The sequence below is a fragment of the Suncus etruscus genome, chromosome 7 (genome assembly GCF_024139225.1).
Source record: "Suncus etruscus isolate mSunEtr1 chromosome 7, mSunEtr1.pri.cur, whole genome shotgun sequence".
NCBI classification, from domain to species: domain Eukaryota; kingdom Metazoa; phylum Chordata; class Mammalia; order Eulipotyphla; family Soricidae; genus Suncus; species Suncus etruscus.
The window spans coordinates 48,759,164-48,881,059 of NC_064854.1; the positions used below are offsets into that span (position 1 = coordinate 48,759,164).

The window sequence follows — 121,896 nt, forward strand, 5'->3', positions numbered from 1 at the left end:
AAGATGTAATATTCATAGGCAGACATTGTACATTGCACTGAAATGTCAATTACAGATCAAGAAAATAAACAGTATTAGAAAGCTGATTTTATTTACTGAGTCTCAAAAGGAATGAGAGGTATAATTGTGATATATTTATACATATATAATTTGTACATATGTGATATATATACATACATTTTAGTATTTTTATAACACTAAATCATGCTATATCTGATTTTAAAAAAGTACTCCTGATGATAAATTTAGAGGCAGAAAGGTATTTTATAATGCAATGTTAATTTTTAAAATGTAATGTTAATGTCTAGAGTACAGGCCTGTGTGAGGTGGGGAGGAAGAACACTTGGGATATTGGTCATGGGAATGTTGCATTGGTGAAGGATTTTAAATATATATATATATAATATATATATATATTATATATATACTATATATATATATATTAAAAAATCAAAAGAAAAGAAAAGAAAAGGCCCTCCCAATTCTTACCCACAGGCTGTGTTCTTTATACTGACCGTATAGAAAGAGGAGGTACAGTAAATGCAACCCATATACAACTCAAACCAGGCTCTTTGCCTGATCTGTATTGTGAATTGGGGGACAAAATGTATATTTTTTTAACCAGCCACAATTGACAATGAGCAGAGATTCTATACCCAAAGGTGCTCTAGATTAGCAGTACCTTCGGTATGTGGGGACACGATAGTACTGAGAAGAAATCCAGGTCTCACACATACCAGGCTTGTATCCAATACTGAAGTACCAAACCTACAGCCTAAAAATGCACGTCTGATCAATTATTTCATAGTTACTCTAATTAAACTTATCTACTTACAAATTTCTCTCAACCACTTATACCTATTGTTTGTAGCTATACATACACACAGAAATCACACCCTGCTCTTCCCAAAACAGACTTTGCCCTAGGTTATTTTTTCCTTTCACCAAGTCCTTTTGAGATGGAATGACCCAACTAAGCTTGATTAGCATGAGATAGGTACTTCTGGTCTGTTAACTATGTCTGCCCTCTCCGCCCCCCCCCCCCCCTGTAGATTGAGTCTGGTCAATAGAAATCACATGGAATGAGGGTTCATTGATCAGTCCACCAGGCTGGAAGCTCCCTACCCCATGTTTTTCTCCCTATGGCTGTCCTTGTTTCTTAATTCTTAAAGTACCCCTGCTTCAGAACTGTTCATCCACAGTTGAATTATGACAAGCGGAGCCTTCATACTTGTTGAAAACAATATTTGTCCTAATGCATCATTTTTATTCATAAGAACTTGCCAAAAAAAAACCCTCACAAAAATAAATAAATAATTGCTAAGTGACCATTAATTAAGATTTTTTTTATAGAACCTGGGACAAGAGAGATAGCACAGTGATAGGGCATTTGTCTTGCACGCAGCTGACCCAGGACTGATAATGGTTAGAATCCCGACATCCCAAATGGTCCTCTGAGACTGCCAGGAGTGACTTCTGAGCACAGAGCCAGAAGTATTCCCTGAGAGCCATTGGTTGTGGTCCCCCACCAAAAAAGGGATTCTTTTTTTATTGATAGAACCCACACATAATGGAAGTGGTAGGGGACATGACCATTACCAATGGTGTTCACCCAGCATTGCTGGCCAGAGTTTATATAGTGCTGTTCATTCTAGAGTGAATTTGGTGGTTATGAGAGCTATATATGGAATGGCTAGGGAGCCATCAGAATTGACCAAGGTGCTGGGGGGGAAGTCCATGTGAACTGAAACTCAGTTCAGTTCAGTCAGGTCACTGAACTCAGGGACTCCCACATGCTATGACATATCCTTTAATATAAACTATCACCATAGTCCCTGAATAAAATTTTATTACATTGAATTAATGAAACTTCTCTTCTTTAAGCTTCTTTTGATCTTCGTATGCTAAGAAAACATTTCAAAGATACATTTAATTATTAAAATAGAATATGTCTTTGTATCTTTGTGACATCCATCTTCTGGAAAGCAAACCTCTTTTTAATTCTTCTAATTGATCAATAACTAAAAACGTCTTCTGTAACTTTTTAACATCATCTTCCAGTTAAACAATATTCTGAGACAGCGTACCTAAAAAGTAAAAAGAAATAAAAGTCCTAAATGACAATGATCATTTAACAAAAGAACGGACTATACATACTTTTCATTAATTAATTCAGTCTCAGTATGACTTTAGGATCTAAAACATCTCTGTAGAATGGGTATGTCTGTTTCTCTATCTCTTCAACTTACCCATCCAGTCCTTAAATATATACTTCTCTTCTATTCATTTTCTGATGAATATCTTAATTTGCAAAGCATTACAATAAAATAATAATCAAAGGTTTGTGTGAAATTTTAATTGTAAGATATCAGATACTCATATATGTTATAAATAAATGATATAAAATAGGGAGAGTTCAGAAATCAGACAATGGCATTAACTCTTCTCATAGAGCATACAAAAGGATTAATTGGGAAACCTGGAAAGATGGGCATCTTTAGAATGATACTGGTATGTGATGAACTCAACTTTCCTTCCCCAAAACCAAGGAGAAGGTTCTCTGCAGTTCACCTTGTTATTAAAACTATATATGCTCCCCATTATCTAGTTATAAAATAGCTTTTATAAAATTCTGTTAACCAATTAACTTCTTTCCTCTAGAAGAATGTTTCTTTGACCAATACTTAGCACAAAATAAGGGCATTTTTATATACTTAGGATTGTTACTAAACAAAAATAAACTGGCCAGCCATGCCTGTTGTTTGTGTTATGGCATTTGTTCTCAGTAAGTGTTGCCTATGCACAGTCAACTTAATATTTGGGGCTGGAGAGATAATACAATGGATAGAGCATTTACCTTGGCATGTGACTGGTCCTGGGTTCAATTCTTGGAAACTCCATAAAGTCCCTTGAGCACTGCAAGGAGCAATTACTTGAGCAAAAAGGCATGAGTAAGCACTTAGTTTCCATTGTGTGTGGCCCCAAAACAAAAGTTTTCACCATCAACCTGGTATGTGCTTTTACGATAATATCTACATATCTCTATTAGAAACCAACCTCTATACTATTTGGTACCTAATGAGCAATTTCTATCTATTTTCTCAATAGACATGTTCATCAAGAAATAGCCAAAATGTTTGATGAATATATAAAACAAATGCTTTTTATAAATGACTATGAATATCAGATATAAGGTTTATTTCTGGGTTAGAAATACTTTCTAGACCTTAAATTTAACTTTGATTAAACTTCTCTTTGCTCCAACAAGGAAATAAACAGTCTGTTTTTGTTGTTTTTAATTAAATCACTGTGAGATATGGAGTTAAAAGGTTGTTGATAGCTGAGTTTCAATCAAACAATGTACCACACCCATCCTTTTCACCAGTGTTCATATTCCCTGCACCAATTCCCCCTTTTTCCTTCCCATCCCTAACTCCCATAATTTCACATTTATTTATAATGAGGAAAGATTGAGGCAAGAGACACAGTACAGTTTTCAAGAAATTTGTCTATCATATGTTTAACCGAGATTCAATCTTACATGGCTCATACCGAATTTTTTAAAACGAAGAGTTGCCTACCCTAGAGCAAAATCTAGGCATGTATATTGATTTAATCTTCAAAAAACAAGAACTAATGAAGATTTTGAAAAAATAATTAAATTCTATATTTATGCTGAAATGGATATTAATTAAATTTAAACTTAAATAACTAAATTTTATTGTTTGGGGATCACACTGGCAATGCTGGGGTTACAGCTGGCTCGGCACTCAAGAATCATCCCTTGCAGGCTCGGGGGACCATATGGGGTTCCAGAGATGAAATCTGGGTCTGTCACATGCCAAACAAATGCCCTACCTGCTGTGTTATTGCTTCAGCCCTGCTAAATTTTTAATAAAAATGGAGATTTTGAAATTTTATATATATACATATACATATAAAATTAATTTATACTTAAATAATGTTTCTGGAAAATATTTGTTTTTAGTTGATATATGTGCTGTTTTCTGAGAACAAGAGAATTATATATTTAATTTATGACTGTTTACATGTACTTCTAAAATTCTATTACTTATTTGAAATAAATTTCATGCTAAATAGATTAGCAATGTCTTGCTTTTGAAGGAAATACACAGACATTTATTTTACTCATTGTAAATTCCCAAGTCTGTTCTACTGTAAGGATTGTAAACAAATCATACTCCCTCCATATGATAACCCTCTCTCTGCCACCCATCATATCTTATCTTTGCCCACTACCTGTCTATTCCCTCCTGTCATGTACTTCCCAAGGCCTCCCCTCCTGTTGTCACATCTTCTTTTCCCCTAATCCCACCATCTGGAAGTCAACATTACACTGCAGGAGCTTCTCCATCCACATCTGTTGCAGGGATAGAAGTAACATAGACAGCTGGGACACTGCTGGGTGTCCAGAGTGTTGACATCAGGAAAGTCCTTTAAACTTTGACAGGGGTAAGCAAGAGACAAGGGCACCCAGGCTGAGAAAACCTGATGGAAATTTCTACAGTAAAGTTGTATTCAGTGTACTGAACAAGACATAAAGCAATACTCCCTATAAAAAATAAAAATATTTAAGTATTCTAAATTATACCAAGTGAAAAAAACTTAGGAAATTCCAGAATCATAGAGAATGATCTACTTATCTTAATTATAGGACAAATGAGTGGTTTGATGTAACCATAGTCTATTACTTAAGTCAATAAAAGTTCACAGGGCAAGGAGTCAAAATCTCTCAAGGTAGAAAGCATCTTTCTTTCTGAGAAAGAAAAGGAGTAGAAGAGAGAAGAAAGAACAAAGGTTAAAAAGAAAGAAAGATAATAAATTAAGGGAAAAAATAAAAACTTATAAAAGAAAAATATCTAAAAGTATCACCAAAATTTTATTCTCCTTGGAAAACAGAATAAGCTACTACTACCCAGCACTTAAACTGTTATAGTTAAGTTGTTCAGCCTCCCTATTAGTTCTGAGCTAGGCATATGTATTTTCATTTGTATTTCATTTTATATGTATTTTTACATATGATATGTATTTTCTCTTTTAGTCCCTTGGAATAGAAATTATATTGTATTAATTTTATATCAATTAAAATATTGCAATTATAAAATTAAGTAGCAGCCATATTTATCAAGTGATTTCAGATATTTAGTATTCCAACACCAACGTGACCCTCCCTCCATCAATGTCCCAAGCTTCAGACCCACTCATGCAGCCTATCCCCTTAGCAACCACAAAATAATTTATTTTATATTACTTGCTACAGCATATATCTTGTTATTGTATTGTTGGAGTTAATGTCTGAAGTCGTTATAATGCTAGCTACAAGAAGCTCACAGTAGTACACTAAAATTTCAAGCTCATTCATGAATTTTAGCTTGTTACATAATCAGTGACAGCATATAAAATATATATTCTGTGGGGCCAGAGTAATAGTATAGCACCTGAGTTTGATCCTTGGCATTCATATGGTCACCTAGGCACCACCAAGAATTATTCCTGAGCACAGAACCAGTAGTAATCCCTAAATACTGCCAGGTGTGCCCCCCCCAATTCTATAATTGAATAATACTGAATGTATTTTGATTCCTTGTCCTTTTCTTTTTTAATTTTTTTCTTTTTAATTTTTATTTTGACCAAAAGTTGATTACAAATCTTTTACAGTAAATTTTTAGGTACATAGTGACATTGAATCAGGGGCATTCCCACCACCAATGCTGTCCCCCCTCCACCACTATTTCTAGGTTGCAACCCATATCCAATCCCCCCCGGTTGCTAGTATAAGTGGTTCTCTCTGTGTCTAGCATGTTGTAGATTGGGTGTTGATTCTGTTGTCGTTGGCTTTGGATTTGGTATTTAATCATTTTTCTTATTTCTGCTGAATATTCATATGACAGTCTGGTCTTGGTACCCTCCATTATTTCCCCCTCAATTTGTGAAGTGGAACAAGATGGTTCAAATTATCTGGTTCTCGGGGCTGGCGAGGTGGCGCTAGAGGTAAGGTGTCTGCTTTGTAAGCGCTAGCCAAGGAAAGATCGCGACCACGGTTCGATCCCCTGGCGTCCCATATGGTCTCCCCAAGCCAGGGGCGATTTTTGAGCACTTAGCCAGGAGTAACCCCTGGGCATCAAATGGTTGTGGCCCAAAAAACCAAAACCAAAACCAAAACCAAAAACAAATTATGTGGTTCTGTTTGAAGGAAAGAAAAAAATAAAATGGAGCAAAAATAAAAAAAAATGGGAGGAATTCTTCTAGAGGCTATAAATATCAATTTAAAAGAAGGGAAAAAGGAAGAAACATAACAATACTAAAAATATTTTAAAAAATCAAACAAAAAACTCAAAAAGCACCACAGCAATAAATACACCAACGGTCCTGAAACAAAACAAAACAAAGCAAACAAACAAACAAAGAAAAGCACACACACACAAAAAGAAAACCACCCACGGGGGAAAAAAAACAAGCAACAAAAAACAACAATAACAACCCCCCCAAATAAAGCTAATTTGTGCTTCTCTCTCTCTCTCTCTCTCTCTCTCTCTCTCTCTCTCTCTCTCTCTCTCTCTCTCTCTCTCTCTTTCTCTCTCTCTCTTTTCTTGTATAGGCACAGTAAATATTGGGGAAATTAGAAAGAGAATTCCTTTGGCCTAAAAGATACAGGGTTTCTCTGCCCTTGAAATATACTGTCATGGGAATAACTACAGGCTCCATACACGTTCTTCCACTCTCCCCTTGATCCTTTGGTGGTGTCTGGAAACTTTTTGCTCCATCATACCTCAGAAAGTCAAGTACCTTGGAGTAAACTTTACTAACGTGGTGAAAAATCTATACAAAGAAAACTATAAAACTCTGCTTTAGGGACCGGAGAGATAGCATAGAGGTAGGGCATTTGCCTCGCATGCGGAATGACCTTGGTTTGAGTCCTGGTCCCCCGGGCCTTTCAGAAGTGATTTCTAAGCATAGAGCCAGGAGTGACTTCTGAGCACTGCTGATATGACCCCAAAACAAAACAAAACAAACAAAATAAACCAAAACTCTGCTTCAAGAAATAAAATAGGATACAAGGAAATGGAAACATATAACCTGTACATTTATTGGGAGAATTGACATCATTAAAATGGCAATACTCCTAAAAGCATTGTACAGATATATGCAATCCTTATAAGGCTACCCATGACATTCTTCAAAGAAGTGGAACAAACACCTCTGAAATTAATTTGGAACAATAAATGGTCACAAATAGCTAAAGCGATCCTTGGCAAAAAGAAAATAGGAGGCATTACTTTACCCAACTTTAAGTTGTACTTTAAAACAATAGTCATTAAAACAGTATGGTATTTGAATAAAAACAGACCTTCAGATCAATCGAATAAATGATTATTCTGAGACTGACCTCAAGTATTCACCAATTAATATTTGATAAAGAGACAACAAATAAAGATGGGGCAAGGAAAGAATCTTCAACAATTGGAAATACTGGTTAATTACATGGAATAAGTTGAACTCAGATCTCTCTTTAATACCATGCAAAAAGATCAAATCAAAATGGATTTAAGACTTTGATATCAGAACTTTAACCATAAAGTGCAAAAGAAAACATAGGCAACACTCCATGACATTGAGGTTAAAGTCATCTTCAAGGAGAAAATACTACTGTTCAAGCAAGTGGAGGCAGATTTAAAGAAATGAAACTACATTAAACTGAAAAGTTTCTGCACTTTAAAGAAAACAGTAACTAGGATACAAAGGCTCCCTACAGAATGAGAGAATCTATTCACCTAATACCAATCTGATAATATCTGAGATATATAAGGAATAAGATATACTATATAAGGCACTGACAGAATTGAACAAGAAAAATATCTAACCTCATCAAAAAGTGGGGAGAAGAAATGAAAATATCTTTCCTCAAAGAAGAAATACAGATGGCAAAAAGGCATGTGAAGAAAAAGCTCCACATCACTAATCCCCATAAAGATGCAAATCAAAACAACAATGAAGTATCATTTCACACCACAGAAACCGGCACACATCACAAAGAATAAGAGCAACCAATACTGAAGTGGATGTGATTTCACAGGACCTTTAATTTATTTTCACTGAATATTGAATTAGTGGAGAAAGGGGAAATGTATAAGTCTTCCTGAAACTAACCCTGCATACCAAGAATAAGTACACAGTAGTGTACGCATCTACAGGTTATGGGATTTTGACCAGTCGAGATCAACAATTCAAGGTTGAGAAGATAGATTCTTAATTTGACTGGATTTTGATAGACACTGTATTAAAATATAGAGTAAAAGAAAAGGAAATATATAATTAATAAGACTTAAAATTCAAAGGGAACAATTTGTGTTTTTTTCTTTTTTATAGCATCAAGGCTTTCCCTCCACCTTGCTCAGTAGACATTTCTAAATTAATTTTTATCATAAAATGAAATAATATATTCAATAAAACACAGAATTTAGCTACAAGCTATGCATTTCCTTTAAGCAAAAACACATAATGATTTTCTTGGTTACTTTATGGATCACATCTTGTTCAGTTTTACTCTTGTGTAACCTTTAGAACTAAGTTCCACTCCTTTTAATTCATAACTGCTTTTCAAACACTACTCATTTAGTGTTATTTTTATTTGGCCACGATTTCTGCCCTCCAATCAATCATTAGTTATTGCAGTGCTTCTCAAATAGTGGGGTGAGCCCCATAGGGGGGGCACAAGGCTCTGTAACGGGGGGGGGGGGCATGTTTGACCTCGGCAAACACTGTCATAACAAGCTAAGGCCCGTGTTATGTCTCTGTATGTCTCTGGAGCTGAGCGTTGCTGTGTCCTGCTTCAAATCCCACTTCAAAAAGCTATGCACTGCAAAACGTGCTCATTGTAGCCATTAATCCAGACATCACCTCTGATTAAAAGAAAGCTCAATTTATTTTATATATTTTTATTTTTCCGGTTAAAAATTTTTTTTAATAAAGATACTATTTACAGGGGCCGGAGAGATAGCACAGCGGCGTTTGCCTTGCAAGCAGCCTATCCAGGACCTAAGGTGGTTGGTTCATATACCAGCATCCCATATGGTCCCCCGTGCCTGCCAGGAGCTATTTCTGAGCAGACAGCCAGGAGTAACCCCTGAGCACCGCCGGGTGTGGCCCAAAAACAAAACAAAACAAAAAGATACTATTTAAAATTGCGTGGGGTTGCGAAAGGGGGGCATGACAGAAAATAATTGAGAAGCACTGAGTTAATGACACTATTTATCATAAAATTTTAGAATCTATTTCATAAAATGTAGTAATTTTTACTTAGTTACTCAATTTCTATTGGTACTTATCTTCTAAAAGTTCAATTCAAGATTAGAGAGGAAGTGAAGTAGTTATCTCACCTTCATTTAGTCAAAGCTAAAATGAAATCTAAACAAATATTCTTCATAAATGTGAGAGGGGATGAAAAACAATGGCAATTGCCCTGGAGACAATCAGGGGTGAGTGTGGTAGGGAAATGGGGGTATCGGAGGTAGGAATTTTTACTGGTGAAGGGTGATATACATTCTATGACTGGAACCCAGCTATAAACATTTCTGTAATCACAGTGCTTAAATTAAAAAAAATAAAGATGAATGATCACATACATAACTTAATGGATAATTTTGTAAAATAAATTGAAAGAATTAAAATAAATTTCAAATATTTTATAATAGTGTTTAGTTGATCATTTGAAACAGCAGAGAATATAGTTGTCACTGAAAATACACTGAAAAATAAAATTTTTTGTTGTTTTTCACATCTGAGGTATTCAGAGATTACTCCCAGTTCTGTGCTCAGGAATAACTCTTGAAAGTCCCCTGAGAAACATACCATATTTTCCGTAGTATAAGACAACTTTTGAAACAAAAAAAAAGTCAATCGAAAATCGGGGGTTGTCTATTACGCTGAGTTTATCCCGTATGCCTCTAAACGAAACAAACAAACAAACAAAAATCAGGCCGCAGAGTTTCCAAATCTCTTTCTTGGGGGCTCCCAAACAGTACTCAGGAGATCTGGGGGCCACTTCTGGCAAAACCCAGCTAACCGTGTTGATGGTTCAGTGCTAGGGTCCGAGGATGGGGTGTTGTTTGGCTCATGTAGTGGGGGAGATTAACTGAGCCACCAGGGAATTGCCAGAAAAGGTGTCTATGATAAGGGACCAATCACTGCAAGGCTGCTCGAACTGCCTCTCGAACTCAGCCAATCCAAGCAGGCTTTTGATGCATGCAAATTAGACAATGTTCTGGACCCGAATCTACACAGTAAAAAGCCTGCTCAGATTGGCCAGAGTCAGAGAGGAAGTCTATTACAGTAGAACCTTTGAACCTTTGCTTGTTGTGATTGGCTCATTGTGGTACATACAGTTGCAGCACAGGAATGTTCTGTCTGATACAACGAATAGTCGTCTTATACACCTTGCCAAGACAAGCAGTCTATTCACTGTACTATCTCTCTGACTCTGGAAATCGTTGTAATGCTAATTATAAGAAGCTCACAGTAATATTTTAAAATTTCAAGCTCATTCATGAATTTTAGTTTGTTACATAATCAGTGACAGCACTATAAAAATATATTCTGTGGGGCCAGAGTAATAGTATAGTAAAGCAGGGAGGGTGCTTGCCTTGCATGAGGCCAACCTGGGTTTGATCCTTGGCATCCATATGGTCACCTAGGCACCACCAAGAGTAATTCCTGAGTGCAGAACCAGTAGTAATCCCTGAATACCCTTAGATGTCCCCCACAAATTCTGTAATTAAATAATACTGAATGTATTTTGATCTCTTGTACTTTTCTTTTTTAATGTTTTTTTATAATCTTCTCATTCTCAAAAATTCTATTCTCTTGCTAAGATGCAAATTCTTTTTCAAGGCATTCTGCTTCTCAAATTAATTCAATGCTCAAAATGGATTAAAACCTGCAGAATTCAAATAGAATCAAGTAGGGTCATAAAGAGTTGTTCAGTGGGATTGTAAACTTCCACGTGGAAACCCTGGTTTGATCCCAGGCATGTCATATTGTCCCTTGAGCTATTCCTGAGAACACACCCAGGCTTATGTTCTGAGCACCTCCAGTGATGATCCCTAAACAAAAACATAAAAACAAAAGAGATAGTATGGAGGTAGGGTGTTTGCCTTGCATGCGGAAGAATGGTGGTTCAAATCCTGGCATCCCATATGATCCTCGAGCCTGCTAGGAGCGATTTCTGAGTGTAGAGCCAGGAGTAACCCCTGAGCGCTGCTGGCTGTGAACCAAAAACCAAAAAAAAAAAAGACAATATAAAATGTCTTCCTAAAATTGAAAGGAGAGAAGATTAGATAATCAAGGCTTTATCTTTAATGAAAATAATAAAAAAATTCAATGTAGAATTATTAAAATGATTAAAATAATTGTTATACCTTTGTCAATACCACTTACTCACCTAAAATGCATTCAAATGTTATAGTCACACTTCTTTAGTTTTAAAATTAAAGGCCACATTATTTAATAAACTAAGAAAATACAGGTAATGAATTTATATTAGGACCATAACTAAACATAATTTTGTATGAGGAAATCAGCAAAATATAAATAGTAAGTATGGGGACTGGAGGAATAGTATTGTGGGTAGGACACTTAATCTTGCATGTGCAACTCTGAGTTCAGTCCCTGGCACCTCATTTGGTCCCTTCAGCATCCGCAATGATTCCTGAGTGCAGAGCCAGAAGTAAGTCCTAAACACATCATGTGTATTCTTCATATAAACAAATACAGAATAGGGATCAGTATTTTCGAGTTATTAAATTATGTCATACAAATATGCAAATATTCAATTTGCTAAATTTCTGTTTGGTCATAGTGAAAATTATTTAAATACTCTAAGTAATAAACATGTAAAGATCTTGAAACAAAATACTAAATTTATCATTATGAAAAGCAATCTACTTTGAAACATTAGATAAAACTACATAGTCATATAAATACAAATATATACAAACACAAAATATAAATTTGATAACTGATACAGAGCAGTTGTAAAATATAACTAAGATAAGATTTAGTTCACTTTTCCTACTTTCCCTACACTCAAGTATGACTCAAATAAAATTTATCAAACTATCAAAGCTTTGTTGATTTGAGCATACCCAGCAGTGTTCAGGGCTTGTTCTGACTCTGTACTCAGGGATCACTCTTGACGGTGCTCTGGGGCTATATGGGAACTAGGGATCAAACCAAAGATGGCTCTGTGCAAGGTAAATGCTTTAAATGCTGTACTATTTTGTTAAAATTATGGGGGGTGGGGTAATAACTCAAATAACCAGTGTGTACACTTTACATATACAGATTTACATGCCAGATTTCATTCCCCACTATTGCAGAATACCAAGCATCAATGTGGGGTGATCTCTGAGAAATCTATGGGGAATCTTCCTCAACATTTTAACCTAGTTTTATAATATGTGAACTGTCATCTTGTTAATTATTATTTAAATACTATTTTCTGATAGTCTAAATTTCTCACTCTACATTTTAAGAATACAAAGTCTATAATGTCTTCTAGCACCATTTACAATATCCTTTTGTGTAATACTAAAACAATATACTATTACTTAAAAACTACAATTTTAAAACATCCCAATCAAAGTACATTACTTAACAGAAAATAGATTGTTTCTATGCTGTTGTTTTTAGCCCAGTTAATGACTACTTTGATCTGTTTTTCTAACTCACCTAATTAAATTTTTTCCTGAACTATAAGTTGCAAAGGAGTTACATACTGTGGGATTATAAATCTATTAATCACATCTGATGGTAATGGTTATGGAAATGGTGTCAGCAAGCACTAGAAGTTTTAGGCATAACTTTACCTCCCTCTGGTGAAAGTTATAATAAATACAGACAACAAATATATCTATGATATGAGATCTTTTTACACCAATTTATTTCAATATCTCTGGCCCAAATATTTTTCAAATGTAATTTATTGAATTTAAATTCAAATTTAAATTTATTGATTGAGGCAATCTCCACTTTATTTATACAGTAAGCATTATTATGTTAATAAGGTTAAGTCCTGAAATATTATCTCTAGTCTATGTTCTAAATAGGAAAACCCAATTTTAAACTGTATTACAAAGCAATAGTTATCAAAACAGCATGGTATTGGAATAAAGACAGACCCTCAGATCAGTGGAATAGGATTGAGTACTCAGAGAATGCTTCCCAGACATACAATCTTTAGGATTTTCTAGGTATAGTGTCATATCATCTGCAAACAATGAAAATTTGACTTCTTCCTTTCCTATCTGGACTCCCTGGATATCATTTTCTTGCCTAATTTCTATGAAAAGAAATTACAGATCATACTGAATTGAAATGGTGAGAGAGAATACACTTGCTTCTTGACATATCTTAGAGAATAGCCTTTTACTTTTTCCCTTTGAATATAATGTTTTCCATGAGACCATAGTAAATAGCTTTGACTTTATTGAGAAAAATTGCTTCAATTTCTATCTTGTTGAAGGTTTTTATCATGAGAGTACTGGACTTTGTCAAATGCTTTCTCTGTGTCTTTTGCTATGATCATATTTTTTTTTATTTGTGTGGTGCATTATATTGATAGACTCACAAAAGCTAAACTATCCTTGCATCTTTGGAATGAATTCTAGTTGATTATGGTGTATGACCTTCTGGATGAACTATAGGATTCTATTTGTGAGAACCTTTGCATGTGTTCAGGGATATTGGCCTGTATTTCTCTTTTTTGAGTGTCTGTGTTATCAGAGTGATGCTAGCTTCATATAAACTGTTTGGGACTATTTATTTTTCTTCAACTTTCTGGAAGAGAGTAAAAAGAATTAGCAGTAGATCCTCTTTAAAGATTTGGAAGAATTTACTAGTGAAACCATCTGGGTCTGCGCTTCTGTTCTTAGGACATCTTTTGATTATCTTTCAATTTTTTTCAATAATGGTAGGTCTTTTCAAGTATACCAGATCATCTTGGTTCAGGCTTAGGAGATTATAGGAGTCCAAGAATTTATCCATAACTTTCATATTCTTTGTTTTTGTGCCATAAAGTTTCTCAAAGTAATCTCTTATTACCCTTTGAATTTCTGTAGTGACTATAGTGACAACCCCCTTTTCATTTTTGATTTGATTCCTTTGTGAGTCTTTAATGATTTATCAATCTTGTTTATTTTTCAAAATTAGCTCTTGTTTTTATTAATATTTTGGATTATTTTTGGGTGTTCAGTTAAATAATTTTTTATTTATTTTTATTATTTCCTTCTGCCTGCCTATTTGTGGCTTATTTTGTTGGCCATTTTCCAATTTCTTAAGCTTTGCCATTAAATTAGTTATGTAGGCCCCACTTTTTTGATGAATGCTTACAAAGCTATACAATTTCATCTTAATACAGCTTTTGCTGTGTCTCACAAATTCTGATAGATGTGTCTTATACTAAATCTTCCCAGGAGTCTTTCAATTTCTTCTCTGATTTATCTCTGATTCACTAATTGTTCAGTAGAGAGCTGTTTAATTTCCAGGTGTTAGTTATTTCTTCATTTTTTGTTTGTAATTCACTTCTATTTTCAGTATCACAGTTGGAGAATATAGTTGGTACAACTTCTATCCTTTTCATTTGTGGAGTATGTTTTAGCATATTCCACATATTTTCAGCATGTGATCTATCTTGGAGAATGCCCCATGTGCATTTGGAGAAGAATGTGAATTTAGCGTTGTGAGGATAAAAAGCCCTTTAATGTCTTTTAAACCACTCTCTTCCATTTCTTCCTTCAAGGCCAATGTATTCTTATTAAGTTTTAGCCTGGTTGTTCTATCAAGAAGTGACAGGGCAGTATTGATCCCTCTTTAATTTTTTATTTTGAGTACAATATGTTTAGGGTTTTCATAGTTGGTACCTTTGGTGTCATCGAGATTACAGTGCTTGTAATCCTCAAATTTAGGAAATTCCAGTCTGTTCTTAAATATTGTTGCTTTGTCCAATTTGCATTTCTGTTCTTCAGGAGCTGTGATTCTTACATTGTTCCTCTTGAATTCATCCTGTAGTTCTCTGGAATGCTTTTTTCTTTTTCCTTAGCAGTTTGTTCATCTCAAGGGGAGGAAGAGCTTTTTGATCTTTTGGTCAACTGCTATTAATCTGTTCTCAGAACTTCTATTGAATGTCTTTAAATCACTTATTAGGCTCTTCTTTTATCCTTGTAGTCTTAATTCAGCACTCATTCTTCTGTACTATTGGCTTTGGTGAATATCTGTGCTATTGTGTCTTTAAGCTCGTTAAACATCCTCACAATGGTGTCAACATTTGAGAATTTATTGAACTGATTAATGCTAATTAAATCCTCTGTTCCTGTTTTCACTCATTGAGCTTTTTGAGATTCCTCAATGAGTTTTCTGTGCTTCTACTGTCGTCCTCAACGAACATTATGTAGTTCTTTTAACATTCTTTTTAATTGAATCATTGTGAGATACAGAGTCACGAAGTTGTTGCTGATTCAGTTTCAGTCATATAATGTTTCAGCATTCATTATTTTATTTCTTTCATCAGTTTATTCAATAATAAATATTATGCAGTTCTTAATCTCATTGAAAGAAGTGGAAGCTTGATCTAAGGCTTGAATTTGACTTAGATCACAAACCAGTGACAGGAATTAAAGGTGGCTGACAATTGATTATATGCATTCTGTTATACTTTTCTTATATTTTATATTTAAATTATATATTTAATTATATATAATATATTATATATATTATATATTATATATAAAATTTCAATTGAATTACCATGAGATACACAGTTATAAAGTTTTCATAATTTAGTTTCAGTCATATAATGTACAACACCCTTCACCTGTGCACATTTCCCACCACTAATGACACCAGTTTTCCTCCTGCCGTCCCCAGACATTTCCCTTGCCAGTATGCCTCTATGGAATATACTTTCTTCTTTCTTTCTTTCTTTCTTTCTTTCTTTCTTTCTTCTTTCTTTCTTTCTTTCTTTCTTTCTTTCTTTCTTTCTTTCTTTCTTTCTTTCTTTCTTTCTTTCTTTCTTTCTTTCTTTCTTTCTTTCTTTCTTTCTTCTTTCTTTCTTTCTTTCTTTCTTTCTTTCTTTCTTTCTTTCTTTCTTTCTTTCTTTCTTTCTTCTTTCTTTCTTTCTTTCTTTCTTTCTTTCTTTCTTTCTTTCTTTCTTTCTTTCTTTCTTTCTTTCTTTCTTTCTTTCTTTCTTTCTTTCTTTCTTTCTTTCTTTCTTTCTTTCTTTCTTTTCTTTCTTTCTTTCTTTCTTTCTTTCTTTCTTTCTTTCTTTCTTCTTTCCTTTCTTTCTTTCTTTCTTTCTTCTTCTTCCTTCCTTCTTCCTTCCTTCCTTCCTTCCTTCCTTCCTTCCTTCTTCCTTCCTTCCTTCCTTCCTTCCTTCCTTCCTTCCTTCCTTCCTTCCTTCCTTCCTTCCTTCCTTCCTTCCTTCCTTCCTTCCTTCCTTCCTTCCTTCCTTCCTTCCTTCCTTCCTTCCTTCCTTCTTCCTTCCTTCTTCTTTCTTTCTTCTTTCTTTCTTTCTTTCTTTCTTTCTTTCTTTCTTTCTTTCTTTCTTTCTTGCTTTCTTTCTTTCTTTCTTTCTTTCTTTCTTTCTTTCTTTCTTTCTTTCTTTTCTCTTCTTCCTTTCTTTCTTTCTCTTCTTCCTTTCTTTCTCTTCCTTTTTCTTTCTTCCTTTCTCTCTCAAACCAAGGATGAAAGCCTCTAGAAGGACTCCGCCCATTTCCAGAGTATCTGATTATTTTTTTTCTTTTTTTTCTCCAGGTTATTACTTTTCTTCAAACAAAACCACATAACTTGAACTATCTAGTCCCACCTCCCAATTGGGGGGGGGAATAAGGGAGGTACCAAGACCAAATAGGTGTAAGACCACTAAGTAGTAAGCTAGGCACAGAGGGGACCACTTATTCTAGCAGCCCCAGGGGTAAGGGAAGAGGTTATGGGAAGAAGGATGGGAATGGAGGTGGAGGGAGGACAATTTGGTGATGGGAATTCCCCTGATTTTATGTTAATATGTACCTAAAATATTATTGTCAATGATAATAAGCCACTATGATTAAAATAAAAAGTATATTTAATAAAAAAGTCACACCCACAGAAAAAGAAAGAATGAAGGAAAGAAAGAAAGAAAGAAAGAAAGAAAGAAAGAAAGAAAGAAAGAAGAAAAAGAAAGAAAGAAAGAAAGAAAGAAAGAAAGAAAGAAAGAAAGAAAGAAAGAAAGAAAGAAAGAAAGAAAGAAAGAAAGAAAGAAAGAAAGAAAGAAAGAAAGAAAGAAAGAAAGAAAAGTATAGGATAACTTGCTCTTAGGTCAAGTTGTTCCCATTTTCCTCGTTGTCAGGGTATCATATTAGGGCTGGCACTTGTTGGTGTCCGGGCACTGTTAAGGATGTCCCTGTTGGGATTTGTTTCCTGTGGCTGTTGTGAAGAAGTGTGTCATTTCTATGTCTGTGGTCCAGGGTTCAAGGCTGGATGGTTGGTGTCTAATCACCTGGGGTCTAAGTTGGGTCCATGTGACGTATTTTCAAGGTGGGAGATACCCCTATACTGTAAACAAGCATGAGTTCTTATCCCTAATAAATAAGAGCTCGTTTTTATATGTAAGATTTCTCCTTTTTTAGTGTGCCTTTGCAGGGAGAAATGGTGCTACATTATATTGCTGGTGCATTTGAGGGTGGAGAGAGAAGAAAACAAAAACATGTCACACACCCAAAAAAGATAAAAATAGAAATAAAAAATATGTGCTCACGTATATATATGACAAGAAAAAAGATTTTTAAGAAATGAAGTAAAAAATTAATTAAATGAACAAGGTGATGCAAGAAAGTATCTTGCATTTGGAGAAAAGCAGGTAAAGAGGTAATGTAATACAGGTCTTATACTTATGATGGTAGTATAGGTTTCCCCATTGTCTTTTGAGATTTTCTTGTGGTGTGTGGGTTCCTGGGTGCCTTTTCATCTCCCAACCTGACCTTAAAATTGGCAAAAGATTTGCAGTAGGGAGGACTCGGAAGAGTTCATGCATTGGGGATACTTGTAGAGCTAAGTCCGGTTTCAAGTAACAGTCCACATTAGGAAGGGTTGGTAGGGAGGACCACGCAGCATGAGTCAGCAGGGGAGTTGGTTGCCATTTCTTGTAGAGGGCGAGGTGTGGGTTTGACTGGTTGTCCCTTCTCTTGGGTGCTGGGTACTGGTTCGCTGGGGTAGGAGGTCATTCTTGATGCCTAATGGAATAGGAACTGAGGGTGAAGAGTTTTAATGTGGGGAATCTGGATGGGATTGCGGGGTGAAGGGATAGTCAAATTTTCAAAGGGGTGAAAGGGGAAAGTATATGGAAGGGGCAGAAAAGAAAAGAAAAAATAAATTAAAAAGAAAAGGAGAGAAAGAAAAAAACATTAGTGAGAAGAGTAAAGAGCGAGAGAATGCTAGTTTGTTTGAGTGTGTTCGATGAGTAGGGCCTGTAATATAAGTCTATAGGTCACAGTTGCTGCTTCGGTGGTTTGGGTGGTCACGTGCTTCAAAGTCCTAATTGAAGGTATTAACTAGGGATAAAGGGATTGTTAAAGAGTTTTATCTGGACATTCTCCTAGTGCAAGCTGGGTATGGTGTTTCATGTGATTGAGCCCCGAGATGCAAACTTAGTTTGTCCACCCTTTGTATCCAAGAATGCCTGTAGACAGAAAAGCTGAGAGGTTATTTTAAGTATAGAAAGATTAAGGCATTAAAACATATTTTTATGGCATGTTTCCATTGGAGTCAGTGGTTTCCCATGGTATCCTTTACCTGTAATCCTGTATAAGATCCCTAAAGGCTTATTATGGGCTTTTGTAGTAGAAGGCTGATTACTTACCTGGTCTTTCTATGCTGCTGTTTCTGCTGTTGCTGTTTTTATTTGTTTGTTTTTTTGTGGTATAGTGTGTAGTCAAGAGTTTGTGTTGTTCCTCTTTTATGTGTTTTGGGCACTGCTCTCTGGTATATGTTGACTATTACAGTGTTTGGGGTTTCAACTCTGTTAAACCCTGTTATTTGTTGAGTATTAGTTGTATATAAGGTGTATGTTCTAGGTGCTTCAGAATAGTGCTATCATTCTGTGTTTATCTTTCATCTTCTGGCTTACTTCATTTAACTTAATATGTTCTAGGTCCATCCACGTTGCTGCAAAGTCTATGATTGTATCATTTCTGTAGTATTCCATTATGTATAGATACCACATCTTAATGATCCATTCATCTGTTGTTGGACATCTGGGTTGGTTCCAAGACATGGCTATTATACTGGGTGCACACGTATTTTGGAATAAATATCCTTCCAACTTGGGGTAGATACCTAGGAGAGCAATTGCTGGGTCAAATGGTAACTCAATTCTGAGTTCTCTGAGCACTCTTCAGACTGTTCTCCATAGGTGTTGGACTAGGGGGCATTCCCACCAGCAGTGAATGAGAGTGCCTTTCATGCTGCATCCCTGCCAACATAGATTGTTCCTATTATTTTTGATGTGAGCCATCCTCACTGGTGTAAGGTGGTACCTCATTGTTGTCTTTATTCGGATTTCCCTACTGATGAGTGAAGGTGAGAATATTTTCATGTGTTTGTTGGCCATCTTTCAGTCTTCCTCAGAGAAGTGTCTATTCATTACATCTTCCCATTTTTTGTGGCTTTATTTGGTTTGGGGGGGCTCAGCTTTCTGAGTGTTTTCTATATTCTGGATATCAGCCCTTTATCTGTTATGATGGGTGAAAAGATTTTTTCCCAGTCAGTTAACTGTCTTCTTGTGTTAAGTAGGGTTTCTTTTGCCATGCAGAAGCTTTTTAGTTTGATGTAGTCCCATTTGTTTATGTTTAACGCTAAAGTTCTTGCCATTGGTGCTCCATCCTCGAAGACCTTTTTGATATGTAGGTCTTCGAGTGTTCTACCTATTTTCTTCTCCATAAACTTTATAGATTCGGGTCTAATTTTGAGGTCTTTGATCCATTTTGAGTTGAGTTTTGTATAAGGAGTGAGGTATTGGTCAATTTTGAATTTCTTGCATGTGGTTTTCCAGTTGTACCAACACCATTTTTTGAAAAGACTTTCTTTGGCCCATTTCAAGTTCTTGGCTCTTTTGTCAAATATCAGTTGACTGTATATCTGGGGGCTTATGTATTGAAATTCTGTTCTAACCCACTGGTCTGAGGCTCTGTCTTTGTACCAGTACCATGCTGTTTTGATCACTATGGCTTTATAGTATAGCTTCAGGTTAGGTAAGGAGATGTCACCCAGCTTCCTATTTTTTAGTATGTGTTTAGCTATCCAGGGTCTTTTGTGGTTCCAGATAAATTTTGTGATTGATTATTCTAAGTCTTTAAAGAATGATGTCTGAATTTAAATGGGGATTGCGTTAAATCTATATAGGAGTTTTGGTAGGATGGTCATTTTGACTATGTTGATTCTACCTACCCATGAGCATGGGATGTTCTTCCATTTTCCAAGATCCTCTTCAATTTCTTTTTGAAGTGCTTTGAAGTTTGCCAGGTATAAGTCCTTCACTTCCCTGGTAAGGTTGATTCCTAGGTACTTGATGTTTTTCTGATACTATTCTTAATCTCTCTTCTACTTCATTATTTGTATAGAGAAATGCTACTGTCTTTTGTGTATTGACTTTGTAACCAGCCACTTTGCTGTATTGGTTTATTGCTTCTAGGAGTTTTACTGTGGACTCTTTAGGGTTTTCCATGTATATCATCATGTCATCTGCAAAAAGAGATAGTGTTAATTCCTCTTTTCCTATTTGAATTCCTTTGATTCCCTTCTCTTGTCTGATTGCTATTGCTAGGATTTCTAAGACTATGTTAAATAAGAGTGGAGAGAGTGGACATCATTGCCTAGTTTCTGACCTTAGTGGGAATGCTTTCAGTTTTTCACCATTAAGGATAATGTTAGCTGTGGGCTTTTCATAGATAGCTGTAACTATCTTGAGAAAGGTTCCTTCCAGACCTATTTTGCTTAGTGTTTTCAACATGAATGGGTGTTGAATTTTGTCAAATGCCTTCTCTGCATTGATTGATACGATTATGTGGTTTTTGTCTTTTTTATTATTAATGTGGTGTATGATGTTGATTGATTTGCATATGTTGAACCAGCCTTGCATCCCTGGGATGAAACCCACTTGGTCATGGTGTATAATCTTTTTGATGTAGTGCTGGATTCGGTTCGCTAAGATTTTGTTGAGTATTTTTGCATCTATGTTCATTAGTGAGATTGGTCTGTTGTTTTCTTTCTTGGTGGTATCTTTGCCCTCTTTGGGAATCAGAGTGATATTGGCCTCATAAAAGGAATTGGGGAGGATTCCTGTCTTTTCAATGTTTTGGAAGAGCCTGTGGATCAGTGGAAGTAATTCTTCTTGGAATGTTTGATAGAATTCACCTGTAAAACCATCTGGGCCTGGACTTTTGTTCTTGGGGATTTTCTTAATTACTGTTTCAATTTCCTTCGACATGATTGGCCTGTTTAGGCTTTCTAAATTCTCCTCTTCTAGTCTTGGAAGCTGGTATTTTTCCAGGAATCTATCACTTTCTTCTGGGTTCTCTAGTCTAACTGAGTATAGTTGTTCATAATATGTCCTCATGATGTGTTGAATTTCTTGGGGTTCTGTTGTAATCTCTCCCCTTTCATTTGTGATCCTGCTTATTTGGGTGTTTTCCCTCTTTTTTTTTTTTTTTTGGTGAGTCTTGCCAGTGGTTTGTCTATCTTGTTTATTTTTTCAAAAAACTAACTCCTGATCTCACTGATTTTCTGTATTGTTTTCTTAGTTTCTATGTTGTTTATTTCTGCTCTGGTTCTTTTATTATTTCGTGTCTTCTGGTTGTGTTTGGGTCTCTTTGTTGCTGTTATTCCAGCTTCTTAAGATGGTCCTTTAAGCTGCTAATTTTGTCGTTTTCCTCTTTCCTGACATAGGATTGTATTGCTATGAGTTTCCCCCTGATTACTGCTTTTGCTATGTCCCACAAGTTTTGACAAGTTGTTTCTTCATTGTCGTTTGTCTCAAGGAATCATTTTATTTTTTCCTTGAGTATCTCTTTGATCCAGCTATTTTTGAGCAGCATGTTGTTTAATCTCTAGGTGTTGGATTTTCTCCATTGTTTCTTTTTACAGTCAATTTTGACTTCTATTGCATAGTGATCTGACAGGGTGCTTCTAATAATCCTTACCTTTGTGATTTTATGCAGGTTAGATTTATATCTGAAGGCATGGTCTATTCTGGAGAAGGTTCCATGTGGACTTAAGAAGAATGTGTATTCTGCTTTCTGGGGGTGGAGGGCCCTATATATAAGTCTATAAGCCCTAGTTCTCCTAATTTTTCATTTAGGGTTCTTATTTCTTTGTTAGTTTTCTGTCTGGTGAATCTGTCCAGTGGTGATAGTGGAGTATTAAGGTCTCCCACTACATTCACATTTCTCTTCATGTGTTTCTCCAGTTTTGCAAGCAGTTGCCGTACATGTTTTGCTGGCTCTGCATTAGGTGCATAGATGTTAACCAGTGTTAGCACTTCTTGGTCTAGTGTTCCTCTGATCAGTAAGTAGTGACCCTCTTTGTCTCTGATCACTTTTTTGTGGTTGAATGCAATTTGGTCTGATATAACAATGGCTGTCCCTGCTTTTTTTTATTTCCATTGGCCTGGATAATTGATTTCCATCCTTTTATTCTAAGCCTGTGCCTGTCTTGTGCTTGTACGTGTGTTTCTTGTAGGCAGCAAAAATCTGGTTTATGTTTTCTAATCCAGTTCTCTATTATGTGTCTTTAAATGGGAGAGTTTAGTCCATTAACATTTAATGAGATTATTGACAGAGAGGGCTGTTGTGCAGTTGTGTTGTTTAGGGTGGTTGTTACAATCGAGGGTTTGGATTGTATAACTCATCTCTGAGTAGGTCATTTAGGGTTGGTTTTGTTTGCGCAAACAGTGCAAGTTCATTTTTGTTTGAGAATGATTTTAGTCTTCCCTCCCATATAAATGAGAGTTTCGCTGGATAGTGGACTCTAGGTTGAAAATTTCTTTCATTCAGTTGTTTAAATATGTCATTCCACTGTCTTCTTGCTTGAAGTATTTCATATGGGAGATCTGGTTTGATTCTAATGTTCCTTCCTTTATATGTGAGGGTTTTTTTCTCCCTTATTGCTTTAAGTAGGTCGCCTTTCTCTTTGTTTCTTACCATTTGAATTACTATGTGTCTTGGAGTTGGTTTGTTAGGGTCTATTTTGTTGGGGACTCTTTTAACCTCCTGGATTTGCTCAGATGTGTCTCTCCAGAGAGTGGAAAAATTTTCCGCTATTATCTCCCTGACTAATTGTTCTTCCCCTTTCCCTGTTTTCTCCCCTTCTGGTATACTTACAATTCTTAGATTGTTTCTTTTGTCTTTGCTCATTAAATACTGGACTTTTACTTCCAGTGCTTTTCCTTCTATTTCTTTGTTGGCTTCTTTGTTGTCTTTTGATTGAAGTTTATCTTTGAGTTGTTCTATGTGATTCTTGAGCTCTGCGATTCTGCTCTTCTGGCTTTCTACGGTTTTACATATTTCATTTAATTTTGTTTGTATGGAGTCTTTCATATTTTGTAGGAGTTCTTGTTAAATTGGTTCATTTGTTCATCTATTGATTTATTGTAATCTCTGGCCAGTGTGTCTTTTATTTCTTCTAGCGTGGCTTGGAATTCTATTCTCATGGCTGCTTTTAGGTCTTCCTCTCTTGGGTCTGTGCATTTTGGTGGACTTGGGAACTTGTTCTGATTTTCTCTATCTCCCCTGTTGTTAATGTTTTCCTTGGTTTACCCATCTTTCTTTGCATTTATTGGCTTGACTTGGAGAGCAGTGCCTTCAGGTTTCAGCCCGCTTTTGCCACCTGTGGTGTGGGGCTGGGTCTCTCCTCGGGATGTGGCTCTACGTGAGTATGTTGGGTGATGTCAGTGAGTTTTGGACCTTCCCTCGTCCTCAGTCTAGCCTGACCAATCACCACTCCCTTCAAGCCAGACAGTGCAGGTTCACTCTCTGGCCTGTCCCTGTTCCCTTAATGGCCACTTTTCACCCGCCCTAGTCGGTGACCTCCTGCACCCACTTTGGCCTGTTCCGGAAGCTCAAGGTTCCCTAGAATGGTGGCTTTCCACCCGCCTTAGTCAGCGACCTTCTGCACCCACTCTGGCCTGTTCCGGGAGCTTTCAGAAACTATGGTTTGCAATATTGTTACAGAATTGGTATTTTGAATAATGCTTTACCATCTTTCAGCACCCAGTTCTTGTCCAGAGGGATCATTTTCAAATATCTTTGTAGGGTTATCCTTATTACTCCCCTCCCCCAACTTCCTGCCTTGCTCACCTTGAGAGGCAGACCTACCCACATCTGGGAGGGGTCTGTGATTGCTAATAAATGGGTTTTCTCAGGGACAGAAGGAGGATTGATTGGGGGATTCAGCAAGAGGGATGCCGAGCAAGAGGGATGCCGGGAGAAGCAGGATGGAAGATAAGATACAGGTTTGAGATGCTGGACAGCTGAAATAGGCTGTTTAAAAGGTTATGATAGAAGCCACACCTGTTGGCTAGGACCTTGAATAAAGCTTCCTGTCTCTTGAAACCTGACTGCCTGTCAATCATTTCCTCACCACCACCCTAAGACCTCCGGCTGGAAGGAAGGGGTTGCAGGCACGTGGCCTGGGCTGACAGAGAAAGGTCTCATCATCCTCCATCCATTTCACCATTATCCATCTCCATTCAGGACTTCATAAGTTTGGTTATATCCCAAAAATGAGTGCGGTTCTCCTATGACTATCCCTCACTTTCTGAATCATTGTACTCACTCAGCATTATGCTCTCCATAGAAACACATGTATAAGCAAATTTCATGACTTCATTTTTTCTAACAGCTGTATAGTATTTCATTGTGTAGCTATATCATAGTTGCTTTTGTACCTCAAAGAAAATGGTAACCAGAATACAAGAACAGCCCATATATTAGGCAAAACTATTCACTTAATACCCATCTGATAAGAAATTTATATATATATATATATACAATATATAAGGCACTTATAGAGCTTACCAAGAAAAAATCTAACTATTAAAAATAGTAGAAAATAATGAATAGAAACTTTCTCAAAGAGAAATACAGATGGACAAAAGGCACATGAAAAAATGTTCCAAATTAGAGTGATACAAGATTCAAAAAAACAATGAGATAATGACCTCATACCATAGAGACGACACACATCACAAAGAACAAGAACAACCAGTGCTGGCACAGCTACAAGGAGAAAGGGACTCTCATTCACTGTGGGTGGGAATGCCGTCTAGACTAGCCTTTCTGGAAAACAATGAAGACATTCCTCAAAAAACTAGAAATTAAGTTCCCATATTACCCCGCAATACCATACCTAACAAAATTCCTTGTGTGCTGAAAACATACAAACAAACAAAAAAAACACAATGCAAAAAAGGCATTTGCACTTCTATGCTCATTGTAGTACTATTCCCAATATCTAGAATCTGGAAACACACCAAGAGTGCAAGAACAGATGAGTGGATGTAGATTTCTTTTTCTTTATTTAAAGAAAATGCATCACATAGTTGACATTGTTGATCGTAATAAATTGGTTTCCAGATAAATGAAAGCAAAGCTATTAAAAGAAAAAAAGTAAAAATATAAAATAAAAAGGAAGAGAAGAAAGAAAGAAAATTAAAGTACAGTAATAGGCACATTTGTGAAAATTATTTTCACTCCAATGAAATTATTACTACAATGGCAGAAGGTTTAGTAAACTCTGTTGTTAGCTGTCCATTCTGCTAAATTACTGTGTTTCTATAGGAATAACAGCATTAAACAAATGAAATTGTCCAAAGATTCAAAGCACTCTTACTGATAATATAACTTTTAGGGTTGTGTACTCAGCTGTCTGGACTCCTGGAAGGAAGATGTCAGGGAGTGACTGTACTCACTCCAATCCAATTCCCCAAATTGGCATACCTGAAGTTTGGCCAGATTGTTGTCCTCAAAGGGAATTGTAGAAGGTCAGTGATAAAGCAGGACCATCAGAAAAACAGTGATTGTGGGTGATGGATGGAGGCAGCAGGCATGACTTTGGGAGGGCAGAACTTGGCCCACCCTCTGTTCCGGAGCTTACTGATACTTAAGCTGTGTACCTGATCTTACATGGCTCAGTTACATCTCATTCGAGAACATAGTGAATCTATGCAGCTGGCTCATTTTGAACATGGTGACTGTGTTTGTGGTCTTAGTTACAGCTGCCAGGCCTTTCAGAAGAAGGAAGAAGGAAGGAGGACTCCAGCACTCACTCCAAAAAGCCCTGGTGATATCATCCCTCCAAATGGTGTAACTGAAGTTTGGTCAGTTATGTGACCCTGAAGGGAATTGTAAAGGGTCAGTGATGGGGCAGGGTCATTGGGAAAACTGTAATTTTAGGTAATAAGGCTGCAGATGTGACTTTGGCAGGGTGGAGGGCTTGACTCACCCTTTCCTTCCAAGAGGGTCAGCTTTCTGCTGCATGGTGCAGTATACCCATGATCTTTCATGATTTGGTTTACATCTCATTAGAGAAAATAATGAGTGTACATTAATTTTTTAAAAAATAAATTTCCTAGATATACTGCCATTGTTTCTTACTTCAACTGTAATAATAAAATGGAACACTAGATGGCATCAAATGGCAAGAAACAATAAGAATAACCATTTCATAACTATAGTATACACATAATAAAGTACTATGTAGAGTAATAAAGTATTTTTAAATTAAAATATGTATATAATCTCAAATTCTACTCTAAGAAAGCAAAATTCCTCTTTTGTTTTAAGTAGTTTAGAGAAGCAGAACACAGAAATAAAATAAGCCAATTATGACCAACTGCATGAGCTTGTGAAGTTTGGAGATTGTCCAGCATGGGAATCACTGCCTCACTTCATCAAGAGTCACATAATAAAAGCCAGAGAGATATCTCAGAAGATAAGTAGTTTGTCTTGCTTGTAGCCATCAGGGTTTGGTCTCTAGCATCATTATGATTCCCAGAGCTCGGCAATATGTGATTCCTGAATGAAGAACCAGGAGTGACATTTTGAACTGAAGTGAGTGTGTCTAGATAAGAGCATGGGCACTCCATGTCATTCTGCAGCTGCACATTTCTTCTAGTCAAGGAGCCCACCAAAACACATTTAAAAAAAAAAGCTCCACACTGCGAAGGTCACAGTGAAAAAGCAACACAGTTTCACACCACATACAGTGTATAAAGACCCAATTAATATCAGTTACCTATATAACCTCTCGAGTAGAGTAGGGACATCAGAGAGAAAATGTGGAGGATGTTCAGAGAACTCAAAGTAACCATGGAACAATGGGACAGCCAATAAAACTAAAGAGAATATGAGAGGAGAAATGAGCAAGCTACAAATAGATATAACAGGATTGAAAAACTTGGGAGGCAAAATTAAAAAATTCACTGGAAGACCTCAACAGCCAAGTAAGAGCTGCTGAGCACAAAATGAGTGGCCTGGAAGATATAACACCTGCATACAATATAAGAATTGGAAAAGAGCCTTAAACAAAAAATATTTTAAAAATACACAAAATAAATGAGCATACAGCAATAGATCTTTGGAATTAACTCAATAACCTAAGAATCATTGGGGTCCTAGGCCTCTTGAGTCATGCCAGGAATGATCTTTAAGCACACAGTTAAGAATAAGCATTGAGAACAACTAGATATGGCATCCAAATCACAAACAAGCAAACAAACAAAAAATACAGTGTAGTATTTTTGGAAGAATTTTTTGAATTTTTTTAAAAAAATAAATGCAAGTACTCAGAACAGGAAAACAAAATTGAAACCTCATATAATGAAAAGGGAAATCAGCAGGAAATCAGCCCCCCACCACCACCTTGGCGGGTGTCCCGCCCCTTAAGGAAGTCGTCACTGCCTCGGCCCCACCTTTACTCCTACCTCACCAATGATTCGTGTTACCGTAGGGGAAGTCCAGCCCTCGAGGACTCTCCTTCCCCTCCCACTTCCCATCCTATATAAGGGGGTGATCAGGGAACCACGTGGTCTTTGGTTCCGGTCCTATTCTGGGAATCCACTGACCCTGGCCATTCCGAAAGGTCAGTATTAAAGCACTTTTCAAAGCATTTGCTGGGACTCATCAGCCTCTTCATTTCTCTGCGCCGGGCAGCTAGATTAGGACGTCCGGACCTTTCAGTTTGGCGAGCCACCAGGAGTCCTCATTCTGCCCGGTACAGAGCCATGAACAGGTGATCTGGTGAGCTCTGATGTGTGTGTGTGTGTGTGTGTGTGTGTGTGTGAGAGAGAGAGAGAGAGAGAGAGAGAGAGAGAGAGAGAGAGAGAGAGAGAGAGAGAGCTTTGCTTTGTGTCTGTCTGTATTCTGTGTCCAGTGGGAAATTGTTTTGTGGTGACTTAGTGGCTGATGTTATGAGCTCTTTGCTCGATGTGGAAACCGAGTGAGTGATAGCAGACTTTGTATAATAGGAGGGTTAGAGTCCCCCGTGTGACTTAGGGATCTTCCACCTGATGTGTTTCCAGGTGTGTGTGGTCCCCCACTTGACTCGTTTACCAGGTGGGCAGGAAAGTTGACGAGCTTTGGCTGCTTAGGTCATGACCCTGGTGGTACCCCAGGGGTTCAGTAAGAGCAGCAGGAAGACGTTCCCGCTGCTGCTGGGAGAGGTTGTCTGCCTGTGATTTGTGGAGCTCAAAAACTTGGTTGTTATTGGCATAGCCGTCTGTCTAGGAATCTGAATTTTACAGTTGTGTCTCTGAATGTTCGTTTGACTCCCCTCTGACTGCCTCCTTTGCCTGTCCGCCTTCCTGGCGATTCTACAAGTTTGATGAGACAAATTCAATCCACCCCGCTTACTCTGACACTAGAACTTTGGGGAAAGATTACTTGAACGCATTCGTTTGGGTTGTTTCAGTGTGGCGCCACTGTCTGTCTGTTTGTTTGTTTTTGTCTGTGTGTTCTATGTTTTTCTTTGGTCTGACCACGGGACATGCCCGACCCCCTCTCGCGGGCCGACCCCTGGGGAAAGGGGCCGACCGCCAGCGAGCCCGCGTCTCCCTCGCCCGTCAGTCGTCCCAGCCCGGGATCGGGAGGGCCAGTCGCCGACCCCGGCGACGGAGGGGAGGAAGGCCAGACCGGTGATGGGAGCGAGAGGAGAAAAAAAAAAAAAAAAAAAGCAAGAGACAAAAACCCCCGGCGACCCAACCACGCCCAGCGGGATGCGCGACCCCCGCCGCCCATGGCGCGGCAAGAGGGCGCCCGAAACCCGACTAACCCGCTCCCCCCCCAACAGGGAGCGGGCGCGTGCAAGGGCCACGCTAGGGACATGGCGGACGGTGTTGGAGATTGCAAACCCCAGATTTCTCAAATGGCCATCGGGGATAAATTTTCCCTGGAGAATTTCTGGACTTTGCGATCCCCAACTATCCTGACATGTGTTCAGGCCAAAAAGAGCAACTGGCCGCTTTTTATTTCTAGCCGAAAGAAAAAAAAATTGTGCTTTTTAAACTCTCCAGCCTGAAGGAATTCACCATGCCCCAGGGCAAACCATTGTCCCAAACTCACCTGGCTGGGGTATGTGGGTCATTTACATATCAAAGAAAAATCTAGCTAATGGTTTGAAAGTCAGAAAAAATTTTAAGCGTTTAAATTTCTAACTTAAAGGTTTCTTAAAAAAATAATAAATAAATAAAATAAGAGAATGTTGCAGATTACTGTTGTTATTTTTGTTTGTTTGTTTTTCGGTGCACGTGGAAATTTTTAGCAGCAGAACCACTGCAAAAGAATGAGTGGAGAAGCTTAAAAAAAAAGGGGAAAGAAGAAGGAGCCGGATGGTAGGGCATTTGCCTTGCATGCAGAAAGGAAAGTGGTGCAAAAAAATTAAAAATGTGTAATAGGAAAAATCTGTATAATCAAACTAAATAATTACTAATATGTCTCTAGGTTAAAAGAAAGTGTAAATGTTTTTAAGCATGTTCTGCCAGTAAGGTGTTTTCTGTCTGCAAACCAAGGTCAAAAAACTAGGTAAATTTCTATATTTAAAATTAAGCATGATTAAAATATTATTTTGCAATTTTTCATTATATGTTACCAAGAACATTAATATTTGTATCACAGGAGGTTTTTTTTTTTTTTTTTTTGGTTTTTGGGCCACACCTGGCTGTGCTCAGGGGTTACTCCTGGCTGTCTGCTCAGAAATAGCTCCTGGCAGGCATGGGGGACCATATGGGACACCGGGATTCGAACCAACCACCTTTGGTCCTGGATCGGCTGCTTGCAAGGCAAACACCGCTGTGCTATCTCTCTGGGCCCTCACAGGAGGTTTTATAAAATTGGTCATGGTATTAAAAAAAATGTATGAAATATTTCATTGCAGAAAAAGATTCTAAAATTATCTAAGTAATTTAATATTTGCTTTTTCTCTTCTCCCAGAACCTTTTAGTACCATTTATGTCATGGCTCCTGGCTAGCTCGCCAAACTGAAAGGTCCGGACATCCTAATCTAGCTGCCCGGCGCAGAGAAATGAAGAGGCTGATGAGTCCCAGCAAATGCTTTGAAAAGTGCTTTAATACTGACCATTCGGAATGGCCAGGGTCAGTGGATTCCCAGAATAGGACCAGAACCAAAGACCGCGTGGTTCCCTGATCACCCCCTTATATAGGATGGGAAGTGGGAGGGGAAGGAGAGTCCTCGAGGGCTGGACTTCCCCTACGGTAACATGAATCATTGGTGAGGTAGGAGTAAAGGTGGGGCCGAGGCAGTGACGACTTCCTTAAGGGGCGGGACACCCGCCAAGGTGGTGGTGGGGGGCTGATTTCCCGCTGATTTCCCTTTTCAATAAATAAACACTTTATGAAAAAGAATCATGAACATAAAAACAGAAAATGTTTAAAGCAAATGGTGCTGGAAAAATAGTATGGTCAAATACAAAAGAAGAAAATTGGATCTTTGTTTTATATCTAATTTTTTTGTGATTTAATGGATATATATGTCACAATCATGGTACTCAGAGATTATATTTCTGTTTCTGTTCTCAGGAGGACCTCTGGTAGTGCTCAAGGGACCAATATGGTGCTAAGAATTAATAATGAGATATTACCTTAATTCCTTGCACAATTTGTCTAGCCCCTAGGATACATTTTATAATTCTATTTTAAATAATTTTGAAGGCCTAGCACATAATTCAAATGACAGGGCAGAGTACATGCTTTGCATATAGAGATCTGGATTTGAACTTCATTATTGCATGATCACAATGTTTGTTCATTTATTAAAATAAAAATGCTATCATTCTTTTCATATTGACATGTCCTAAGATTTTTATAGAAACTTTCTTGTTATATGAATAAGTCTTTTATACAATGATTTTTTTTGTCTGTTTGTTTTGGGCCACACCCGACAGTGCTCAGTGTTACTCCTGGTTCTGCACTCAGATATTCCAGGCAGGCATGGGAATACTCTTGGCTCTATGCTCAGGAATTGCTCCTGGCATTCTTGGGAGACCATATGGGATGCCAGGATTCAAACCACTGTCCTTCTGCATGCAAGGCAAGTGCCCTACCTCCATGCTATCTCTCCAGCCATACCCATTTTTTTTAATCAGACAAAAATAGCAAAGGCACCTCCTACTGTTACGTACTCCTAAATTCTTTTCACAAAGTTTTTTTTTAAAGTCAGACATTTTCTACATGATACTGAGAAAGAAACTGTATTCTGCTTTCCTTTTTGTGTTTGGAATTTTTGGGGGAAAGGATTGCCACATCCTGAGTATTCAGGGCTTACTCTGGTTCTATGCTCAAGGATCACTCCTGGTGTGGCTCATATATAGTATCGGACATTGAATCTGTGAACAGGATGAAAGGCAAGCACCCTCCCTACTGTATATATTTCTCCAATGCAGAAACTTCGTTTTGTTAGAAGTATTATCTTTTCTATAAAATACTAATTATCAACTCAAAAGCAGCATTTTCAATGTTTTGGACCATACCCTGTGTTCTTTGTGGTTTAGTCCTGGTTTTGTGCTCAGAAATCACTCTTGGTAGGGCTTGAGGACCTCTGAGGTGCTGAGATTAAACAGTGAGCAGCTGCATGCAAGGCAAGTGTTTTACACGCTGTACTATCTCTCAAGCCAAATAATTTCCTTTTTACTTTTTTCGACTAGTGAAGATTACAGCCTCCCAATCAAACCCTACATCCTCTGGAATATAAATGGCCAGCTTCACATTTCCATGATAATCTGCAAAGATCCAAGCTACTGAGTCATCTCAGATTCAGAGCACTTGACTCAGGCATTCATCTAAGGTACTCCTCAAGTTTCATCGTAGACAACTCAGAAGAAGCACATGGGAAAGTTGCATAAGAGCCTCTGATATCAATGAGCAAAAGAATAACATGGAAGGCTCAAATAGCACCAAACAATGCAGTAGACCCTCAGGTAAGGGTTTAGAAAAACCATTGTGAGATATATTTTGTAGAAAGCAATATACAGTAAATTGTTTTATTTGGGGGGGGGGGCAACCCGGCAGTGCTCAGGAGTTACTCCTGGCTCTACACTCAGAAATCACCCCTGGCAGGCTCGGGGGACGATATGGGATGCCAGGATTCGAACTGCCATCCTTCTGCATGCAAGGCAAACGCCCTACCTCCATGCTATCTCTCTGGCCCTTCCAGTAAATTGTTTTGTTTTCACTTGGGAGGTGGATTGAGAACATTGGTAGAAAAAATAAGTCACATTAGGGTTGTATATATGTTAGAAAATTCATCAATTAAAAAAAACTATTATAAGTAACCTTTGTAGCTCATGATATTTCAAAAAACAAAAGTTATAATCTTTTATTTTTAACAGTCATAGGTAAATGAATATAGGAAAGTAGATTTTCAAAGGGACAGTTTGAACATTGCCAAAACCAAAAGATTAAGTTAGTCAATATTAACTCTAATAATCCCATAATATTCCTTCAAAAGTCAACAACGACAAAAAAGGAACAAAAAAATTGCGAATGGCTTCAATTTTGGATTGGTGATAGAGAAAATTTCACTATAAAATAAAAAATATCAACATCGTGTCCAGTCTATCGAAGTGGAGATTACTTTAATCTTGTGTATAATTTGTTAAAGTCTCAACACTCAATATGTGTGATAAATCATTGTCTTATACAGCAACTTTCTCAATTAATATTAAAAAAAAAAACAATCCGAAATCTTCCAGGAAGAGGTTTCACATATCCACGAATTCAGCGTGAAAAGAATCCAGGTTACTGAATGATCCAAATCCAGATACTCAGGCAGACAAGTCAAACGCTGCTTGCCACACCTGTGGCCAGCGGAGAGGAGGTCCCACGTCTGGGCCACACCACCCTGGATGAGCCCTATCCCGTCTGATCTAGGAAGCTCAGCAAGGTCGGGCCTGGTCAGTATGCGTCTGGGAGCCCGCATGGGAATACCGGATGCTGCAGGCTTTTGTTTTCTTACCGGGCCTGCCCCTTCGCCTTGACCAGTCTTCGGGTCCAGCCCCCAAAACCCTCGGGAAGGGTGAGGCCTGGGTTGCTTGCCAGAGCCCCGGTTCTCTGGGTAGGGCAGGGCAGGGCAGGGCACAGGTGACTTCTATCTTAATGCTCCCTTTGTGCTCCATGCTTGATGCTTGAGGATTATGTTGTGCAGAGAATTGCAAACTATGTGCTGCATCCCACTGAACAATTTGCCTTTTTTCTACTCTGTTCTTTCCTATCATGGAATAGATGAGAATGATCAAATCTCACTTATTTTGGGTTCTCTGAGAAATAAAAAACATTTCTTTTTTTTTTTAACTCAAATCTTTGGATACAAATTATATTTTGACTCTGAATACTATCTTAATGAATAGTTACTGAACCAGAAGGGAGAAGTTTTCACGTTGTTGTACTTTCATTAGTGGAATTCTTCATGCTTGCACTGTAATGAAATACACCCGTAATGCATAAAAAAATCCATATTATGACCTCATACTATTATTTTAAATCTCAGACTGCTTAAACATTTATTAAAACATTTTCCTGTACATAATTAAGAAAACAATGATTGTAGCCATATTGAAGATAGGCCTCTCTGCATTGAATTGAACTATAAATATTTAGTAATGGAGTTTGAGAACTTCCTATTCTTAATTCTTTTGGGGGGAATTGGTGTTTTGGGACCACAATCGGCTCAGGGATTACTACTGGCTCTGCATTCAGGAATCTCTTCTGGCAATCTCTTCTAGCAGGCTGGAGGACTATATGGGATGTGGAGGATTGAACCCCAGTGAGTCCCCATTAATAATTCTTAGTACTTTCTAAAGTGGTTGATTCCCAAAGGGAGTATTTCTAGCTATACCTGGGGTAGACACATGAGGTACAAGCAGTGTCCTCAGTCATCCTTTTGCAATGGTTTTACAAAAACATAACATAAAACCAGAGTCAATTGTATAGCCTTGTACATTCTAATTTTCAACATTAGGATAGTGTTGGAGTATGGAATGTGGACGAGGGCTGCACAACAGAAGAGGAGCAAGCCATGGCTACCAGAACAGGGTATACTCAGAAGTTGTTTGTCCAAAAATCAACACTTAGCTGGACGGACTGCACCATCAGGAAGACATCAAATGTTCATTGTCAAGTTGATAAACTGGAAATAAAAAGTTAGATATTGATTATTGCCTGTTATTCCTACATTTCTCTACCAGTCTTAGGAGTGGTACTCAAAATCTCAGCCCCAAATTATGTTATAGGAGCTCGGTCATTTGGTTCTTCTGTCTGCAAATTTTCACTTCTACCCAAGATGAAACATGAAAACATTCACTTATTTTCTGCACTTTAACTTTTCCCAAGACCTTTCTAAATGTCTTCAAGTCAATTATGTATGAAAGAGAAAAATGTAATTTCTTCTTGTCAGGGCAGATGCCTTCCTCACATATCAGGCACAGGGCAGTAAGAAATATCTTTTCTTCTTTGTGGTATGCGTGTGTGTGTGTGTGTGTGTGTGTGTGTGTGTGTGTGTGTGTGTGTGTAAGTGATGTGTGTGCATGCATGTTTTGGGGCCACCCTAAGTGGTTCTCAGGCTTAACCCTGGCTCTATTCTCAGGGATCACTTCTGGCAGGCTCATGAAGCCCATATGAGGTGCTGGGGATTGAACCTGGGTTGACTGTGTGCAAGGCAAATACCCTGTTTTCTATACTATTGTTCTGATTTATCTTTTCCTCATTTCTGAGGGGTTCTTTTACCTTATGAATAGAAGTGATTTAGTATCATGAAGAAACTTGAGGAAAGGGGAGCAGATTTGTTATCTGGGTTCTTGACTAGTGAACTGTGGAAGAGTAGCATGAACTTCCTCTACCTTCTTTCTTCTACCCAGGGATCATCCTACTTGTTCCTTCCCACTAGACAGAAACTCAGGGAATGTGATTATTTGAAAAACATTTTTTGTTATTTTCTGCCATCCTTCCTGGACATAGCACCAGTAGGATAGAAATTACTGGGAGGAAGACACACAGGTACTCAGCAGAGCAACTGCAGGATAAATCTATTGGTTGAAAGACAGATTATTTCCAAGGGATTAAATACAGTAGATTTTGAATTTATCCTCAATATGTATTTACCAGGGAAATTTTAAGACCATAAACCTCATTTCCAGAGATTTGTATTTATTGGTATAGAGCATGGCCAGGGGATTTTAAATCTCCCCACATGATGCTAACATGCTGGAAGATAAAAACTGTAGGATTGTGTATTTATCATTTTGTTGTTTTGGGGGCTGTGCTCAGGGCTTATTCTTGACTCTGCACTTGGTATCACCTCTGGTGAGCCTAGAACACCATAGGGGTTGCCACCGATTGAAGCCAGGTTGATTCTGTGCAAGGTAAATGCCCTACATTTTGTACTATCACTTCAGCCCTGGGACTGTGCTTTTAAAGTGAGGAGTTAATTCCACTCATCTGGGGCGGTGGGTCAAGAACTGACAGAAAGTGACTTGAGTCTGCCTGTTCAGGTAAGGGAGCCAACATAAATTCATACTTTTTATTTTAGTTATTATGGATTGGAAGCAATACCTGTACTGAAGTGATGTTTATTTTCTCTATTCTTCACCCTTTTGACTAAGAGGCTATTGAACAACAGTCCTGCCTGTTCCTATTTTGCCTTTCCTTAACCCCCAGTATTAGCAGGGAGAAATTGTCACACTTCATATTTTTTAGCAGTAAAACCTTTGAAAATGATGAATAAAGAAAAGTTTTAGAGTCATTTTCTTAACATAAGGTATAGACTATGTACACCTTCCTTTGGAATACTGGGATATTTTATATAGTTACCAATTAAAAAAAGTTGTATTTATTGACTTGTGTGTGTATTAAAAGTGAACGAGAGAGCTGGAGCATTATTATAGTGGGTAGGACACTTGCCTTTCATGCGACTGATCTGGGTTTGATCCCTGGCATTTCATATGGTGCTCAAGTACCACCAAGAGGAATTCCTGCCTGCAGAGCCAAGAGTAACCCCTGAGCACTGTTGGATGTAATCCACCAGAAAGTGAAAGATTACTTTATTAGAAAACTACCAAGTTCCTAACTCAATAAAATTATAATATTTTCAGAAATATCAGTTACTTGCATAAAATTTTGGGATGAATCAATATAATGCATTGAAAAATTATGTGATATTGTTATCATTAAGTTCTTAAAACATGTATCTCTTTTTGAAAATGTGAAGTTGAGGAAAATAAGTTGATTGCTCAAAATCAGAACAAAATGATAGAAGATCTATTTCCAGTGAATATAACTTTTATCATAGAACAGTCAATAAAAGGATTCCCAAATGCCAATATGTCCCTGAAATTGGAAATGAGCATTCACTTTGATTATGGAAATGGGGCAAGACAAGGAAGACAAAGCATGAGAGAAGGGGAAGGAGACACAGGCCACTAGCTGCCTGGTGTTGCTACCAGTAGGTCTGGGGCACACAAGGCTACACAGAGAAAAATGAAGAGAACAGAAAAGGGAGAAATAAAAATCACAGGACTCATTGAAGCTCAGAACTCCATAATTTCCTTTTGCCTCTGGGCAGGAGAGTGGCTCACCAGCATTTTCCAACTTAGGGTATCTAAATTTCGTAAGGGATCCTGTGGAAACAAGACCTGATATAGCAGGTTTGGGCTGGAACCTGAAATTTGTTTTTTGATTTAATTTTGCTATTATAGTTACCTTATTATTAGATTATGTCTACTAGATACAAATTATTGTATAAATTTAAGGTGTACAACTGTATTGCTTTACATAATTGCATTGAATGTTTGTGTTGAAGATTTAGTCCCAGTAGCTTTAAAATTTTTATCAGTTTTATTTGTCTACAATTAAAATGTAGTATTCTGAATTTCTAACAAGCTCTTTAATGTGTCATTTCCTCCACAGATCCAAGGATCACATTCTGGCAGCTCAGAGAGGAATATCTATTTTGGGACTCTGATCTCTTGCATCTAAAACACTAATCCATAAAATGTTATTGTTTTTTGGCTATTGGGTCACACCTGATGATATTCAGGAGTTACTCCTGGCTATGTACTCAGAAATCGCTCCTGGCTTGGAGACCATATGGGACACTGGGGGATCAAACTGTGGTCGGTCCTAGGTTAGCGCACGTGATGCAAACATCCTACTGTTTGCGCCACTACTCAGGCCCCCAAATGTCATCATTTCTGCTTTGATCAGTCCTTGTAGTTAGCAAAAGTTGTGTGCTTTTCTTAGATATTTTTGAGGCATATGCACATGTTTACTTTCACACACAAGAACACACACAATCTTGGATGAGTGAAAAAATGTGCAGTTAAAAGGCAGACAACCTGAGACTGAATAGAAGGATAATCAGGGTTTGCTAGCTTACTTTCTAAGTGATTAATATCACTATGTTTTAGTTTCTATCTCTGCAAAATGGACATACCAATTGCGTTTATCTATTAAAATGATTTTTAAAATTACATGAACTACTTAATAAATAGTACCTAAAATATTAGAAATTGTATTCTTACTTATAATTATTACTGTAGTCAAAGCTAAATTTTTTTTCGATTTTTGGGCCACATCCGTTTGATGCTCAGGGGTTACTCCTGGCTAAGCGCTCAGAAATTGCCCCTGGCTTGGGGGGACCATATGGGACACCGGGGGATTGAACTGAGGTCGCGATCTTTCCTTGGCTAGCGCTTGCAAGGCAGAAACCTTACCTCTAGCGCCACTTCACCGGCCCCACAGCTAAATGTTAACCCTCATGATTATCATATTTTTAGCAGATGTTTTTAAAAGATGGGCTCTGCCTAGACATAGTTGTATCACTGAGTAAAAAGTTTAGTTTATTTCATACCTCATTTATGTTGAGATGAATGAATTCCTTGTTCTTGGTACTGAGAGCTTGGAAAACCCCTGATAGGATAGATATGAGAAGATCATTATTGCAGAAATAATTACTTCAACAGTTTACATCATTTCCCTATGATTAAGGGACTTTCCAGAAGCCTCCAATGGTAGAGGTCTCTGGTGGTACTCTGGTCATGGGAAAGAATCTTCTAGCAGCATACCCTACCTAAATCCTTTAAAGAATTACTCTTAGGTTGTGTACAACTCTGTGATTCATGTGAAGGCTGAAGTCAGTGACCAGCATGGGGTGTATCTATTATTTATAATAGGCTAGACAGTCAGCCAGATCTTAGATCCAAATATCTCCCTCAGCTTAACTTTTGGAGGAAATAAGCTCATAAAGGTTTTAGTAACTCTTGAAAGCTGTTTTTTTTTCCCTATGAATTCTTTCGAGTACATGAGCCCTGTCAAAGCAGTGATGTATAGGAGGAACTAGGGAGTAACAGACAGTTGCTCTGAACTGGACCCCATGTCTACTGTATGAATAACCTAAAAAACATGTTTTCCTCTATGGGTATTGGTTTCATCATCTTAGTGAATTGTGGCAGTCAATCCTACTTTCACTTGAGAGTCATTCAGGATAATTAAAAAGAACCTAAAATCAGGCACAGAACAGAAGAAAAGTGATGTGCTCAACTCAAAAGCTGTGAGCAGCTTCTGAGAAAGCCAAGGATTAGAAAAAAGTGTTCTGGAATATTTCAGCATGAACGAAGTCTTAGAAGATGTTGATTATTGAGACTTTTATTGGTTGTGTCAATAGCACAAAAATCCTGCTATCAGTGTGAAAGGTAGTTGGGTAGACTTTTGCCTTGTACAGGACTATCCCTGGCACAGTGTATGGTTCCCTGAGTTCCTTCAGGACTGGTTCTTGAGCACAGAACCAGTCATGTGCCCTGGTACTGCTGGAAGTGGTCCCAAAACAAATAAACAAATCATGCTGTCAATGTTTTGGAGATATTTACAAAATAAAAGAATGAATTTTTTTTTATTTTGGGTCATACCCCGTGACACTCAGGGATTACTCCTGGCTATGCACTCAGAAATTGTTCCTGGCTTGAGGGGACCATATGGGGTGCTGTGGGATTGAACTGTGGTCCATCTAGGCTAGCACTTGCAAGGTAGATGCTTTACCTCTAAAGCTACCGCTTTGCCCCAAGGAATAAATTATTAAAAAAAGTCTGATTTTTGAATTCTGTCATTAAATTAATTTTTAAATTAATTTAATTCTGTCTTTAAAAAATTCTAAAATTTAGGGGGCTGGAGTGGTAGCACAGTATTTGTGTAGGGTATTTGCCTTACACATGACTGACCCAGGATGTATGCAGATTCAATCCCCAGCATTCCATATGGTCCCCCAACCCAGGAGCAATTTCTGAGCAAAGAGCCAGGAGTAACCCCTGAGCACCGCCAGGTGTGGCCCCTAAAAATAAAAAATAAAACAAAAGTTCTGAAATTTAAGTGTTGCCTTAGGGTAACATCTGAAAAATATTAAGAGGAAATAGTTGAAGTTAGGTTTAAGGTACTGAAATTACAAGGGAGTTTTAATAAATACTGATGCTGAGTGCTATCCCTAGATTTCGATGTATGTCCACTCTGCAGCCATCATGGTCATCACACTTAATTTTTCTGGTTTTGGGGTCACACCTAGCAGTGCTCAGGAGTTACTCCTGTTTCTGCACTTAGGGGTCATTCCTGGAAGTGCTCAGAAGACCACACGGGATGCTAGAATTGAACCTGGGTCAGTTGCATGCAAGGCAAATGTCCTCCCTGTTCTGTTATCACTCCAGCCCCTCATCACACTTTTTAAATCTTGACAGTGATTGTAATTTGTGACAATATTTGGGAAATACTGGTGCAGGGTGCATGGGAATAATCACAATTTATTCTTAGGAAAACTATTAAAATTTCTTTGTTAAAAGCTAAAACAATCCTGGGAAGAACTTTGTCTTGGAATTTTTAAAGCCCTCTAGATGGTCATGATGTTCATCTTTAACATAAAGATCCCAGAACAGAAGATGTTAATCATAAAGTGCCATTACATTCCTCTGCCACAGAGACTGGCACACATCACAAAGAACAAGAACAATATGTGCTGGTGGGGATGTGGGGATAAAGGAACTCTCATTCACTGCTAGTGGGAATGCCATCTAGTCCATGGAAAACAATATGGAGATTCCTCAAAAAACTGGAAATTGATCTCCCATTTAGTCCAGCTATATCATTCCCAGGAATATCCTCTACAAACACAAAAATGCAATACAAAAATGCCTTCTGCACACCTATATTTATTGCAGTGCTATTTACATTAGCCAGACTCTGGAAACAGCCAGATGCCCTTCAACAGCTGAATGGCTAAAGAAACAGTGGTACATATACATAATGGAATATTATGCAGCAGTCAGGAATAATGAAGTCATTACATGGATGGGCTTTATGAAAACTATTATGTTGAGTGAAATAATTCAGAGAGAGACAGACACAGAATAGTCTCATTCATCTCTGGTTTTTAAGAAAAATAAAAGACATTATTATAATATTGCCCAGAGACAATAGAATTGAGAGCTAGAAGGACCAGCTCACCACTAAGAGTGGTGAATGCAGTTGGAGAAATAACTACACTAACAACTATCATGACATTGTTAATAAGTGAGAGAAGTAAAATGCCTGTCTCAAATATAGGCAGAGGGTGAGGGAAGAGGGAGATGGGGACATTGGTGATAGAAATGTTGCAGTGCTGCAATGGTGAAGGGAGGTGTTATTTTTATGACCGAAACCCAACTACAAACATGTTTGTAATTATAATGATCAAATAAAGATATGAAAAAAAAAGAACTAAGAAAATTCAGGTCTTGGGGCCCTTCTCTTCTGTGACTAAAAAAAAGTGTCATTACAATCTGGAAAGAGTTGTGCTTGAGGAGTTTTAGATAGAACAAGGTTGAGAGAAGTTACCAAGTCTTTTGTTACTAAGTCAGTTTTGACTATTCTGTGATTGTCTTTTGGGAGGATCTTTCTAAAATATTCCTCTCATTAACATTAATGAGAGTCTAGAGAAAAATCTAGCCTCCTTCAGAACATACCAGCCTCTCCTACATTAGTCTTTACATAGGCCTTGCTTGTTCACTTAGAAAGGATCTGCTGGAGCTCAGTCAGAGGATCCCTGCTTCAAATCTGTGCCCTATGAGTCGCCCCCTCCCCCCCCAAAAAAACCTAGTGGAAATAATAATTCCACAGAACTGAGAAGTAAAGATCTTATGTTGGTCTAGCAGATGTCATAAAATCAGCTATCAAACTTACTCTAGAATAGTGTTTGTGAGAGGAAACACCACCCTCGGAGTTGCTGGAACAATCAATCTAAAGGGTGGTAGCAGCTTCAGGTGCAATTTGGGGTTATTTTGGTTTGTTCCTTTAAAGGCAGTTTTTTCAGGATTTGCTAGGTGATATTTTTCTTCTGAAAAGGATTTCTGAAAAAAGGTTTGGGCACCTCTGCAGGATTGATTGCATGATTTGTGGGACTAGTGTGAAAAGGAAATGCTGCCCCCCCCCCACTTAAAAAAAAAACTCAGGAAGATTTGAACACATGTCATGGGAGATATGAAGGTCTGTGTAATTGCACAGATCACGCTCTGGTGGTAGGTGTTCTAGTACTGAGTTACAGGCCACTGCACATACTATACTCGATGTAATTCTATTTTGTGTGATCCCTTGGGCTAGGAGCTACAGCACAGTGGGTAGGGAATTTGCCTTGCACACTGCCAACCCTAGTTTGATCCTTGGCATCTCATATCATCCTCTGAGCCTGTCAGGAGCATCCCCAGAGTGCCATGGGGTATGGCCCCAAAAAACAAATTTTTTTTTTTACTCAGTGTGATTCCATCTTTGGAGGGCAGATTGGATATATTCTACAACCTACACATAAGTCTTATAATCTCTATTTTATTGGGTTGACAATAAAATAGTCCTATTTGCCATCTTTGGGACAGTGCTAGGGCTTGTGGGGAAGGGATAGAAAAAAGAGAATCTTTATGCTATGATTTGATTTGAAATTGAACCAACTTTTCCTCAGCTATGAAGCAGTAACTGCCATATTCTACAAAGCTACCATGATTTACATAGGAACTTGGATATTTGCTTTTTAACTTACACATTCCCGATTCCTGCACCTCAGCTAGGCATGTGTACCCACACATGCACACACATATAGACAAATAGCCCTCTGTTAACTGGCTTTGATATTATTTTTGGTAGTTCATTTTTTTTCTTGGTGCTGGGTATGATAAACCCAGGTCCTCACACATGCCAGGCAAGTGCTCTACTGCTGAGTTATAACCCCAATAGGCAGATGATTTCTTCTATGAATAAGAATCTATGACTAAAGAGAGTTGGAGTTTCCCTTAGGCAATGCGACCAGCCAGACACTTACTGCTTGCATTCTCCAGTCGGACTAGGCAGTTGAGGAAGTCATCAAAGCCCATTTGGAGTTCTTGGTCCACATACCTGAGGACAATCAGCTGTAGGAGGTGACTGCTCAGTTGGAAGCCTAGAAGCATGGGGGGGGAGAGGAAGACATTATTCACTACTGCTGAACCTTGAGCAGGTGTATCTTTGGAGAGCTCACAGATGGTCTATGAGTGCTCTAATGAAAGAAGAGTTCCCAGACCCAGTGGAGGCTGCTGCTCTGTGAAGACACTGTGTTTATATGCCAGTGATACTAGTGTACTCTCAGATGTGACTTCATCGGTTTTAAGAGTTTGAATTTTAATTTTTTGGGGGGGTCACACCCAAAAGAGCTCAGGGATTACATCTGGCTCTATGCTCAGAAATCACCCCTGGCAGGTACAGGGAACCATATGGGATGCCGGGATTCGAACCACTGTTCTTCTGCATGAAAGGCAAACACCTTACCTCCATGCTATCTCTATGGCCCCTGAATTTTAATTTTGACACCCACATCATTCAAAGAGTTTCTTCAGAAGGCTTCTTTGGGGCACTTAATGCTGAGCCCCATTTCATTCTGTACCAGATTTTTCTCTAGTGTTTTTTTTTTTGGGGGGGGGGTCACACCTGGCAGCGCTCAGGGTTTACTCCTAGCTCTATGCTCAGAAATTGCTTCTGGCAGGTTCGGGGGACTATATGGGATGCTGGGATTTGAACCACTGTCCTTCTGCATGCAAGGCAAAGGCCTTCCTTACCTCCATGCTATCTCTTGGGCCCCTCCCTCTAGTTTTCTGAGCTTCCCTCCAGGTGGGCCTAGGAATATTCCAGCAATGATATCCAGAGTATCATTGATATTTATCAAGGGCATTTTACTTTAGTTATTTATTTTTATTGTTTTGGATTTTGGGCCACACCCTGTGACGCTCAGGAGTTACTCCTGCCTATGCACTTGGAAATCACTCCTGGCTTGGGGGATCATATGGAACTATTTATCCCAAAGTGTCTGATGTGTATAAGATATTTATCACACAGATCCTTGATAAAATGAGGACACTAGGCTGGAACCAGAGACCCAGATGTATGTTGGTGTTTCCTAGGCCTTTGGTCTTTTGTTTTTGAGGCCTCTGGGCTTTAATTTTTCTTTGTTTAAATGATGCCTTAGACAAAGTGAAATTTCTGACTTTTAATCAATGTCCAATTAGTGCCCCCTTCCCTCCCTTTATCCTTCAATTCTCTTCCATTTTAACCTACAGTTTCACTTTATAGGAACAGTTTGTAATATTTCTTAGCACTTCACTGTGATTTCCCTATCTCCTCATTGCCAATTCCAGAAGGAAGAGGGATTATAGAAAGTTTTCTAGAACCTATGTAGTAAGACCTGCTATTGATATTGTCTAGAAGCTTAGCATCTGCCCTCAGTAGAGGTAAGAGGAAAAGGGAATAACTATTTTATTCTCCTCCCAGAAAGTCAAATCAGGACAGACAAATATGACTCCATCTCTGAAGGGCTTCCTTTATCTGCTGCCTTATTTTCTTGCTATGAAAATAGGGCACCAAACTGTAAGAAACCCAGGACCTATTCTGTGGCACTCCCAGCATGTAAGACTTGTCTTGTTCTTTTCTCCCATAAGACTGATGATATTCTTCATTTTCTGTCTCCTGTTTCCTGATCAGACCATAAATCAAACAATATTTGCAGATATTTGATTTTGTTGAGATACAGAGTATAAGCTTTGGCAGAGCCAAGGGGTCATATCTATAAAGCATTCTTATGAGAATCATTACACAACTTGGTAGGGACTGTATGTGTGGTTGTGGATCCCTTGAGTACCACAGAGTCTCTGACTGCCACAGCAGTGACATGACTGAGAGGTTAGAAACACAGCCTGGCTTCCATCTGATGTTTAGGGAACAAAGCATAAAAAAGAATGATTCACTTGGCTTGGATTCATTTTGCTGGAGACAAAACCAGGACAGAATCACAGATTGAAGGCAGGTTCAAGATTCTGTGAACTCCTTTCTGACCCCAACAACAGGATTGGGCATGCCTTCCTGTGATAAACACCAAAAATAGTATAGAAAAGAGAAGGTTGGAAATGTCCAGCTTGCCACTAAAGTCACATATAACCATTTGAAGAGAAAACTCAGCTAGAAACTGAGTTACTTGGAGGTCACCTGAGGGTTATATTAAGTTCATTCTAAGTGGATACATTTAAAAACATTATATTAGCATTGTACAGGGGTTTCAACCAGGCCCTGATATGAATGAAGCAGGTCTGGGTCTGAGACCTGGTTCTGCCCTTAAAAATGCTGTGCTTTCAACAAGCACCAAGTTGGGTCACCGTCTGGTCTCTCCAGAAGCAGTGGACAAAGCCAGTGGTCACCTGCAGATAGCAGATGACATGTAGTCTGCCCATGTCCGAATCACCAACTTTTCTCTACCTGCAGCATTCAGGGCAGTTCGCAGCTCATAGGAGGACATGGTACCAGATTTGTCAGTATCAAATTGGAGGAAAAGGTTCTAAGGAAGGAGAACAGAAACATGAAAACACAGAACTCAAAAATTTAACACTTACCCAGTACTAGGGACTTGCTAGTGCATGAGAAACTTCTGACAAGGGCAAGAAGAAGCAATGTTTATGTTGCCCCCCTTACCCCAAATGATGATGGTTCCTTTTGTTGAAGTCCTGAGTACTTATAAAGGTATTGAAAGTAAGTATTGGAATTTTATCATGATTTCTTTTCTCTCCCCTTCCTAATCACCAGTCCTTTAGCCTGATGTTTCTTTTTTCCCCCATAATAATATCTTTATTTAAACACCATGATTACAAACATGTTTGTAGTTGGGTTTCAGTTATAGACAAGAACAACACCTTTTACCATTTCCTCCCCCACTCCCTGCCTGTATTTGAGATAGGTACTCTTGACCATTAAAGTTCTCATCTGCTCTGGGCTGGTACACAATTCTCCTGGAAGTTACCGTATTTTCCAGCGTATAAGACGACTTTTGAAACAAAAAAAAAGTCAACCAAAAATCGGGGTCGTCTTATATGCAGAGTATATCCCGAAAAATGTTTCAATATGCTGCTAAACGAAAATTGTCTGAATATTGCCACAAAATGAATTTTCCAACTCGATCCTGCACCAGTCACTGCGAAGCTGCTCGGACCACCTCTCTAACTCAGGCAATTCAAGCAGGCTTTTTATGCATGCAAATTAGACAATGTTCTGGACCCGAATCTACATTGTAAAAAGCCTGCTCAGATTGACCAGAGTCAGAGAGGAAGTCTATTACAGTATAACCTTTGAACCTTTGCTTGTTGTGATTGGCTCACTGTGGTACATACAGTTGCAGCACAGGAACGTTCTGTCTGATACAGCGAATATGGGCCTAAACCTATGTTTTAACTGCAAAGTTAGGGGATCGTCTTATATTCCCAGTCGTTTTATACGCCGGCAAATACGGTACATACAATTCATTATCAGATTACTTACGATCCATTTCTTTAGTTTGTCCCAGAATACTTTGAATTCATCAAACTCTAGCTTCCCATTGCCATTGGTCTGTGGAAAATGTATTAAGAATAGAAAACATGAGCAGTCTTTTAACCTAAATCTCCTGGAGGAACCTCTTATTATAAAATTTCAGAAGAGAAGGACTATGGATTGATGTGGGATGACTGGGTTTAATTAATTAAACCATGAATGCCTGAAGAGGGAACATAGCAGAGCTGAGATGGGGATGGTATCAGAAGGTAAAAACAATTATGCACAAAACTCTTCATTCTTCCCTCAAAAGGCAACTCCAAGTCCCTACAAGAGTCTATGCTGCTCAACTGTGCTCTGATTCTAGTAACAAAGGTGCTATAATTCTAATTCCAAAACTTTGGCCTTTTTTTTTTTTTTAAAGAAGCTGTATTTTAAGAAAGTTTGTCTTTTCTAAGCTAGGAAAATACTATTTATCACTGTATACATATTAAGAAGGATACATCCATTAGAGAAATGATGTTTTTACATGAAATCAGGCTTAACTTCTTGAATTGGATATTCTTCTCTGGAATAGAACAAAAAACAGAATTTAGTTGAGCTCTGATATAATAAACTTATTATAGGTGCTTAGAATACATTATATATTATAGGTGCTTAGAATACATAATTATAGTTAGAAACTGTCTGAATAAGGGGCTGGTATTTTCACATTAGGTTGCTGCCAAAAGTAAATGTTGACATAATTTCTGGGGAAGAAAAATTACAAAATATGAGAAAAGATTTTTATTTGGGAGCACACCCAATTGAACTCAGGGCTTATTCCTGGTTCTGCTCTCAGGGATCACTCTTGGCAGGCTTGGCGTGCAAGGCAAGTACCCTACCCTATACTACTGCTCCAGCCCTAAGGAAAATGTTTAAAATGGAAATCTTGAAGAAGAGGGCAAGCCAAGCTCCTGCCCTGCCAAAGCCACACCTGCTGCCTCCATCACCCAAGATCACCACTTAAGCAATGGCCCTGCCTCAACACTCCTCTGTGATTCTCTTTGGGGACACCAATCTAACTAACTTCAGGTCTACTGGTATTAGGGCTGGTCTCACCAGAGGCTTTTGAAGTGAGTAGAGGTACTATCTCCTCACATCCTCCTTCTAGGACATTTGGCAGCTGAAAATACACCCCTAACAACCACAGTATCAACAATAGTGCTTTGAATTTCTGGACAGCTTAATTTGTTCTATGTTGTCATCCCAATAAGAACACATCAATGTAACAATATGCAAAGCTAACAAGAGCTTACTAAACCTGCCATTGTATTAATTATTCATTAGAGAAACAATAATTTTCACAAATGCTTTCTTCTTTCTTTTTATTCTATTCTTTTTAAAATAACTTTGCTCTCACTTATCTGGAAACAAATGTACTATGGTCAACTATAACAATTATGTTATGTATATTTTTAAATAAAGTAAAAAAAGGATCAATGAGAAAAGGAAATATTCTCCAATATTCCACAAAAAGAAATATTGGTAACATGTTACATTATACATGAACTGCAAAATGTTTTGTTGTATGAAATAAGCAGACAAATGAAGACCATATGTTCTATGATTCCATTTATATAAAAAACCCAGAATAGACAAACTTATAGAAACAGAAATTACATTATTGGTTGCTAAGGGAGGAAGAAGAAGGGAGAGACTGCTAGGTACTAAGTTTAATTTTGGAATAATAATATGTCCTAAAATTGACTGATAGATCTATGAGAATACTATAAAACCATTGAATTGCAAACTTTAAAAGGGTAAGTTATATATGTGAGTTAAATATTAAAACTTAAAATTAAATTGTATTTATGATCTCTATGATTCAATATCAATTATAACTACATACACATATGTGCATGTATGTACATATATATCAATCATTGTAATACACAGTCTACACATATTATGTGAATTACAGCTCAAAACTGTGGTAATGATAAAGTTTTATGATTTAATATGTTATGTCAAAATACATATAGATAACTACATACAGATATATACATTCTTAGCAAGAAACAAATAACATGTATCATACTGATAACAAATCAAGACTCATATTAGGAGCAGTTATTAGTGGATTATAATCCATTGATTTTATCTTTGTCATTAAGTTTCTGTGAATTTGTAAGAATTTTCTACTATAGCTTGTAATTTTTGTGATCAAAAAATGAGCAATAAGAGCTACTTTTAAAGTTGAGTTGCAACAGGGAGCCTGAGGGATCTGGAAGCCAACCAGTTGTATTATCCATCATGTATCCCCTCCATAGGATCCCTGAGATTCATATTGGTGGTGAGTGTAAGCACTTACTCTTTTGTAGCACAGAATTTAAAACATATTCAAGTTCCTCTGCTGTCACTTCCAAGTCCTGTTGGAGCAGAGATAATTACTTTGTTATGGCCTTTTCAATTTTTTTTTTGGGGGGGGTGTATCTGGGCCACACAGAGGTTACTCCAGGCCATGTACTCAGAAATCGCTCCTGGCTTGGGATGACAGGGGATCAAATCGCTGTCCGTCCTAGGCTAGCATGGGCAAACAGATCCCTTACCCCTTGAACCACCACTCTGGCCCCTACCTTTTGAATTTTTGTTTTAATTTCTTTCAGTTGTGAGCTTGGTTTAGTTGAATAATAGTATCACAAAGAACAAGAACAACCAATGCTGGCACATATGTGTAGGAAAAGGGACTCTCATTCTTTGCTGGTGAGGATGTCTACTTGTCCAGCCTTTTGGGAAAACAATATGGATATTCATAAAAAATCTAGAAATTGAGATTCTATATGTCCTGGCAAAGCCACTTCTAGGAATATGCCCTAGGAGTTCCCCAAAAATGCAGAAGGAAAAGACCCCTGAACTTTCTATTTCTTTACAGCACTATTCACAATAGCAAGAATCTGGAAACAACCCAGTACCCAAGAAGAAATGAGTGGATACAGAAACAATGGTACATCTACACAATAGAATGCTACTCCGCTGTTAGAAAAAATAAAGTAATGAAATTTGCTTGTACATAGATAGATATGAAATGAGCCAGAGGGAGAAAGACATACATAGAATAATTGCACTCATTGGTATGATATAAGAAAAGAGATACATGGTAATAATATCCAGATATAATGGAATTGAGAGCCAGGAGGACCAGTTCATGGTATGAAGCTTGCCACAAATAGTGTGAAAGTGTAGCTAGAGCAGAGAAGAAACCACTATGATAATGATAGTTGGAAATGATTATTTTGAACAAGAACTGAGTTCTGAAAGGAGAAAAAATAATATGCACTATACTTCTTCAGTAAAAATATTGCAAATCACAGTGTCTAAATGTAGGGGATAAAATGAAGAGAGAGGGGCCCGGAGAGATAGCAAAGCGGTGTTTGCCTTGCAAGAAGCCGATCCAGGACCAAAGGTAGTTGGTTTGAATCTCAGTGTCCCATATGGTTCCCCGTGCCTGCCAGGAGCTATTTCTGAGCAGACAGCCAGGAGTAACCCCTGAGCACCGCCGGGTGTGACCCAAAAACAAACAAAAAAAAATGAAGAGAGAGAACAAGAGAGAGAGAGAGAGAGAGAGAGCAAGAGAGTGAGAGAGAGAAGGAAAGAGCGAGTGACAAAGAGAAAATATAAAAATGTCTGCCCCAAACTGGGGTCCTTGTTGGTTGGAAATGTGCACTGGTAAAGGGTGTTGTACATTGTATAAATGAAATTCTATCATGAACAACTTGTAACTGTAAAAAAAAAACCCAACTGTATTATGAACAACCTTGTAACCACAGTGTATAAGTTAAATAATTAAAAAATAACTAGCCCATATGGCGTACTCTGTGTGACTTTAGTCTCCTTACTTCTTAAGGGACCTGGGGACAACCCAGGAAGGCAGGGAGCATGATGAAGTAAGGTAAGCTTTCCTAAACCCGGATCTCTGGAGACAATTTCTAGCTGAGAGGACCTTTGGGTTCAAGTTCCTAAGCCCCTGGCACAGCAGGATCACTTGGATATCTTTATAAAATATTTCTATGCCTGGATTTTTATTAAAAAGAGCACATTAATAAAAAGACCTGCATATATAGCTCAACAATTATTTAAATAAAATTTCTAAGGCTCAATTTTAGTACCATCAATTTAAGGGTTTAAGGGATTTAGTAAATCTCATGACTCTCAATATCCCATAGATGTTTATTAGAAACGCAGAATTCTGGGTCCCTTAGAAACTTGCCTTTATGTTTCAGGTTGCCTAGGTAGCTTCTGCATACATGACAGCATGAGCAGCGCTATCTTAGGACTCCTTTGTTGAAGGCTTTGAACCAGTAGAGTGACACAATACCTACTGGTGTTATTTTCACATACACCCACCCTAATTCCATTTCTAAAGTTCCTGCGACCTGGAGAATGGAGGTTGGGGATGTTCACGCCTAATGAAACATTGTAATCACACCCCTATGAGTCATGGTACAAATCATCCAACTGATTGAAAGAGCCACTGAGCTCAAGAGGTGCATTCTGATTATTAACAGAGGTGATTGGTTCTTTTACAACCTTCCAAACTTAGATCTCCATTTCCCTAAGTTCTTATCTTTGCCCAAATATCTCCTCTCTCAGGAGATGCTTTACCAGCTCAGTCCTCTAGATAACAAGCTGGAAAATGGAAATTTGCCGCTCTCTTTTCTGTCTCCCCATATTCCTTCTCCACCAGTACTCAAGATTGCAGTCAGCTCTGGGAAGGAGAAAAGAGGGACAATCTGTGGTATAAACAAAGCCAAATGGATACCTGCTTCTCTCCACCCAACACTTGCATCAGTGCCTCCCTGTTCTCCTTTCAAACACAGTGCTTGTAATTCTATTAGGGATACAGCTCCTACTTCAGCTTTAGGATGAATCATACTCACAATTAAGGAGCAATATAGTCATTAGCGCTTACATTTATTTATCAGACTAATATTATTTATGGCTAACAATAGAGAGGTTTCAAAGAACATGGATGGATGGAACGATTTTAAGAGAACAGCAAAAGCCCTAGGCAGAAGTAGGAAGACACAAATCCCCTAGGAATATCCAGAGTTCCAGCAAGCAAGGCAAGCCTGAGAGTGTAAGAATTAAGTGAAGAAGAAAGGGGGTAGCAGGTTCTCCTTTTTTAATGGCCTTCCTGGTCTGGTGCCAAACACAAATATATGCTTGGTGTTCATGGATAAAATATTAGTTAGTGTGTATTTGCAACTTAATGGTGGCTTCCCCAAACAATATCTTCTTTAACCATAACAGAGAGTGATATAAAGACAGTGATTTCTGGGCAGAGTTTACAAGCAATTTATTTTTTTTTAATATAATAAATTTTATTTTGACCAAAGTGGATTACAAGTCATTCACAGTAATTTTAGGTAAATAGTGACATTGAATCGGGGCATTCCCACCACCAATGTCGTTCTCCTTCTCTCCCCGCGCCACCCCCCCCCCCCCCCCCCCGCCCCGTTCCCAACATGTATCCCATATCCTCCTCCTTTGCTCCCTGGCTGTTAGTATAAGTTGTTCCCTCTGTGTCTAGCTACAAGCAATTTCTTAAAGCTTTCCTGACTTCCACAGAAAGCTTCTGGGCTTGGATTGAATTCTATTGGATACCTTTGTCCCCTAAATAGTAGCAAATGGAGAGAGAAAGTTAAGCAAAAGAAAGCCACCTTTAAGGTTTCTCAAAAGACCAGGGTTATTCTCTTTTATGATAAGTTCCATGAATCTTGGGTTTCCAGACTTGGAACTAGAGGCCTTTGGTGTTGAAATCTCTGGGAAGTATTATTGCATTCCCAGATATAAAAACTAAGCCTCTCAACATTGCAGGGATGGGGGCCAATGGGAGCCCTACCTCACCAGCAATTTGTTTGAACAGGGCCCGAAACTGCTGCTCCTCTTCAGTCTCCTGGCCAGGTGCAGTTGGCTTCTGAAGCTAAAAATGAACCAGAGGAACTTGTATTAAACTCCCCCCTACACACACAAAGAAACTTGATATCTCACCCCCTCCAATGCAAAAAAAAAAAAAAAAATGAGCCCTGGAATGGCAGTGGTTTGCCAGAGGAAGAAGCTGGGATCCCCTTGCAGCAACATGATGGTATTCTCTTCTAAGCTGAGCTCAGAACTGACCAGTCTGTCTGTAGCCTTAGAAAGAACAATCTGACAAACTTAAGGCTCTTGAGGAAAATCTAGAATGGCTTATTATTGATTAATAAAACTGGTTGCAAGAGAATCTGACTCCTGTCTAGGTTGTCTCTAATTCCTGTACTTCTTTAATGTCCCACCCTTGAATGTAATTACTTATCAAGTCATCTGTTTGGGTAGGTAGTAAAATCATTGAGGACAAGAGGACCTTAAGGAACACTAGATCTGGAACATGGGAAAAGCTTAGAAAATGATTGCAAGTGTTTTTTCCCCCCTGTTAAAAGTTACAGCCCAGTGCTAGAGCTCATAGCACAGTGGAGAGGGCATTTGCTTTGCAGGTGGCTACCTGGGATCAATCCTCAAAATCCCATATGGTCCCCTACCTCCCCAGCCTGTCAGGAGTGATTTCTGAGGGCAGAGCCAGGAATAATCCCTGAGTGACACTGGGTGTAGCCCCCAAACAAAGTCACAGCCCACAGTGTGAAGAAAGGAACAGCAAATACCTTAAGTCAAGCTTTGTTCACTTTGTGGGTATTAGGCATTGAAACATGTCTCACAGACCTTGGATAAGTATAAAAATGAGGATTCAAAGAGATAGATGGTACATCAAACATGAGTTTGATTCACTGCATCCCACTGTGGTCCCTGGGAACCACCAGGACTGATTTATAAATACAGAGCCAGGAGTAGCCTCTGAGCACTGCCAGCTATGGCCCCTCAAACAAATAAAAAGAGCTCCTACATTGCTACCCAGCACAAAATATAGGAAGAAAGTAATGAATTTTCCTAATTGTATGGTAAAAAAATCCACTTGTTGCTCTCATTTAATTTTATTGTTTTTCTTAAAACTGTCTTGAATGGTTTTGTGACATGAAGGATAAGTCAACTGTTTTCTTTAAGCTGTTAGAATCAGGTGCTTGCCTTAATGTACGTAATAATTTCTTGAACTTCAGTGTTTTAGATTCGACATTTAGAAAGAAGTCTCCAGGAGTCACTGAATGCAATATATTACTGAATGCTATATATCACGAAAATGCTCACCTCAGGAATGTCAATGTTCACATTTCCATCCATGTCCCTGTGAGGGCAGAAAACACTCTTGATAATTGTGATATAGTTGTACAAATGAAGCTCTGTACTAGTATGTCTCTTCTTTTTCTGTGATGCCGAAATACACATTGTCTGCAGAAACCAGACATTTGACCTTGTGAGGGAGACTGAGGAAAACTGGTGAGTGGAAAACAGTTGGCAAAGTCTTAGGCACATCAAGAGAAAAAAACCGAGATGTTGAATATTTATGGTTACAAGAAGAGGTGAAAACAAGGTAGAGATTTACAGGTATAGAGGTACCCAAATGACTAGAGTGTAGAAACTGAAGCAAAACCTTTGAGTGCAAAATCCTTTATTCCTCAAAGCCACATTAGACTTAACTGCGATTTTGTTTGTGTAAAACCACTTGCTTGTTTGTTTACTTCTACTTTTGAGGACATAAAAATGGAGTAGACCCTTTGCTCAGATCAAAAGTTTTCAGGGTACCTGAATTCTTGGTCTATAAACTTCTTTCTTTCACACCCATTTTTACTGCAATCTCAATTCTTTAACTTTCCCTAACAAGCTCTCTCCTCTCATTACTCATATTGTGCAAGCAGAAAAATAAAAGAGGTAGTTGTAGCCATCATTCAGAAAGAACTTACAAATTCTGGACTTTGAGTAGTAATGAAGATAAAAGAGCAGCATTTTTTAGTTTCTGGTTTTCATGGATACATGCTTATTTTGTATTCTATGTTTTGGGAAATAGGTAGCATTTGGAAAACTGTCATATTTAGAGGAGAAACTATCTTTTTGATATGAAGAACATTTGGAAGATTCTATCTTATAGATTAAGTCCTTAATAACTCCCAGGTTACTAAGGCTAATAAACTAAAGTCTCAAAGGGAAAACAGAGATGTAACAATCAGAGAGAACCAGAAGTCTTTTTTTCCTTATCCTCTAGTACATACATATCCCTTAATACATAGTCATAGTACATAGTACATACATAACCCTTTCAGAACTTTTTCCCACTTTGATTTCTAGAGCACATCCTGCAGTGTGAAGACACTTACAAGTGATGAGGACCCCAGCTTTCCCTTTTAATAGAACAGAAAACAGGCTGCGGAGGATTAACTCATCTTGGTTCTCTTTCTTATTATTATACTTGTACCCATCACTATTTACACAGGTGTGGTGTTCTTTGTATGAATAGATTAGGGAATTCATTCTCAGATTATAGTACCAGAGCATAAATTTCAACATTTGAAAAAAATATGGTCTAGTCCCAGGAGAGTTCAGCCTATTAGGCGGGTGCTTGAGTGCCAATAGTACACATTTGACAGTACTCTGGGATTCATAGGATAATAGGAATTCAATTCAATGTCATGTACACATTAAGCCCGAACTTTTCCTTTCAAGCTACACATTAAGGCCCTTTGGCAGATATTTTTAGAATCAAAGACTTTGGTACTTAAATTTATTGGCGAGAATATCCATTTAGCATGGAAAACCCAACTAGATTTTGTAATTAGAAATATTCTCAATGCATGCCACTATCTCAATTCTATCTAGACATTGTAATTGAAAATGTTCTCAATGTTTACTAGGATTCCAATTTTATCCAGACTTGGTAATTGGAAATATTATCAATGAATACTACAATTTTAATTTTATACTACTCACATAACAAAAAGTAAATTTAGAGCAGGCTATGTAGTGACTGTTATTGTCCTGAAGTATACTTCTGTTGGGAAGCAATAAAACTTAAATATAGAATTAATAGGTTTTATTATTCTCTGTAATTCCTAGAGTGTCTGCATTGTAAAAAAGAATGTATTTTTATTTTTTTCATTTTGTTTTTGGGCTACGCCTGGCTGTGCTCAGAAGTTACACCTGGCTCTGCCCTCAAAATCACTCCTGGCAGGTTTGGGGGATCATGTAGGATGCCAGAGATTTAATCTGGGTTGGCCATGTGCAAGTCAAATGCCTTACCCACTGTACTATAGCTACAGCCCCAAGAAATAGATTTCTTAAAATAAATCCTGAGTCATCTATTTTCTTAACCATAGAAAACTAATGAAAATGGAATGCAATAGGATTCCCCCCCCCCACACACACACAGGGCCCAGTAGAAGAAAAGGCTCTTACTTGCATGTTGTTGACCCAGGTGCAATGACCAGAAACCCATATGGTTCCCTGAACACTGCCAGGAATTAACCCTGAGCACAGAGCCAGGAGCCAGGAGTAATTCCTAAGCACTGGCAAGTTCAACCCAATCCCCCTCCAAAATAAGTACTGATACAGAACAATTTTTCTAGAGGATTTTTAGTTGCCAGAGTGTTAGGTGTATAGAATGGTAGGCAGATTTGCCACTAAGACCCCATTTATTTAAAATGCACCTGAGGGGCCTGGAGATGGCTGATGGTTGGCAGTGTGCAATTAGCATTTAACTTGCACATTGCCAAACAGGGTTCAAACCTGGCATCCATATAGGTCCCCTGAGCCTGTCAGGAGTAATTTCTGAGCACAGGGCCACTAGTAACCCCTGAGTATTGCCAGATGTGGCTCCATGAAAGATAATCTGATCTTTGAGGTCTGTAATACCCCTTCAGAAATAAGATTGACATCCTTAAATGTGGCTTTCTGTCCAGAAACTTTTTGAAAATAGAATTTGAAAAGTGAAGGGCATCCAACAGTGTCTTGTGAATAAGATTTTAATAGCATTTTGAGAAAGTAACTGTTTTGTTTTGTTGTTGTTGTTGTTGTTGTTGTTGGGCCACACCGGTGACACTCAGGGGTTACTCCTGGCTATGCACTCAGAAATCGCTCCTGGCTTGGGGGATCACATGGAATGCTGGGGTTCGAACCACTGTTCATCCTGGGTCAGCCGCGTTCAGGGTAAGCACCCTACCGCTGAGCTACAGCTCTGGCCCCAGAAAGTGACTTTTTAACAGTTTACTTGACAGAGATGTTAAAAAGCCAAATTGAAAATATATCCTGCTTTGCAAATGAATTAAGAAACCCTCCTGGAGTGAGGGAAGAAAAGAAAGTGTTATGGATTAAACCCTATTGACAATAGTGCTGTAAAAAGTTCCTCTATAAGATGATATGCATGACTCCCCATCAGTAACAATGTTTAAAAAGAAAAACAATAAAAAGGGCCAATAGGAAAGGGAGGTGGTTGGTGGAAGGAAGTGGACACTGATGAAGTGATTAGTGAAAGTTAGGAATAAATTTGTAAATTCATGGCAACTTAAACAAAATGATAGCAACTTTCCTCAAAATAAAAAAGAAACCTTAACCTATATAGTATAGCAGGTAAAACACTGGACATGTATGCTGACTCAGTTTTGATTTTTATCACCTCATAAGGTCATTAAGCCGTGCTAGGAGAGATAGAGAAATTCCTGTACACAGAGTCCAAAAACAAAAAATAGAAAATGAAAATAAATCTACCCATTTCTCCCTTCCTCCCTTCCTCCCTTCCCCCATTCCTCCCTTCCTCCCTTCCTAGCTCCATTTCTTCCTTCCTTCCTTCCTTCCTTCCTTCTCTCCCTCCTTCCTTCCCTTCCTTCTCTCCCTCCCTCCCTCCCTCCTCCTTTCCTTCCTTCCTTCCTTCCTTCCTTCCTTCCTTCCTTCCTTCCTTCCTTCCTTCCTTCCTTCCTTCCTTCCTTCCTTCCTTCCTTCTCTCCCTCCTTCCTTCCCTTCCTTCTCTCCCTCCCTCCCTCCCTCCTCCTTTCCTTCCTTCCTTCCTTCCTTCCTTCCTTCCTTCCTTCCTTCCTTCCTTCCTTCCTTCCTTCCTTCCTTCCTTCCTTCCTTCCTTCCTTCCTTCCTTCCTTCCTTCCTTCCTTCCTTCCTTCCTTCCTTCCTTCCTTCCTTCTTTCCTCCCAGTCACACTCAGGGTTACTCCTGGGTGAGCTCAGAAATTGCTCGGGGTAGGCTCTAGGGACCAAATGAACGGTGCCAGGTATCAAACCTAGGTTGCCCATGTGTAGAGAAAATGCCCTACTTGCTGTGCTAGTGCTTGGGCCCCTTCTTGCCAACTTCTTACATACATCATGGACCGAGATGAATGAGGTCTTGACCTCAACAACGCCCTGGAAACTTTGTGAGAAAATCATTAAATTAAGAGTCTCGAACAATTACTCACTGGGTTTAGTACTTGTGTGTAGGGAAGGTTAATAGGAACAGAAAGTTCCCCCAATATAGTTTAAAAGTATAGGAACATGAAAGTTCCGGAATAGTGCTTGGTAAAAAAGCATTAAGAGAATTTTAAGTTACAGGTGTATAGTATATTTTGCAAAAATGTTATGTTTTTGAAAAGGGCTGGTATATTAATTTTCACATTATTACATTGCTGCATGAAAATATTAACCCACCTTTGGCTAAAGGTGGAGTCAGAATTACAAAAGGGTCTTTATAATTCAGAAAGGGGGGAAATGTAACTCCACCCTGGATTTAGGTGTACCTATCTGAGACCCGCCTATTTCTGGGAGGGGTCTTGGGAACTGAATATTAGGTGTGACCTTACCTGCAAGACCCTGCCCATTCCTGGGAGGGGTCTTGGAATAGGTAGATAAACCCTTGAGCCAGGGGATTAGGGGGCTGCCCTGCTGCCCGCGGCCCTGCTGAGCTCTCTGGCTTTTGGGTTTCTGCGTTCTGGTCTTTGACCAGCATGGAGCCCAAAGGGAAGATGGCTGAAAGGAGTTAAGATGCAGGGCTAAGAATGGCGGTGTGCTTAAAAGGTTATGAATAAAGCTGATGCTTCCTGAAAAAAAAAATTACTCACTGGGTAATGGCTTTCTTCTCTGAAAAGATCCTCAGGCAGAAATCAGCTTCCTGATGAGGCTCAAAAGTGCTGGGAATCAGGATGTATTCCCCTGGGGGCAGTTTAAACCGGCCAGATACTTCTCTCAGGTTGATGAAGGATTTGCTTCTGGCTTGTGAAGCATGGTATCTGAAGAAGTCTTTGTTTAGGTGTTCATCTTTGCCAGGACTCTGCAGTTGGCAAGTAAGAGAGGTGGTTTTTTTGAGAAAGGGCCTTGGACACAATCTGGGGTTGTACCTTTGACTTTCTAGAGTGAAACTGGAAAGGAACCGAGAATGACAGAATCAAAGTAATTGGCCTCTCACCCACCTGGTAAATTGCATAGCCAATAGTCAGCACATTGGCACCAAATCTCTTGAGTTTCCTTCGATCTTTCTGCATCAGAGCTACAAGAAAAGAGCACTCCTCGTGGTCCTCATCTTTTTCAGTCAGGGACAATTTTATTTGTGGATTAGTCCAAAAGGTATCTGCCATTTGAAAGATATAAGTTATTTTTTATTTCTTTAAAAACAAACATAAAAACACATCTACCTATTCTAATATCTACTATCAAACTTTATAAAAATAATTTTCTTTCTCCTATTCTGATCTCTTGCCCTGCTTTCCATAATGCAAAATGCTTTTTCATTTACTTTCACATTCTTTTACATCATTTCCATGCAATATTTAAAAGGCATTTTATATTTTGTTTGTTTATAATTTTTTCTATTTTATTTTTTATCAATTTGTCATTTTAAAGGAGACAAGAAGTCATTTGTGGTTATTCCCTAGCATCCATGCAATGTTTGTATGATTTAAGTAGAATTGACCTTGAAAGAAGAAACCTTAGTTTTCCTCTCCCATCTGCTGTGAGCAGTCCGTTTTTGACTGCTACCATCCTACATCTTTAAATACTCCTGTAATCCCCCAAGATCATAGAATTCTTAGTTTAGGCTCACTAAGACTAAAATAATAGGTAATGCCTAAAGCAAATGGCCAAACCAAAAAAACTCAGACCAGCCAGACCACTCTGTAGGATTCTTACATTCTTTATAATATTCTTATCAATTGATAAGAAATGCAGAGTCTTTTAAAGCCTGTACAATAACTCAGTTTTCCTATGAAAACCCTCACAAAATGAATCATATTTAGTATAGTCCTACGCTAAGGTCCTCTTCACATTTGAAGTTTTCTTCTCCTTTCTTTTCTACTTTCCAATACACTTCTCTACCTTCTAACTCTTCTCTCTAATTCTTCTAACTCTCTATGCATATTTATAACTGAGTATATCACTGATTGAAGAATGAAAATATTGAGGAACTTGAAAATTATGGAATAATACAGAGACTTGTTATCACCACTACTGCATCATGCTCACTTTCCAGCTCCAAGGATGAAATCTGATCTATATTAGTCTCTCTTGTCATAGAGAAATGGAATAAAGCCAGTTAATATTCACTGAACTGTATCAACTCAAGAAATTTCCAATTAGAAGGATGCTGAGGGCTTTTGTAAAATAGTCCATTTGAGTTTTTACTAAACAGTTGTATTAATGAAGGCTATGGAAGGATACTGGATGATACTGAAAGCATGGTATGGCTATAAAGAAAACCAGGCCAAGGAAGAAGGCAACAGGAGAAAGAGGGCAGACTAGAGAATTACAAATGAATTGAGTGATCAAACTCTACCTGAGGTCCACCCTAATTTTCTAATTTTTTAAATATGTCAGAAAATAATTATTTTTATTTCTAAAGTTGTCATAAAAATAACCTCACAGGTTAAACATGGGGGTTTCCCTGAGCAATTTTATCCTAGGCTCTTTATTCCCAGACATTACTTTTTTTTTTTAAATTCAGATTTAAAGTTTCTTCTAGGGTCTTTGTTCTCCTCCACTGATGTCCCTGGGTTAAAATGGAAACTCTGAAATGATAAAGAGTTACAGATAGACTACCAACCCAGAAAATTTCGGCAGCCCCCAGCTGTGGATCCCCGGACCCAGCTTCCTTGGTGGACTGTCACTTCCCACTTGTGGAGGGCATCTTCTTCCAAGGCATCAGGAGTGAGGTTGCATATGTCAACTTTGTCAAAGTGGTTCTTGAAGTCCTTAAATGCCATCCTGCATTAAAGTGAAGAAATAATGCACAGAAGTGATGATAGCACTAACCCTTTTATTTTATTTAGTCATTTAACAAATGACTTCTGAAATCAAAGACTGGAAAGATCTCAGGTATGGAAAACATAAAACAGACCAACAGGAAAAATGTTTAAAAATTTTAATGATCTAAAAATCTAAAAAGGATATAAAATATTAATTAATTGTATTTTAAGTATTGCAAAGAAAAGACAGGTGAAATGAGAGTATGAGAGGGTAATATTTTCCCAATTTTTGAGGAATTGTGATTTAAATACTGTTAATAGTAGAGTTTCATGCATATGGTGTTCTAATTCCATATCCAGGGGTGAATATTTTAAACAGGTAGCTAAAGGAAGGGCTCACTGATCTGGTGGAAATTTGAGGCCAGAATGATATGTAAAATGAGATTCTAAAATGTCAGACAGATGAGTGTTCTGAACTTGAAGTTCTCAAGGAATATCAAGTAGGCCAATGAAGTGGCACATGGAGTCAATAAGGGAGAAGATCCTAATGTATGATGGCTGAAGAGATATCAGAAGTCCACATTATAGCTTGAGCAAATTTCTCTTTCTCATGCTCATCTTCCTCCCCCTTCTCTATAGTACCTTCTAATATAAAAAAAAGGCTTTTGGTCTTTGGTCTTTGAGGAGAACCAATGTAAGGTATATTAAACAGAAGAGTAATATGATTCATGAATCTGTTGAGAATAAAATTCAGAGGTACAGAGAGAAGTAGAACAATTAACTAGAAGGTCCTTATCTCAGTTAGGATGAGAGATGTTTAGTCCAGAATGAAAGAAGGGGAGTATTATGCACTGAACAGATTCAAAAAGTTGATCTGACAGGATCTGCCAATGAATTAGATTAATTCTGGAAGGAATGAAAGTTTAGTAGATATTTTGGTTTGAACTTCTAGATAAATAGTACAAAACTGTTAGAAGAAGTTTGGAAAAACAACTCAGGAGCTAAGTTTTGAATATAATGAGATTATGTGAATTACTTATTAAATTAATTTAAATTAAAAAGGAATAAAAGAGGTGTTGGACAAAATTTGCTCAGGGAAACTCCTATGTTTAATCATGTTTATTTTTATGACAAGTTTAGCAATAAAAAAGAATTTATTGTCTGGCATAATTAAAAATTAAACAATTTTTTTTTTTTGGTTTTTGGGTCACACCTGGCAGTGCTCAGGGGTTACTCCTGGCTCCACGCTCAGAAATTGCTCCTGGCAGGCATGGGGGACTATACGGGATGCCGGGATTTGAACCAATGACCTTCTGCATAAAAGGCAAAAGCTTACCTCCATGCTATCTCTACGGCCCCAATAATTAAACAATTTAATAATTTATTTAAATTTAAACTTACATAAATATAAGCAAATAATTGTATTTGCCTGAGATCCAAGAGAAGACATTGAGTAAAAAGCATTTGAATATATAGATCTTTAATTTTGGTGGTGGTGTAGGTTTGGGCCACATCATGTGACCTCAGGGGTTACTCCTGGCTATGCGCTCAGAAATCACTCCTGGGTTGGGGGACCATATAGGACACCAGGGGATTAAACCGCGGTTTATCCTAAACTAGCATGCTCAAGACAGATGCCTTATGACTTGTGCTACTTCTTCTGCCCCCTTATTTTTTGTAAAGGAGCAGAAGATATAAAAATGTGGGAGTTATCAGGTTGACTTTCTTTGAGAGAAACACAAAATGTTTGTCTTTGTTCACAGCTCCCAATCTTTTATTATTGAGAATAATACAGGTATATTTTGTTATAAGATGACCTTTGGACATCTAAGGATGGGGGAAGTTGACTTGGATAAACACAAAAGGAAGTAGAGAGTCAGAACTTCCAATCCCACCCTCAGACTTTCGAGAAGAGAGCCCTATTTTGCTAGGTTTTGATCTTCTTGAAGATAGAGGCCTCTTTATTTGAAACTTTGTCCTACATAGGATATAGTTTCTTATATGGATATTGCTTCATATTTTCTAGTACTCTATAATAAACTGGTAGCTTTGAAAGTAAAATTATTTCCAGAGTTCTATAAACTCTTCTGGCATTAATGAAAGCTATAAGAAAGTTATGGGAACTTCCAGTCAGTAGTCAATTGATCTGAAGCACAGTTTATAGTTTGGACAGCTGAAGTTGAGTGCAATTTTAGGAGACTGAGCCCTTAATATGTGAAATATATCATGATAGAGGGTAAAAGGCATCAGGTAGAAGGTAAAAGATGATATAAATAGAGTTGAATTCTTGGACAACTTGTTGGTATCCAAGAATTCAAAAGTATGGGAAAACCTCTTTACACACTCATGCTGAAATTTGTGCTTAGAACTCCAAAGTACTAGATATGAAGACATCCAAGAAATACATAAGTTAGCTAGAGAATTGATAGTTTGAGAAGAAGTGCAAAAAAAATTGATAGGGGCTCTTAATTTCTAAATTACCAGAACCCTGGCATTCACTCTTTTGCTCTGCCACCTTCCCAGGACACTCATCTTTGTTACATAAAAAACAGTTTAGGCTTGATTAGGATTAGATAGGTATCTGGTCCTCATCCCATGTTCATTTTCCCTGAACAACAAATACTGTACCTGAAAGTCAGTCAGAGTTTTTAGTCAATGAGCCTGGAAACCCCTTTACCCCATGCTTTTCTCTATTATGTCTGTTTTGTTTTCTTAATCCTCATGGTACTTCTGCTTCAGGCTTGTTCACCCTGGAGTGGACTCTGGCACCAAAGCAAACTTATCTTTAATGTCATAAAATGGAATGGAAATAGACACTAAAAAATGGGCCCATAGAACTCAAGGATACTTTAATACTAAAAAATTAGGGGCTAAAGAAAGATAGGAACAAGAATAGAGAAGGAATTCTCTGCTAGAAGACAATATAAAGTACAGAAACTAAATATTTACTACCACTGAGGATTTAAGGAAGATGACTTGATTTACAAAATGAAAGTCAATAGTGATCTTGGCTGGAATAAGCACCAAAGAATGGTGGGCACATATCATAGTTTTGTGCAGTCAGAAAGTGAAGAGAACAAATGGGTGAGTTTTGCTGTGGATAAGAGAAATTATTTTGCAGCTTGAGAGGTTCCTTCTTTCTTCTTCCAGTTTTTAGTAGGCAAATTGTAACATTATAATGTAAACATAAATGATTAATTGTACATAGCATTGAAATTCTAAAGTGAAATCACAATAAATAAGAAGTTATACCATATACTGGGTGAAAGAGGAAAAGAAAAGAGACAGAATAATTTTTTTGGTGGGGGCACACCCGGTGATGCTCAGGGGTTACTCTTGACTATGAACTCAGAAATCACTCCTGGCTTGGGGGACCATATGGGATGCCGGGGAATTGTACTGCTGTCCGTCCTAGATCAGCTGCATACAAGGCAAATGCCCTACCTCTGCACCACCACTCCAGCCCTAAGAACTTTTTTGTTTTGTTTTGTTTTGTTTTGTTTTTTGTTTTTTTTTTGTTTGTTTTTGGGTCACACCTGGCAGCGCTCAGGGGTTTCTCCTGGCTCTATGCTCAGAAATCGCCCCTGGCAGGCACAAGCGACCATATGGGATGCCGGGATTCAAACCACAGTCCTTCTGCATGAAAGGCAAACGCCTTACCTCCGTGCTATCTCTCCAGCCCCTCAAGAATTTTTGGAGGCAATTTTTTAAATTTTTTAAATTCTTTAAATTTAGCATTTAAAAATTTAATAACTAATAATATTTTTGAGAGCAAAGTTTTACACAGAGTAAAGATGTGATACTTTCCTGTGCATCCTCTTGGTAATTTTTCTTTCCGTGTTGTTGTTGCAGATCATTTAATGAGAACATGTAGCCCAGTTAACAGATCATTTATTTTTCCTTTACAGGAGGCCCCAATAAATCTTCTCATTTCTCCTGTCTTTGAGCTAGAACCCTTTCTGTCATTAGCTTGAACACCAGTCAAAATTATTTTTTATATAAAAGTACTATTCACAGATCTCAACTTTACTTTTGAATATTTGCTTTTTTTCATGTAGCTTACTAACCTAGAGCCTCTGTAATAAAAATTCAAGGTAAATTTAACTCTGATTTCCAATTTAATACCCTGTCAAACTTCCAATTACTAGTTATGTTTTCCATGAATATTGTATAAAGTTTTCTGTAACAGTGATGACTAGAGAAACACCAAAATTCACCCACAAGAAGGGGTCAAGGGCTGGATCACTCTATAACCTTTCATTTAGGGTGAGATGTGAGCAGTGATGAGTACTGCTTCTTGATCAAGGTTTTTAGAAAGATTTTCCAATCATTTCCTTTTTATCATCTTCTATATTTTAAAGCAGCTATGTGATCCCAAGAGCCTCTCAAGCAAATAAATTCGATCCTCTTAATGTATGTAGAGAGCATATAGAGATCCAACCATAGAATAAAAATGTCTTGATCATGGGTGGCTCAATGTTAGGAAGCCTTCCAAGTGAGCATAATGTTGAGATTTTAATTCCCAGAACCTGTCTTAAGTATGATTCCCCATGGTTCTGCTATTTGAGATTCCTGGAACTATAATAAAGTATGAAATCTATGGTGTATTTCAGTCAGGTTTATCAAAAAGACCATAGCTAAAATTGTGAAAATGTTGTAACTGTGGTGCAACTTCTGGTGAGCTCTATAACCAAAATGTGTAAGAGCATCCTGAAGAATGTGACTCCTGGTAAGCACCTATTTAAGTAACACAACCAAAGAATGCCTCATAAGTACCACAACCAAGTGTGCTAACATTGCAATCAAGTATGTATGTAAATCTCATCACTGCAACATGAAAAAAAAATAAAAGGAAGAGAAGATTTTAAAAAATGGATTATTAGAAATAAACTGCATAGTGCTTTTATCTTTTTATAAGTATGGTGCTGGTGGCCAAATTCAGAGTTTCACACATGACAGGATAAATACTCAAAACAAGCACTCGCTGAGCTACGACACCAGTTCTTGATTCTTTTAAGAAAATACCCTATAATATTTTGGAGTCCTTGGGTTTTGAGGCTCAACTTTAGTGCCTCACACATGTAAGGCTTGTTCTCTACTACTAAGTTAAGTCTTTTCCCCATATTGAATCTATTTATTACAATAAGAAAATTACCGGGGCCAGAGAGATAGCATGGAGGCAAAGCATTTGCCATGCATGCAGAAGGACAGTGGTTCGAATCCCGGCATCCTATATGGTCCCTCAAGCCTGCCAGGAGCTATTTCTGAGCAGAGAACCAGGAGTAACTCCTGTACTCTGCCTGGTGTGACCCCCCCCCCCAAATAGGAGAATTGCCTTTTATCACTGTTGCTGAATTTTGGATAATTTTAAAATATGTGATTTTATCTTACCAGTTGAGCAGGCAGTTCCAAGGGAATATTGGAACTAGAAAAGAGATATTTATGCAATGAGTAACAAAATAAAAGTGATTGTCTGTAAAACTGTGGAAGACAGAACAATAGATACATACTTAGAATCCAGGATCAACAAATGGAAAAATCAGAATATTATTGTGTGAAGACCTTTGCTACCAATTAAAAAGGTGTGTTAAACAACAGAGGAACTCAGGCAATACTGTGCTGGTTTTTATCATACTGAAAGGAACTGGAGTTAGTAATAGAAATTTGTTTTCTTGCATAATTGGAAGAACCAATTTTATTTTTGAGTCTCAAAGGAATAAATAACGAAGAAAGTTTCTAGGGATGAAAGTTCATCAAATTTAAGTTATGGGTAAGAGATAGAGTATGGGGTTAAAGAGATTGCCTTAAAGGTGGTTAACTCTGAATTGCAGGTACCATATATGGTCCTCCAAGTATTACTAGAGATCACATTACTAGAGCACAGAACCATGACTCATCCTGTGCATAGCTGGATGTGGGCACAAACCTACTCTTCACCCCCATATATTTTAGCTAAGCAAAGAAATTCAGCTTTGTGAAAAGTTTGGATTAGATAAGTTATCTTTCCTCTTATGCCAATATTTTCAGATCTTTAAGGATTTTTGTTATCAAACTAGTCATGAAGCAAATGGATGTGTGGATAGCAGGACAACTTGCCTTTAAACTCACTATTCAAACTTGGACCATAGATAGCTTAGAGAAGGGAAGTTGGGCTTGAGAATTCATATTTTCTGCATTATACTAACCTCTTTAATATTTTTAAGCAAAATACCATAGAGAAGTGTTGACTATCCCAAATATTGCCATTGAACTCCATGCAAATAAGTGCATTAATAAGGCTTTTGAGAAAAATCATATATGTGGTATAATTAATTTATTCAAAGTAAAAGTAGACAAGAATCATACCAGAATTCTCCATCATCCAGAGCAGTGTGACACAGCCGCTTCTGCTCAACTGGGTCAACAGAACTCCACTCACAAGAGCTAGGAATAAAAATTCAACATTTAGGTACAGGACAGGTTCAAGAGCAGCAGCAGATTGGAGTTGGGAGAGGCATAGTCTCCCTGGAAGTTACAATATGTGCCTGCTAAGTGAACTCCAGAATTGTGCTAGGGGATTTAGAGCTATTTGAAAAAATACATTTTTGAGTATGGCTGATAGAAATAAATCTGGGGACCATTGGTATCTCCTCTGTAGGAGATTATCATTGGACCATCTTTGGCACAAAATATCACCAGGGTAGTTTTGAGATTCTACATTGTTTTTATTTCCTTTATTTCCTTTTATATTATTATTATTATTATTATTATTATTATTATTATTATTATTTGGTTTGGGGCTATACCTGGCAGCACTCAGGGTTTATTCTTGGCTCTGTGCTCAAAGATAACTCCTGGCAGGCTCAGAGGACCATAATGGAGATTATAGCACAGTGGTAGGGTATTTGCTTTGCTTGTAGCTAACCCAGGACGGATGCACGTTGGATCCCCAGGCATCCCATATGGTCCACTGAGTCTGCCAGGGCAATTTCTGAGCACAGAATCAGGAGTAACTCTTGAGTGCCACTGGATGTGACCCAAAAACCAAAAAAAGGAGGGGGCTATAGGAGCACAGTAGACAGAGCATTTGCACGTTTCTGGACTGGGTTCAATCCCTGGAATCACATATGGTCTCCTGAGTTCAGCAGGAGTGATCCCTGAGCACAGATCCAAAAGTAAATCCTGGGAACATTGATGGGTGTAGTACCCCCACCCCCCAAATAAATCATTAAGAGAAGCTCAGCAAAAACTCCAAGCTCTTCCCTTGGCAACAACCTAAGAAACAGAATACTGGGGACAGTTTGGGAAAACTATATAAACTAACCTGGCAGAGTTTACACAGTATCCCATCTCTCCCTGAAATGTATACTTCCTTAGTTTAGTGCGTACTTCTCCATTCTTAGGAAATGGTCCTCTTCCCTGCCTGTAATGTGTATACTTTGGTTTCTTTAGTTTTTGGTTTATGAGTCATACCCAGCGGTGCTCAGGGATTATACCTGGCTTTGTGTTAAGGGAACACTCCTGAGGTGAGTATTGGAGGAAAATATAGAACAGAGGGGATTGAACTCAGGTCAGTTACATGTATGTCAAACAACCTACTTGCTGTATCTCCAGTCCTAGACGTGTTCTTTCTTATCTTATGGCACAATTTCCCATATCTGTCTGAATTGTGAACTTTAAAAAACATGTATTTTTCATGTATTTACTGCCTATCTACTTAGAATGTATATTTTGCTTTGCACTCTGGAGAAGATTGTGTTATCTCTTAATCAATTCTCTGTTTCTGTCTCTGTCTCTATGTCTCTTTCTCTCCCTTGATCCCTTTCTTTCTGCCCTACTCCTTATTAATAAAGTAAACCTTCAATTTATTTTCCTTCACTATCTGCTGCCTCCTGTAATTCATTTCTGTAAGGGAAGGTAATGAACTGGGAAAAGCTTGGGAAAGATTTAATTTAGGAATGTCTTTTCCTCAAAGAGCAATTTTTTGCTTAGCTTAAATACAACAGTTCCCTAAGAAACTGGGTGGCAGGGATCAGTTCTCACACCAGGCAATGCAAATGCAATCCATGATTTGATGACTGCCTGTGTAGCTATAAGAGGTAAAATTTGCACATGAGGTGCTCAGCTGATTTACATCAATTCTAGATTGCCACAGACATTTTCCTAAATGGCCAACTGGGGTAGAAAGGCAATTAGTAGACTCTCTTCTTGAGGTTGTTGCCTTTCTTCCCCTAACTTCACATAAACTGCTCTGAGAAACTCTCTTTGAAGGCGCATCACCTCTGCCTACTCATAACAATGTGAAGGACTCCCAGACATCTCTCCAGACCATTCATGGGGGAGCTAAAAAGTAGATCTAACAGCCATTCTTTTTATTTTGAGTCATCTTCTCCTTATGATGATGATGGTCAAATGGGCTAAACAGAAATTTCAGTCCCTTTTTGATACTCTAATTCAGGACCAGAATGGTCCTGACCTCCTAGTATCTAGAGGCTGAGAGAATGCAGAAGTTAGGAATAATTTTTTTCACCCCAAAGAGCGATTCATTGCTCCAGACTGAATCTATGGCTTCTCAAGAACTTGAGTGGTGGAGAGCAGTATCTGTGCCGTGAAGACCAAGGAAAATCCAGGCGCTGCTTGAGAACTGCTTATGGGGCTGGTAGGATACTAGCGTCTATGCCGAATAGTTGTTCATAATGAACTTGATCAGTCCTAATCCTTGCTAGTCCTAACCCTTGCTACTTCCTTGTGTGATTGAAGTGAAGAAAGAAGAGATGAAAGCACTTTTTTTTGAGGCTTCCTCTCTTTCTCTCTCTCTCTCCCCACTTCACTCAAGTCACCTGTAACTCATAGGTGCAACAAGATCTGTGAGCCATCTGGGGAACGCAATATCTTCTGGCAAGTGTCACCTTTCTTAGGAGCAATATAGCAAATTTCTCTCCAGCCTTGACTCCAATTAAAATACATGTTTTCTATTTCTCCTCTGGCATGTTTCCCAGGGGAAATGAAAAGCGAAAGAAAAATCCTCAGGGTTCCCCCTTACCAGTTGCCAAGAGAAACTTCATTTTTACTCCTACATACTTATTTCACTTTCTCTCATTTTCTTAGGCTCCTTTCTCATAATGAAAAATATCAGTTTCCCAAGTCATATTTGGAGACAATGGGATGAATTTACACTGTGGGCTTTGGGCCAATACATAAAATAACTGGACAATTACAGGCAGAGGCAGAACAAACTGCCTGCCTGTTTAGATAAAAACAACTCTGTGATCCTAAATAAGCAAAACGTGTGGGAAATGAAAGCTCTACTAGCTTAATTGGAAATATGGGAAGTCTTATCTTAGAAAAATAAGAGGGGCCCAATTTAACAAAATGGGAGTCATAGATTGCTTTGTGACAGACTTCCAGACCTGATCAGAAACACAAAGATTCATTTACTTTATTAACCATTAAGGACTCAGATAATAGCCTGCATTTTGACTTTAGCATCATCTTTGCTAAAGCCCCTCCCTCAGTGAGTTGTTCTTCTTTAGTGTTTTAGTAAAGTTTTCTATATGCTTCAAACATTCAGTTTGAAGTACTTATTCTTTTTTTTTTTCTTTTTGGGTCACACCCAATGATGCTCAGGGATTATTCCTGGCTATGTGTTCAGAAATTGCTCCTGGCTTGGGGGACCATATGGGATGCCGGAGGATCAAACCAAGGTCCATCCTAGGTCAGCCATGTGCAACGCAAATGCCCTACCACTTGCGCCACTGCTCAGGCCCTGGAAGTACTTATTCTTAGAAGACACCAGAAAAACTTGGAATGATACTGCAGAGACCTGCTATTCCTGCAATATATCCTTTTCCATTCATATGCTGTGACCTATGAGATGAAGCAGTTTCCATTAATTTTGTTTTCATTAGTTCTGTCCCTTCCATTTCACTGGGAGAGAATCTGAGCCTTCCACTCATTTTCTGTAGTCAGGTCTGAATCACTTTGCCTCTTGAGAATCTTTTGAGACTCTCTTTCTCTTGAGAATGTTGAAGCCAAGGAAGGAATGCAGGGTAGAATAGTTGGTGGTGAGAAGAAAAGAGCAACTATGGGACTACCAACAACCCTTAAATGTGTGATGTGTCCTTAGGGTAGAATTTGGTTTATAAAAGTCACCAATAGGGGCCGAGCAGTAGCTCAAGTGGTAGAGCATTTGTCTTGCACTTGCTAACCTAAGATGAACCACTGTTCGGTCCCTCAAGCCAGGAGCTATTTCTGAGCGCATATCCAGGAGTAACCCTTGAGCATCACTGGGTATGGCCAAATAAACAAAACAAAACAAACAAACAAAAGAGTCACCAACATACTGGTAGTTGGTGATCTGGCACCTTTGTCTAGGATGCTGACAAATAACTGCTTGGCTTTAAGTTTTAGACAACCCTTAATGTTCCCTAGAGCCACATTAGTTTGGGTGGATAGAAAAGACAGCAGGAACATAAAAGGGAAGAAGTTGTAGTTAAGGAAAGAGTGTGGAAGAGGTATCACAGGTAGAATCTGCCTGTGTACACTTCAACATCTATCTCAGTCACTTGACTATTTTCATCTACTCATTCACAATCACTTAAGCTATTTATCAAGGAACAAGGTGATAACTGATTAAAATGGGCAGTTTTTTTTATGACTGGGGTCAAATTAATTTCTCTTGGAGACTGCTACGAAATGCGATAGATTTTGCATTCCATTTTTCTTCTATTTTATAACCAGGTAACTGTGCCTCTGGCAAACGTTTTCAGAGACTTCTATAATGAGGATGATTTTGGCAATATTGGGCAACTGCTTGGCAATATTTTCTTTTACTACCCCATATACTCACTGCTAGTCTTTTCTTCCACCACCAAATGCTCCCAAACATGACACGTAGATATAACAAGAACTTATACACAGCTGAAGGATAAAGCCTTTCACAATGTTGTGGGTTACAAAATATCCTACAGGGGCCAGAGCCAAGAGCACAGCAGTAAGGCTTTTGCCTTGCTAGCCTCAACTGATCCAGGACACACCGCGGGTTTCTATCGCCCAGAGTCCCAGATGGGTCCCCCAAAGCCCAGGAGCAATTGCTGAGTGCATAGCCAGGAGTAACTCCCAGATTAATTAAAATTAAAATTTTAATTAGAAATTAAAAAAAAACTCACAAAAATATCTCTACAGGAGGTTCATTAGGATAAATACAAATTATAGAATGATACAATAATTTATTATAGAGACCGTCTTTGTGAATCAACATTGAAAGCAAGGTGGCGGGGCTGGAGAGGTGGCGCTAGAGGTAAGGTGCCTGTCTTGCAAGCGCTAGCCAAGGACTGACCGCGGTTGGATCCCCCGGCGTCCCATATGGCCCCCCAAGCTAGGGGCAATTTCTGAGCGCTCAGCCAGGAGTAACTCCTGAGCATCAAATGGGTGTGGCCCCCCAAAAATAAAAAAACAAAAACAAAACAAACAAACAAACAAAAAAGGAAAGCAAGGTGGCCTCAGGAGCTGATTGGGGAGGAAGTAAAGTGATTGAAAAGCCAAGGTTTCCTCCTTCATATGTCTGCACGAGTTGCCCTGGTTTTGCAAGCCTCATAAACAGCAAGAAGGTAGGAACTGACCTGTCACTCCAAGACCCATTCCATTCGACCTGGCCCCAAGGGTTCCGGATTCTGATGAGTTCAATTTTCTGACCTTGAAAGCTTACCTAAGAAAGGCATCAGAAAAATGTGAAAGAATAAGTGCATGTATGCATTCCATAGGTAATTTTAACTCTAGTCAGAATTGGCTTTAATGAAAATCTCTTGACTATAACACTTTGAAAACAGGAAAAATTCTCATTCTCAAAACAGATGAGTGGCTAAAGAAACTGTTGTACATATACGCAATGGAATATTATGCAGCTGTCTGGAAAAAATGAAGTCATAAAATTTTCCTATACTTGGATGGACATGGAACCTATTATGCTGAATAAAATGAATTAGATAGATACAGAATAGTCTTACACATCTGTGGGGCTATTGCTCCGGCCCCAGTGGGATTTAAGAAAAATAAAAGACAGTACGTTGATAATACCCAGAGAAAATAGAGATGAGGGCTGGAAGGACCAGCCCATGATATGAAGCTTACTACAAAGACTTATGAGTACAGGTTAGAGAAATAACTATACCAACAATTATCATGACAATGGTAGTGAGTGAGAAAAATAGAATGCCTATATCAAAGACAGGCTGGGGTAGGTGGGGGATTGGTGGCAAGAAGGTTGCACTGGTGAAGGGGGTGTACTTTTTAGGACTGAAACCCAACTACAAACATGTTTGTAAACATGGTGCTTAAATAAAGATATTTTTAAAAAGTATCACCAGAGTAGAGTGCAGCTTTGCATGTATGTGGCCCTGAGTTTAATAAAAAAAAATTAGTCCTTGGATTTTCCTAATAACCATTCAACTTAATGGTTGTATTATCATTATGATCTATTAATCATCCTGGGATGTTTCTGTTGCATTCATGAAATAAAGTAGAATTGTTATTAACAATCCACATAAATTTTTTAATGAGTAAATTTTCTTTCTAGACTGGTATATTTTTAAACCCCTAGACTATTTTTTTAAAAAAAAGATTAATGTATAGACTTATATTTCAATAATGCTAAAATATAAATAGCAAAAAGAAAAGTAGCTCTCGGGGCCGGGCGGTGGCGCAAGAGGTAAGGTGCCTGCCTTACCTGCGCTAGCCTTGGACAGGACCGCGGTTCGATCCCCCGGCGTCCCATATGGTCCCCCAAGCCAGGAGCGACTTCTGAGCACATAGCCAGGAGTAACCCCTGAGCGTCACCGGGTGGTGGGCCCAAAAAACAAAAACAAAACAAAACAAAACAAAAAGTAGCTCTCAAAAGTGCTTAGGAATCTATTGGACTATCTTTCTTCTTTATTTTGAAAAATTATTTCTTTATTCTTAAAAAAATAAAGTTGATTCTGTATGTCTTTCATGCTCTGCTTTGGAACAAGAAAGAGAATTAGTACATACTGAAGGATTGTTAAGGAAAGAGAGTGAAAGCAAAATACTTTCTATTCACCCCAACCAGAAATTTTATGCATTTGTCCTTGAACATTTGGCACAAATCGTGTTTCTGATGTGTAAGAATAATTTAGTACAAGGTATATACAGCTTATAATGTAATGAGGTTTGTTAATATATATATGTTCTGGGAATATAAATTTCTTGATAGGTAGAGAGGAAGCAAAATAAATTAACATAGGAACTGAAGTTATGTTCAGTGGGTAGGGCATTTGCCTAGGTTTAATCCCTGGCACCCCTGAGCCTTCCAGCTGTAATTCCTGCGTGTAGAGCCAAGAGTAACCCCTGAGCATTGCTGGGTGTGTCCCCAAATAAAAAATAAACAGAAATGGAGAGATGCTCAGCAGCTGCACCCTCCCCCCAAATGCCACCATGCCCAAGGTCCAGCTTCAATAATTTTCCACTAATCTCTGCAGAGACACTTAACCTCAAACAATTCCAGGTATACTGATTTTGTGGCTGACACCTCCAGGTACTCTGGAGCCAGGGCAAGCATTCTCGTACACACCTCTGTACTTCCAGAAATACTAGAAACTTGCAATTGACTGATGCTGCTATATGAGCTCATTGGCCCAACTCCACAAATCCTAGAAGTCCTGGACTACTAAAATGCATATGTAGTTGTGTGACACCTTCATAGCTTAAATATTGACATCCTAGTACGACACCAAATTAGATGTGAAGTTATTAAAGGCCCATAAGCTCAACAAACAAAAACAACGGAATGCTTATCTAGCAAGAAACAACTTAGTAAACTTTTGGACAATAACATAATGACCTCATTGAAAAATAAGACAATTTTCACAAATTTTATTTGAATAGTTTTTTTCCTATAATTACATTACCGTTTAGTTGTACCAGGCAATATTAAGTACATTATTCAGAGCTGCAAAGAAATAGACTTTAGGGAGGTTGGGAAACTAATGATTAGGGTGGAATGTTACACTGATGGTGGGATTGGTGTTGCAATATTGAATGCCAGAAATAACTGTATTACATGCAACTATAAACCACAGTGTTTAAAATAAAGAAATTTATTTATAGAAAAAAATCACATCCCTATTCAAGTATGTTATTGGCAAGTTACATATGGATAGGGAAAAGGAAAGGAACAAACAGAAACTAAAACAATCCAATTACATGTGCCACTTTGGAGATGCTTTGTTAACAATGCCTGGGCATTCCTTCTGTACTCTTTCCTTCCCACTCATTTATAGTGCTTCTCAAAATGTAGGCAGCATCTAGAAGAGTTCAGAAATGCTTGAGTTTTTCATAGATGAGATTTATAAACTAGGCTAACACAAGGCTTGGATTTGAGTCTGAGAGAGGAAAGTCTTTGGCTTCCTGTTTTCTTCATTCTCTTCATCCTCTTACTTTCTCTTTCCTACACACCCTTCACCAAGCTCTCCAAACCACTCAACAGAAGCAAAAAACAAGGCTAAGTTGGGGTATAGTGATCCCTGGGGAGCAAGTTTACCCTGGACTAGACCTAAGAAGACTTGAACTTGTGAAGGTTAATTTTTGAGGGCTATTACTAACACAATATTCAGGGATCACTCCTACAGGATGCTGGTGAGAACATGTGGTGTTAAGTACCAAGCACAGAATTCCTGCCTGCAAAACTCTTTGAGCCATCTACCTGGCTCGTGAATGCTAATTTTATTTGTCAGCTAGATATTGCCATGGGATACTCAAGTATTTATTTGTACATTTTCCTGAGTGTGTCTCTGGGTAAAATTAGCATTTGAATAGGTAGAGTGAATAATGGAGATGAACCTCCCAATGAGGGTGAGCCATATCTAATCACATAAATAAAACAAGAAGAAGGGAAAAAATTTAATATCTATTTGATGGCAAGGTTAATTTGACTTTAGTCTTCTGTTCTTGGATTGGGATTTATCTATTGGTACTTCTGGTTCTTTTCAAATGTGGAAGTATAGAAATATAGCTACTTAGCTACAACTTCCAGTTGGCAGATGGCTGAACATTAACCTTCTCAATATTCATGATGATATGTATATGCATATTTTATGTTATATTTCTCTGGAAAAGCTTGTTTTAGTACTAATGTTGAATTAAAAAAGAAAAGACAAAACAAAACCTATTTTCTGTACTTGCAACAACAGGCATAAAATAGTGGGATTTGTAGCAGAAGCACATGTTTTTCTGCTTCTGTTCTAGAAGTAGAAATGTCTAAAAGTGTCATTTAACTTGCAATTCACCAAAAAGTAAAGGACTGAACAAGCCAAGTCTGTCTCTGCACTCTGTCAATAGGAGTTCATATTGCCTACCTGGTCAATTCCTGTCACAGTGTAGGCATGACCCTTAATAAGACCAAAAGGTGTCCTGGCTTCAGATTCTGCAGCATATTTGATCTAAAACATGAAAAAAGTAGCATTGAATACACTATGTAAATCAAACCTTTTTTTCTTCTGATAGCTAGTCTAGCCTCTCATCCTTCTAGTTTTGTGCTTACCTTGCTATTCCCCCAAATGAGAGCTACAGATCTGGAACATATAAAATGAGTTTGCAATACCCAAGATGGAGATCAGTGATATACAACAGTTGCTAATCTCATTCCAAGGTTAAGAGCTCTGCAGTGTTGACAGACTCCAATGAAGACTTTTCTTTTGACCCCAAATAGAATAACTTGATCTTCCCCATCAGATAGCAAGAAAAACACAGAATAATATGCTTGAGAAGAGGATAAGAAACAACAAAATAAATTTCAACATTATGTGATATATTTGAAAGTTAAGATGAAATAGATAATTTGGTAGCAAAGAATAAATTTCAAATTTTCTATTTATTTCAAGAAGAAAACTTGAATAGATTTCATTAGAGAAGATTTTATTAGATAATTGTAGGCAAAGTGAAATTAGAAAAAAAGAATAGATTTTATCTACTTATAACATTCTTCATAAAATATGAAAAGAAAAAATCAGGAAAATATGATTTCATAATAAAACCAATCTACCCATATGTTTGTGTTTGACTGAAAATATGAACAAAAAAGGTGAAGGACACATCAGAGCTAAAATATGGGATATCCTTTTTTATATCACAATTGTTTCATCTGGTATAATAAGCATGATTTATCTTTATTATTAAAACATTAAATTTTTGGTTTTAATTGAAATAATTAACATGATTTCCTCCCTTCTCCTGAAATTAAGATCATCCTGGATGTGGCCAGGGCACTTTCCCAGACTATGAGCCCCAGCACAGTGACTGAAATATGAGCAAGTAAGTTATTTCTTACATCAATAGAACAGCCCACGAGGGAGCCCCTCTGCAAGGCCTTCTCCAGAATCTCATAGAAGTTGTTTGGAGTTTCTTTAGTTGTGAAGGTCTCAGCCACGCCCCCAGTGAAGTCTTCCATAGCCTCAATGGTGCTGCCCCCTTTCAGAGCCTCATAGCTCCCATTTAGCCTGAGAAGCAGAAAAGAAAACTTGGAAACTTCTGCAGGAAGCAAGAATACTATCAGGTGGCCCTGGGTCAACTAAATAGGAACTATTCTGAAAGCCTTTTCTGGGTAGTATGGAAGCAGTTTTAATTGGTGTTTTGAGTAAATAGAATCTGCAAGACAGAAAGTGTGGTGTGGGGTAAATAACATGGACTCTGGTCCCTGATTCTGTCTACAGGTTCAAGTGCCAGTTCCATCTCTTAGAGCCGAGTGATCTCAGGTAAATATTCTTAGGGCTTCAGTTTTATAAAATAATGGAGATAGTGTATTCTGCCTAATACGATTGTTGTGAAGTTTAAATGCATCTCCCTATCTTTCTCTTTGATCTCTTCTTTCATCTCACATGAAAGAGTTTTCTGATAAAAGTGTCAGCTGTGTAATGGGCTTAGAGGGGTTGAGAACTTTTTCCTTTTTGGTCTCTTGCACTCCCTATTATACTCATTGATAATGAATATTACATTCATTGATTAGTATGAGTATATATACACATATTTACTCTGCTTGAATTTTAAAATAAACTTTTTGTAGGACAATTAAAAAATTGTACAGTCCCAAATTCCTCATTACTAGTCTTACCAGTTGATAACATTAAGTATTAGTGTAGCATTTGGATTCAGTGACTAGAACAAAAAAAGTGACTTTTTTATTTTTTTGGTTTGTTTTTTGGACCACACCCTGTGGCACTCCTGCCTTTGTGCTCAGGAATCATTCCTGGTGGGCTCAGGGGAGCAAACCCTGCACGGCTGCATGCAAGGCAAACATCCTACCTACTGGACTATTGCTCTGGTCTTTGTGAGCCATTTATATTCATATTTATACATTATTCATATTTTTATTAATTTTTACCTAAAATGTTTCATATATTCCAAGATCCACATCAGGATTTCACATCACATTAAGTTCTCCTTTGGTTCCTCTTGACTGTTACAATTTCTCAGACTTTCCTTGTTCTTTGATGATCTTGGCAGTGTTGAAGAATTCTTTTGTATTTTGGAGAATTTCCCTCAGTTGGGAGTCTGTCTGATATTTTCCTTCTGATTAGACTGGAGTTATGTGTTTTAGAAAAGAAGACTGAAAAAGTACCCTTCTCATTCAGATCATGTGTGTTGCCATGATTCCTCACTCCTTCATCACTTGGCTGAGATGGTGACCCAGATTCCTTCACTCTCCTTTGCTAAATTACTATCTTTCCCTTTTCATACTTTCTTTACTGAAAGGGCATCACTATGTGAATCTCTTGCTTAGGAGTGAAGAGTTTTACTCAGCTTCTTTCAAATATTTCCTTAGAATTTTTCTGTATGGGAGGTTTATTACTTCATCATTTATTTATTACTTATTTCTATCATGGCAGTCATGGTGTTTATTTAAAAAAAATTTGTTATTTTGGGGCTATACCCAGTAGTGCTCAGGAATTATTCCTGGCTTTATACTTAAAATTTATTCCTGGTGGATTTGGGGAACCTATATGGGATGCTGGCAATCAAACCTGGGTCAGCCACATGCAAGGCAAGTGCCAGACCTGCTGTATTTTGTTTTTTGTTTGTTTGTTTTTTGTTTTTTGTTTTGAACCACACTTGGCAGTATTCAGGTGCCACTTCGGGATCTACACTAAGAAATTACACTCCTGGTATATTTTATATTTTTAACTCAATGTAACTTTACTTAGTTTGTGACTTAATTTGAGTTTCAACTAGGAATATTTTCAGTTGGCTTCTGCGTACCTTTGACATAACCACATTATGTGTGTGTGTGATTTTCTCTCTTTCTCTCTTATTTTTCTCTCTCTGTATGTTAAAGCTTTTTCTCACTTTCTACTACTATAAATGTCCTAGGTTTATCTTTTATATTTACTGTCCCTATTATAGAATTAGCCTTATTTTTTTGAGTTCTAGTTACTTTTATTAGTGCTCAGGAGATCACTAATGAAGACATTAGATACTAAATTCCTCTTACTGTAACCAAAAAAGCATTTCTTTTTGTCATTTTAAGAATATCAGCAAGGCAGGGCCAGAGAGATAGCATGGAGGTAAGAGGTGTTTGCCTTTATTGCAGAAGGTCATTGGTTCGAATCCCAGTATCCCATATGGTCCCCTGAGCCTGCCAGGGGCGATTTCTGAGCAGAGCCAGGAGGAACCCTTGAGCGCTGCCGGGTGTGACCCCCCAAAAAAAGAATATCAGCAAGGGGCCAAAGCAATAGTACTGCAGTAGGATATTTGCCTTGCACACAGCTGACGAGGACAGACCTGGGTTCGATCCCCAGCATCCTATATGGTCCCCCAAGCCAGGAGGGATTTCTGAGTGGATAGACAGGAGTAACCCCTAAGACTCAATGGGCGTGGCCCAAAAACCAAAAATAAAAGAATATCAGTGATACTTTATTGTTTGTGACATAGGAATATGCACATATTTGGGTGAGCAGGTAGGTAAAGAAGGATGTCTTTGTGTCTTCTTTTGTGGCTTAATTCTATATTACTGAATTCAGCACTGATTTAACCCATTTACATTTACAGTAATTTTGCTCCTTGTATGCACTCATAGAGTTTGAAGTATGAACATCTATCCTAGGTCCTGTATCAGATGACAGGAGCCTCAAGGTTGAGAGGAGAAGAATTCCCAGGAAGAACTGTCATCGAGCACATAAAGCTTCTATGGCCTTTCCTTGACAAGTTGGTGAGCTGGGAATGGAGAATTTAGGAGCGAAATGAGATCATTTGATGGTGATTAAAAATAAAGACCTTTGGTTTGGTGGTAAGGTATGGAAACTTTTACTATTGTTATCTTAATTACATTAATAATGAAAATAAGTATATAAGTAGTGGACTTTATTCTTGGCTATGCACTCAGAAATCACTCCTGGCTCAGGGGACCATATGGGATGCTGGGGATTGAACCAAGGTCCTTCCTGGATTGGCCACGTACAAGGCAAACACCCTACCACTGTGCTATAACGCCAGCCCTCTACTTTAAAAGTTTTTACTTTTATTTTTATTTTTTAAACACTGTGCTTAACAATACTATTAATAGTAGTGTTGGTTAAAGGATGCCTTCGATCTTCTTTTTTCTAAAGTTTGCTTTAGCAATTTTTGGCATTTCTTCGTCTTAATGAATTTCAGGAGTGTTTGATCCACTTGTTTGAAAAATGTCATGGGTATCCTTAGAAGGATTGCATTAAATCTGTATAATACTTTGAGGAGTATTGCCATTTTAATGATGTTAATCCTCCCAGTTCATAATCAGGATATGTGTTTCCATTTGCTGTGTTCTGTTTTATTTCTTTAAGCAGTGTTTTGTAGTTTTTATCATTTAGGTCCTTTACCTTTTTTTTTTCAGTTAAGTTGACTCCAAGGTTTTATATATGTTGCTATATAAACTATTGTTTCTAGAAACTTTTGGTAAGTCAATTAGGCTTTTCCAAATATAGGTATAATGTAATCTGGGTACAGTGAGAGCTTTAACTCGTCCTTTCCTATCTAAATGCTTTTTGATATTTTTTTCTTAGCCTAATTTTATAGCAAGTACTTCAAGTACTTCTAGTACTATGTAGAATAGGACTGAGACAAGAGGAGCAGCCTTGTCTTGTACCAGATTTTAGGGGCAAAATTTCAGTTTTTCTCACTGAGTGTATAGTTGCCATGGGCTTGTAAATATCCTTGAGTATCAAGAAAAGTTCCTTCCATTCTCATTTTGTTGAGGAGTTTATTTTTATCATGAAAGGTTGTTGGACCTATCAATGGGTTTCTCTGCATTTATTGATATGATCATATAGTTTTTTTTCTTTTATTTATCTAGTGTATTACATTGACTGAGTTGAGAATGTTAAACCATTATTGCAATTATAGAATAAAACAAACTTGATCTCAGTGTATGACCTTGATGAATTGTTGGATCCTATTTGCTAGAATTTTATTGAGGACCTTGCTTCTGTGTTCATCAGGAATATTCACCTGTAGTTCTCTTTTTTGTGGCATCCCTGTCTGCTTTTGGTATCAGGGTGATTTTAGCTTTGTAGAAACTATTTGGGAGTATTTCTGTTCTGAAATTTCCTGGAAGAGCCTTAAAAGTATTGGTGGTAATTCCTCTTAAAAAGTTTGAAAGAATATGTTAGTGAATCCATCTCAGCCTGGGCTTTTATTTTTGGGAAGACTTTTGATTATCTTTTTAATTTCCTCAATAGTGATATATGTTTATATATTATAGATCATCTTGGTTCAACCTTTAGAAATTATATAAGTCTAAGAATTTATCCATTTCTTTGAGATTCTCATGTTCTATTGCAACAAGTTTCTCAAATTAATCTTTGATTACCCTTTGAATTTCTGTAGTATCTGTAGTAAACTTCCCCTTTTCATTTCTAATTTGGTTTACTAAGTTTCTATTCTTTTCTTTGTAAGCTTTTCTAGTAGTTTATTGATCTTTTTTATTTTTTGAAGAACCAACTCTTCCTTTTCCTGATCTTTAGGATTGTTTCTTGGATTTACAATTCAGTAATTTCTACTCTAATCTTTATTATTTCCTTCTGTCTGCCTAATTTTGGTTCACTTTGTTGATTACATTCTATTTTTATAAGCTTTGCCATTAAGTTATTTATGAAGGCCCTTTCTCCCTTCCTGTTGAGTGACTGTAAAGCTATAAATATTCCTTTTAGTACCACATTTACTTAATCCCACAAATTCTTTAACTTGTGTTTTCATTCTCATTTGTTTTCAAGAATCTTCTAATTTTCTCTTTGATTTGTCTGTGGCCCACTGGTTGTTCAGCAGTGAGCTGTTTAATTTCCAGGTATTAAAGGTTTTTCTCTGTGTGTGTTTGTAATTCACTTCTAATTTCAGTACATTATTATATGAGAACAAGTAGTTCATATAAATTCTATCCTCTTTATTTTATGGAGATATGTCTGATTGGGCCAGAATGGTATTCTATCCTGGAGAATGGCCCCATGTGCACTGGAGAAAGAATGTGTTTCAGTTTTTCTAGATATGGAAAAGCCATAAATTACCTATACATACATACACACACCTAAGCAACTCTTTTTCATTTTTTCCCTTTAGAGCCAATATATTCTTGTTAAGTTTATGTCTGGTTGACTATCCAAGTTTTTGATAGAGAAGTGTTGAACTCTTCCACTAATATTGTTTTGCACTTGATGTCTTCCTTTAAATGGTCAACAATTGTTTTAAATATATTTCTGGTTTCTCATTGGCTGTGTGTATATTTAGGACTATGACATCTTCCTGCTGTATATATCCCCTGATTATTAAGAAATGTCCAAATCTTCTCCTTTTAACTCTTTAAATCTAAAGTCTATGTCTTCTGACATTAGTATGGTCACTGCAGCCTTTTTAAGGAAGTTGTTTGCTTGGATGATCATCCTCCAACCCTTTATTTTGAATCTATGCTTGTTCTGACAATCCAGATATGTTTTTGTCGGCATCAAAATGTTGGATTCATCTTTTTGATCCATTTTGCCAAGTTGTGTTTTTTAACCAATGTGTTTAGTTAGTTGATATTGAATGAAATAGTTGTCATGGGAGTTAGTGTCATCTTTCTGCTGTGTACCTTTTCTTGCTGTGTCTGTTGGTCTGTCTTCTTTTAAATTAGATCTTTTGGATCATATTTTTAGGTTGGTTTTGAATCCATAAAGTTTCTGAGCTGTTATTTATCCATGAAACTGTGTATCCATCCTTCAAACCTGAACGTAAGTCTGTCTTGGTGAACAACTCCTGATGAAGAATTCATGTAATTGAGTTTTGTCAATATAACCCACCACTGCCTTCAGAACTTGGGTGTTCCTTGTGACAGACCTGCTATGAATCTTATTATGCTCCTTTGAATGTTATTTCTGCTTTTGGTCTTGCTGCTTTCAGTATTCTATTCCTTTCTGTGGAATTTGCCATTGTTACTAGGATGTTTCATTGGACGCTTTTCTTTGGATCTCTTTTAGCTGGTACTCTTTATACATGCAGGATTTAGTTGCACCCACTCTTTAATCCCGGGAGTTTCTCAGAAATAATGTCCTTGACTACTCATACTTCATGATAATTTTCTTCTTGGGTCTCTGAGACTCCAATATTTCATATGTTTTATTTTCTGTTCAGTTTATCAAAGATGTTTATTTTCATCTGTTCACATTTTTTAAGGATTTTCTTAAAGATTTTTCCACATCTAAATTCTACATCGTTCATATCCCAACCCCAGTCTTTCTACTTAAGACCAGTTTTCAATTTCTATTCATTTTTTAGTGTATTAATATACTTTATTAAGAAATATAGTAAATATACATGAAACAATGTGGTAGGAAACAGTAAAATCAAAATTAGCTCATTTTTTGTTTTTGTTTTTTTGTTTGTTTTGGGTTATTGAACAAAACCTGGCAGTGCTCAGTTTACTACTTCTGGCTCTGATGCTCAGAAATTACTAGTACCTGGAAGGCTCAGGGATTATAATGGATGCTGGGGAATGAACCCAGGTTTCTATTGGCTTTTGATTATTGATAGGATTATATAAGTTGTCAAAAAGATCTTGGAAAAGGGGGAACAGGTAGCTAGTTTTAATTTTGAAGAGTTTTAATTTTGCTAAAATGAATTTTCTGGGAGATATATGGTGAAAATATTCCACAACTGTATGGATATACTTAAAACTGATGATTTTATACTTCAAAGTTGTTAAGAAGATAAATTTAATACTTTTTCTTAAAGTTAAAGAAAGAAACATAAAAGTGGGAGAAGCATAGACAGATGTCTCAAACTCTATATAGGCTTTTCACTTCTGATAGAGTTTCTTGGGAAATTCTGGAGAATCAACGTATTTTGCATATCAGTCCACTTATCCTACTAGCTCTTTTCAAAATGACATTTAGAATATAGGGGAGATAAAGCCATTGGTTGGGCCATTAAGTATGGACACATATTAGACAGAAAACTTCTGGTTGCCTTATCATCATCTTATCTTAACTAATATTAACATTGCACCCCTAATTGCCTCTGTCTCCTGCTCAGTGCCACTGAAAAGGATTCTGGGGATGCAGATACCTGGTACTCGAAAATAAGTGTTTTGCTCAAGCTTGATGCTCAACACCTCACTTGGCATAGGCCTTTTCCAGCAAGGCACTCCAGAACTCATTAAGATCAGCAGAATGGAGGAAGATTAAACGATCTCTGAAGGTGGGGTAGTCCGGCTCATCGATCACCACATCCAACCACTCACTATAGTTGCCCAGAACTGTTGGCCAAAGGAAGAAATAAAAATTAAAGAGACGTGTTCACATATCATGAGTCACAATGACTTGGTAATTATACAACTATTTGTTTTTTCCTTCAGACTAAATTAGAGAATCTTGACAAAAAATGCATATGATTCCATGAGGGGGCTAAAGTTTCATTTCTTCACTATGCCACTTACTGAATATCCTACCCCACCAGGACATTGAAAGACACAACTAGGGTGAGGACAGGTTTCACCATGTAGACAGCTACATGGTATTTTGAACTAATTATTCACACTCAAAAGAGAAAAGTGAGGGTTTATTCTGTTTCTGCACAGCTTAAATACCTTTGTGTCCCAGTTTTGGATTCTGTCAAAGCCAGTCATTTTTTATGTTTTGTTTTGGGGTCACACCCAGCAGCTCTCAGGGGTTACTCCGGCTCTATGCTCCTAGCAGGCTCAGGGGACCATATGGGATGCTGGGATTCGATACCACAGTCCTTCTGCATGCAAGACAAATGCCCCCCACCTCCATGCTATATCTCCAGCCCCAAAGCCAGTAAATTTTTTAATTGTTTTTCACCAGATTTAGAAAGAATAAAAATCAATGGTCCACTGCCCTGGTTATAACTGCCTGTTAATGGAGTAGTATTCAGGCATGCAGAATAGATGCCAGTTGGCAGGTGAGAAAACTTGAAATGTCCACTTAATATTATTTTTTCACTTCAAGTTTCATCCTCAAGTGAGATGGAGTGTCCAAGAGAATTTTTTTTTTTGTTATACCCTGCTGCACGTGGAGAGAGGAATCAACAGGGTCTCCAGCTGCTTGAGCTGTCTCTCCTGTTCTCTAAGATCTAATTTTTGGCTTTTACACAGAAAAGCTATTGTAAGATAGGATGGCACTTGTGCCAGGCAAGCAATGTGAAAGGCATGTGTTCATGTGCACATAGAACATACATGTTCTGAGAACCCTGAAAATTAGATATTATAACTCAAGTAGCATATGAAGGCACAGTTCTACTGAGAAAAAAATAGTAAAATTGAAATTACCCACTGACACTACCACTCAACTTCGTAGAAAAATAACAAATTTTACTATCTTGTCAGTTCCTACTCAAAGCCTGGATAAGAGTAGATAGGAAGCTGTAAACATAGAAAAAACTCCCAAGCAATCTTCAATATTCTTAGAACTCTACCACAGCTTACATTGTGTGTCTTTGAAGGTATTCCAGAAAATGGTATATTTTTTCATCTGTTCTTGTATAGTTAGTTATTCCTGACTGAGTATCAACCATACAATGTCCAACACTATTATCTTTACCAGTGCACATTTTCCACTTCCAATATCTACAGTTTGTTTCATACCCTCCCTCCTGCCTGCCTTTGTGGCAGACACTCTTCCTTTTTTGTCCCCTCTAAACATTGTGGTTTGCAATATTGTTATTGAAGGGGTAGCATAATATCACTGTACTCCCTTTCAGCACCCAGTTATTGTCCAAAAGTGATCATTTCCAACTATTATCTTCATATTTTTTTTCTTCTCTGCCCTACCTGCACCCCCCTGCTTTTTGTGGCAAATTTCATACCATGGACTTCCTGGCCTTCATCTCTATTGCCTTTGACTATTATTAGCATAACTATCTTTTATATCCCACAAATAAATGCAAACTTTTGTACCTCTGATTCATTTCCATTCAGCATGATACCCTTCATATCCAGTTTATATATATGCGATTTTTATGACTTTATTTTTTTAACACCTGCATGGTATTCCATTGTGTGGATGTACTGAATTTGGTTTTTTTATCCATATAACTGTTCTTGGACAGTTGGCTTGCTTACAAATTCTGGTTATTGTGAATAGTGCTGCAATGAACATAGAAGTGAGGATACTATTTCTGTATTGTGTCTTTGGACCCCTAAGATATATTACCAGGAGTGGATTTATTGGGTCAAATGGGAGCTCAATTTCTAAGAATTTTTTTTTTAGGAATATCCATATTGTTTTGAAAAACATCTAGACCAGTCTACATTCATATATGAGAGTCTATTTCTCCCCACATCTGGTTGTTTCTCCACATCGCTGGTTGTTCTCGTTAGAAAATGATATTTTTTTGCTTTCCACTATTCCCCTTATTTTTTGGTAGTACTGAGGATAAAGTCAGATCTCCAGGCAAGCAAATCATGAGCTTAATGATGAATCACAGTTCTGGCCCTTGATTTCTTATGTCATAAAGCACAATAAATTTCAAGTAATAAGGGCACGGAGAGATAGCACAGTGGAGTTTGCCTTGCAAGCAGCCGATCCAGGACCAAAGGTGATTGGTTCAAATCCCGGTGTCCCATATGGTCCTCCGTGCCTGCCAGGAGCTATTTCTGAGCAGACAGCCAGGAGTAACCCCTGAGTACCACCAGGTGTGACCCAAACCACAAAAAAAATTTTTTTTCAAGTAATAAAATCACGAAGAAATGGATCTGCAGAAACTTGCCTAATTCTATTCTCTTGTAATACCTTCCAAGATTATTATGTGACCACACAAGGGTCATTGACTTGGGCAGACCATCACATAGGGAAGTTCATGTTCCTCCCAGATTACCAAACAGTTAAAGAGGCCCCAAAGAGATCAGTCCATTGACCAATGCTGCTTCTTACCTGGAAATGGAATATTCCTGCATAACCAGGACCAAAGCTTTGGTCTTGGGGAACAACTCTAGCCAGAGCCTTTTCATTAAGTGTAAGGGAGGCGATGGCAGCCAATAGCCAGCAATCACCTGAAAAATAAAAGGTCATACATTTTAAAGCAGGAGTTGGCTCTTCAAAAGGGTAAACAAGTTAGATAAAACTTTAGCTAGACTCAGGAACAAAAAGAAAAAATGTTCAAATAAATCATATCAGAGATGAAAGGTGAGAAATAATGGAAGCTTCAGTTATTAAAAACATTAGAGGCTACTATGTACTACTTTATGCTCATAAGAGGAAGAACATAGAAGAAATTGATAGATTTTTAGAATCATGTAATATCCCAAAGCTAAATGAGGAGGACGTGACTCGCAATTACAAGTAAGACATTTAAAACAGGAATTAAGAATCTCCCTGAGAACAAAAGTCTTTTTAGATATTTTTTTTGCTGGTGAGTTCTATTAAATCTTAAGAGAAGATTTATAAACATTGCCACTTAAGGTTTTGAAAATATTAAAGACACAAACATTTATTCTAATACCTTCTATGAAGCTAACATTATATTAATACCCATAGCAGAGACTTTATATTGGTCAGACCAATATTCTTGAACATTGATGCAAAAATACTTAACATAATCTTTTTTTTAGTTTATTTAAACACCTTAATTACATACATGATTGTGTTTGGGTTTCAGTCATGTAAAGAACACCACCCATCACCAGTGCAACATTCCCATCACCAATGTCCCAAGTCTCCCTCCTCCCCACCTGACCCCCGCCTGTACTCTAGACAGGCTCTCCATTTTCCTCATACATTCTCGTTATTAGGACAGTTCAAAATGTAGTTATTTCCCTAACTAAACTCATCACTCTTTGTGGTGAGCTTCCTGAGGTGAGCTGGAACTTCCAACTCTTTTCTCTTTTGTGTCTGAAAATTATTATTACAAGGGTGTCTTTCAATTTTCTTAAAACCCATAGATGAGTGAGACCATTCTGCGTTTTTCTCTCTCTCTCTGACTTATTTCACTCAGCATAATAGATTCCGTGTACATCCATGTATAGGAAAATTTCATGACTTCATCTCTCCTGACAGCTGCATAATATTCCATTGTGTATATGTACCACAGTTTCTTTAGCCATTCGTCTGTTGAAGGGCATCTTGGTTGTTTCCAGAGTCTTGCTATGGTAAATAGTGCTGCAATGAATATAGGTGTAAGGAAGGGGTTTTTGTATTGTATTTTTGTGTTCCTAGGGTATATTCCTAGGAGTGGTATAGCTGGATCGTATGGGAGCTCGATTTCCAGTTTTTGGAGGAATCTCCATATCGCTTTCCATAAAGGTTGAACTAGACGGCATTCCCACCAGCAGTGGATAAGAGTTCCTTTCTCTCCACATCCACGCCAACACTGTTTATTCTCATTCTTTGTGATGTGTGCCATTCTCTGGGGTGTGAGGTGGTATCTCATCGTTGTTTTGATTTGCATCTCCCTGATGATTAGTGATGTGGAGCACTTTTTTCATGTGTCTTTTGGCCATGTGTATTTCTTCTTTGTCAAAGTGTCTGTTCATTTCTTCTCCCCATTTTTTGATGGGATTAGATGTTTTTTTCTTGTAAAGTTCTGTCAGTGCCTTGTATATTTTGGAGATTAGCCACTTATCTGATGGGTATTGGGTGAATAGTTTCTCCCACTCAGTGGGTGGCTCTTGTATCCTGGGCACTATTTCCTTTGAGGTGCAGAAGCTTCTCAGCTTAATATATTACCATCTGTTAATCTCTGCTTTCACTTGCTTGGAGAGTGCAGTTTCCTCCTTGAAGATGCCTGTAATGTCCTGGAGTGTTCTGCCTATGTGTTGTTCTATATATCTTATGGTTTTGGGACTGATATCGAGGTCTTTAATCCATTTGGATTTTACCTTCGTACATGATGTTAGCTGGGGGTCTAAGTTCAATTTTTTGCAAGTGGCTATCCAATTGTGCCAACACCACTTGTTGAAGAGGCTTTCCCTGCTCCATTTAGGATTTTCCTGCTCCTTTATCAAAAAATTAGGTGATTGTATGTCTGGGGACCATTTTTCTGAGTATTCAAGCCTATTCCACTGATCTGAGGACCTGTCCTTATTCCAATACCATGCTGTTTTGATAACTATTGCTTTGTAGTACAGTTTAAAGTTGGGGAAAGTAATTCCTCCCATATTCTTTTTCCCAATGATTGCTTTAGCTATTCGAGGGTGTTTATTGTTCCAAATGAATTTCAAAAGTGTCTGATCCACTTCTTTGAAGAATGTCATGGGTATCTTTAGAGGGATGGCATTAAATCTGTATAATGCCTTGGGGAGTATTGCCATTTTGATGATGTTAATCCTGCCAATCCATGAGCAGGGTATGTGTTTCCATTTCCGTGTGTCCTCTCTTATTTTTTGGAGCAGAGTTTTATAGTTTTCCTTGTATAGGTCCTTCACATATTTAGTCAAGTTGATTCCAAGATATTTGAGTTTGTGTGGCACTATTGTGAATGGGGTTGTTTTCTTAATGTCCATTTCATCCTTATTACTATTGGTGTATAAAAAGGCCATTGATTTTTGTGTGTTAATTTTGTAGCCTGCCACCTTGCTATATGAGTCTATTGTTTCTAGAAGCTTTTTGATAGAGTCTTTAGGGTTTTCTAAGTAGAGCATCATGTCATCTGCAAACAGTGAGAGCTTGACTTCTTCTTTTCCTATCTGGATTCCCTTGATATCCTTTTCTTGCCTAATCGCTATAGCAAGTACTTCCAGTGCAATGTTGAATAGGAGTGGTGAGAGAGGACAGCCTAGTCTTGTGCCAGAATTTAGAGGGAAGGCTTTTAGTTTTTCTCCATTGAAGATAATATTTGCCACTGGCTTGTGGTAGATGGCCTTCACTATATTGATAAAGGTTCCCTCCATTCCCATCTTGCTGAGAGTTTTGATCAAGAATGGGTGTTGGACCTTATCAAATGCTTTCTCTGCATCTATTGATATGATCATGTGGTTTTTATTTTTCTTGTTATTGATGTTGTGTATTATGTTGATAGATTTATGGATGTTAAACCAGCCTTGCATTCCTGGGATGAAACCTACTTGATCGTAGTGGACGATCTTTTTAACGAGGCATTGAATCCTATTTGCCAGGATTTTGTTGAGGATCTTTGCATCTGCATTCATCAGTGATATTGGTCTGTAATTTTCTTTTTTGGTAGCGTCTCTGTCTGGTTTAGGTATCAAGGTGATGTTGGCTTCATAAAAGCTATTTGGAAGTGTTTCTGTTTGTTCAATTTCATGAAAGAGTCTTGCCAAGATTGGCAGTAGTTCCTCTTGGAAAGTTTGATATAATTCATTAGTGAATCCATCTGGACCTGGGCTTTTGTTTTTCGGCAGACATTTGATTACTGTTTTAATTTTATCAATGGTGATGGGGGTGCTTAGATATGCTACATCCTCTTCCTTCAACCGTGGAAGATTATAAGAGTCCAAGAATTTATCCATTTCTTCCAGGTTCTCATTTTTTAGTGGCGTAGAGTTTTTCAAAGTAGTTTCTGATTACCCTTTGAATCTCTGTCATATCAGTAGTGATCTCTCCTTTTTCATTCCTGATACGAGTTATCAAGTTTCTCTCTCTTTCTTTGTTAGGTTTGCCACTGGTCTATCAATCTTGTTTATTTTTTCAAAGAACCAACTTCTGCTTTCGTTGATCTTTCGGATTGTTTTTTGGGTTTCCACTTCGTTGATTTCTGCTCTCAGCTTTGTTATTTCCTTCTGTCTTCCTATTCTTGGGTCCTTTTGTTGAGCATTTTCTAGTTCTATTAGCTGTGTCATTAAGCTACTCAGGTAAGCTCCTTCTTCCTTCCTGATGTGTGCTTGCAAAGCTATAAATTTTCCTCTCAGTACTGCTTTTGCTGTGTCCCATAAGTTCTGAGAGTTTGTGTCTTTATTGTCATTTGTTTCCAGGAACCTTTTGATTTCCTCCTTGATTTCATCTCGGACCCACTGGTTATTGAGCATGAGGCTATTTAACTTCCAGGTGTTAAGTGTTTTCTTCTGAGTCCCTTTGGAGTTCACAAATAATTTCAGAGCCTTGTGGTCAGCGAAGGTAGTCTGCAAAATTTCTATCCTCTTGATCTTATGGAGGTATGTTTTATGTGCCAGCATGTAGTCTATCCTGGAGAATGTCCCATGTACATCGGAGAAGAATGTGTATCCAGGTTTCTGGGGATGGAGTGTCCTATATATATCCACTAGGCCTCTTTCTTCCATTTCTCTCCTCAGGTCTAGTATATTCTTGTTGGGTTTCAGTCTGGTTGACCTGTCCAGTGTTGACAAAGCCGTGTTAAGGTCCCCCACAATTATTGTGTTGTTGTTGATATTATTTTTCAGATTTGTCAACAGTTGTATTAAATATTTTGCTGGCCCCTCATTCGGTGCATATATGTTTAGGAGAGTGAATTCTTCCTGCTCTACGTACCCCTTGATTAATATAAAATGTCCATTTTTGTCCCTTACAACCTTCCTGAGTAGAAAGTTTGCATTATCTGATATTAGTATGGCCACTCCAGCTTTTTTATGGGTGTTGTTTGCTTGGATAATTTTTCTCCAGCCTTTTATTTTGAGTCTATGTTTGTTCTGACTATTCAGGTGCGTTTCTTGTAGGCAGCAGAAGGTTGGATTGAGTTTTTTGATCCATTTAGCCACTCTGTGTCTCTTAACTGGTGCATTTAGTCCATTGACGTTGAGAGAAAGAATTGTCCTGGATTTAACGCCATCTTTATTTCAAAATTTGGTGTGTCTTTTGGGTAGTCTTGTCTTAGATTAGGTCTTTCAGTTTTTCTCTTAAGACTGGTTTTGTGTCTGTGAAGTTTCTGAGCTGTTTTTTGTCTGTGAAGCCATGTATTCTTCCGTCAAACCGGAAAGTGAGTTTTGCTGGGTATAGTATTCTGGGTGAAGCATTCATTTCATTCAGTCTTGTCACAATATCCCACCACTGCTTTCTGGCCTTGAGTGTTTCTGGTGACAGGTCTGCTGTAAATCTCAGGGAAGCTTGCTTGAACGTGATTTCCCCTTTTGATCTTGCTGTTTTCAGAATTCTGTCTCTATCTGTGGGATTTGTCATTGTGACTAGGATGTGTCTTGGGGTGGTTTTTCTGGGGTCTCTTTTGGTTGGTACTCTTCGGGAATGCAGGATTTGATCACATATATTCTTTAGCTCTGGAAGTTTCTCTTTAATGATGTTCTTGACCATTGATTCTTCCTGGAAATTTTCTTCCTGGGTCTCTGGGACTCCAATGATTCTTAAGTTGTTTCTGTTGATCTTATCATAGACTTCTATTTTCATCTGTTCCCATTCTTTGACTAATTTTTCCATTGTTTGCTCATTTGCTTTAAGTTTTTTGTCCAATCTCTCCTGCTATATGGAATTGTTATATATCTCATCTTCCACAGCACCAAGTCTATTTTCAGCTTCTGATACCCTGTCCCAGAGCTTATCCATTTTGTCATTCACTTCGTTTACTGACTTTTTCAGTCCTGTTAGTTGACATGTTATTTCAGTTTGGAGTTTTGTGATTTCTGTCTTCATATTTTCTTGGTTCTTATTAGTGTTCTGTTCAACTCGATCCATGGTTTCTTGGAGGTCTTTGAGCATCTTCCATATTGCTAGTCTAAAGTCCTTATCTGAGAGGTTGATTAGTTGGTTGGTCATTATGTGGTCCTCAGTATTGTCATCTTCATTCTCTATGTCTGATGCTGGCCTGCATTGTTTCCCCATTGTCACACTTGTATTGTGGGTTTTTCTACGTGTTGTGGTGGTATTCATTGTCTATATGATGCAGGCAGCACACTCCTCTGGCTCCTCCTTTTCTGGATAGGCTGACTTGCCTCTAAGGGAGGGGAGTCCTCCATGGATGAAGCCTCACACTGGGTCAAATCTTAGGCCCGAGCATGCAACAGAGAAGACAGTCCAGAGAGAAATGTTTGCTTCTGTGATATAGCACCGTTCTTAGTGTAATTTTTCCTTCTTGTTGCAATGGTGTTCTTTCCTTAGAAAGAGTGCACAGCCGTGTAGCGAAGTGGAGCGGCCGTGCTCCTCTGGAGCCTCTTTTTGCCCCACTCGCAAGAGTTTCACACAAGAGGACAGTAGACAGACATATACAGGTCACACTCACAGTTTTTCACAGTTGGGCCCCACTGGGCCGGTGTACTTTCGTGGATTTTCCACGCCTGGTGTCACACACAGGGAGCCGGCTTTTGCAAAGTCTTGCCGGTTTTCATGCTCTGTAGTCCCTCCCTGAAAATGGCCTCTGGGCGAGCGAGTTTTCTGGAGCCTCTTTTTGCCCCACTCGCAGGAGTTTCACGCAAGAGGACAGTAGACAGACATAGACAGGTCACACTCACAGTTTTTCACAGTTGGGCCCCACTGGGCCGGTGTACTTTCGTGGATTTTCCCTGCCTGGTGTCACACACAGGGAGCCGGTTTTTGCAAAGTCTTGCCGGTTTTCATCTTAACATAATCTTAATTAGCAGAATAAAAAATATAGAGTCATATTAAGTAGGATTCATATAGTGGTGCAAGGATGGTTAAAACATATTTAATTGAACACATGCAACTAACATAATTAACAAAATTAACATAATATACCATTTTAATAAAAGGAAAGATAAAATCCTTGTGATGATATCAACTGGTGTAGAGAAAACTTTTGACCAGGTACAACATCCATTCATAATAAAACCCTCAACAAAATTTTAGTGGATTGAACTTTTCTAAAGATAATATTGGCTATCTATAAAAAATCTACACCTAGTATCATTCTTAATGGTGAAAATCTGAAGCTATTTCCTTTGAGATCAGGCACAAAACAAGTATGTCCTCTATATCACTTTAGTTCAATATAATATTAGTAGTCCTGGCTATGGCAGCCAAGCAAGTAAAACAAATCAAAACAGATCAAAATTGGAAAAGAAGAAGTAAAATTATCACTATTTGCCAATGACATGATAGTTTACTAAGAGATCCTAAAGAATCCATAGAAAAGCATCTAGAAACAATAGATACATGAAGCAAAGCATCTAGATACAAGCAGTACATAAATATCGGTTGCATTAATATGTATAAAAAATGAATCATAGAATAAAGAATTTAAGGAGTCTATCTCACTTAAAATAGTTTCCAGAAAAATCTTGTATGTGGAAATCAATGAACAAAATATATCTATATCACTTATAATATAGAAGAAGGCCTTAGGAAGTAGAAAATTATATAATGAAAAAGATTCTATGCTCATGGATTAGAAGGCTCAATATTGTTAAAATGACTATACTATCAATAGATCCAATGCAATTCCAATCCAAATTCAGATGATATTCTTCAAGGTCTGAGAAAAGTCAATAATTAATGTTTTACTTAATCAGAAGAGAGGGCTGGAGGGATTGTGGAGGGATAGCATCATGGGAAGGGCATTTGCCTTGTACTCTTCTGACTCAGGTTTGATCTCCAGCATCTCATAAGGTCCCCTGAGCTAAACAGGAGCAATTTCTGAGTGCAGAGCCAGGAGTAACCCCTGAGATCTGTCGGGTGCAGCCCCCAAACAAAAACACAAAACAGAACCATAAAAGACTTCCAATAGCCACAGACATACTTAAAGAAAATTAACTGACACATTTCAAAGAAAGACAAACAGATTGTCGTTAGGCACATGAAAAATGCTCACCATCACTTATCATAAGAAAATGCAAATCAAGACCACAATGAGATATCATCTCATACAGTGAGAATGGTACCTATCAATAATATCAGAAATGTTGTGAAAAAGGAACTCATCCATTGCTAGTGGAAATGTCTGGTTCAATCCCTATGGAAAACTGTATGGAGTATAGTTAGTAAACCTAGAATAGAACAGCCATATGACTAAGCAATAAAAACTTTGATTCAAAAGGACATATGCATACCATTATGCACTGTTTGTACTTAGTACAATAGCTAAGGAATCAATCTAGTTGCCCAACAAAGGATGAATAGGTTTGAAGATATGGTGCATATACACAATGGAATACTCTGCAGTTGCAAGGATCAATTAAATCACGCAGTTTTCTGCAACCCATATGGTCTCTGAGCCTGTCAAGAGTGATTTATGAGCACAGAACTAGGAGTAATACTTGAGAGCTACTGTTTGTGCCCCCCAAAGCCATAAAAATAAAAAAAACCGAGCTTACATGGAGCTGGGGGGGGGGGGGGACTCTTGAGGCACTGGTGCAGGGAAATGGGCACTGGTGTAGGGAAATGGGTGAGTTGTTGAATTGATGAAAGTATTAAAAATATAATTAGGTTCTGGAGAGGTGGCGCTAGAGGAAAGGCATCTACCTTGCAAGCGCTAGTCTAGGATGGACAGCTGTTAACCCCCCCAGCATCCCATATGGTCCCCTCCCCCAATCCAGGAGCAATTTCTGAGCGCATAGCTATAATGTAACCCTTGAGCATCAAATGGGTGTGGTCCCCCCAAAAAGTATGATTAACAGTATTGTAATTTCCAAAACCTCAATAAAAATAGAAAATGGCAAAGATCATAGAAGGTTATTATAAACAACCATATACTATTAAGATGAAGGGTCTAGAAGAAACTGAATAAATTTTAGAATCATATGAGATCCCAAAGTTGAATGAGGAGGAAGTAGAAGACCTGAACAGATCAATTATAAGCAAGAAAAGTAATTTAAAATAACTCCAATGACAAAAGTCTTTGTCTAAAGGGATTCACAGTTTTAAAGTGATATCAAACATTTAAGTATCTATACTTTTTAAGATCTTCAAAAATACTAAAGAAATAGGAATCCTCCCTCACAGCTTCTATGAAGCCAACATTATACTAATACCCACCAGGGATCTTCAAACTATGGCCCGCGGGCTACATATTGTATTTATTCCCATTTTGTTTCTTCACTTCTAAATAAGATATATGCAGTGTGCATAGAAATTTGTACATAATTTTTGTTTTTACTATAATCTGGCCCTCCAACAGTCTGAAGGACAGTGAACTGGCCCCCTGTTTAAAAAGTTTGAGGACCCCTGCCCAATACAAATACTGATACCACTATAAAGAAGATTTTAGATCCAATTTCCAGGTGACATTGATCCAAAAATCCTCATCAAATGAGGATGAAGCAATAGCACAGAGGGTAGGGCATTTGGCTTGCACACAACTGACCTGTATTGATCCTGGTCATCCCTTATAGTCCCCTGAACACTGCTAGGAATGATCCCTGAGGTCAGAGGTGTGGCCCCAGAACTCAACTAAGAAAATAAAATTTTTTCATCAAAATTTTTGCAAACTGAATACAAAAAAAATATCAAAAGCATTATACACCATGAACAAGTAGTATTTATACCATAGATGCAATACCATAATTCAACATAAACAAATAAATAAATTTAACATATCAACAAAAGAAAAAAGGAAAATCTTATGATAATATCAATTAATGCAAGAATATCTTTCAACACAATTCAACACCTATTCTTGATTTTAAAAAACCTTCAAGAAAATTATTATAGAAGGAATTTCCTCAAAATAGTAACAACCTTTTACAATAATCTTATAGACATGTTTTTATTCAATGGTAAAAATGGAAAGAATTATCTCTGAAATCAGTTAAGGTTGCCCAGTATTTTAACTCTCTTTACTTTGATTCAATAGCTTAGAAGACTCAGCAACAGCAGACAAGTAAAAAGAAATAAAAAGAGATCAAACTGGAAAAAAAGCCAAATTATCACTGTTTTCAGATGAAATAATATATGTAGAGTATCCCGAGGATTCCACTAAAATATTTAGAAATGATAAATTAGTAGAGCAAAGTAATGGTTCACCAAATCAATATACAAAAGTATTACATTTCTATATATAAATCATGAACTAGAAGAAGGAAAAAAGCCCACTTTGACATGCCACTGAATCTGCTCAAATATTTTCACAAAATATATCACGTAAAATGCGACTATCCAAGATATGTATCAGCAAATGCACAGTACTATACAAATATATGTAGCATTGTATACATAACAATCACAATAATCAGCAACAAAAATTTCCAATAACCCTATAAAAATTAGAAGAGATGAGAACATATTTCTTTAAAGAAGATGGCCACAAAAACTTATCTTAGAGAAATCCAAATTAAGGTGATAGTGGGTTATCAGCTCACAACAATGAAAATGACACATACAAATTTGTGTTGGTGGAGATATAGCAAAAAGTGAACTTTAATTCACTGCTGATGGAACATTGTTTGGTTCACTGTCTACGGAAATAGTAATGGAGAGCTCTCAAGAAATGTAGGAATAGAATGAAGGTCTCTTTTCCCTGCATCCACACTTACGTTGATTATTCTTATTTTTGGTCTCTTGTTGAGGTTATATCTCATTGCTGTTTTAATTATCATTTTCCTAATGATTAGTTATGCAGAACATTTTTTTTCATATAACTTGGCCATTTGGCCGAGGGAGTTTCTCTTCTCCATTTTAGAATGAGGTTGGAATTTTGTGAGTAGTTCTATCAAACGGGGTTAGCTGTGTGCAAGGCAAGCGCCCTACCTGTTGTACTGTCACTCCTACCCTGTTTTCACTTTTTTTTTTTAGTATTAAGATTTGAAGATAATACACTATTTCTCAGTTCTTTTCTCATGCTAACACATATCTAGAAAAACTCAAGAGTGAAGTCAAGCACTGAAAGTGCATATCAGATTCTTGTAGGCAGTCTGTTTTCCCACAGTGCATCTGTGGTTCTGTGCTGAGGGAAACTGAAGCACATCATGGAGGTTCCAGTGTGGTTCAAGTTAGTAATAACTTCAATAAGTAACTCAGGGTCTGTTCAATGATACAGACAAGTTTGACAAATTTGGTTAATTTTTGAAGGAACATTCTCTTTTTTCATGTACAACAAAAGTAAACTCAGCCCAATTTTGGAGAAATCTGAAATACTCATGATTTCACATATTTGGGGACAGTGTTAGGTAAATTGTAGGAAGAAAACTGGATTGCTTTGAGGTAGGGTGATTCTCCACAAAGTATGAACTCTCCACTACTAGGATACAATATTTAAGCATAGGTTTGGATGCTGACTGCCTATATACATCACTCCCATGGCCTTTAATAATTTTAGTATCCTTGTTTCTTGATTTTAATCTGTAGAATTAGAAAGGCAATTGTTAAGTGTGATGAAATTAAGTAACAAATGCTTAGAAGAGTGTCTAAGGTAACCAAGTTAATGTATGTGTCCCGATATTGGGAAATCAGACAAGTTCATCTAGATATCTCTGTTCTTTAAAAACTCCTGTGCTGTGTGCACATTAACTAACTTTCCAGATATTAAAAGGTGTCCACTGAATCCTGTTTAGCAGGGAACAGACAGACTATTCCTGGAGAAAGAAGTAGAAATCTCTGGTTCTGTGTAAAATTTCAGAAACCTTAAATTAGTGTGTGTGTGTGTGTGTGTGTGTGTGTGTGTGTGTGTGTGTGTGTGTTGGCACATCGGATACTCCATCCCTCCTTGAAATGTGGTCAGTCTCTTTACCTTTTTATGCTCATTTCCTCCCACTTACCAAGCTCTCCCTGGCAGATATCAGTTCTGGTTGCCCCTCCAAGAATGAATTCTGGATTTTTTACTATTTCCTGAAAGAACAAGAACAATGTTAAAGTGAACTTTCTACAGAATGATGGAGCAGGCCCACAGTATATTAATCCTTTCTTGGAGTGGAGATTTTTTTCTGGATCAATATTTTTCCTGTGGAGTGGCACAATGTGATAAAAACTATGTGAACTCTTTCCTCAAAGCCTGAGCCTAAATTTTGTAGAGCAACCTACCAGGCATAAGTTCTTCTTTTTGAGCATCCATTGGATATCACATTCTGACCAAATAGACTACAACCTTTACTGTATTTGGCAAGCACCTAAAATTTTCCATGACACTAATGCCCTGGGCAAAGTATCTGAAGCCATGGGTTTGGAACCTATTTCCTTACTTATGAGCATTACACCCTCTGTGGGGTTAAAATTCCTCTACTTACAAGAAAGCATTAGGTATCTAGGGGTCCTTCAATATGACAAAGTGCCTTGATGAGGCACTTGATGAGGATGAGAGTTTGTTTTGTGGTGCTGCCCACATTAAGTAAGGACATTCTTAGTGCTACAACAAAGTGTGTGATCACTGGCCAACTGTAGGCATATGTGCAACCCACAGATAGCACACATCTGAGCACCATAATAGTCAGAATAATCAAAATGTGGGGCTGAAGTGGTGGTGCAAGTGGTAGGGTTTTGGCTTGCATGCACTAACCTAGGACTGACCTCGGTTCAATCCCCCGGCATCCAATATGGTCCCCCAAGCCAGGAACAATTTCTGAGCGCATAGCCTGAGCATCATCGGGTGTGGTCTCTCCAAAAATAATAATAAAAAAGAATTACCAGGGCTGGCGAGGTGGCGCTAGAGGTAAGGTGTTTGCCTTGCAAGTGCTAGCCAAGGAAGGACTGCGGTTCCATCCCCCGGCATCCCATATGGTCCCCCAAGCCAGGGGCAATTTCTGAGCCCTTAACCAGGAGTAACCCATGAGCATCAAACTGGTGTGGCCCCAAAAAACAAACAAACAAAAAAAAAACAAAGAAAAAAAAACAAAGAAAAGAAAAAAGAATTACCAAAATGCAAGAAGAGAAAGGAAAGTAAAAAAAAAAAATTAAGTGAGATAATACATATACATGCCGAGAACTAAACACAAATTTTCACTTTATGCCCAAATTATTTTTTGAGTTTGTAAAGTTCCTGAGCTGCTATTAATGCCTGAAGGTGTGTATCCTTCCTTCAAACTTGAAATAAAGTCTGGCTAGGTGAATTACTCTTGGTGAGGCGTTCATGTCGTTGAATTTTCACTATTTCCCATCACTGCCTTCAGGCCTAGAGGATTACTTGAGATAATTCTGTTATAAATCTTAAGGATGCACCTTGTATTTTATTTCCTTATTTTCTCTTACTGCTTTCACTAATCTGTCTCTATCTATGGTTTTTATCATTATGACTGGGATATGTTTTGGGAGTACTTTAGTTTGGGTCTCTTTTGGCTGGTACTATCTGGTTATCCAGGATGTGCTGCATACACTTTTCAACTCTGGGAACTTCTCATCAATGATGTCTTTGACTATTGATTCTTTATGAAGGTTTTCTTCTGGATGCTCTGGGACCCCAAAGATCCTTGTGTTGCTTCTGTTGAATTTATCCCAGAGTTCCATTGTTGTCTGTTAAGTTTTTTAAAGCACTTTTCCATCTTCTTTTCATTTATTTTAAGACTCTTTTCAAAATTCTCCTGTTGTATAGAGGTGTTGTGGTGCTTATCTTCCAGCTCACTAATTCTGTCCTCAGCTGCTACTACTCTACTAGTGAGGCCTTCCAGTGAGTTTTCCATTTTGCCTACAAAGTTATTTTTATTTCTGTTCAAAATTTTCTCATTTCTACTTTCATATCCTCTTGAATATTATTGGCTGCCCCATTCCATAGTTGTTTTTTTTTTTTAACATCTTTAACATTTCCTCTAAAGTCCTTATCAGAGAGCCTATGTAGGTTAGATCTTCAGAATTACCTTCTTCTTTCACTGTGTGGAGGGATTCTGTGTTACTTACCTATTATGAACTTTGCAGCCTCCAAGATGTGCAACTCTTGTGGAACTCAGTGGGAATTCAGATATCTTTTCAGAGAGTATACTTAGGATATTTTAAGCTTTTAAAATATTCTCCTAAAATTTTTTTTAAAATGCAGTGTTGTTATCTGGGTAGACAGCTGGCCAATGGCCTCCAGGGCTGACCATTTAGTCCAGGAGACCAAGATCGCCCCATGCCAAACTGGTCTTCAGGGCCAGGTTTGGCAACTGGGCTCTGGGGGGAGAGGGTGGAGGGAAACTCCAATCCCAAGATTTTTAAAACTGGAGAGGAAGGCTGCAGCTAGACCCAGAAGATCCCACATGCCAGGATTACTGCTCCTCTTCTACTGGCATGGCTGGGAATCTGGACAGACAGCTAGCCAAAGGCCTTCAGGACTGACCAGTTAGTCCTGGTGACTGAGATCCCCCCACACCAAGCTGGCTTTCAAGGCCTGGTCTGGCATCTGAGCTCTGGGGGGATGGGGAGGAGGCAAACTCCTCCCCCATGCTTTTTCATACTGGAGAGGGAGGCTGCAGCTGGACGCAGACGATCCCATATGCCAGGATTCCTGCTCCTCTCCTACGAGCATGGCTGAGAATCTGGGCAGACAGCTGGCTAATGGCCTCCTGGGCTGACCACTTAGTCCAGGAGACCGAGATTCCCCCCCCATGCCAAACTAGTCTTCAGGGCCAGGTTTGGCAACTGGGCTCTGGGGGGAGGGGGAGGAGGGAAACTCCTTCCATATTCATACTGGACCCCCTGCAGTGGTGTCTTCTTACTAATACTCATTTTTATAACTGCGCAGGCGCATTTGCACCCGCGCGACAAATATACATTTTAAGCATTATCTAAAAATGTTCTTCATTCTAGACGGTTCCTAGGAAAGGAAACGGAATACCAAAGATTTGGATGATAACACTCAAATAGAGCTTTAAAGTCAGTCTTTATTGACGTGACTTCCCGTACTGACTCAAAGCCGAAATCACAAACAATTCAAAAAAAAAATATATATATATAGCCCCTGTCATGTATTGCCTCTCCCGTACCCCTGTGTCTCCTCTATCCCCTCATTTTTCAATCCTGATCTGTTACCTTCTCCTAATTTAACCCTCTTAATCCTTAGTTCCTAACTTGGTAGGCACCAAGATTGACCTCCTGGCCCAACAGACCACCTTCCAGCTCCTCAGTGAAAGACACCCTCTGGGTCCCCGTTCTCATGCATCGGCAAAGAACTACAACCAGCACGCCTGCTGACTCATCTTGATGGCCCCTCTCACCCCCACCAAATTGTGGACTGTTGCACGATACAGGAATTGGCCTCAGTAAAACTCACAGATCAAAGACACTATGTGGTCTCGTAATGCAGCAAAGCATCTCTCAAACTCAATTCCAAGGCCTGTGAATTGAAAAGTATCTTGGCTTTTACTCCCCACAAGAATATATCAAAAGACTTAATTGAGGGTCTTATATTGCCCATGGAAGCTCAATACCTGTATAACAATACATCTTAAGATGTGTATTCCTAAATATACAAGTAGCCTCCTCCACCACCTGTTTTGTTCGAGTACCTTTTCTTATTAACTCAGTTTTATTTATTTGTTCTATTTTAATATATACAATTTTTCTCTATCCTTACCATTTTTGGTGCTGATTAGTACAAAAAGCCTTGAACAAAACCAGACGACAGAGACTGTGTGTGCAGCCTGTCATCCTTACCCAGAATAGCACCAGCAACACAGTATTACATCATACATTTTTGTATGGGCACAGTAAAAAAAGGGAAAACCATAGACACAGAAACAAGATCTTATCTTTTTTTTATAGAAGAAGGGTGCCTCACATCCTGAACATGTGTCATGTGGATACAACCAGTCCCCAGGAGATTGGACAGTGTTAGTCCAATCTGAAACCCCAGATTCCCGACGTAGAAATGATACAGCTCCGGCAAAGCTCCGGGCAACACCACCAGGTACTAAGCTCCATTGGGAGATTTACAACACTACTCTGGCACCAACTTGTGCCAGTTTTGATATGACAACGAGGAAAGGAAAACTTGACCTAAGACCAGGCTGTCCTATCACATCACCTAACACTAAATGGAAATCAGAAGAGATATCGTCCTTTGAAGTGTGAAAAATAAGAGCACCAACAACAGAAAACTGACGTTGACAACCGTGACTGAACAGAGCCTACCTTGGGACTAATAAGGAAAGCCCTACCCTAGGCTGTAGTCCAGGACACATAAAAAACATCAACAACAACAAGATACCTTATTGCAGAAGTCCAACTTGGACAACAGAGACTGAGCAGAACCTTTGGATCCATAATATCCTAGGCTTCGGCTTAGGGACTGAATGAAAACAGGGAGCAAGTGTTACAGAAGACTGAACACCACAACAACGATGGATAGGAACCTTAGAACCTAGAGACTCTATCCTAGACCCTGACCTATAACCTGCGCAAATACCAAGATCGCTGCTAGCTACAGTGACTTGATTTTCTCACACACAACCAAGAGGAAACTTTCCTGGCATCACAAAAAAGCCTTTGGGATGGGGTAATGAGTATATATGGAGCCAGGGGTTGATCCCATGATGGTATGCTTCAAGGATGGAGAAACCCTGAATCTCTTAGGCCACTGGAATTCCCTTTCTTTCCCAATGCTTACTGTGCCTATGGAAAAAAAAAAGTGGGGGGAACGCCAAACCCTACCACTCCAGCACCCATACTTTTTCTTGTTTTGTTTTGATTTGTTAGTTTTTGGCTTTATTTTCCTTCTCTTTTTTCTTCCACTTTTCTCATTCTTTTTCAATCTTGTGGTTATTATTTAAAGATATATTTTTATTTTTATTTGCCGGGTCCATTTTTTTCTTTTTTCTTCCATTTTTCTTTTCTTTTTTTCCTCTCTCTTCTTTCTTTTTTTGGCAGTTGTCACCAAATTTTTTTCTCCCCTTTTTCTTATCCTTTTTATCTCCAATGACGGTGGAATAGATGCTCAATCTACAACAAGCTGTAAAGTGGAGACCAGTTGCACTAGCATACTGGGGGGTAGAGGAGGAAGATATGGGATGCATATTGGGAACAGGGGCGGAGGGAGGACAGCACTGGTGGTGGGAATGCCCCTCATTCATTGTCACTATGTACCATAAATGATTCACTGAAAGATTGTAATGCACTTTGGTCACAATAAAAAAAAAAGAATATTAAAAACATGCAGTGTTGTTGATGCACTGCAAATGTGGGGATGAAAGACTATCAACTGATATCCTGTGTGCCAGCCCCTCCAATTCCTGCCCTTCAGCTCAAAACAAGCTTGGGAATCTTATCATCACATTACCTAAATTCACATAAAGATAATTCAGAAAGTACTTCTATGTCAGATTCCTGTCTTGCCCATGATAAGTGCCTGTGAGGACCTATCAGTAAGAGCAGTTAGGCTCTTGTTCATCCTTAATCTTGGCTCCAAGAAACCCTCTAGTCCTACAGTCCAGCACCAGCCATCCAATCATAATTAGGGTCTTACTTAAAAGGGGCTGGAGAGATAGCACAGTGGTAGGGCTTTCGCCTGGCATGTAGCTAACCCAGGATGGACATGGGTTCTATTCCCAGCATCTGCCAGGAGTGATTTCTGAGCTCAGAGCCAGGAGTAATCCCTAAACACTTCTGGGTGTGCCCCCCCAAAACAAACAAACAAAAAATTAATGCCATCAAACTGTCTCCAATAAAGCAGGGGTGGGGGATGGGTGGTGGGAATGTTCTCATGGTGAAGGGGGGTGTTCTTCTTATGACTGAAAACCAATTATAAACATGTTTGTAATCATGGTGCTTAAATAAAGATAATTACTAAAAAAATAAAGGGGCAGACCCCTTTTATGGCTGTCTGGTGCTAAACAATAGGTCTAGAAAACCCTATCAGTGGAAAGGGGCAAACCACAAACATTTAATGGTTTTCATAGTAGTCCTGGGCCTCTGAGCAGGCTATCTGACTTCAGTATTTTTTCCCTCATCACTAACAGGAGCACAAACCATCCTCTGTCAGCTTGAACATTTAGAGTTTATTTCTGATTCTATAATGGATCTTCTGGCCTCTTAAACCAAGTCACTCCCCAGGGATCCCCAGAGTCCTGCTTTCATGGACCAATCGCTGTCAGAGAACTAATTGTAAAACCCTCACAAGCAGTATTCCTTTGTTAATTTTTCTTAAATTTTGGGGTCACATCTGCTTGTTCTCAGGGCCTACTCATGTCTCTGCACTTAGGCAGAGGGACCATATGAGGTGCCAGGGATAGAACCCAGGTTGCCTGCATATAAATCAAGTACATTATACTTGTTATTGCTCTGGCACCATTGTTATTCATTCTTTTTGTTTGTCTGTTTTTAGGCAACAGCCAGTGATTCTAAGGGTTTACTCCTAGCTGTGTACTCAGGAATCACTCCTAGTGGATTATATGGGATTCCAGAGATTGAATTCTGCTTGGCTGTGTGCAAGGCAAATGCCCTACCCAGAACACTATCACTTCAGCCCCTTGTGTTTCTTAAAAGGACCTAATAAAGCCTGGGATGTTTCAGTATTAGCTGAGTATTGATACCTTCCTTCCTTTTTTGCTATAGCTTCCCACCATCAGTGCAGCTGCCACAGATTCTTAGTTTCCATGTCAGAACTGGTTGCATTTTCCCCAAGAGATTTTTGTATGTCATAAAGTACTCATCTGTGAACCAATGAGGGAAAAGTACAAAAGAATAAACTCAGTCTCACTAAGTGAACACTAATTAGTTTTCAGGTCTCTGTATATGTGCCACATACATCAGTCTAACCAGTGCTTCTGTGAGTAGGTGTGTTCATGGGCCCTGTTCAGGAGATCTTCATATGTATGCTGAAGGAAGAGTTGTGATGTGGTGGAGGTCCATGCTCTACACCTATATGCCATGAGCAGTGTGTGTTTACAGTTGTGGTCCCACAAGTGCTACACATGTATGACTTCTATAGGCATATTTCAGTCATACTTACATTAGTACTTTATATGCACAGTGTATGTGCCAGGGAGTATTATATATGTGTAGAGCCTATAGATAATACTATTTAGATTGAAACTAAAAGTTTCCCTGAAACTAAAGCCTGAATTCAGAACCAAATTTGGAGGGCAAAGGATAGGAGAGAGAGATGCAAGCCTGAAATGAATTTACAGCCTTGGAACTTAGGAAGGAGAGGGACTCAGCATCACCAGTTAATTTTCTAGGAGGACCAAGAATTGAAGCATGCTGAAAATATTGTTCTCAGGGGCTGTATATGTTTACTTTGTGCATGAATAAGGACTCTTTCAAACACACATCTTTTTTTCTACTAAGGAATTAATTAAAACAAGAGAAGTCACAGAACAAGTTAAGATACCGTGATCAAAAGATGTATTCTGCTTTCAATATATGTGTGGGGGCCTTGAATCTGGGGATAAATATAGACATTTAGAAACCCTGAACCCATGGGAAGGAGGACTATGTACCATGTGCCATGTTATGGTAGGTTCCCAGGGAACTGTCATTGTGCACTCTAAGGTTATTCCTTTCTTCTAGGGAGGACTTGTCAGATTTAGGTTGGGAAATGAAGGGAAGAATTTCATGGAAGAAAGAAAGAGGATAGATGCAGGAAGATAAGGAGATAGAAAGAGAAAGAAGATAAAGACACCCAGGAACATGGACCCTTGAAATGTACTGTGCTCATTTCCCCTACAGTATCAGTTTGAAATACCCTTCCATTTAATGTCTCTCACACAAACAACCCTCCAAGAAGTGTGGTACTCTGTAGGCAACGTCACTTTCCTGAATTGAGACTGTAGGGCCCCTGCATTGCCCCTCAGTTATCTTCCACAGAGGTTTTGTCCCTGAGCTACCTCAAGGAAGATGCTTGCTGGCTACCACCTTCCTTGTCCTGTTTATATTGTTGCTCTTGTGTGCCACTCCCCTGACTTCAAATACAGCTGTGTTTGACAAGAAGGTGGTATTGGGATTCCAATACCAAGAAGGTGGTATTGGGTGGTGTGTGGGATTGTCCCACAGCCTCATTCACCATTTAAGTGCTGAACAGAAATAAAAAATAGCACCCAAGCTACAAAGGTTTTCTGGATGGACAACTTACAACTCTCACCATGTTCCTGTTGCCCCAGCCCCACTCAGTCCTTACTAGAAATATTAAACCTTAAATCTGCAAGAATCTACCCACAGCTCCTTGCTTCTTGTTTCATATGATTTTGAAAATTCTCACACAAAGCCCCCAACCACCTCAAAAAGATCCAGGAGTGTCTCTGAGTGTTTATATATATATAAATATATATATATATATATACAGATTTATGTAGTACCTAAAAAAAAGGAAGAGAGATATGTCTGTCATAGAGGTAGATAAGTGAGGGTAGGAGGGAGACTAGAGACTTTGTTGCTGGAAAATGTGCACTGCTGAATGGATGGGTGTTGGACATTGTATGACTGAAATTTAAGCATGAACAACTTTGTAATTGTGTATCTCACAGTGATTCAGTTAAAATTTATTTAAGAATATAGACAAGCTAAAATAAATAAAAATTATAGACAGGTTAGACATTTAAAACTGCAACATCATTTATTGCAGGGAGCTAGTGAGTAGGTAATATGCCATTGATGAATGAACTAATAATCAGAGCAAGCAATGATGTTGATGATATCACTAATAGTAGTAGTGAAACTGTCTTATTGAAATTATTAGGCCATAATGATGACTATGGTTCCTACTTTATAAGTGAAGATACTGAGGTTTGTGAAAGCTAAATTTTATGACCATAGACAAAAAAATGAATGGCAGTGTGGGACCAAGATGCAGTGTGTCATAGAAGATCCAGTGCTCTCTGCATACACTTTATCAACCACAAAAGCCTGTCACTCTAGGAGCCGGTGCTAGGTAGGCTCTCTTCCCAAAAGAGGGAGAGTCACTGATGCTCACTCATAGGCCAAATCCTGATTGACTCAGGCAATAAATGCTGAAGGCTTGTCCAGGCACCAATGGTAGCAATTGGCACTAAAACATCCAGTTTGTTAGATCTGGCATCTCTTCAGAGAGTGAGATGTGAGATTGGGGAGAGAACTCTACTTAGGTGCATTTCATCCATCATGCATTCATCAGCACTCATTTAGTGAGCAACCATCCACTCCAGCACTCTGGGATTGGAACCAGAAGCTATAAGACTTTATATACATATATACACAAACATCCAAGTTGTGAGGGTTGAGCGTGCATAATTGGGCGCACCATTTAAGCATATTTTCCCATTGGTGAACTTGCCCAATGTCTGACTTCTCCTGGCTAATCTTTGATTCCTACTCACTGCATAGTAAGACCCTTTCTTACTCTTTCCCAGCTTCAGCAGGAGACAGAGAATAGGGAAAAGAGTTCAAACACCCTGGACTCACCTCTCATACCCTTCCCCACCCCACACCAAATACACACAGAGCTCTCTCACACTCTTGGCATTTTCCTTGTATTATTTCTTATCTTTGGCTGCACATCTCTCAACAGTCAATATGACAGGTGACCAAATTTAGATTTGATGGGAAACCCTCAAACTCCTTTCCTTTGCCTTACAACCTCCAGGGTCCTTGGTTTCCATGACTTCTCCCCCATCCCTTTTTCTGCACTCACCCCTGGTCTTTTCCATATGAAGGGGATCTGGGGCCTCTCACTGTAGAAAAGAGAGGAGATGTTGGCTGGGAAGTCTGCGTCCTCAAACAAGATGCCCCTCTGTAGGGATTCTTGCCTCAGCTGCTCAAAACTCTGGCCAGAGGAGTGGATGATGCGAACATCCTTGGGAGCTGGGTCCTTCTTGAAGCTTGAGGTCCGGGAGAAGTAAGGCATGACTGCTCCAGCTTGCAAGTTTGTGGTTGATGAGGGGTGGAAAGAGAGAGGTACATGTGCCAGTGAGAAAGGAGCCAAGAGCTTTGGGCTGAGCGGACTTTGGTTTATATTTGTTTGTTTAGGAGCCTCCCAGTGAGACTGAGATGGGCACACCCTAATGGCAAACTGCAGAGAGAGCCCTCTCTCTGACTTCACAGAAACTGATATAGACTCAGAGTGAGCTTTGAGTCTAGCTTATTCTGGGAAAGCCATCACCCTCTGCTTAGAAGGCACTTAGAAAGCACTTAGAGCACTCGGTGACACTTGTGAAAAAGCGTTAATTGTGAGGAAGAAGAGAAAAAATCAAATTGGCCTGGCAGGTAGAATTTGTTTTATGATAGGGAAAATGTACCATGTGATGTTTAATTAATTATACCTTAAATATAAATGTGGAATTTGTAGATAGAAGAAAACTTAGAGAATCCTTATAGTACACAAGAAATGGACAGTCTACAAATTTCTCTCACAGGTTGTATGATTTTTGTTTAGAACATGTTTTAGTCAATTTTATCGGTAAAGAGTATATATATCTACTATAATATATTATATCTTCACTATAATGTATTATATGATAATATATTATAATTAATATAATATATCATATATATATTCACTAAGTATTATCATTTATTTTATATGAATTACTTATGTGGCAAGTACTTTACCTTTTAGACATAGTAAAAAAGTAACTCCGAATGCTTTAGGACCCATGACAGGCTGTACCAGGTTGTGCCAAGTGGCATATAACTGAACAGCAATATATTTTTTATACTTTAACATTTATTTTTACTTCTTCACTGAAATATCTGTACTTTACCCACTTTTATATTTAGATACTGATTTTCTTTCTGTATTATGTTATATGTTTTTTTTTTAACTTTTTTTTCTTTATTTAAAAATCTGTTTGTAGGGAGTGTGGACAAGGCTTTAGTCTAAGGTCAAATCTCCTTACACACCAGAGGACACATACAGGGTAGAAGCCCTATGTTTTCAGGGGGCAGGGAGTGTGGTCTAAGGTAAAGTCACACCAGAAGACATACTGGGAGAATCCCCATATTTACATGAAGTGCAGGCTGAGCTTCAGTTGGAAATCACATCAGACACCAGAGAACTCACAGGGTTGAAGTTCTGTTTGAAGCAAAGATGATTAATAAACAGTAACATCCACAAAAATCAGATGCAGCCATCACTAACATACCTGAGAAGGCCAGAGAAGTGTAACAACCTCTAACCCCTTCCATTTATTGCTCTGTGCACTAATAAAATTTATCTTCATAAAAATCTTGATTACATATATGATTGTGATTAGGTTTTAGTCATGTAAAGAACACCCACTTCACCAGTGCAACATTCCCACCACCAATGTCCCAAATCTTCCTACATCCCACCACACCCCCACCTCTACTCTAGACAGGCTTTCCAGTTCCCTCATACATTCACATGCTTATGGTAGTTCTTTGTGTAGTTATTTCTATAACTGCACTCACCACTCTTTGTGGTGAGCTTGATGAAGTGAGCTGGAAGTTCCAGCCCTCCTCTCATTGTCTCTGAGGATTGTTGCAAAAATGACTTTTATTTTTCTTAAAACGCATAGATGAGTGAGACTATTCTGCATCTCTCTCTCTCCCTCTGACTCATTTCACTCAGCATGATAGATTCCATGTAAATCCTTGTATAGGAAAATTTCATGACTTCATCTCTCCTGACGGCTGCATAATATTCCATTGTGTAGATATACCACAGTTTCTTTAGCCATTCATCTGTTGAAGGGCATCTTGGTTGTTTCCAGAGCTTGACTACTGTGAATAGTGCTACAATAAATATAGGTGTGAGAAAGGGGTTTTTGTATTGTGTTCTTGTGTTCTTAGGGTGTATCCCTAGGAGTGGAATAGCTGGGTTGAATGGGAGCTCAATTTCCAGATTTTGGAGGAATCTCCATATCACTTTCCATAGAGGTTGGACTAGACGGCATTCCCACCAGCAGTGGATAAGAGTTCCTTTCTCTCCACATCCCTGCCAGTACTGATTGTACTCATTCTTTGTGATGTGTGCCAATCTCTGTGGTGTGAGGTGGTATCTCATTGTTGTTTTGATTAGTGATGAAGAGCATTTTTTCATGTGCCTTTTGGCCATTTGTATTTCTTTTTTATCAAAGCGTTTGTTCATTTCTTCTCCCCACTTTTTGATGGAATTAGATTGTTTTTCTTGTAAAGTTCTGTCAGTGCCCTGCATATTTTGGATATTAGCCCCTTATCTGATGGGTGTTGGGTGAATAGTTTCTCCCACTTGGTGGGTGACTCTTGTATCCTGGGCACTATTTCTTTTGAGGTGCAGAAGCTTCTCAATTTAATGTATTTCCATCAGTTGATCTCTGCTTCCACTTGTTTGGAAAGTGCAGTTTCCTCCTTGAAGATGCTATTAGTCTCAATGTCATGGAGTATTTTACCGTCGTGTTGTTCTATATACCTTATGGTATCAGGTCTGATATCAAGGTCTTTAATCCATTTGGATTTTACCTTCGTATATGATGTTAACTGGGGTCTATGTTCGCTTATTTGCAAGTGGCTAACCAGTTCTGCCAGCACCACTTGTTGAAGAGGTTTTCCCTGCTCCACTGAGGATTTCTTGCTCCTTTGTCAAAAATTAGGTAATTGTATGTCTGGGGGACAATGTCTGAGAACTCAAGCCTATTCCACTGATTTGAGGGTCTGTCTTTATTTCAATACCATGCAGTTTTAATAACTATTGCTTTGTAGTACAGTTTAAAGTTGGGGAAAGTAATGCCTCCCATTTTCCTTTCCCTAGGAGTGCTTTAGCTATTCGAGGGTGTTTATTGTTCCAGATTAACTTCATAAGTGTTTGATCCACTTCTTTGAAGAACGTCATGGGCATTTTTAAGGGGATTGCATTAAATCTGTATAATGCTTTGGGGAGTATTGCCATTTTTAATGATGTTAATCCTGCCAATCCATGAGCAGGGTATGTGTTTCCATTTCCATTTGTCCTCTCTTATTTCTTGGAGCGGGCTTTATAGTTTTCTTTGTATAGGTCCTTCATGTCTTTGGTCAAGTTGACTCCAAGATATTTGAGTTTGTGTGGCACTATTGTGAATAGGATTGCCTTCTTGATTTCCTTCTCTTCCCTACCATTATTGATGTATAAAAAGGCCATTGATTTCTATGTGTTAATTTTGTAGCCTGCCACCTTGCTATATGAGTCTATTGTTTCTAGAAGCTTTTTGGTAGAGTCTTTAGGGTTTTCTAAGTAGAGTATCATGTCGTCTGCAAACAATGAGAGCTTGACTTCTTCCTTTCCTATCTGGATTCCCTTGATATCTTTTTCTTGCCCGATCGCTATAGCAAGAACTTCCAGTACTATGTTGAAGAGGAGTGGTGAGAGCAGACAGCCTTGTCTTGTACCAGAATTTAGAGGAAAGGCTTTTAGTTTTTTCTCCATTGAGGATAATGTTTGCCATTGGCTTTGTGGTAGATGGGCTTCAACTAGATTGAGAAAGGTTCCTTCCATTCCCATCTTGATGAGAGTTTTGATCAAGAATGGGTGTTGGACCTTATCAAATGCTTTCTCTGCATCTATTGATATGATCATGTGATTTTAATTTTTCTTGTTGTTGATGTTGTGTATGATGTTGATAGATTTATGGATGTTAAACCATCCTTGCATTCCTGGGATGAAATCTACTTGGTCATAGTGTATGATCTTCTTGATGATGCATTGGATACTATTTGCCAGAATTTTGTTGAAGATCTTTGCATCTGCATTCATCAGGGCTATTGGCCTATAATTTTCTTTTTTGGCAGCATCTCTGTCTGGTTTTGGTATCAAGGAAATGTTGGCTTCAAAAAAGCTGTTTTGGAGTGTTTCCGATTTTTCAATTTCATGGAAGAGCCTGGGTAGGATTGGTAGTAGCTCCTCTTGAAAGATTTGAAAAAATTTATTAGGAAATCCATTTGGGCCTGGGCTTTTCTTTTTGGGCAGATGTTTGATTACAGTTTCAATTTCCTCAGTAGTGATGGGGGTGTTTAGATATGCTACATCCTCTTTACTTAAATGTGGAAGCTTATAAGTGTCCAAGAATTTCTCCATTTCTTCTAGGTTCTCATGTTTAGTACCATAAAGTTTTTCAAAGTAGTCTCTGATTACTCTTTGGATCTCTGCAATTTCTGTCGTGATCTTCCCCTTTTCATTTCTAATATGGGTTATCTGGTTTCTCTCTCTCTTTCTTTGTGAGTTTTGCCAATGGTCTATCAATCTTGTTTATTTTTTCAAAGAACCAACGTCTGCTTTCATTGATCTTTCGGATTGTTTTTTGGTTTTCCACTTCATTGAGTTCTGCTTTCAGTTTTCTTATTTTCTTCTGTCTCCCTATTTTTGGTTCCTTTTGTTGGTCATTTTCTAATTTTTTGAGCTGCATCATTAAGTTGTTCAGGTATGCCACTTCTTCCTTCCTGATGTGTGCTTATAGAGCTATAAATTTTCCTCTCAGGACCGCCTTTGCTGTGTCCCATAGATTCTGGCAGTTTGTGTCTTCATTATCTTTTGTTTCCAGGAAAGTTTTGATTTCTTTTTTTGATTTCATCTCGGACCCACTGGTTGTTCAGTAGCAGGGTGTTTAATTTCCAACTGTTAAAGTTTTCTTCTGTGTGGCTTTTTAGTTCACATCTAATTTCAGAGCTTTGTGGTCAGGCAAAGGTAGCCATGCAAGATTTATATCCTCTTGATTTTATGGAGGTATGTTTTATGTGTCAGCATGTAGTCTATCCTGGAGAATGACCCATGTACATTAGAGAAGAATGTGTATCCAGGGATTTTTTGGGATGGAGTGTCCTATATATATATATCTACTAGTCCTCTTTCTTCCATTACTCTTTTCAGGGCTAGTATGTTTTTGTTGGGTTTCAGTCTGGTTGACCTATCAAGTGTTGATAGGGCCGTGTTGAGGTCTCCCACAATTATGTGTTATATTGATTTCTTATTTCAGATTTGTCAGTAATTGTATTAGATAGTTTGCTGGTCTCTCATTGGGTGCATATATGTTTAATAGTCTGATTTCTTCCTGTTGCACATATCCCTTGATTACTACATAGTGTCCATCTTTGTCCCTTACCACTTTTCTGAGTATAAAGTTGGTGTCATCAGATATTAATATCGCCACCCCAGCTTTTTTGAGGGTGTTGTTGCTTGGATGATTTTCCTCCAGCCTTTGATTTTGAGTCTATGTTTGTTTTGACTATTCAGATGTGTTTTCTGTAGGCTAGCAGAAGGCTGGATTTATTTTTTGACCATTTTGCCACTCTGTGTCTTTTAATTGGTGGCTTTAGTCCATTGACATTGAGGAGATGATATTTCATAGGATTTAATGTCATCTTTGTAGACAAGTTTGCTGTGTTTGTTGGTCTCTCTTGTCTTAGAGTAGACCTGTCAGTTTTTCCTTTAAGGCTGGTTTATCACCTGTGAAGTTTCTGAGCTGTTGTTTATCCATGAACCTATCTATGTTTCTTCCTTCAAACCAAACTTGAGTCGGGCTGGGTGCAGTATTCTCAGTGAGGGCATTCATTTTCATTCAATCTTGTCACAATATCCCACCACTGTCTTCTGGCCTTAAGAGTTTTCTTTTGACATGTCTGCTGTAAGTCATTAGGGATTGAACAGCAATAAATTTAAGATGTTTGCCTTGCCCAATTTTCTGTCTTTCCCAAAATAAAAAAAAAACATATCCTTTTCTCCCTGCACCTGGATTTATCTTATCACCTGAAGCTGTGATTATCAGATCTATATTCCAGGAAAATAAATAATGCTAAATCTCTTTCTAAATTATATTTAAATTTAGAAGCTATATAGCTCTGCCTTTTTTTCTCACAAGGCTTTAGCTTCTCTTTTAAAAAGTATGTAATTTTTTTACACATAGTTCAGATACTGGGATTTATATTTATATAAACTCCATGTGTAGGCATTAACTTGATATTTTCTCTGCTAAACTAACATGCCTTTTAATTCAATTTATTAGATTTAAAAAGTATATCAGTCAAGGTGTGACAGATGGAATATAGTGGAAATCCTCCCTTTCTTCACATACACTATGTAAATGAACATGTTGTATGCCAATAAAACATTATTTGCAAAGGCAAGGGGTGGCTCATTCTTATCCTGTTGGAGTATTTGATGGCTCTGATGTGATATGAAAACCTCACTAAAAATTATGCTTTTCCTCTAGCGCACAGATGCCTTTTATGCCACACAAATTTTGATAGCTGGTGTTGAGAAATATTTTTGAAAATAGATATTATATTAATAAAATATTTTAACCTATAAAGTCTACAGAGTTTTCTCAACTCCCCCATTTGAGAAGAAATAAAGTTCAGGTGGGCACCAGCCCCTTGTACTTGTTCTACTGTGACTCTCTGCTGATTTCCTTATATATATAAATTTTAAGTATGGAACGCTTCAAGAATTTGCATGTTATCCTTGCGCAAGGGCCATGCTAATCTTCTCTGTATCGTTCCAATTTTATATATATGCGCTAAAGCTAGAAGAAAGCCTCCTTAAATATTTTTAATTGAGCTTTTAAATTTTTATTTTTAACCTTTTATTAAAATAAGTTAATTTTTAACTTTTGTTAGTCTCTTTAACAAAAATCCCTAAGTCAGGATAGTCCCCTGGGAATAAATTTTTAGGTCTTAGAGAATGATGAAGGCAAGCTAATGTGCACCTTTGGGAAAACAAATGGAAGACCATCTGATTCAGAGAATCAGAGTTGATACAATGGAATTAAATGATTTAAAATCATTAATAAAACAACAGAATTCAATATGTAGAAGACTGTATCAGTGTATTGAAGACAAAATACTGACCATCACCAAGACTGAACTGACAAAAGAAAAGAGAGATAAAGGAATGGACTAAAATGTAAGACTTGTGGTAGATAATAACAAGAGAATAATCTTTAAACAATAGGAATACCAGAAGGAGAGAAAAATGAAGAGGGGGAATATGGCTAGCAGAAGAAATGTTCACTGAGAAATCTAATCTCAGGAGAGAGACTTCTGCATAGATTCAAGACGCCAAAGAGTAGCACACAAAATGAATTAAAACAAAACAATACCAGGACACATATTAACCAAAATGATAAGATCAAAATACAAAAGACTACTTAAAACATCAATATAGAAAAAACAACCCCTTAAATATAAAGGCAACAATGTAAGAATAGAAAAAGACCTTCCATATGATATTTTACAAGCCAGAAAAGAGTAGAATGATACACTCAAAGTACTGAATGAAAAAATATCCAGCTTCGGGTCTAATATGCTGCAAAGCTATAATTTAGATTTGAGGGTGGATAAGAAGTTTTCTAGACGAACATGAACTAGCGGCAATTGTCTCAATCTTAACTAATACTCAAAGAATTAGCAAAAGACCACCTATTATAAAAATAGAGTTCTGAAAATACATCTATAATACACACATATACACAAAAATGGAAACACAGACCTATATATAATTAATCTCTCTCCATGTCAATGAACTAAACTTTCCTATAGAAATGCACAGGGTAACTGGATGGATCTGGAAAGGAAATTAATTCATCTGCTGCACACAGAAACAAACTAAACCTAAATGATAAATACAGATTCAGAATGAAAGAATGGAAAACATTCTTAAAAGACAATGGGAGAAAAAAATAAGTGGGCATAGCCATCCTTATGTCAGACAGAATATTACTCAATATAAAAAAGGTAATTATCGACAGTGATGGTTACTACATATTGATTAAGGGAACAGTGGATCAAGAAATACTATCATCAAGATTTTGGGACCTAATAAAGGCCTAGAAAAATTAATAAAAACATTTGCTAACCAACTTAAAGAAACACATTGACAGAAACACAGTAGTAGTGGCAAATTTAAAGTTAGTCTTTTCAACAAATGGTGCTGGGAAAACTGGATAGCTACATGTAAGAAATTAAAACCTTAAATACATCTCACACCTAAACACAAAAGTCAATTCAAAGTGCATCAAAGACCTAACAGAAGCTATACAAGGCAAAACTAGTGCCTTGCCAGCTGTCTTTTTCTCCAAACCCTCCTAATATTTTTAATAACTAAAAACTTAAAAATTCTATCTTCAATAAGCATATTTTGTCATATTTCACCTAAAGTAGGACAACCTGGATTGTATTAAATATCATATATTTATGTACCAATGAGATATTTTTTAATATTTTTATTTCTTAGTACTATTTTAAAATAATTTTTGGTCACACAAGAAGTACTCAAGGGTTATTCCAGGCTTGCACTCAGGAATCACTCCTGGTGGTGCTGAGGGAACCATATGGGATGCCTAGGATCGAATCCAGTTTAGTCACATATGAGTCAAGTACCTGACCCTCTGTACTATCTCTCTGCCCCCCTAATGAGATATTTTTAAAGTTGCCAACTATATTGATATGATTTATTATAAATTTTACTTAAATGTTAGACTGTAAATGTGATAAAATGTTTCTTAGGATCAGTGATGTTCAATATTCTCTCTAATTCTTAAATATATCTGCAAAGTCAATACAACTATACTTTATGTTACTGATGTTTTTTAAGGGGGTAGTAATAAGTATAATAATACCTAGCAATATTGATCAAGCATTTGTGCTGGGAGCTGATCTAAATACTGTGCATAGGTCATCATTATACTGTGAGGCAGCTAAAATTTGTATTCATGTTGTTTATGACTAATTGAGGTATAAGTAGGACTCAAAGTCAGTTTGAGTTTAAAAGTTTTATTAAAACTGGGGGCAGGTGAGGTGGGGCTAGAGGTAAGGTGTCTGCCTTTCAAGTGCTAGACAAGGAAGGACCGTGGTTCGATCCCCCGGCGTCCCATGTGGTCCCCCCAAGCCCCCTGGGGGCTTTCTGAGCGCTTAGCCAGGAGTAACCCCTGAGCATCAAACGGGTGTGGCCGAAAAAAACAAGAACAAGAAAAAAATTTTATTAAAACTATTCAAAGTTTTATGAAAAACTATATATGTAGGATACTATTCCATTTTATGTGGTAAGTAATAAGAACTAACAAACACTGTACTTTTCCAGAAAGTAAACTTTGTGGAAACAAAGTTTGAAATTTTGAAAGTCTGTTTTGAGGATATAGGAATAATTTCTTCCGTAATGTTCACAGTTATATAATTACTCTTTTTTTGAAGTGGAATCCTTTAATCTCCTTAGAATTCCTCTCACATTTATAGGATTGCCCTATATTTGAATTGTGCCAATGGCCATCAAGAAGTGATAACACTTCTAGTAGAGAGAAAATGCCACCTTAATCTCTGTGATAGGGACAGCAGGACAGGTCTGATTAAGGTCTGATTAATAGCCAAGTCACCTACAAAAACTTTGTAAATCATAGTGCTTTAATAAATTAATAAAGAAAATAACTGAGTGTACATGATGATTGAGGGGCAGGGGATCCTTCAAACACTGGTAGCGGGAAGCAGGTATACAATATTCCAACATCATCCACCACTAGTAACTTCCCTCCACCAGTGTTTCCAGGTTTCCTCCACCTCCCCCACCCCCAGCCTGCCAACCTGAGTAGGCAACTCTTTTTTTTTTTTTTTCTGGGCCACACCCGGCGTTGCTCAGGGGTTACTCCTGGCTGTCTGCTCAGAAATAGCTCCTGGCAGGCATGGTGGACCATATGGGACACTGGGATTCGAACCAACCACCTTTGGTGCTGGATCGGCTGCTTGCAAGGCAAACGCCGCTGTGCTATCTCTCCGGGCCCAGTAGGCAACTCTTTTAAGGTGAGATGAATTTGATTTGTTTATTCAAAATAAACGGGACATGAGGCCAAAGTGGTAGCATAGCAGTAGGGCTTTTGCCTTGCACATGGCCAACCTGGGAAGGAACAAAAAAGCCCAAAACAAAACAATACAGAATAAAGAGAACTTTATTTATTTATTTAAAATATATATATATATATATATATATATTGTTTTTATTTAAACACCATGGTTACAAGGTTGTTCTTAATACAGTTTTTAGCCCCACAGATAAAGTTGCTCATGATTGATTTACAGTCATACCATATACTACAACCTTCACCAGTGTGCGTTTCCCACAACCATTGTCAAGAGCTTCCTTCTCATCCTACCGGATGCCCTCTTCCCTCCACTCACCCTCTCTTTTCTGCTTCTGGGTAGGTATTTTAATGCATTCCCTTTTTTCTTGTTCTCTCTTTCTCCTCTTCTCTCTCTTCTTTCTTAACGTTGTGGTTGTACCTCTGCAAATGAAGGGTTGCCATTAATTTCATGACTTCATTTAATTTAAATATAACTGGTAACATCTGTGGTATTTTGAATTTGACTTTTTTTTAACTTACTATCTTTTATTGGTATAATATTCACAGGAAGTACAATGCCAGGAAAAGGCATGTGCAGCTGTTCTTCTAGCACGTGGTACTGATCTAAATATTACAGACATAATTGAAAATACTGCTCTCCACTAGTGTGCTGAGGGTCAGAATATAACAATAGCAGCAAAGCTGCTTCTGCACAATGCAGACATTGAAGCAAAAAGCAAAGTATAGTTCTCGACTTTATTTCAAAATATTTGCAGTGCATGAATTATGTTTTTGAACTCACAACATTAATTTACACATATTCATGTGCACACACATACACACTTGGCAGGGTATGCCACTATAAAAACAAGTCTATATAAACAAGTCTGAGATAGGGAGGTTTAGTAAAATGAAGTACTCATGGAAAAAGCACAAATCTAGCTCCAAGTGCCTTTCCAACTCATTGTACCTAGAAGAAAGTGGATGGTAGGTTCAGAGTCTGCAAGGATCAAAAGCCCAATGTGAAGTGTGGTGGTGCAAGGAACTGACTGCCACATGCTTTAGGAAATGGGTGCTGCTGAGATGGGAGGAAGATGAACAGAGACCAAGTACCAGCAGGAGATAAGCTGATAGAGTGCAGGATGAAATGAGAATGAACAAATTTAGAGTCCTGGAGTGTCCAGGACCTGAGATTTTGAAGGTCAGTGCAAGGATTAAGATTTGACTTGTGCTTCTAGCCATTGTACCAGTTTTGCAACACTGTAATGTCTTAGATTGCTGGGGTAGAAAGCTAACATACTCATGTATAATGTACACCCAGAATAAAAGAAAGTAGACCTGGGGCAGGAGTAATAGCACAGCAGGTAGGGTGTTTGCCTTGCATGCAGCTGAACCTGGTTCAATAATGGCATCCCATATGGTTCTGAGCCTGCAGAAACAAGTTCCAAGCACAAACCAGGAGTAATCCCTGAGTGCTGCCTGGTTTGGCCCCCAAAAAGAAAACACACAAAAAATTACACTTATTTAACTGTTATATATATTCTGCTATGAGCATACAGTGCCCTATATATATCTACTTATACCCTACTATTCAATATCAGTTTATCTTTGTTTAGGATTAGCTTGATTATTAAGTGGTGACAGAGGAGTGTTGAAATCTTCCACTACAATTTTGTTGATATTTACTTTCTTCAAGTCTATTAGCAGTTATTTTAAACATTTATTTAAACATCTGCAGCAGTAACTTTTAAAAGTCCTTATCAGAGAGGTTATATTGGTGCCTGAAATTAATTGAGTCTTTATAACTACAATATTTTTTCATTAAGCAATACAGAACACTGTATTGCTTTCACAGTGTGACTTTTCAGTGTGGCATTGTTTTTTTATTCATTGTATTGGAGCTCCTTAAGTCAAAGTAACACATGCCCACAGCAAAGCAGAGCGGTTGTGCTCTTCTCTAGGTCCAGTAACCTGAGCTCAAAATGCTGTTTTGTGTCAAAACAGCAGCCCACTACCACTTTTCTCTCATCTTATTACTTCTTCCTTTCCTCTTTGGGTGCTTTTCATTAATTTTCTTGCCTAATTGTTATGGTAAGTAATTCCAGTATTATGTTGACTAGAAGTGGCAAGAGTAGGCAATTTTGTTTTGAGCCAGATATGCAATTCTTTCTCTCTCTCTCTTTTTTTTTGTGGTGTCTGCTTTTGATATCAGTATGATAAGAAACTATTTGGTGGTATTTCTAATTCTTCATTGTCCTGAAGAGCTCTCAAAGCTAGGTATTAGTTCCTCCCTAAAGGTTTTTAAAGAAGTCACTAGTGAATTTATCTGAGTCTGGGCCTTTGGTTTTAGGAATTCTTTTTATTACAATTTTAATTATAGGTCTGTTTGGATATTCTAAATCATCTTAATTCTACCTTGGAAGTTTATAGAAAAAGTACAAAATTTATCCATTTCTTCTAGATTATCTTGTTTTATAACATAAAATTTCTCCAAGAAATTCCTGATTATCTTTGAAGTCCTGTGCTGTCTGTTGTGATGCCCCCTGTCAATATGGTTTATAAAGGTTTATTTAATCACTCTTTGTGAATCTTTGTAATGGTTAATTGATTTTGTTTATTTAAAAAATAAACAATTTTTACTTTCATTAATTTATTTTCTTGGGGGACACACCTATCAATGCTCAGGAGTTTTACTCCTGGCTCAGAAATTACTCCTGGCAGGTGCAGGGGACTAAATAGGATGCTAAGGATTGAACCTGAGTTAGCTGCATGCAAGGCAAAAGCACTACCCCCTGAGCTATTGCTTTGGCCCCACTTTCATTGATTTATTTTTCAGATTGTTTTTTTTTTTTGTGTGTTTCCAGTTCATAAATTCCTGCTCTAAATTTTATTATTTTCTTCCTCCTTGTTTTCAACTAATTTATTTATTCATTTTCCAATTTTGTAAGCTGTGAAGTCAGGTTATTCATGTGTGCTGCTTTCCTAATAAATGCTTGCAAAGCTATAATTATCCTCTTACTATTTGTGTCCCACAAATTCTGATTCATTGTTTACTTAAATAGGTTTGTCCCAGAAATTTTTTTGATATAGTCTTTATTTCATCTCTGATTCATAAATTTTTCCATAGTAAGCTTTTTAATTTTCAGGTATTAGTGTGATTTTTCCATATATGTTTGTATGTCACTTCTATATTCAGTGCACTATGGTCTAAGAAGAGATTTGATTCAATTTTTATCCTCTTGACTTTATGGAGGAATGTTATGCGACCTAGAATGTGTTCTGTCTTAAAGAATGTTGCATGTGCATTGGTTAAGTATATCTATTCAGCTATTAATCCCTATTCATATATCTACTAACTCATCTCTGCCAGTTTTCCTTCGAAGTCCATATTTCCCTACTAAGTTTTCACTTGGTTGATATTCCAAGAGGTGAAACTGTGGTGTTTAAGTCTCTAATTATTTTATGGGTAAAATATTCATAGTTAAGCTTTCATTTCATTGAGTTTTTCA

General features: G+C 38.0%; 1 protein-coding gene and 2 non-coding genes across 3 annotated transcripts; 1 reads left to right on the forward strand and 2 right to left on the reverse strand.

Annotated features, from left to right (window-relative positions):
• Nucleotides 1–472: 472 nt before the first annotated feature.
• LOC126014802 (small nucleolar RNA SNORA51) lies at nucleotides 473–606 on the forward strand. Its single transcript, XR_007497793.1, has one exon. It is a non-coding gene; the product is annotated as a small nucleolar RNA SNORA51 (small nucleolar RNA).
• Nucleotides 607–34,600: 33,994 nt separating this feature from the next.
• LOC126014249 (calpain-9-like) lies at nucleotides 34,601–108,501 on the reverse strand. The gene is given in 21 exon segments (XM_049777561.1): nucleotides 34,601–34,737; nucleotides 38,455–38,513; nucleotides 42,928–43,044; nucleotides 45,384–45,462; nucleotides 46,437–46,505; nucleotides 46,931–46,995; nucleotides 48,781–48,838; nucleotides 52,312–52,392; nucleotides 53,643–53,679; nucleotides 58,423–58,631; nucleotides 58,771–58,928; nucleotides 60,396–60,556; nucleotides 66,883–66,960; nucleotides 72,138–72,223; nucleotides 75,885–75,968; nucleotides 76,856–77,024; nucleotides 84,139–84,269; nucleotides 84,272–84,277; nucleotides 86,913–87,031; nucleotides 98,543–98,612; nucleotides 108,289–108,501. Coding segments are annotated over 21 exon segments (2,076 nt in total). The 3' UTR covers nucleotides 34,601–34,710.
• Nucleotides 108,502–114,986: 6,485 nt separating this feature from the next.
• Nucleotides 114,987–115,096, reverse strand: LOC126015323 (U6 spliceosomal RNA). Its single transcript, XR_007498199.1, has one exon. It is a non-coding gene; the product is annotated as a U6 spliceosomal RNA (small nuclear RNA).
• Nucleotides 115,097–121,896: the final 6,800 nt, after the last annotated feature.